The sequence below is a fragment of the Homarus americanus genome, unplaced genomic scaffold, assembly GCF_018991925.1.
Source record: "Homarus americanus isolate GMGI-L3 unplaced genomic scaffold, GMGI_Hamer_2.0 scaffold35762, whole genome shotgun sequence".
Taxonomy (NCBI): Eukaryota; Metazoa; Arthropoda; class Malacostraca; order Decapoda; family Nephropidae; genus Homarus; species Homarus americanus.
The window spans coordinates 323771-467949 of NW_024757817.1; the positions used below are offsets into that span (position 1 = coordinate 323771).

Sequence of the window (144179 nt, forward strand, 5' to 3'; positions counted from 1 at the left end):
TGGGGGGTGATTGGGGGGTTGAAGGGGGTGACATTCGGTATGAGGAGCGACAGGTTTGGGGATGTGACACAGGTGTGGCTGTGGAGAGAGGGTGTGACAAAGATGTGATGGTGGAGGAGGAAGGGTGTGACAAAGGTGTAGTGGTGGAGAAGGTTGTGACGCAGGTGTAGTGGTGGAGGATGGAGGGTGTGACGAAGGTGTGGTCGACCCTGGGTGAGGAGGCCGCGCGGGGAAAGGCAGTGTGGTTGGGTGGTTGTGTTCAGTGTGCCAGCGGCCGCCGTCGCGGACACACCTCGGGTCTAGAGGCTCTTGGCGTACATACACCAACCACCTCTATTCCTGGCGGGTATATTCTTATAGCATTTACCTTACATAAACGTAATTAACTTAACAAGCGTGCGTTCTGTGGTGTTCACTTTTGTAATATATTCATGCTTGTTTTAGTATAAAGTGCCAGAAAATTGGACATAACAAATACAGATCTTGTGGGATAAAGCGGCAGTGAAGTGGTTATAGCAGATAGTGTTACAACCTTGATGAGTGAAATGTTGGTGGTTGTGTGACTGAGGCAGTAGAGCGGAGAGCTGCAACAGGTGACAGCAACACACACACTGTGACGATCCCCACCGGAAACTTGTTGTGTTGTGCCACTTTTGTGTTGTGTGTCCATCCCGTGTGTCAATCTCCCACAGTGCCGCTCTCAGCTACTGCTTTATTGCCAGCCCGGGAGTGAAGAGTAAGACTGGGCCCCATGATCCCCTGACCCCCGCGAGGGTCATTCCCAGGGTATTTGTAATGAACGGGTCACACGGCCGCCTCTCCTATCACCACGACCACCTGCCTCACCACCACGACCACAACTTGGACCTCTCTACCTCCTCCCGCTGCTCATCCAGCGACGCCAGGTGACAGAACGCCATGCTCAGCACGGCGGGACCCCCGGGGGGCCTCCCGACGGCCTCATGGGGCTCTTGGGCGTCGGCCTCCACCTGCACGTCGTCGTGCAGTTGGCACTCTACGTACTCACCGCGCATGTCGGGGGAGGAACACACCCCTGTGTGGGCCAACCCCGGCACCACACCCTGGTCCGCGGGTCAAGACTCTCCCTGGTCTCTGCCTATGGAGATGACAGGTATGGGCTGGGGGCCCATCACCCATTCTCCCACGCCCTCTGACACCGCCATGTCAGTAAAGTCAGCCCGGGCGAGGCGACCCTCCGTGGTGGCCGCTCTCTTCACCGTCCATGATATTCCTCAGTGCCATAATATCCCCCGCTCGGCCTCGGCGCCGCCCGACCGTGCCCACTCCATAGACGTGGGAGCCTTCCACAGATATTATGAGGGCAGTGTGCTCGGCCCCGGAGCCTCCTGTAACACGCCCACGCCCACACCTGTCAACGACAACACTGGCAATATGTGCAGTGGGCTGGTGGGTGGCCCACTGTCTTCCCTGGTCGTTGCCGTGCCCACCAAGCTGGAGGGCTTTCTCAAGCTCTTCGCTCAGTCCCTACACCTGGTTCTGGCAGCCATGTGCTCAAGGTCCGACCACCGCCCATCTTGTGTACCCTAACCATTCATGTATACTGACGTCCCTAAACTTATTCATGGTCAACCTAACCTAACATAATATAACACTTTCCCCCTATAGGATTTTTAATACATACTTATTTTGGTTTAGTTGAAGGTAGTAAACACTGGAAATATCCAGTATGGAGAAGTCTGTAGGAGAAATTTCTTTATCGCTCTCTTGATATATGTTCATGGCTAGACCAGGGGAATTAGATAAATTTGAAATGCTTATTTCAGAATTGAATTTTCAGAAATAATTTTGGTTAAGATGAATTATTATGACAAAGATACTGATGGAGAAATGTTTGTGTTTCAGGAAAGCGCGACGAAAGGAGCGGGACTGTCCGGCGGTGCCGGAACACGAGCACAAGCTGTACCTGGAGGAGGCGGTACTGGAGAGAAAGATCCCAGAGACAGACCTCCGCCAGCTAGTAGAACTACCGCCTGGGCTGGGCTATGAGGAGTGGCTCGCCTCACACAGTAAGTGTCCCTCATACGCCTGTGTCTGGCCTCACACAGTCAGTACACCATTATACTCCTTACTTACACTGTAGATATCCTACACTACCTGATAACTGTGGGCGCCTCCGTGTAATAATAACAGTATCCCACCCACCACTTATAAATTTAATGCCTTTAAGGAAAATCTAAAGGCATTCCTCGCTTAAAATGCGTCCCCAAGGACCTATAAAAGTCCCACATATCTTCGAAAGAAAGAACGCTTCAGAGTTTTCGGGGTTTTTAGTGAACACATCTGTAGTAGTGGAGAAATTTGTAAGCATCTCCGTGGTGTTATTATGTGAAGGAGGTAGAAAAAAACGTTCGTAGTAAAGGTGTTCAGATTTTGGGAGAACTAATGAATAATGTTGTAGTTTTCCTATACCATACATGTGTTGTGGTGGTAGAGTGGGGGCACCACAGCCAGAGGGGGGAGGGAGGTGTATGGGCTACACTATGGCCCCGGGGAGTACCAGTCACACCGTGCGGCGAACACTGCCTTTAGCAAGGTGTGGTGCTGTCCCCGTCTCCACACGCCTCACCTGGGCTCACGTAGGCTTCCCTTGGCCACCTTCACCTGGTTTTTGTCACCTGCCACTCATTATAGAGCTGGTGGTCGTGTTTGTGGTTCCCTCTGACCTAAATATTGCAAAGTTTCTAACAGAAAAGTCAAGATACCAGTAAACTCTTTGTCTGCTCATATATTTTCAAGCTAGTTTAGATGTTTGGTGAACATGAAAAGTTTTCTTTGTCAGGCGGCTCGTGCTGACCCAAATATTGTGAAATTCCGAGGACAAAAAACTGGTTGGCGCTTACATTTTTTAAAGGAAGTATTGGTAATGAATTCATAAGTTTGTTTCGGTATTGTGGAGGTGAGTGTTTGTTAGTCTGGAGTTAATTAGTGTGAGGTCATGATGATGAATTTTTAAAGTGTGAATTTTAAGAACATATCTAATTATCTCTGGGTTAAAGCCATCACATGGAGATTACTGTACTCAAGTTTCTAAATACAGTTTCTAGGAATTGGTGACACTAGGAAGTCTACTTACACCAATCACGTACTATTATACCACTACGAGTACCTCATTCACCTTACTGTGGTCGTTGTCAGTTATTGAGGGCAGTTTCTATTTTCACCTGTTTCGCGGAATACACCAGAGACCGATATACAGTAGTTAACATATGTAAATGTTGATACTCCACTTCATGACTGCATCAGGTGGCGACTTCTTGGGTGGAGTGTGTGTGTGTTCCGAGGGAAATTTAATCCCCGGACTCAGATTAATCCCTGAACTTAGAATCGAGCCCCAATTTTCACACTCAAACCACGGACATAGTTCTGTGGTTAGACTATTCGATCGGGTTAAGTTAGATAAGGTTCCATCCCTGTGTTAGTGAGTTCCGGTGTATGGGAATAAGTCGGTCCTCACAGTACTGCATAACCACGACGAGCAAGTAACCAATCAGCGGCAGGCATTCATTCCATATTGCAATCATTCGTACGGTAATGACACGTGCCTAACCACAAGCACAAAACGGATTAGTAGGAGGAAGTCTACGCAGTGTGTGTTGGCCAAGCTGTTAGTGTCACAGTGTACACGGTATAAAGGCCAAATTATCTCTTTATTTGATTACTTTTTGTTTTTATTTAATTTGGCTGCGGCACCAGGCGAGGTCTCTGCTGGTCCTCACGTTTACTTCAGGGTCAGACAGGAATTTCAGTCCGAAAAATCAGTATTGGTTTAGGTTTAAAGAACACCTGCAGTCATTCTCATGTGGTGGAGAGTGTCATGAACAGATTTACGTATTAATGACAGGTACAGTAATTTTCAGGTAGTAGCTGTATTGTAGGAAACATAAGTACAGGTTTAGGTACAAAGTGTGGGCGGTGACAGGATTATAAAAGCGTCAAGTATAAAAAGTACAGTATGTGAAGGCAGAGTAATTAGGGTTGGTACCTTTAACTAGATGGGAATAAATACCACTAAGCATAGTCAAAGTGGTCCCGCTGTGTTGCGACCTTGTTCATCCTGGGGATAGTATCACGGTTGTGAATGGTGACAGATCATAATTATAATAGTACCTACTGCACATTAACAACTATAAGATTTTTTAAAGCTGAATTTTATGCCCGTACACTAGTTATCAACAATTAGAGATAAAAAGAAATACTTATAAATTTCTCTCGGGTATTTCCCTAATAAACATATAAGTACATTTTATTCATTTACATGAAATATATATATATATATATATATATATATATATATATATATATATATATATATATATATATATATATATATATATATATATATATATATATATATATATTATATATATATATATATATATATATTAGGAAACAACTTTCATCACATGCGGTGTAAATGTTTATAGGAAAAATATTGTGTGTGTGTGTTAACATTTGCTGCGCGCACACACACACACACACCCCGAGTATTGTGTTAACATGTGTATACAAGTTACAGTCACTTCTAGTTGGTCTCTGGAGGTTGTGGAGTGTGTGGAGGTGTTCATGAATCCTTCATATATTGAAATATCTTTTTTACGTGACTATCCTTAAGTGAGTTTTTCACACACAAGAAAGCATGTAGTTTCCTCTGTTTTCCTTTATAATGTGTATGTAATAATAATAATGATTGTAAAGATGTTGATGAAGAAGGAAAACAAGGAAGGTTATTGTGGTGAGGCAAGTACCGGTACATAAACCACTGGATCTCAGATTAGTGTGTACAAGGCAATATTATTAAGGAGTTGCAGTCCTGAAGGTATATTATTACCTGCGACGCTTTATAGTCACTTGTAATACAAACAAGTGTGGTGAAGACAATGGAGACACATCAGTGAAACATATTGTATAGACAGTGTCGAGAAGACATCCCTACATAATGTGACAAGGGGGGAATAGTCACAGTCGGTACACAGCTCATTAAGGTGGTCCTGAATCGTGGCTGGATCAGCAGGAGTGTGAGACGTGAGTTGCCACCACCGGAGGAGTTTGTGTTGGCGTGCACGTTTCTGGACATTTTTTTGTGTGTTTTACCGTGACCATGAGAAGTAAGTGGGTTCCGTGGGCCTGACGACCCGCTATGGAGACAGCCTGGCCAATTTTGTTTCCTGCCACCCATTATTTCCCCATCTGTTAAAATAGGTGGCCAATCCATAACTGAGTTGATCTACTGTACATCCACTCGGCCGCCGTGCCACAGATGATGACACAAGATAAATAAATGGTATATGTTGCTGAAACCTGTACAGTATATGAGGTAGCACTAAGGTAGCCCCAGCCTCCTCTCCCTTCGCTCGTACCACTACACAGCTGATCAGAATGTTGTGTACAGTAACCGTGTCCATAATATCGACAACATATGATAAAACATTCCCTGACTGAGTGTGTGATAGTTGATGCCCCCGGCCACACACTCACTCTCCTGGTATTTGTTTGTGTTGTGTGTATAAATGTTTGGCGTCCTCATTTGTGTATTAACAAAATATATCAAATTCAGGTCAACCGATTTTGTTGAAAATGGACATATTGGGGTGAGCTGTATGGGAGGACGAACTTATTTCATTCTACAGAGAGAGAGTAGGTCAGAGGTCAATGCCAATTTTCTAGGGAGGGCGGGGCCTGACCTTAACTGCATCCGGTATTGTGAGTGAGCTATAATTACCCACTGTGTCGAGTAGCTGTAGTGTGGGTCAGTGTGTGTGTACCTTGTGTGGGGCAGTGTGTGTGTGTGTGTACCTTGTGTGGGGCAATGTGGGTGTGTGTACTATGTGTGGGGCAGTGTGTGTACCATGTGTGGGGCAATGTGTGTGTGTACCTTGTGTGGGGCAGTGTGTGTGTACCTTGTGTGGGCAATGTGTGTGTGTGTGTGTGTGTGTGTGTGTGTGTACCATGTGTGGGGCAGTGTGTGTGTACCTTGTGTGTGGGCAGTGTGTGTGTGTGTGTACCTTGTGTGGGGCAATGTGGGTGTGTGTACTATGTGTGGGGCAGTGTGTGTACCATGTGTGGGGCAATGTGTGTGTGTACCTTGTGTGGGGCAATGTGTGTGTGTGTGTGTCCCATGTGTGTGTGTGTGTACCTTGTGTGGGGCAGTGTGTGTGTGTACCTTGTGTGGGGCAATGTGGGTGTGTACCTTGTGTGGGGCAATGTGTGTGTACCTTGTGTGAGTCATTGTGTGTGTACCTTGTCCAAGATATTTCCTCGGTTCTCTGTTCACTGATTTAACACTACTATTGTGAAAGTTTTTTGTGTAAGGTTGAGGTGTGCTCTAGTGACAGGCACAGGTTCCCCCCCCCCCCACACACACACATACACATACATACACAACAGAGGTATATGACACAGGTTACGTGTTAGAGCAATAAGAGCGGACATGGTGGTCTGTGTTCGTGCGTCATTTATAACAGAGTAAGAGTTAAGTTAAAGGGGCGGAGTGTGGTAATGCGATCCGGTGGTGGCCGTAATGCAGGGTCAGGTAGATGTTTTTGTGAAGAGGAACTATTGCACCAATGGATGATTAGATGGGACTGAGGCCTCACTACCCGTTGTAATTGTTTGTTTTTGTTGTAGTTATTGGCAGTTAGTGTAACGTACCACCTCCTTGTTTCAGTGAACACAGTGGTATGTAGCTGTTGGTGAATATTTAAACTAAAATTAGTACCAGTTTTACCAGTTGAAAAGTCTTTTCCTGGTTCCTCTTGCTTAAATCTCTATTAAACATACAACTCCTTCTAGAGAAACAGAATTATTAATCGACACAATGTATACTCTATATTCAGTTACGGAAGTCAATGTGCACCAGAGCAAAATGTCAGGAAAAGTAAGACACGTGTGATAAACCCCAGTACGTGTTGTATAGGACGACCAACACTCACCCACGCATGATAACGTAAGAAATTAAGAAGTGAATCTAGTGAAGCAATAACTGTACAGGTATACTCCCAGGGAAGTCACGGATGACGTATTTTATAACGTAACCTGGGAAGTCCAGCGCAGTGTAAAGTAAAGCCTAAAATAAATCACAGTGGTGTTCCTGGTAAAGTGGCAACACCCGGGGGACCTTGAACCGTGAATATACGTCACTAAAGCTGGGAATTCCTTGACCTGTGTGTACTGGTCACTCGCCTCCCGTGTGTTTTTTAATTCACGTTTGGTCACATATAAACTGTGTACAGTGGGTGTGGTGGGCCGTGGCTCGACAACGTAGCTTTGTCACCCTTGTTAGTTTTTAATAAAAGAAAAAAGTTTATATCTATGGCTAAAAATCAATGTTGCTCTTGTTCATCTTGTGGTTGTAGTGATGCTCATTTTCATTAACAGTAAGAAATATAATGTAAATAAATCTGTTGAGAAGTTTGGGTGGAGGTGAGGTGAAAACTTATTACTTTTCGGTGCCTCGTAATGATTGGCTGTCAGTCACCTGAAACATCTTTGTAACCTTTATGGTGATTGGCTGAGAATATGATTATATATTCTTTGAGGAAGTTATAGACTAAACACTAACTGGGTTTGAAGAGATAGAATGAACGAGTGAATCATGTGTTGATTCACTGTGAGTATAGTGGATTCATGTTTGTAAACTTTCCACTAATTGGCGGAAAAGAAATTAAAAAAAAAATTAAACTACCATTTGATTGGCTGTGTGTAGAAGATTGGCTCGGAGATAAAATGAAAGCATGTGTACCGGGCTTACACTGGGCGGTAGCGGAATATTAACATGTTTGTGTGCTCACTGTTGGTCACTCGGTGAACCCAGCTGGTAATGAAGGTAGAGGCTATGAGTGATATATCAACAAAGGGTTATATTTTCCGTATATTGTTTCATCAATTTTATGACATAAAACTTTGCTAGAATTAAATGATCCTTTACTGATAAAGAAGTTAAGAAACTCCAGGGTAATAACTAGACTCGTGACTCCTGCCTCCACCGTGAAAGTGAAATGATACTAAGCACACTTGCCACGTGACCCGCGGCCCCACACCGTAATCCTAGTGGCTGCTGAGATGTATTTCCACCAACATATATATTTTAAACTATGAAATATGATCAGTTTTTAAGACTATTGTGGGCAGGTAGTCATCTTTCCTCCAGTGACGTCACCAAACTTCTAACCCCTTTTTTGCGGCAGCTTATATTCTTTAGTCAAATTTTTTAGAAAGTGTTCGTGCATTTTATCATTTTGGTTGAATGAAGATATATAAATAATATTACAGTTTTAGAAAAGTAGCTTTCCTCGGAAGTGGCCCTCATGTGTCGTGTTCACGTGGTGATGGCAACACAACCCATTTCACTTTATTATTTTATCTCACTTTAATGCTTCCCTATTATGCCATTCCTGAAACTCGCTCCCCAATTTATTCTTTAAACTTTTTATTTCATTTTTTAATATTATTCCATCAAGTTTATCTCCAGTTAATATTTGGTCACATCTATATTGGTGCCCGTTATTTGTTGGTGATGGTGTGGTGGTGGTTATGGAGGAGGCAACGTGTGATGGTGATGGTCGAGGTGTTGGTTGCATTCAGTAGTGGTGATTGTGGAGGTGAGTAGTACACGTGTTGGTGACGTTGCTTGCATATGGTGGTGGTGGTGTGGTTAAGCTCTGACTGTCATCAGAGACTGAGGCTGCCCACAATCCTAACCTCAGCCAGGCCCCACATACACGTGACTTTTCGTGGTTGTTCCTCATGTTGGAGGCTGGCCAGCCCTAAGGCCCTCTACGCGTGAATTTGTTTAGGCGTCGAAGCTGTCGCAAACACAACCACACCCAAGTTAACTGCACTGGCTAATCATTACCCCAGAACACAATCCGCAAATTGGTTAACATCCAAAGGGCAGATACTCAAAACACCTCATAAGTTACACAGTCGACGATCTTATAAGCAACTTATGGTATTCAAAATTACGAGCTGCAAACGATATTGTAAATCCCCTCATATTCAAAACTATTTGGTGATGTTGTAGAATGTAAACATGCCGACCAATCACAAGCTAAGGATATCAGCGGCTGGCTTGGGGGGCGTGAGACTTTTAAACAAAATGACTTTTAAGAAGCTGAAAAAATTTGATATAGTTTGTAATTAAAAAATAATAATTATGCGCTACCTAACAATTGAAAAAACTACAAACCCATTTTATAATAGAAAATTAGAAGTAAAAATGATAAGTTGGGTGTGAGGCGGTACAGGGTTATGACCTCTCCGTTGTCTGCTTTAGAAAGGTATCTAATTCCTCGCCTTGCTTAAAAATTTCACATCGAGGAAATAATTATGTACTACCTCAACAATTGTTCATCACCTACTGTATGTAAGGGTCCATAGGGTCTCGGTACCTCATATCTCTCTCTCTCTCTCTCTCACACACACACACAGTACCTTGTTACGAGTCAGCCCTCTGCTTTATTGTGTACACTGAGTTCCTCTTTGCTGCATCTTGGCGTTTTTACATTATTGACGTTAAAGATCATCGAGTACCTTGTCCTGCGTGCAATAAAAAGTGGCATGTTAACTTTGTCATCGCGAGTCCCTCATAATTTCAAAGTCACATCATAGGAGCTTTTGTATGTCTCTCCAGCTTACCTCATGTATGCTAATTATTATATGACCTTGTGAGTTACACCCTTGGTATCTATAACGACGGAGAAAATGTTTTATTTTTCGAAATGATTAAGAATAGTTAGGCTTTCAATCGTCAGGGAGGTGTATGGGTCCGTGTAAAAATGGTAAGGGGGGGATATAGTTGCATCACAGTTGGTAAGACAATGCCAGTGGTCAGGGTGGTGCAATAGGGGAAGGCGGTGGGGGCTGATTCATTCTTTTCCGGGTACTGAAACAGACCCACACTCTGCCTCTTATTTGCATCACTGCTGGCTGAAGGCAGGAAACGCTCGTCTGACATAACTAACAATAGGCCTTTACAGTATGTGCCAGTGTGAGGTGGAGAGCAACGACAGGTGAAGTTGATTGCTCGTGCTGGTGATAAAGTCGATTAAAAAAATATCGCAAAATCACCTGAGCCAGAAGGTATCATTTTATTTCGCGCTGTATAGGGTCTGGAACAGTTAGTAGCCCTGACATTTTGTGAGTTCTATTCAGCTAAAACACTCGCTACACAAATTCTTCATTATAACAGGTGTGGCGTAGTTTATTTTACTGGTGTTAAAGACTCATGTTAACATTAATAAGGTGTAATGGGGCATTGTGGATGGTATTGGATAACCCCAGATTTGTGTTCAGTAGTGTAGGGATGCCCTTATGCAAAGTCGGAATTGTTTACATTGTGTTTTCTCGGTATAAAACAGTAAACGGAAACATCTGATAAGAATATTATTACAAACTATACCAGAGCATCTTTCTGCCTCGGTCACTATTACCAACATAAATACAGCACACAAAAGCAATACCCAGCAACAGTTTTTCAGCCATTTAGTCGTGACACATTGTACACCTTGGAATGCTTAGTGTTAAAGGATACCTAATAATGTATTCGTTACACTATTGTTTACATACAGCATCGTTGCCAATGTTCCCTGCCACCGATTGCAGATTCGGGAGTTTTATTCGTATAAGTTTTTGTATGGCTAAAGTCTGGTAGGCAGTGTGGAAGAGAGGTGCGATGCAGAGAACAACAACGGGGTTACTAAGCTATAAATAATTTCGAGGGTAACATCATAACACTGCATCTTAATAGTGGTCATGGGGTTTAATTTATTTTTAATTATTTATTTATTTTTATATTATTATTATTTTTTGTGGGGGGGGTGGGCTTCCAATAGTCACAAGTAAGGCTTTGTGTCATAGTACTCTTTCGTTACCCCCAACACACACACACACACACAGGATTCGTATGTCCGGTCCAGTTCAAGAGTAAACACACACATTGATAAACTCTTAATTACTATTTTTAACAACTAGAAACCATTCTCGGGCTAACCAGCTTTCGTTCTGGCACATGCGTTCATGAATAGAGCGAGCAGTCGTTTTGTAGGATGGCTTGTTAAGAATCAGATCATTGTGTTGACGAATTTACGATGTAAGAAAATAGTGTTTGTGTTGGTGTGTGCGCGCGCGCGCTCAGAATTCAACCTGAACATTATGTGGTGGGGTTTGATAGTAGTGGTGTGATAGTTGTTGTTGTGGTGTGGCAGGAGTGTGATAGTGGTGGTGTGGCAGGGGTGTCATAGTGTGGGGTGTGGTGTGGCAAAGGTGGTAGGACAGGTAACGGCGACTTTGTACCACTGGTCGACCTTGATAGAGCTGCACTACCTCCCACATTACCTCAAACTACACCTGACCACACACACCTGTTGCTACACACCTGACAGGGTACTTCACACTATGCAGTACTCCACACCTGACACTACGATTCCATACCCAAAACTACACACCTAGCTCCTCATACCTGACACTACAGTGCCTACACACCTGTCTCCTTATTTGTGACACTACACATGTCTCCTCATACCTGACACTACACACCTGTCTCCTCATACCTGACACTACACACCTGGCTCCTCACCTGACAACCCCTCCATGCCCTGTGACTCCGGGTGGTGTCCTGTTACTCTCATTCAGGTCTAGTGTTAACACCAGATGTATGTATGTCTCTCTCTCTCATTTATTGGTATGGTGTTTCGCCTTTGGTATCTTGTTCTTCTGAAAACGTTGATGTACATTATCTCAAAAAGTATCTGCCCACTTTGTAAAAGATTATGAGACCACGAATGATAGATATTGGGACAGGCATTTACTTTGGTATATAGTTTAACGTAAGTAATGCAATGTGTATTTATTCCGGCTTAATTAATATAATGTTAGGTCACCAAATGTAGTAGGATCAGTATGCCACAGGGCCACGCATACCAACCCTTCCGGGATATCATGAGTTGCGTGTAGCATTTCGGAAGTAATTGGACCCATCCTGGCAGATACTTTTTTGAGAGACTGTATAGTACCATAGGTGTTGTGTTGGTAATGGCTGTGGTGGTAGTAGTGTCAAGTAGATGAATGAGTGAGTGGTGTAGGTTGACACTTGGTGAGTGGGTGATGATTGATGGTGGTTACTAGTTGATTTTGGTTAGTAGTTGGTAATAATGATAAAGTTTCTCAGTGAGGGAGGGTGACTCACTCACTGGCTCTAACCACCTTACTCAGCCCAGCAACTAGATTGTGGTCGTGTGGTAACAACCAAGGACAGCTTAACAGTGATGATGCCTGCAGCTGGGTGGAGGAGAGGTGGGTGGAGAAGGTACTAGGCTGGAGAATCCTCACTGGGATGGGTTACGGTGACGAGTTAATGAACGCTTTTCTTGAAACATTCTTATCACATTCAGCTTATAGTTTTTTTGGCGTGTCGATATTATTGATAATGTTTATATAATTATTTTTATTCGTGTTAAACATTTCTTCGGCAGCCAAAGTCAGGAGGCGTTGGAAACTCCTGCAAACTTATACCATTACACTAATAACAGCACAGTCAAGAGGAGAGGCGTATGGTAGATACACGTGTTTACATTAAAATTTCATGTATTCCTCCCGCGAAATTTAGTAGACCTGAACCTCATACTCTGTATTGAATTGTTATACAGGGGTATACGTTTTGGTAATTTATATTTTAAATAGCTTCTTTTTTCTCTCGCTCTTTTCCAAAATAGGCTTGATTATTTCTTACGGTATGATCTGAATTTTTGCAACGAAGTAAATTCACAAGTTCACAGCATGAAGTCTCTTCCAACCGAGTTAATGGTACAGCCCAGTTCATATGACCTGACAAACTGTCAGCGCTTGTGACGATACTTATCGTATAATGATACCGGTAACAGGACTTCGGCAATGTTGTCTAGACTGCGTCGGTCATATTGATGACCTACTTTTGGTCAAGTTATAAAGATTTATAGACCTTGTGTTGGTATTGCCGGCGGGTGGCAGCAGATTTATCCCGATCACTCTCTGCCAGGGCTCAGGGGATGTCGGCAATACTTCATCGTTTTTTTTATGACCTGAGTGACAGCTGCCGTGCCTAATATCCAAGAAGGCACCGTGGTTGCACAAGCGCCTATACTTGTGAATACAACATTTTTCTGTATTAGTTACAGGGTAGGTATCTATGTATAATTATAAGTAAAACTTCCTAACAAATTTGGCGACTTTTAGCAACACTAAAAATTTAGCTAACAGGGAAATTGATGTGAATTTGTTAAAAAAAATGTAATTTCATGTTGATATGACCGCGGTGTTGTAAATTTCACGACTTGATACCAGACGAACATAATTATTCTTGCACTTACAGCTGTGATATGTGATGATAGTACAGGGTATGATAGCGTTAGGCATCATCCTGCTGCTTGGACCTAAAAACATTCGTCGCACAACACTATCCAGTAGACGATATTGTGAGAGGAAAAATAAAATGCAAATGTTTGATTATGTGTATGTACTGTATGGGAGGAAGTCGTTTTAACACCCACGAGAATGACGGGGTGGTCTTAAACTTATTATAAAATGAAAGAGAAACAAAGGCAATAGTGATATAAAACTCTCTCTTTCACTTCCCTCTTTAAGAATAGCTCAACACCTTTAAATCATCATTTACATCAGGTGAAGCTGGAGATCCTAGACACATTCAAAGATCATACAGAGCGCGCGTATATTACTTGACTGGAGCACCTTAAGTACCAGAGCATCAAGGAGGCGAATAATAATAAAAAAAAAATGTGCTTATGAAATTGCCAAACTAATTGTCTTTAAGAGATTGAGAATAACCCCCACTTACTTACGACTGGACAGACATAGACAAAGCTTATACGTACGTACTGTATATGTCCCTTAAACATTCGTGGTTGGGCGTAACAATAGGAGGTAAAAGCAATGATCCTTCTGTAAATATATTTTTGTATTTGGGAAAGGAAAGAGGGTCGGTGGGAGGCAGGTGTACCCAGTCGTTGCAGCTCCCTGAAACATAAAGTCCAGAATACACCTTGCACAGGACACCCAATCAAGTCTTCCTGTATCGCTGACACGTAACTGGTGTTTTATACTGTTCAGTAGTTAAGCCAGTTCTTTAGTAATTCACAAGTTATTTTAGTTGTGTGTGGAAGTCCTAAACCTGACTTTAAAGAAAAATTAGGTATTGTACAGTATAAAGTTTATCATAGTTTTACTGAATTTGTTCAGTAACATTACAATGCAAAATTATACACGAGTATATGTGTTCTTTGCTCTTGTCCTGGACCTGAACTCCTGGTCGTCTGTACACCAGTATCAGCTGCCCTAGGACGTGCTTGCGTCAGCTCCCACATGCAGTCTATCACTCACTCATTATTACCACACATATCCTCTGCACATGCACAATCCATTCCACATGAAGTAAGTGTTATAGAAATATAGGTCAAACGAAAGCCTGGGAACCAACTGGTGTAGTTATTAAACACAACGTGCTTGTTTCCATCTATGCTTTAGGCTCGTGCGTGTGCTTTCTACTCATGGATTCCAGTCTCAAGAGTCTAGATATTTAGCTTGAGAAAGTGGTATCATTTAACTCATGACTCAAAAAAAGAAGTTATTGTATTTTCAGTCATATGCATATAAGTAATAGTACAACTGTATTAACTCTTGTACAGCTTTAGTAATCGTGTGGGTTGTCTTGGTGGGATTCTTGGGTGTTGCCAGGGGGAGAATGCTCAATTGCTCATTTGTTCCGTTGTGCACATTTAACGTCAATAACCATAAACTATGATACACAGTTGTTTCCACGAAGATATGCGATCACATAATTTCCAGACATCTGGAAAACATTGAAATACTGTATTTTCTTTGTATCTTGTCAGTTGGTGTTTGTTTGATCTTGCCAACAAGCAACCAAGGCTCAGTGACATGAACTGGAGTATAATCCATTATAAATATTGTACTTACTTTAGTTGTGTAGTGGAGGCAAAATGTATATTTTCTTGGGGATGAAATGTTATCTGCATCCAGTTCATCACTAAGGCGGATGATTAAAAAAAAGGCCAAATCCCATCACGTTGTCTCACTATGGCAGAGAATTAGTGATTATTGAGAAACTAACCTTGAGCCAGAGATAATGTGTCAAGTGCAATCTCTTGGCCGTTTCAGGAGACAGAGTGACGAGATTTGTTCGAATAATAAACCAGTGTTAGAAAAAGTGCATCGGTAATTTAGTGCTGCCACGTTATAACACAGTACAGTGTACAATATAAAATTTGAGAGGAGTGTTGTAATTTGCTGAAGATAATGAACTGCCTTGTAGGTGTGATTTAATTGGTTATATATTATGTTGGCGACTCTTAGTCAACCGCAAATTATTACTGAACAGGTGACATAGAAGTTACCCAAGTTTGTTCTAAACTGTAAAAGGGAAATTGAATAGTATGTGCATGAGCAACGTGATTGGATTAATTTGCCTACTTTTTATTGCATTAACATTTACCATACATGCACTACCCACTTTATAGAATGTCCGAATACTGACTGTGTTTTTGCTTGCAGCCATTGACTTCTTCCAACACATCAACCTGCTGTACGGGACAGTGTGCGAGTATTGCACGATGAGTGGGTGTCCTGACATGACAGCCCCCACCACGCGGCAGTACCTGTGGTTTGATGAAAAGGGAAAGAAGACGCGAGTTGCAGCACCCCAATATGTTGACTACGTTATGACCTTCACCCAGAAGACCATCAACGATGAATCAATCTTCCCCACTAAGTTTGGTAATTACTCCAAATACTCTCCACAGTGTTATACAGAAAAATGCTTAACATTTTACATCACTACCTGCAGTTGGATTTTCCTTGTTATGCCACATTTTTGATGATTAGTGTTGAGATAGGTTTCAAATTCATTATGTAGGTCTTGAACCTGACACATTGTGCACAAGTCAGTGACATTAACATCGATATTGCTGTCCTCCACTTGAGAGTAGAATATCCTATCAACCATTTTATGAGGAGGTTTTCAGTATTGTATCTATTCATGAAAGATCCAGCATTTATATTGTTTTTATTAATTTAACAGCTGACTTTTTGTGTGGTAGTCACATACTGGATGCTGCCTCTAATAATATTTAGATACAATGAATGTTACCTTTGTTTTTCATTAACTACATATACAGTATTCATATTGTGTAAAGATACTGCACTGTATATAACTGTACCTATACCATCTTTTATAATCTAGGACAAGTCAAGGACAGCCACACAGAACCTACACTACAAACCTCTGACAATGAGGAATTTTTTGTAACTGTCCTATGGGTTCTTAATCACGTGCGATTTTTAAAGTATTGTCGTATTTTATTTTATTTGTATTTTTACACTTCTTAAACTTATTTTATTTATATCATATCATAGTTTTTAACTCATGATTTTCTTCATTGTCAGAGATCACTAGTTAGGTCCACAACTTTAGTCCCAGAGTGTACAGTACCACATAAATGGATAATGAATTCCTCTAAGCATGTATATTTTTTTCTATACTAATACATTTGGATCACCATATAGTAGGGTTGCACCGATTAATCGGTATCAGCAAGCAGATAGTATTGGCATTTTACCGATTAATCAATATCGATAAGGTTAGTATCTACCGATACTGGTACTGTACATAAAGTATTTGCTCTGTAAGTCAGGGGGAAATAAGAATTATTATGACCATGCTTAGCTAAACTTCAAATTTGTCAGTAATACTGAACAGCTCTAACATATAAGTTGTAGCATATTATTGTCAGTTCAGCACCTTACTTAGCAGATATTCTTCCTTTAATATATGTATACACTAACTTTCACCTATATGCAGTCGTAATCAATTCCAATAATTAGTTTTAATCCTTGGACGACAGGAGATTGATGCCAAGCGGACATTTTTAGTCTATATTTTCTATTGTGATCATACAGTATGTTGCTGTGAGTTCTGACATAGTCTTCTCTGATATTTAATGTGCAATACACATGGATACATAAAGGTATACGAGATGATGTACCTTTGTCATAATTTCAGTTTAACTCATCTTCAAACAGAAATATTGAGTTTATCTTACAACAGGTGTTGATTATAGTGAAACAAGATAATGATTAACACAAAAGCCAACCATATATTTACAATAACAATCTCCATAGTAAGGATAGTTAGACGTTTCCTCCTATAAGACCAGATTAGAGTAAAAGATTATACTTCAGACTGGAATAAGTATATACCGGTAAGGAGTATCGGTAAAAATGGGTATCGGTGCATCCCTGTCATATAAATATTTAATACAAGTACCTATGTGCATTGCAGTGTAATACTGTTTACAGTACTGTACATACTTCAGTACCTTCACTGTTATGTATAGCACAATAATTTTTGTAACACATACAGAACATTCGTATTTTTATGTGAATTATTTGCTCATACTCATATATGTTGGGCTCATAAACCAAAAAGTGACCAAAGCGTGTTGTGGTTGTTTTCAAAATACTGTAACCAGGAAGTGAAATTTTGCATTTAGATTTTACCCTAACCTAACCTGTACCAAATCTCACTTATGGTTATTTTAAAAACAACCACAACGTGTTTGTACTGTATGTGCTCTACTTATCTGCCTTGTCTATTTTTTCAATTTTCTTCCTTGTATACATAACTTCTTTCATACATTTATTCTTTCATAAATTACTTCTTTTATACATTTCTTCTTTCATATATTAATACTGTACTGTACTTTTAAATATTACTTCATTCGTTCATGAATTTTTTCATGCATTAATTCATTATTTCATGCTTTAATTCTTTCATACATTCATTCATATATTACCTCTTTCTTTTATTAATTCTTTCATACATTACTGTACTTTGTTCATACATTAATTCTTTTATGTATATTACCTCTTCCTTACATTATCTCTTTCATGCAATGCATTTCCTGCATTAGCTACTTCTCCCCTATACTCTGTATTACTTCTTACATGCTACTTCTTTCACTGCTTCTCAGTGCAGCGTATCTTTCAAATATTACTTCTTTCACATATTTTTCATATTTTTTTTAATAATTTACCTCACACTTACATTATTAGTTTCGATGTTTTATTTTCCATGTTCTTTTATTTTTCCATTCACATTATTTCCATTACAGACACTTGTTTATCATTATGATATGTTCAATTTAAATTTAACTAAAGCCCTATTAAGCAACTCTTAAAGATACCGTACTGTACTACAGTACTGTACTTTACCTACTGTATTTTCTTAAGTCTCAGTCTTATCTCCTTATAGCTTGCACCTTAAGTTAATAAATTTATGTGTTTAATTCTTCCTGTAAAATTATATTAAACAGTATAAGGTTTTGTATTTCCAAAAATTACATAATTGCATATTTTTTATTTTCTCTATACAGTACATGTATTTATAAGCACACTGTACTTATACAAATTTTATATTTCAGAAAACGACTTTCCAGTATCCTTCGAGTCTATTGTAAAGAAAATCCACCGGTTGCTGTTCCATGTGCTGGCCCACCTGTATCACAGCCACTTCCGTGAGATGGTGCTGCTTAACCTGCATGCCCATCTTAATTGTATTTTTGCGCACTTCATTCTCTTCAACGACCGCTTCAGACTCATTGAAGATAAGGAGACGGAGATCTTACACGATCTTGTTGTAGCCCTCAAGCTTCACCCAGAGAGTGAACCATCCACCTCTTCTTCCAGTTCCACAACCTCAACAACCACCACCACTGCAACAAGCTGTAGTCAAGTAGGAGGTCCTGACTGTAGTGCTAGTCCAAATACGAGCAGCAGTAATACAACTACTACAGCTGCAACGTATAGCACTTTATCATTAGAGGGAGACTGTGGTAACTGTTCAACCCCTCAGGAGCAACAGTTGTCGTACCCGGCAGACATCACCACAGTCACCAACAATAGCAGTAGTGGAGTAACACCAGCAACAGGAGATGCGGCGGCAGGAGGGTCTGGGCCCCCACTCCTGGATACAGAAGCAGCGCCAGACACACGGCCATAGTAATCCCTCGAGCTAGTGAACCAATGTATGCGGGTACCCTGGCCTGGCCCCCGCCCCATGCCCCATTCCCTGTGTGGGTGGCGGGCACACACTGGTGCAGCACCTTAGCCTTATCCATGTGTGATGGTGTCATCTACAGGAGGTGGAGAGGCCAGGCGGGGGTTCCTAGGAATATGTTGTGTACATATGTGTTGTAAAGTCCTTAGATCATAACTATTGCTATACAAATACTATTTATATTTATCCTGCGTTATCACATGAGCACACATTCACCATAAAGTGCATTGTTTTCACCTCGACTCGTGGAGAGCAAGTCAGAAAAGGTGAACACATGGCCATCAGCAAGCTTTTAAGTAGATGCAAAATGATTGTCAAGAAGAGTTTGGATGCAAACTTTTTTCTTGTGATTTTAGTGAAGTACGACAAAAAAAATATTTTTATTATCAAGTTGGTTTGGTTTGTCAGCTAAAACACAATGGTGTTTGGTTCATGTTCAGGTGCTTGGCAGGGAATTATTTCTCAAAACTGCACTGATAAGTTTTGTGATATTAAAAGAAAATTTCCAGCCAAGTTTCAATTTTCTCTTGTTATGTAAGTAGGCTTCTTAAGTCCTTACTAGTCGACATGTGATGTGTTTCCTGTTAGTTTTCCATATGCAGTACAAACTTCCCCAAGAAATGTTTTAGTTCTCTTACTTTCCTTTGTATTGTTATTTGAATTTGGTTTACACTGAGCACAGAAGCATTTATGTTTTATTAGTTACCAGTACACATATACGTTACTTCATTTTCAGTGATAAGCACATAATTCCTTTGTATTAACCATTTCTTAGGTATTAAGAGAGGTTTGATGTACCTTTCTTTATTAAATATGTACTTAATTATAAAATGAGAAAGGGGTTGATCATAAGGAAATTATGTTCAATGAACAAAACCTGCTAATAATTACCTCAGCAAATGTGAAGCATAAGACACTGTACTGGTTAGCTTTAGCAGTTCTAGAAGAGTCATGCATATTCTGAGTAACAATAGTATCTTCCCAAATAGATAGATAATTAAAGACAATAGGTCGCTTATCAGCGTAAAATGCGTCTGTTACACTGCAACTCCAGAGGTGGTCATGTTTGTGTGTGGGCCCGTGTATGGTAGTATCCAAGATATTTTAACTAGAATGTTGTAGGAAAGGGGAGTGTGATAGTATTTATGCTTCTTCAGTACATGTCTATAAAAGTGACATAAACATGACCACCGGGGAACTGAAGGCAATAAGGCCTCATACCTTATAAAAAAATATATGGTTTATTTGTGATTTCATCAAAATATAGACATTTACTGTATTTCACAATTTCTTTTGTAAATATTTTATTTACCAAAACACTTGTATCAAATGTCCTATGATTTTGTTGGTAATATTAAGAATTCTAATTTCTGAAAGTCCCCCTGGAGGTACAGTGGCACCGAGCACGACCTGGTAATCTTTTACTATCCCAACCTTCCTTTACTTCCCATAATTAAACTGCTCCTAGACCAGGCTGTTGCAGGGAATTTATTTGTCCTAGTGAATTATGTACTGTGTAATTATTTATTTTTATCTTGTTTGATAGCTTGAGATCAATTCTAATCAAGATAGATCTTGCAGGTAAGGATTGCTGGAGTGATATGCTGAATATATTAGAATGTATATGCTGATGTTGTTTGCCTAGTGAAATATTATCATTGATGACAGGTATATTCCTTTATCAGTTTGACTGAGATGTATATAATGCAGAGTTGTTATGGTGATCCTAGTGGTAAGAAGAGTCACAACCCTGGCGTGAATATTGTATGTGAGCCCCAATATTAGTGTGCTTTATAAGCCCAGGGCAGCTCACAGCTCTTATGCATCTTGCTATGGAAAGACAGCCAGCATATCATACACTGTGAATCTGTCTTTTACAGCTTCCCAGAGCAATGTTAGCAGAAGAAACGTCTGTTGTTGCAGATTGTGATAGGTGAGGCAAGTTGTGACGGTGACTTGTGGCAAGCCTGAGGAGGCAGCAGCATTAGTGGCAGAGCCACTAAGGCACACACACACTCACCACCTTAGGCTTCACCTTGCTAAGCTTTATGACTCAGGATTGGACTTCCCAAAGTTTAGTTTATTGCCAAAATTGTGGCACTAAATCTATTAAACAAAATATTAGAGGTAAAAGTAAGCTGTACTTGCTCCTCCTTCAACTTCATGGTAAAATCCCTATAGCCCAGATATTGATGCATTCTCTAGAATCCTGTGTTCTTATGATGATGATGATGTTTATTGTCTTTCATCTTCATGGTACAGCTCTTTGTTGGAACTGTTAACAGATTCATATAATTTGGTCTTGATAGTGGTGATGAAAGAACCAGTTTCAGACCTACATGCCTTCCTAGACTTTCTGTCTTAGTTACCGATTTTACTGGTAAAAGCAGTGTGGCTTTTCAATTTGAGTGAATCAATGGCATTGTCACTATTGCTATACATTGCAGTTGACAAGCATTTTACTTGTTTTCTGACTTCCTCGTGATATGTATGGAGTGTGTGGAAAGATATGAAGTGGGTGATGGTGTCGGGTGATGGCCTGGGCACTACAGTCATGTATCCTGTAGCTGTGGTAGTTATGGTTGTGTAGCATTGAGAGTTAGGGGAGTCTAAGCTGTCACCCACACCAATAGCAGACCAAAACTAGTCCTGCCACCCTAGTGAGTGAGCCAATCTCTTTTCTGCCATGTGTTATACGTCCCACATTATGGCCTCCCCCCACCAACACATTGAGCAGCAGGCATTTGTGCGTGTGTGTGGCTGCTGCAGTCCTCACGTCTTCATCAGCTTAGTGCACCAGTGAAAATTTGACTACATTCAAAGGTGTGAAACCCTCTGGGTAGAAGGTCTTTTGAGTTAAAACATAGGGCATTATTGATTGTTATAGGTGTAACTAGACAGCTGGCATTCCATATTTACACATAACTGCTTCCTGTTGCTCTTCGGGCTACAGGGTCTTGTAGTCCTGGGGTGGGTGGAATATAATGATTTGGATATGTCACTTGATCCTTGAGCTTTAAGGGCAAAGGTGAAATACTGTATGCGATTATGGGATGGGTTGGGGGAGGGTATAGGGTGGGTTTGGGTAGGATTTGGGATAGGGGTGAGGGGGAGGCTGATAAGGGTCACGCCTGAAGCACTTGTAGAGAACGGCGCGCGTGTGTCAGTTATTCCTTGTGATACTCTTGATCCTCTATGATCAGCTTAATGAGACAGGAAATGTTTTAAGGAATAATTATTATTGCAAAAATAATAAAAATAATTTGCACTGAGCAGACTTTTAATATCCTTCCCATGTTGATTCAAAGTTATGTGTACAGCTTACATGTAATGAATGGTATTGCCTAATGGAACAGGGCTGTATCCAGACCTCAAATTTGACCAATGCAATCATTCAGTACTGTTTTTGTAGTTGCAGCTCAGATTTTAAAAAGTTATGAAATTTTTCATCTCATTCTGTAATGCTATGTTTTAAGCCAATAATTAACTAATATTTACTTGGATAAATATATGTTTAGCCAGATATTTTAAGTCTGTATTTCGTCATAAAATATATGAAGTACGACTGTATATACCTACAGTTTCATTGATTTACACAATGCTTATACAATATACCTAGGTAGTAGGCAGTTATCAAACAGGGAGATACTACTGCCTGGGAAGATATTGGAAGCAGAATGTGTTGTCTAATGGTAAACCCTACTGCCATATGGCATCACAAAAATTGTGACCCAAGTCCCAAGTTGCTGATCTGACTGTCTCATTTACACAATTGCAGGGTCTCAATATTTCTCTTACTCTGACAACACAACATATTGTATAGTACAGGTGCCCCTCTACTTACGAACGAGTTACGTTTCTGAGGCTTGTTTGTAAGTCCAACTTTACTCTTGTAGATACCAAACATATTTTTAAAAATGAAAGGATTATGGATATTTAGTACAGCTATACCCTTTAATACAGCCTTAAACCCTGGCTCAATCTTCTCCTCTTAGTTAATATTTGTTCTATCTGGAATTTTCTTCAAAATAATCCAGCCTCAACCACATTAAACACCTGTTCTGGCAGGTAACCCCCCTCAGTGATGATGTTTGTATCTCTGAAAGTTGGTAAGTTGAATGTTCTTAAGTCGAGGAGCACCTGTACAGGGTATATGTCATTTATCACTCTTGATCTGTTTTATTTATTCTATTCCTATATTCACCTATGATATCAGTTGACAATAATATTAAAGCCTGGCCTTCTCGGATGGGTCCCACTGGCCAGGAAGATTGTTGATCCCAGGGCCGACCTGACCATCAAGAATTACAATACTGGGGCCTCAACTGACGTCACCACAGTTGCTGGAGGATCAGGTCTTTTTCTTACTTCATTTTTTAAAATTTGTGGCCAGATTTAAAAAAAAATCGGGGGCTTACAGAGCAGCCCCCCCCCACCCAAATACCCCCTAACTGGGTGGGCTCGCTGTACTCATGTCTCCCCCTACAATTTCTTGGACCCCTCTTTTGATACTTCTGGATCTGCCCTGTGTTCCCCTAATCTCTTACTATCTGAACTTCAACTGGTTAAGGCAACTTCAACAAAACATTTTCAAGTCTCCAACTTCAACCTTTATACCTCTCCGTTCTAAAGGAGGTGTATGCATCTACTGCAACACACATACCCCTATAACTTGACTCATAGATCTTGAATCTTCTCTTTATGATGTTATCTGACTAAAAATATTTCTACCAACTATGACTATTATCCTTGTTTCCTATACTGTACTGTTCTCCCATCTCTACCAACTATATGGAACTTTTTTACTATCTCACTTCTTGCCATGAATTGTTGCTATTCACACACCCCCAATACCAAGATCCTCTACATAGGGGATTTAAATGAACAGTCGCTCAAAAATGTTGTTCATGACAATATTGGCCAAATGCAAGAATTGCCGTGGTGTACACGATGCTGTGGTATCCCGGTGTAGCAGTTAAAAGTGACGCTTTAGGTAAAAATGAAGTGCAAGACGTACGACTCATTCGGACAGCGGTCAATTGGCATTGGTCTGCAGTCAGCCTCAATTGAAGTCAGTTCTGCTTAGATGATGGACATGCATTTCTATGACACGTACGTGCTTATACGTTTGGTAAATCATTTTATTTTAATTCAGTTTAGTGAGTGTTACCTCAAGGTCAGAATGTTGTGTGGATGATATTATATTAATACAGTTTAATGAGTGTACTCACTACTGTACTCACCCCTGAAAATGTGAATTACACAAAAGTGCTTGGGAACTTTGTGTGAGATCAAGTCCACAATGGTCAGGTATTAGGTAATGACCCTACTAATCTTTAAATAGCACGGCAACGGTCGGTAGTCAGGTCAGAGGGTAAGGTGACCCAACCTTCTCACCTGGTTACAAATCTTCTTAATTACAAAATTGTCCAGTTTGTACATGCCATTGCTCAAATTCATGTTGAATGCTTCGGTACGTTTAATGAGACTAGATTCTATGATGTTCCCTGCATATGCATATATATATATATATATATATATATATATATATATATATATATATATATATATATATATATATATATATATATATATATATATATATATATATATATATATATATATATATATATATATATAATTGGTAAGTTTGCTAAGTCACTATTATATATATATATATATATATATATATATATATATATATATATATATATATGTATATATATATATATATATATATATATATATATATATATATATATATATATATATATATATATATATATATATATATATATATATATATATATATATATATATATATATATATATATATATATATATATATATATATATATATATATATATATATATATATATATATATATATTTTTTTTTTTACATCCTCATCGTTCGTGACTTAGCCTTCAGCAAACTTACCAATTATTTAATCAAAATTAACTGTCTTGGCACATTCATTTTCGATAGAAATCATAGCTAGGCTGTTCAATCTTGTCTGAGTCATGCTAGAACGAAGATAATTCTTGAGATTCAGTTTAGAGAAACTTCTTTTGCATGACACAACAGACACACATATTGTTAAAAAGAATCTCAGGCACAATGACAAGTTTGGCAAGGTTTCACAAAAGTCCCATTTGACAATAAACTTCAGGAACTGCAAGACTGTCCATTTATTTGCTTCTTCAGGTGTGATTTTGGCAGCCTCCATGTGTCTGCGAAGCCGCATAATTTCTATCATGACATCCTCATCAGAAATTTCATTAAAAATCTTGGTCATGCTTGAATTTGAAATACTCCCCTGAAGTTGTTCTTCTTTTGCAGAAAGCAAGTAGCTTGGCTGAATAGCTGCAAATATTGACAAGATGTTATCCATGGCCTCTGAACGAGCATCCAATTCTAGACTAAATCGATCTAAGCATTCAAACATTGATCTCCTCATTTCCTCTTGCATTGTCAGTCCTGCATCCCTAGCCATCTCTCCTGGCATCATTTTCTTACGTCTTATCCTCCCTCTTGTTTCCATGGAGATGCCCATTTCTTCACATTGTGTAGTTGCATATTGAATCGCTCTCTCCACAATTTCATTCCGCTGACCTCGAAGAAACAATTTCAAACCATTGAGCTTTACAGTGCACTTTTCAAGACTTATTCCTTCTGTTTGCAAATACTTCTGTGTGAGATTCACTTCTTCCAGTACATCACACCAAAAAGAAAGATGACCCAAAAAATAAAAATCACATACAGCTTTAAGGAAAACTTCAACTGATCCTCTTGTGTCAACATTTTCTCTTTGATCCGTCAATGTTTCTAGGGCTATGATCAGCTTCTCAAATTGTTTCTTGAGAGGCTTTATGGCATCATGAGGTGCACTCCATCTAGTCTGAGAAAGTCTTTTGACTGTCAGGTTCATATTTTCTTTTAGTACTCCCCATCGGTGAGTTGAAAGTGAAAAAAAGCAATAAAGTTTCTCTACAGTTCCAAAGAATGTTACACATAAAGGATTGGTTCCAAAAGAGTGTACCCCACAAAGGTTCAAGGAATGATTGGCACAAGGTACAAACAAAACCTTTGGATTTATTTCTTTGATTTTCTTCTGAACACCTCCATGAATACCAGCCATAGTTGCAGCATTATCATATCCTTGAATGCGGCAAAAGTTAATGTCCAGTCCATCACTCTCCAAATTACTCAGGATATCCTTTGTGAGCTCATTTGCAGTTTTTCCAGCAATAGGAAAGAAACCCAAGAAAGATTCCCTTACTTCAACAGAATCACCTTCAATATGAACATATATGTAACCACTTCGGACATCTGATCTGTATGAGAAATATCAGGTGTACTGTCAAAAAGAATTCCAAAATACTTGGCCTTCTTGATGTCAGCCAAAAATTTTTCCTTAACATTATTTCCTAGAACAGATGAATTCATTCTGAATATTTGGTGACAAATAAGAGCTCACTCTCCTTCCAGATGTCTGAGATGGAATAGCATGCTTAACCTCCAAAAGATGTTCTTTCAAAACATATCCTCCCTATGACCACGAAAAGGAAGGTTCTGTCGAGCTAGAAACATTGTCACATCCAAAAGACGATAAAGTATGTCCCTCCATTTCTTCCTCTCTCTGTCCATTGCAGCTTGATTGCCATGATCAACAGTTCTTTTAAGCTTTAGTCCTGCCTCATGGCACCCCCCTCTGGTTGTCACCCGGGGAGGACCGCCCCCCCCCCTCAGTACGCCACTGTTTGTGTGTTTAGATCGGTTATGACCTTCATTTCCGTCAGAAATTGGCAGGGTTTTTTTTTAGATTTTTTTTTGGCGAGGCGTTTTCCGAAAAAAAATAATGGCTAGGCGAATGCAAAATACACACAAAAAAAACCGAGAAAAACATAAACCTAACCTAACTGACTCTCACCATTTGATAGAATCACTTATTTCTTACCTTATTGGCCGTCTCTTTTTTTGTCTTTGGGATAAGGGACGAGTTACCACAATGCCACACATGTTGGTCTTGACGACATTTACATCCGTTCTTGCACTTAAGACACTTTACTGAATGTCGGGAGAACACCACGAGATCGAAAAAATGCTATGTTTCTTCGTTTTTTTCCACAAAACAAGCAATCGGCTTCAAATAATTTAAGTGACACCCATCGCAAACTTCTATGGTCGGAAGCAGGGTTGCCAACTCGGATTTTCAAATGTCGCTAGGCTGGTACCTAAAAGTAGCTAAATGTCGCTAAATCTTCCATGGAAAGTCGCTAGCTATTATTCCCCCCCTTCAGTAATTTGATGCAAATAATATTTTCATAATGCCGACTATAATGGACGGAGTATAAGAAAATGCATTCTGTAAAAATATCATTTTTCAGATTTTCTGAGAAATGTGGCGCAAGAATATTGCATATTATCCCAGAACACTTTGATCTTTTTAACCTGAGTTCACTGCCTGCCTTGCTGTCACTAAAACATACTTTACACACTTCACTTAAGTGTTCTACCACACGAATAGAACAATGTTCAGCTACAAACATGGCCAGAGTTCCCTCCACTTTTTTTGCTTCACCAAGTTTCTTGAATGGTAAAATTGTCTCTTTCTGCACTAAACGGCTATTCTGCTTTCTTGTGTTTTTTAGTGTTTTTGTGTTTTTCAATGTCGCACAACTTAGCAGACAAAGTACACTTGTAAAATTTACAAAATCCTTTTTTATTATCTCCTGGCACCTCCAGAAGCCAATTTTTGTATCTGTCATCTCTGAGCCATTCCTTCCTAAATCGCTGCGAATACTGTGGCTTACCCATTTTCTATTGGGACTATGAAGGGTTCAAATTAATAAACAGCATGCAAACAAGCGGAAACTTTCCTTGATGGTTTTTGGCAAAGCGGGTGAACAGTGTCGGGGCAACTGTATGGAGTCTATGGGTCACCCATGGTGGACGCGGATGAGAAGTTTGGAACCACGCAGGCTTGATAGAATTAATTCTATAAGATGTTTTGCTAATATTCTTTAAAATTTAGCGTATTAATGAAATTCATATTGCATATCTGACAAAGAGGTAAGTTACCCAGGTGCTACAAAGGCGAAGGTAATAGACAAATAAATGACGACACGGCAACATTAGCCATGGACGGGCTGACATCAAGTAGACGTGTCCCTCCTTCTGTACCACGACCCGTTCAAATGTATTAAACTTTTCTTATTATTTATTGTCCCTGTAACCCCGTTGCTATATATTATGGCTCGAAATTAGGAAAACTGAGTTTTCATGGACAGTCCAAAAGTATCCAGAAAGTCGCTAGATTTCTGTGGATATCTCTAGATTTGCGACAAGTCTCAAATCGCTCTAAAATGTCGCTAGAAAAAAACAAAAAGCTCTAGATCTAGCTACAAAGTCGTTAAGTTGGCAACTCTGGTCGGAAATGAATTTGAATTTCGAAACATGAGACCCCCCCAAAAAAAAATCGAATTTGATTGGAACAAAATTTTGCGAATTAAACCACAAATCATTTTAATTGGTTGCCATAAAAAAATTGCTTTTGATTGGCCCAGTGTGGAAGGTGAGGTAGGCGATAATGGCGGAAGATTGTTAGAAAATAGAGACAATTTTGGATACTCTATCTCCGTTATTATACATTTGCAACGGCAATGTAATATAAGAAATTTTTCTTAAAATTAGACGTCTTATTTGAATGTGGTAATAATTAGGGGTAGGCATGTGGTGCGGAAATACAATACCCCCTAAAAATAACGGGTTCCTAAAATAAATGTTAAGATGTATATAAATACACCGTTAAAATGTATTGGCAAATAAGGCAGTAACCATCTAATTAACCTCTGGAAAATGTTAATGTTTGGCTCCCCTGAAGATTCATCCCCAGCTTAATTCAGCTGAAGATCAATTTAACCGTAGCCAATCTACGTATTACAATGTGCTGGTGAATCTTTTTCTTTTTCAGATGAAGGAATGACTACAGATCCAACTACAGTACAAAACCCTCTGTTATTGGTGTGGTGCAGTATGTGGTCAGTGTGGTGCAGTATGAGGTCATAAGTGAAGTGTGGTGCAGTATTTTTTTTTACGGGGATTAGCACACCCAGGCACAGGTCACTGACCCACATCGGGGCCTGGGGGGGGGTCGAAAATGTAATAATAATAATTAATTATTCATAGTAAATAAAATTTATAATAAAAGAAAAACAAATTTTAAAATAATAATAATAATAATAATAATAATAATAATAATAATAATAATAATAATAAAGAACCATAAAGAAATACAAAATTGAAAAAAATCAAAAGTAAGATACAATATACTGTATCTACAGTAGGGGGCAATGAAATTTTGCTCAAAGCTGCACTCTTCAGGCATTGTTCCTTATACATATCTAAGACTCCATGCCAAATTTGAAGCTGATATGTCGAGGTTTAGTCTGCCGCATTTTCTACTGAAATTTTTAAATTTACCTACAGTACTAGCCAAACATAGATATATGGTAGCTGGAGATATTCCTTATGTTGAGGATAATTCAGATGATTCAAGAGATATTCCTCTCGTCAATACTGATGCTGATTTTGTCCCTGATCCAAGGGCTCTGACAGACACCAGTTCACAGAACCGGACAAGACTCCCTACACTGGCTGCCGCTTGTGACCGATACTTGATTAGTGATTATGCTGGAGCTGCCATTGCTACTGCCACCTTAACTGACTATGGCATTATCACAAAGGATGACAAGAGTCAGGTTATTGGACCACATAAGCTGCGGGATGCGAGACAAAAATACCGATTTAAGAGGCAAGAAATTGAGATGGCTAGTTTAGATAATTTGACGTCACTCTATTTTGATGGTAAGAAGACCGCCACTCGTGTGATGATAAAGAATGAGAAGACCGAGAAATGGAGTTCGAGGATAATGGTGAAAGATCATTATGTCATCATGGTTGAGCCTGGCAATGAATATCTCACACATGTGACTCCCAAGACTGGACACGGAAAGCAGATTGCCAAAACTATTCACGAGTTTCTGGTGGAGAAAAATCTAACCCAGCAGCCCATTGTGTGTGTTGGTTGTATGGAACCAATGTAAATGTAGGATCAGAAAATGGAGTCATTCATCATCTTGAAATGTTACTTGGTCACCCGCTCCATTATTTCATATGTCAGCTTCACGGAAATGAGCTGCCTTTCCGCGCAGTTTTTTATCACTATGATGGTAAACCAAGTGGTCCTGAGCATTGGCGTGGTCCCATTGGAAAGCAGATCAAGGAGTCTTTGTCTGAGCTTCCAGTTGTCGCCTTCCAGCCAGTCAGTTTCCCTGATTTCCCTGTGTTTAATGATGAAGTGGAGAAAGATCTGTCCTGGGATCAGAAATACCTGTATAGGATTTGTAAAGGAGTTATCACAGGTGTTGTTGAAGATGACTTGGCTGCTATTGAGCCAGGTCCTCCCTGTGTGTCAAGGTGGAACACCTTATGGAGTAGAATCCTCAGGCTGTATGTAGCAACATCAAGACCCAGCCATGAGTTGAAAAGAATTGTCATTACAATAATAAAGTTCAGTGCTCCAATGTGGTTTTACATCAAGATACACCCTTACGTAACACACGGCTCAAGGAACGTATTCCAGTCCCTGCTATATATGAAACACCTGAATAGTGAGGAGGAGACGATAGTGAAGAAGGCTGTCCAGAGAAATGCATACTTCGCCCACACAGATCAACTTCTTCTTGGTATGTGTGCAGATGAGGACATGACTGTTAGAGAAAAAGCTGTCTCAATGATAAGAAAAATTAGAGAGGAGAATCAGCAAAAGGAAGAATGCACTGGCAGATCTGAAGAGGAGGAGGAAGATTCTGATGCTGCTGTTGACGAGAATTTGTTAAACTATACTGATGAGGAGGGTAAAGATGGAGATGGGAATGAGGATGTGCCTCCTGTAGTCAACATGAGAAAGGTGGTGACTCCGAAACTAAAGTGGCAAGCAAAAAACTATCATTCCATGATTAACTGGAGGAATGAACTCAAGACTGAGCCTCCTTACATTGCTTCTCTGTCAAATCTACAGGTTAATGACATTCTTGAGACACCATTAGTGGTGCCCAAGTGGCCAAACAGCACTCAGGCGGTCGAGAGAGGCATAAAAGTGATGACTGAAGCTTGCACTGAAGTGACGGGATACGAATCGAGAGATGGATATATTAGGCAAAGATTATTGTCTAGGAAAATGATGCTAAGGTTTCGCACAAAAAAGAATTTCAATATGAACTTGTAATGATTTTCTATACGGTGTACCTGTAAAATAACATATGAATTAAATCGATGTCACCCATGTAAAATTTATCATTATCCTGGAAAACATTAAATGACACCTAATTTTTGGTATACACTAAAAGTTGACAAAAAGTCGTTCGCGATGCGGCAGGGTAAGTATGCATGAAATGGCATGAAATTTTGCACAGGTGTTTGTTACAGCCATACAAATGATGCCTGAAAAGTGCAGCCTGCAACTCAAATAAAAGTGTTTTTTCCCTGCCCCCTAATCTACAGTATGTTATGTTGTTAATAGTAAGAGAAACAATTGAGACCCTGCAATTGTGTGTAAATGAGGCAAAAAGTCAGATCAGCAATTTGGGACTTGGTCAAAAAAATTTTGATGCCTAATGGCAGCAGGGTCTACTATTAGACAACACATTATGCTTCCAATATCTTCCCAGGCGGTAGTACCTCCCTGTTTGGTAGCTGCCTACTACCTATAGTATGTGGAGACAACAGACCACGAGTGAGAGGTGAAGCTTCTCGCACTACACAGCAGTATTCCTCGAGGTACTTTAACGTTTTGTGTGAAGGTGTGGGAGGGTGTAGCCTGCTATGGTGTCATTTAATGTTTTGTGAGGGTGTGTGGGTGGGTGTGGCTTGTTGTGAGGTCATTTAACGTATTGTGAGGGTGTGGGGTGTTACATATTGGTTGGGAGGACTGTGGTGGTGTATGGGATAGGGTTGTGTGTTCCCATAAGAAGGAATTGTACAAGAGGTGGGCAGGTGGTTGTGGTTAAGTTTGTCATTCAAACCGAGTGTAACCAAGCTGTCAAGGGGGACATTTAAGGGGCATGGGGGGGGGGGGAAGGTCTAATAAGTGAGCTGTAGTAAACCTTGTGTATAGTGCATGAAGCAGTGTAGAGATGTGTACTACAGTATAATGTAGCAGTACTTTATTGTTGTTGGTGAAAAGTATTTTGTTTTGTTTTACTTTTATCCTCTTCACCACTGATCGGCTCGTTAGCCGCTTGGGCGATCAGTCACGTCTCTGTTACGCACTGTTGGCAAGTACTGGGCATACACCGGCTCCTTAATGTACAGTACCTGAACCTGCTCCAGTGTTGGTCAAGTCTTGTTTTAAAAGAGCTCACTCTCGGTGCCGTCAAACACTTTCTGGTAGATTGTTCCAAGAGTTCACAACTCTCATTCTGAAAAAGTTTGCCCTCACAGTTTTCTGGAATTGCGGCTTCTTCAATCTTGAGCTGTGACCCCTTGTGGGGCGAGCGTCCACCAGCTCCAAGTAAGGACACTCGACTGAGTAGTGCCCCTTGAGATGCTAAAGTCTTCCAATTTTCATTTTTCACTGTCAATACAACAGTTATACATTACCAAATATTGTGCTCTCCGGAAAAAAAATACATATTGTATAATACTATTTTTTGTTGGTTTACTTTAGCTAAAAGTACTCAAGTGTGCCATTTTCACCCTTACTGTAAGTTACACACTGACCTATCTTAGATGAACATCATCTTTGACTGTCTAATGGGTTTAGTCTAATATTCGTACTACATTGTTATTATCAATATCAATAGTAGTAATATAGTTGTAATATTAGCAATAGTGGAAGTATTAGCAGTAGCAGCAGTGGGGGCTAAGGTGTAGCTATAAGGGGAGGTTGGAGGCCATAATACGAAAAAAAGGGTATTACTGTAATAATAGTAGCAGTAGTGTTGTAGTGGAATCCTCCCCTACAAACGCCGTGTGTCGCTGACTGGTCGACCCCCGCGAATCTACCAGCGTATCCCTCGTGGTCAAGGTCAGGTAACCAGCGACGCCGAACAAAATACACACGCTCCCTCAGAAAGCTCTTCGCCCTACAGGAACTCTGAGCAAGCTTCGCCCGACTTAGTATCTCTTTAACACTGTGCTGTGCAACAATATATTGTAGTGGATTCCTCCCCTACAAACGCTTGTCGCTGAGTAGCCGACCCCGCGAATTCCCCAGTGTATGCCTCGTGGTCTAGGTCAACCAGCGCCTCCTTACATGACGGAGGTCAACTATTAAGCCACGCCTACCTCCGCTATATAAGACCTGACCTCGTGGTGACCTGCTCTCTTTTCTACTTACAGCAACCAGCAAGCAACACCTCCTCTTGCCTGGCGGTCCTCGCTCCCGCCGGCGACCATGGCGACCCACAAGCTGTCCTCCTCTGAGCACCCTCACCAACCAGCTCTCTACTCAACGCTTGTAACCACGCTGCCTTCCCAGCACCAAGCTGCATTGTACATCTAATACAATATGTATACAGAGAGCACATTGTGAGTTTGTGGGGTATGGGATGTTTGGGTTCTCGCTCAGGATGGGATGGAGAAAGGAAACTCACAATGTGCTCTCTGTATACATATTGTATTAGATGTACAATGCAGCTTGGTGCTGGGAAGTGGCAGAGTGGTTACAAGCGTGATGTAGAGAGAGCTGGTTGGTGAGGGTGCTCGGAGGAGGACAGCTTGTGGGTCGCCATGCTCGCCGGCGGGAGCGAGGGCCGCCAGGCAGAAGCTGAGGAGGTGGTGCTGCTTTTGCTGGTTGGTGTAGGTAGAAAGAGCGCGGTCGCCGCGAGGTCAGGTCTTATATAGCGGAGGTAGGCGTGGCTTAATAGTTGACCTAGACCACGAGGCATACAAGTTTCCTTTCTCCATCCCATCCTGAGTGTGAACCCAAACATAACGTACCCCACAATATATACGAGAAACACTGTGATTTTCTATTTCTACCTCAATCCTGAGTGTTGGATATATTTCATGTACGTACGTTGTGAGGCCAAACAAGAGACCCTGACAACCTGCCACGACAGTACGCCACAGTGTTTTATTATTATTAGTGGCAGCGTAATACTAATATGAGCTATTTAATTGACCTACTTTAACACCACACTCTAGTAGGCATATCGCATATGCCGATGGCAACATCACCTTTAAAGCAAGTTGGTCCACATTTCATTAGTTACATTAAATTTAATTTATACAAACGTAAAAACTATTATTGTATTATTTTTCGATAAATGACATTTAACATTGTATTGGACATTTTTTGTTATTAATTTAATTATTAATGTTAGGTTTATGAATGAAGTCATCTTTTAATCTTATATGTATAATAATACCGTGACAATTATTTTATAACTAATATTATGGATTTTATCCCACTATTTGTGGTTTTATGTAGTAAACTGTACTGTACATTCTTATCTAAGAAAATGCGGACGTTATGTTACTTATTTATAGTCGACTTTGTAAAAAGGATGTAAATGTACACTGAGGTAAAATATTTTTCATTAAAGTATGTTGCTAGAGTCTATTCTATTTTTAAATTCCAAGTAAATATAGAAACACTGACGCAGCAAATTAGGTTTCAGAAAAATTATGCATCTGTGAGAATGTTCGCCATAGTTACCGGGTACAAATTAAAGTAACATTTTCTAATCGAATCTTTTGTTCTTGATACTCATATATACTTACCACCTACTTAAAACTATATATTCTTTCCTTAAATGTGAGATGTAAGATTCTGGCGTAATAGTTAAAATATATTTGTTTTATTTTGATTGATGGGGGTAGTCATCCCTGTAAGTTTAGTTTTCTAATAGTAAAAGTAAGTCTTCAAACAAGTCATCTAATATTATAGAAACAGTATATCACGCCAAAATCTTGTATATTTTAGGTAAATAATCTATAATAAAACAAATTTATACCAAGAATGGATATATTTTAATAAGTCTAACCTTCATTTGTGAATCATAATAAAGAAGAATAATTATTGGACCTTGTGTGTGTTTTGAACCCGGCCTCACCATGAAGCTGGACGACGCCGCGTGCTTCTCTACATCAGGAGGACACAAGAGAAAGTCTGAATTTGGTACTGAGGATAGGAGAGCGGTAAGAACTAACAATATACCATATAACCTGATAATTTTTTTGACGATATTGAGTGGTTTTCTCTCATATTTTGGGAGTGTACTTGTGGCTTGGTTCATCGTCAGCCGGGTCTTGGTGGGAGCGCGTGGGACACAGACACAAAGAACACTATATGGTACATGACTCTTAAGAGGTTATTGAAAGCTTTAAACTATTTCTTCCAGAGGTTAAAATACTCTCGGGGTGCTATCTTTTGTGCAAGTGAAGTGTTTGGAATTTTGTGATTGTGTCTTTGCTACTGGATTCATGTTAACCCGCAATGGTATAAATGGGTTTTTCTTATGTAATTGAGGGTGATTTGAAAGAGGTTAACTTTGTTTTTTTTGTGGAACTGAATATTTATGGCGATATGACCCACCTCCACTACCTATGACAGTGAACTCATAAAGTGGGCAGAGCTTTGAAGTGGAGCAGAATTGGGGTTAGGGTCATCACATACCCAAGACAATTCGTACCCACGCCAACTCGTACCTAGATAACTCGTACCCAATTCACGAGATAAGTCGTACCCTAGATTACTTACACCCAATTCAAGAGATAATCCATACCTATTAGTATATACTATATACCTTGCATTTTAGCTTTTATCTATGATTACAAAAAGATTATGTAAATCTTGTTGGACAGTGCAGTGAAATAGGGAAATGTAATACAGGCTTTAAAATGGTTGCATCTCATTACATAAGTATGTTATTCCGTCACACAAACATTGCACTACAAGTACATATTTCACATTATGTGGTTTAGAATAACTTTATTGCAGTTTACAGATTTTAGGCCAATAGATTTGGCAGTTTCAATTTATAAACTGGGCAATGTAAATTTTTAAAATGGTCATAAATCAACAAAATATAGACATGCATACAAACAGATTGATTTTCCAGCTCCAGCTTTTTGTAAACAAATCAGTTAGTATACAGTATATAATTCGAGGCTCCTCTCTGGTACTTCTTCCGGTATAATGAAATTGTTCTACGGAGTGGCTGACATCGTGACATCGTCATTAATTTCTTCTTCTGACATGTCAACGTCAAGAATGAAATACAGTAGTAATAAGGATATAAAAGAACGAAGAGTGAGAATATTGGCCAACGCATATACAGTTAGTTATGTTTATTGTATGTTAATTATGCTCTGGATAGATTTGTTTAAAAAGTCACTACCACATGGAAACAAGACCAGTATGAGTAACTTAACGACTTGAGTATGTGTCACCCAAATTCACGCTATTCATATATTAAAATCAACCTTGTCCACATTTTCTTCAAATTACGTGTTAGTGATTGCGCTGTGTACTGACAAAATTTTCGTTTGTAATTCCCTTTAAAATAGCTGGCAAGCTTAAAAGTGAGAGTTTTGTGGTGCTGAGAAGAAAGAGACACCCATTTTAGATTTTCTATGTATTATCTTCGCATTTTCGACTTACGGCCAATTCGACTTATGACCTGGATTTGAGTCCTTAACCCTGTTGTAAGTCGAGGGGTGGCTGTATAGGTTAGGTTAGGTTTACTTAGGTTAGCACATGATTTCAGCCATTTTTATATTTTTTCCCCCACTTATAAATTATCCTGTAATAAAATGAGTGAGAACTGGGTATTTTTAAACTCATTTTCAATGAAAAACAGTGGAGGGTCATGATCCAAATAATTACCTTAGGTTTTTCTTATGTTTTCATATTGATTTGAATGAACATGACCTTTATTTCTAGTATTAATGCCTACTTAAATGACACAGGGTACAGTCATAGCAGCCGTATGTGAAACTGTTATTACTGTATTTTACTTATGGACAACACAGGAATTTTAGGAATTTTATCTTTACTGTAGGTAGTTTTGACAATCCTAAAACACTTTTCTTCTATGATGCCTCCCTCGCTGGAGGGTCCAGGGGGGCGAAGCCACATGGTGAGGTCAGGTTAGGCTATTTGTGAGGGAAATGTCATAGAAGAAAGGTAGGTAATTTCTGAGGACAGCAGTACCACTTGAAGGAGTTGTTCCATTTTTTTTTATTTTTTTCCCACCGATGTTCTTATTATAGTATTTTAAGAGGCGACAACTTTTTATTTTAATTAAAATATTTCCTTTTAAAATTAGTTTATTGCACAGGAAGAAATTAATAATTTACCATAAATACTCCGAAAAACCCGCGGAGTCGGTGCTGGTTGCTGTCTGCTCAGTTTGTTTACAACCGACCTGCTTGGTCTGAGCATACTCTCACATCCACAAAAAACGTAAAATTACACCATGACGCTACAACAAAGTTGCATTCTTTGGTACCAGATATCAAAATAAGTACTTTCTGTTTAATGTGGCCGGAAGTTGGGTATACTGTACAGTCGACCCTCGTTAATTCGGACCCCTTTAATCCGGATTTCGGATAATTCGGACAAAATCTGAACGAACTTTTTTTTTTTTTTTTTTTTTAAGATTTGTAGGAATATTACCTACACGGACCTTAAGCTAAAATGCTGGTCCACCCACTGCTGGGATAAAACACCAGCGTCTTTTTGGTCAAATGTAACATCACCACTAGTGTGGGGGGGGATGCAACTTTTAGCTTCAGACATGAAAAATATTTACCATTTACTGCCAGTAAACAATGGAAACATAAAATTTGTACCAATTAGTAATGAAAAGTTGTGCAGTTCCTTCAGCAAATGAAGCTCACCAACTTACAATAGGCTAAATTACCTTACAACGTGTTTTCAGTAGTCTATGTTGAAGTTCTTAGCACAGGCTAACTTATCATATCATATACGGTATCACAGTTCTCATTGATCTACAAAAAATACCGGTAATAAAAACCTTTTTGATATTTCACACTTAATATAATACCCGGTAATCTACTTCAACCTCCTATTGTTTACAACGACACATGACGCACCACCAGCTGTTGAGTATTAGCTACACGGTACACGTGTTTTTCGAATCGTTTTCAGTTAAAAAACTTACATCACATGTATATTTTACCTTAACTGTGCCTGAATGAATATATTCTCGGAAATAAATAGTAGTTTTGCTGAAACGTGATGTATTTTAATGTAAAATAGGATAAAATACATGATGAAAACAAAAGATTTTACCTAACATTCCGATGTTCTAGAGAAGTTATTCGTTTTTTTAATAGTTTTGGTTAAAATACTGTTATATTACAATGGTATTCTATTCATGCTGTGCTTGATATAATGCATTCACGGAAATGTAATATTTTTGCTGAAATGATGTACGTCTTACAGTGGAAAGTGGGATAAAAATCGTGACGAAAACAATGACTTTGAAATATAATGCAATATTAACCCCTAAATCGGTTAATTCGGACAATCGGCTAAAACGGACACCCTTCCCCCCTATTAGTCCGAATTAACGAGGGTTGACTGTACGTAGTAACACCTTGTTTATTTTGTTTGTCTTCTTCATCTCTTCCATCAAGTCCTTAGCAGACAATCCTACTCTTCCAGCATGGAACCTGACTGGCTTTTCATCTCCAGTAAAATTCTCCTTGAATGAGTTGTCTTGGTAGCTGTTAACAAAGTGGTGAATTAGGCAGAAGCCCTTGTCTACATCCTTAAAAACAGTTCTACCAGTTGATGTAGCCAAACCCAATTTATGACTAATATCACATTGATGCATACCCGATACCATTTGTCTCATAGCCTACATATTTTCATCCATAATGATGCTTTTCTTGTCAAGTTGGCCAAATCACCAACACTCTCACTAACAGGACTATATCTAGATTCTGTAGGCCAAAAAGAAGTTAAAAGGGGTTAGTACCATGATAAAGTTGCAGTGCATTTTTGTTAGCCTGCCAAATAGTGTGCTGCTAATGTGTGAGTTTGTAAATTTTCCTTCCCGGGAGTAGCAGCTCCAGAATTGCCCAGTCAGAGCTGAAGTGTTCGTTTTGCAAATATTTGTTCAAACCTCATCTGCTTGTGTATTCACAACAGAATTTTTGGATATGTGTAAATTAGATGTTTCAAAGGAAGGCCTACAAAATAAATACAAGTCCAAGTAATGGTAACTAAGTTAATTTTTGTTTAAAATTATTGTGTGGCTATGGAAATTCATATCACAAATTCTTGTTTTCACTCCGATGAGGGTTTTTATTGCTCCAACAGTCATGACCGTTAACTGCCCTGATTAAACGAAATACAGTATGGCTTCATCTCTGAAGACAATATCAGATAAGTGTTGGTTTTATGTCAGATTTAAGCACTACCCACTCTTTAAGATTCAGTTTTTGGTTGGCGTCATCCACTGTAGTTGAAGTTCTTGAAAGAAACTAACCTTGTAAGGGTGGAATTTGTGTTGCTATTAAGTTCTAGCAACTGCAGATTGGTTAACTCCTACTGCTTCACCTAATTTTCTCAGTTATTTTCTGGTGTTTATTGTAACTACGTACTTCTAAAACATTATTTCAACTGTATAGAAACAGGGAACAGCTGGTATGACTTCCACTCTAATTCAAGTTATAATGTTTCACCAATGAATTTCTGACATGGCAATGGCATGTCAGTTGTCTTTCATTTAATCTGACTTGCCTCTGTCTGGCTTTTGCTGTAACTATTTAGGAGCACAAGTTCTACCTGCTCTTGTAACGGTAAGTGGAGAAAACAAAAAGTGGGAAGTGGTAAAAGAGAAACCCCCAGAACTAGGAGGAAAGGCATTTGGGAGAGTAGAGTAAAGTTGGGTGGAAAATAACAAGAGGAGGCTTAAATACCACATCTGCATATATACAGTACTGTACTTAACTGCATTATTATTTTGGTTAAGTCGTGTCATGATAGCAGGAATGTTGTTTTACAGAAGCGGCCACTGGTGCAACAGAGGGTAACGATAGATGTTGATGTACTACAAGCACGAGTACAACAAGGTCGTGTTGGTTCTCAGGTGAGTGGGATTATCTGTTGGTCATTTCTGTACAACTTTCTGCAAAGAAAAAGTTATTGTTTATCAGTAATTTTGGTGCCGGCATGACAACCCATGTCACTTGTTAAGTCAGGTCAAAACTGTGCCACCTTAGATCCACCACTAATTTTTGTATATTTGATATATAAATACAATTATTATAATATGGTCATTGTGTCTGTGTACAGATGAAAATCCAAGGCCAGTCCTGTGGCTTCAAAACTGAATCTGGTTTTATGCCTCTGGCTTCGAAGCTGAAGTCATTGTTCTTCCTCGAGCTTCGAAGCCAAAGCCTTTAGAAATTTTTAAAGCCAAAGCCAAGTAAAAAAAAAGCTTGATCTTCATGCCTGAGAGGTATTTATAAGAAAAAATCAGGAATTGAACTTTGTATGAGATAGATTTATACATGAGTACAGTATAATACTGTACAGTACAGTATTTACAAGAATATATCAAATTTGTACATGAGTTCAGTATATACTGTAGAGTATTTACAAGAATATATGAAAAATTGAGCACTCTGAATAAAAACCAGACATAACATTTTTTATTTTAATTTTTAACTTAATACGTAAAATTACGTATGAAACTCTAAGGTGATAATTTGGATCATACGCAATTTTGCTTATGAAAACCCCAAGAGTGTTAAGCTGTTGTTGTCATGTGTCATCTGCAAATTTTATCTATACTGTACTAATTTCTACTTCCATTTCACTTACAATACTAATTTATCTATTTTCAGAGATTAATAGTCAAGAATGATTCTATGAACAGGGAACAACTTACTCTAACCAATCATTTGCAGTTACATTACCTTTGGTAAATTTACTAATGAAGGAAAATAATAATTTTCAAATTAATTTTCGGTATTACTGTCCTTTTCAAACTTGCAGGTATTGAGTCGAAGGGGGAGCCATGCAGTTAAATACCCAGTGAATTGTGATCCCATAGATGGGGTGTCGCCCAACATCCATGCCATGCAAGTCAACCGTACCTCTTGTGCTCGTTGTCTGCAAGGAGAACCGGTGAGTTCTTGATGCTTAGAGGTTGCTGGTGTCTACCATTGTATTTTTCTGCATTGTTGTCTTAGAGTAAAACAATGAGACCAAACAAGGCCACCCATACTTTATTTATGGATGACCCACTTGTACAGTATTTACATAGTCAGCAGTGATGTGCTGAACACATCAAATGCATGGTAAGTGTAATTTGTAGTACTATATACTGTAATCTGATTTTTCTAGTGGACAGTAGACCCTGTGGATTGTGCTTCATACAGAAGAGGGTCTACTGATGCATCAGGTCTACCTACTGTATTTGATTTTATATTATGTTTTGAACTTCAGGCTTATGCTGAACCAGTCCTCAATTGCTTGAGTTTTTAAATTAATTCTAGACTATGAGAAGTCTTGTGATGGTTAGTTTTCAGCTTCTCTAGACCTAGAGTGACAGCAAGGAAGGATGTGATTAGTAATACAGTTTTAAGTACCCAAATGGAATTTCTATATAACACAAATCCCTTCTGAATCACAATACAGGTCTATGTCCCAAATTGTGGCTTCCTCATTTGTATTATCAATTCTTGCAGTACCTGTAGTAATCTGTGTTAGTCAGAATCTTCGATCCACAGAACTCCAACAGACAAAATTTATTATTACAGTATTTTTTTTTATCATTCTGAGGAATTCCAGAGGAAATCTACCCATTCTTGATATCAAATTAATTTCCGAGAAAATCCTTCGTTTCGAGCATGGGAATGAATTTCCAAGGGTATGCATCATGTTTCCAACAACGGGGACTCATGCCGGGTGGTAGGTGGAAGGCTCAGCGTGCTCGTGATTTACGATTGGCCACTACTGTCATGTGACTGCATGGGATGCTTATGATTGGGTGTGTATCATGCAGGCTAGCTCATCAAACTCTTGCATCGTGACACTATTAGTTGATTATCTGCTGCCATTGTACAAGCTTGTTCGCTCGCTCACTGCTGTTTTTGCATATGATCTGTGTTGTGCAGTACTGTACCTTAGTGTACCAGCATATACTCAGTCAAGAATACATTTAAAGCAGTGCTAAAACATAAAATAGTGATTATTGTTATGTATCTGTATACTGTACTTTCAGTAAGCCGGAAAGTACTTAATGCAAGGCTGGAAGCTACATGCCTATGCCACACTTACGTGTGCTTCTCATACGGCGCTGGCACATCACCGCACTGCCAGTCCAATGATGAAGTTTGTCGATGATCGTGTTATTCCAAACATAAGCCCACGTAAATATATAAAAAGGTGTAAATTAACTGCACACATTATTCTAAAAATGGCGGAAACCAACCACTCATAGTCAAGAGGTACCTACATCCAGATGGAGGGAGTTTCTCCAGATATATTGTAGTGAATATATATCCTTTAGAAATGATGCAAATCATTGTGGAAGCATTTTCATTGCACTACTGTACATACATACATAGTTGCTGTGGTAACATGCAGTGTGCTGTCAAGAGCTTCTTGGTCTTGTTTCTTACATAATGCATACATGAATGTTTTTGGTGGTACTGCTACATTTTCTTTCTCCTTTAAAGGTTCAGTGAATCCCTTTTCAATATTTCTCCAGATTTGAGTCTGAAAGGGATGGATTATCTTGGATACACGTGCAGGAAGTTTTTAGGATAAAGAAGCTGGAAACTATTTAGACTTAATTGGTATTCATATTTCTTCTCTGAGGGTTTAAAAATGTTTTACTGACAATACAATACTTTAATATTATATATACTGCATGTATTCTTGCCAGACCTCTGAGAGATGTTTATTGTGGCTCTCCCCTTAGGTGTTTAAGGATGTTTCCCAGTCCTTATTTTAAGGAGACCTTTGAAATCCTAATATGTCTTTAGGTCTCTTGAATAATTTCTTAGTTTCTTTGATTTTATTGGAACATTTGAGGTAAATGTGTTTGAATTTAATATCCATTAAAATGGTCCTTCTTGCATTGATTTCAGAAAGGAGACTTTTCGGGCCAGATACCTTATTACTTGGAAGTGTTTCATTTTTTTTTTACCATTCTGTAGACTGGATGAGTTTGAGAATACAGCTCAAGTTTTATGTGTAAAATAAGATTTAACTTAGGCTGGAATATATTAACTCTCATCCTGGGAGTTGGAAGATAGCTCTCATTATTCATTATATGGTACTGTCAAGGCTGTGAATTCTTGTCTCAGAAACCTGAACTATTTCAACATAAAAAATTATCATTCCATCACACAGAGTGTACTTGCAATGTGATTGTTTGAGCCATCACATTAACTCAGACAAACTGTACATTTTGGGCCTAGACCTTAGGGATATGCCTATCAGTTTTGTCTTACTAACAAGCATCTGATATATTCTAGGGGTGTTATTTAGATATGAAACATTACTGATAAGTTGTCTGGTGTTGGGAAGTTTTTAACATTAACATCTTTGTCCTATACTGTTCTCTGTTAGTGTTAAAATGTATGAGTTTGCTTACCTTTCTTATGGGGTGCATATGTAGGAATGGAAGATGAAGTAGTTTAAGAAGAATTAGACAAATGTTTCTGGTTTTGAACAATTGGTGGAAGATGTTTTGCAACTATTATGTGACATTATATGACAAGAAGTTGATAGTAGATTGTATGTCAGTAAGAGTTGTACAGGAACCACCTACAATACTGTACTTCATTTTTATTTTTCAACAATTAGTACTTATTTTGTGATTTCTAAGGACTGAACAGAAGCCCTCAAGTGCAAATTGGGCATATTACAGTGTCACTTCACACAGCTAAGCATTACACATCATCAATACATTTAAAAAATAAAAATAAACAGTAGTTTACATAAAGTTTTGACTATTACTGTCACGATTATTTTTCACAGATACTGATTTATGTAGAATTTTACTTTTTTTTTGCAGTACTTGAAATGAAAAGGGTAAATATTAAGAGTGATTAGATATTGTGAGAAAGCCTTTGTTTGTCCTTGATCCTGACCTCCCTGTATTATATCATGAAAATATTTGAAAGTGTGGAGATTTTGTGGGTTGAGGTACAGCTCTAGTGAAATCCAGTGCTTTCATAATTATGATCTTACTGGTTCTATCCTAAACTCTTCTTTTACCATCACAAAGGTTGGGTTTGAAGCAGATTTCTGGTTTGTATTGTAGTCAAGTTTGGTGTATAGTATTCCATTTACTATAGTTCTTGCAGAACATTTTAGTTTGGTGACAATTGTATTTAACCCATCATAAAGAATCCAATCCAATCCAGAGCTTCAGGAATTTTTTAATTAGTTTAATTGGCATCTTAATTTCATTCTGTCACTGTATCATCTTTCACTTTTTCTGTTCCACCTCAGTGGTATTTCTGCAAACTTTTGTATTTGCTATGATGTTTCATGACTGCTACTACTCAGACAACGGAGCGATAGACCACTCTATAGTGTAAAATCACACTTGTTTACAGTAAACTTCATAGAAATTTACACACATCCAGCTGATAATTATTTTGCTTTAAACAGTTGGCTCTTGGTGAAATATAATTTTCCCAGGTGGTAGGTTCTTGGAGTGGAAATTTGGCTAGCTGTTTTGGCAAACTAATCTTTTACTTTTAATTTGTTGATCCTCTGGGGATATTGTCTTTATTTTGAGATTTGTTATTTCTTCCTTGTTTGCACCATGCCTTTATTTTATTTTATGCAGAGTTGTATCCCATTTGGTTAAGAATTGACCTACAGTTGACAAACAAAGATAATTTTTGTACAAACAGCAGTATGCATTCAATACATGCCTTTGGACTTTTTATTCTCTCAGTGGAGCATCTTTAGATTGCATAGTATGTACAGGAATTTTGAAGCAAGCATATTTTCGTTTAATCTGAACCTGTGTTTGTTTTCTTGTTGCCAGATAATTTTATTGTTACTTTTGTTTCAGGGTCACTTCCGTCACATCCTGGAGAAGTAACCAGTGAATATACGTGTTTTTTTTTTCACGAGTACCTGCCCTAAGTTAAGACGGGGGGGGAACACAGAACCGCTGGAGGGGCGTTTGCAAGAGTTGGGGATAAGGAACAACTTGCAAGGTAGAATGATGTTGTGCAATACCGGAAACTTGACAGTGGAGTGAATACAGTATTTGACGTTAGGGAGAAACATCCCATAGGCGTTCTAAACGGGTCTTGTGATGAAATTTGAGGTTTTTCGCTCCTGATCTCCGTATTTACTGTCATCATTATGCTCTTACTCACAGAGATTATTGAAGTTGCATAATTGTTTAATGTTGCTAGTGTTTTATAATTTAGTTGTGACAATATCAGGTTTATACAAACTAATCAAATTACTGGTCTGAGAAAACCGGTGGCTTTTACTTTACAATTAATGTGTATACTTTTATTTTACTAGCTCTTTTAACTTATTTTACATGGCTGCTGTAGGTTTAGGTTGAATTTTCTCTCAAAGTTTCTGAATATATCCTGTTTGAGATATTGTGGATTATATAAGTTGATTTTTCGTATAATCTTTTAAAATCTCATTCACTCTATAATCTATAACTATATACTGTACTGTATTCTTCAGTGTAGATGCACTTGATATGTTAACATAGAGTTGTGACTGTTTTGAGATGTACGACAAATGTAATGAACATGAGAAATGCGAGTTTGTTTCTTTAATTTTTTTCATTTTTCAACACATTGGTCTCTGAAACATACAACAAAAACTATTTGCTTTAAAGTTCTATTTGATATGGTTAATACTGTCTTGCTATAATCCAATACACTGTTTGTAAAGTGATGAATGGGTTAGGGAGAGGCACTTGTGATTACAAATTATGTGAATTGGTTTTCTGTGTGTGTGTGGATCTAGTAAAGCAAACTTCCTTTGACTTTCTTGTCTGGTTAAAAAGTTTAATTAGTGGTAGAGGAGTACGTACTTGGGGTATTTTTGGAAATATAGTCGAGGTTTTCCTTGAGTATGCTTCAGATTATAGTCAAGGTTTCTTTCTTGGGTATACTTCAGATTATAGTCAAGGCTTACCTCAAATTATAATCAAAGTTTTTCATGGGTATTACCTGAGATTATAGTTGAGGTTCTTCTTGGGTTTATCCCAGGTTATATTTGAGGCATTTCTTGGGGATACCTCATAGGTTAGACTTACCTGCATAGAATCGTGTTAGATTTGTACAAAAATAGAATTGGCGTGAGGTGTGAGAATTTGTTAAAGGACAAGAGAGATTATAAAGAAAGATTGAAATCCTTCCCCTGACCCCTTCTGCATGACTAGGCTAAGTTACTACAGTACTGTATTTAGTTCACAAAGATATTGGAGCATGTGCCCAGTCAGCCTCCTAAGGTACAAAATCAACATGCCATTTTGTAAACCTGTAATGGATCACAATCACATTTCTCAAATAAATAGTCCAGCTACATACAAATATTTATATATTTTTATCCTCTTTATTGTGTAAGCACATATATATGGTGCATAAAGTGGCATCATAAACTTTTCCTTCTGTTATTTTAACACTGTTCATAAACATTTGTTTCATTTGTCTTTTTTTTTGTGGAAAGTAGTTTGAATGAAGGACAGTGAATGAGGGAATTTGTGTTGCTCTTGGTTCCAGCCACTGTATAGCAAAGCAAGGAAGAGCTTACAAGAGTCTTCTCTAGCTATCTGTTGCCTTTACTCCTCTCCCACTTTCTTGTGGTGAATCAGCAACACATTAACTTCAAAAAAGGGATAAAAGTGCTTGACAAGTGTGGAAATTTAAGATACCAAGACATTAAGTAGAAATATCCACAAATACTTGCACATACCTGCAATTTCTATATCTGCAGTTTGCTTTCACATTGATTCACAACATCTCATATCACATCACTGTGCTTGCAAGATGTAAGGGAAAACTATTTAGGCTTGCTTTGAGTGTTGCAAGTGATTGTACCTACTGACATATTTTGTAGTATTTTATTTACCCCTTATCCAACAATAAGGACAAATGTTTGTCTCTTGGCATAAGACATGAATACTAAATTCTTATGAGGAAGTGGGAGAATTGTAGTGTGTTTACGGGAGCAAGGGGTATCACAGCAGTTACTGAGAATGCTGTACTTTCCTAAAATATGTTTGATCAATAATTTTAAATTACATTTAACTATTGTTGAATTTTGAGTAATTTAGCTTCAGCCTGTCATTTGACCCAGGCATTCATATGTTTGCAACTTGATTAAGGGACCACCCATTTCTTGACCCAACCCATCATACATATCATACCTGGCTTTGATGCCATCCATTCTTTGACCCAGCTGGTCTAGCTACTCTTGCTTTTCCTAACTTACATTTCACTTTATAGCAGTGTTTAATAGTTCAGATGGATTTGTAGGGCCACTTGTGGTAAGGGGAACACCTTGGCAGAACACAATTGCCAAAGTAGTAAGAATTGATGTATAACTAGAAATGAAGAATGAATATGTTTGTATTTATTATTGTTTCTGGCCACCTACTATGGCAGAGGCTTGGAAAAAGTTAATAAAAATGTGGGTGTTTGTATGTGCAAGGGTGAAGTCAGAGCAATTTAAAATATGGAAAAGTTGAAACAAATGGAGGAAAGATGAGAGTAAAATTAGGAGCATCTAAAATAGTAAGAGAGAAAGAAGTGCTGTTGTTGATAGATGGAATGTGAACTTGCAAGAGAATTAGTCCCAGCTAATTGTGTCAAATTAGTGAGTGAAGTGAGGGTTATTATGAGTACATGTGTGCTCAGACATGAGAAGTAGGAAAGAAAGGTTGTGGGAAGACCTGCAAAACTACATTGAAAGTTTAAGTGTGGAAGAGAGTAGTTGTGATAGGGGATTTAATTTAAAATTTGGTGAAGTGGAAGTGGAGGCTTTTTATGGAAATATGGACTGCCAGGAATGAATGGAACTGGTGAGAGACTGATAAATGTGTATGCTAAAAGAGGGTTGATAGTGAGGATATATGGTTCAATCTGAAAAAGAGGAACATTTTAATGGAAGTGGGGTAATGTAAAAGATAGACAATCTATGGATAGAAAAGGGGAACTTTAGCTGATTGATGTGGATCTAATATGAATGTTTATTTTCACATAATGAAAAAGAGGTGTAAAAAAAGTGGCTCATTAAAACAAATCTTATCTTTTTGGGCATGTGTATATCAGGGGATCCCATTGTACAGTAATACATAAGATGCTTAGGGAGAGTTTCAGATCACAAACACTTTCCTAATGTATGCTTATTCACCAGGAAATATGCATGTAACACAATGAGTTTTTAATTGTCAGATGAAGCATCATACAGTATGGCACAAAGCACTTTACAGAGTACAGTGTATAATTTAAATATGTGAAATTTTTATATTTATACAATATTCTAATATATTTAATGATATATGAATCAAATTTTGTGGTTAAAGTAGAAGGCAGGTGTGTCAGGAGGGATTTGTTTGAGAAATACAAAGTATTCCTACAAACAGTCCACTAGAAAATTACAGCCTCTTGAGTGTTTCATCCTCCAGAAGATATTGACACTTAAAATTTGCAGGACGTGTACTGTATTTCCAAGTCCATTGTCATCACCAAGGCTTGGGAGACAATGAACCTGGTGTAGAATCCACAATCTGGGAGTTAATGAAATTACCTATGTTTTCAATGAGGACATGACTGCTGAATCTGTTGAATAAAGAAATTGTATTGGAGAAACCTAAGGAGGACATAATTATGAAAAAAAAATGAGTGGGGATGTGTGTGTGTGTTTTAACATAAATGAATCATATGACTCAACTTAGCATGCATAGATAATGATATGAAGCATTGTACAACAGATCATTGTGGATTTGAAGGATTCACTTTATGAACATGAACAGTGTATTCATGATAAGGATATGAAGAAAATGTTTGGTGACTATTTCAACTTTTAGATTGGGATATTTTCTGTCACTTCCACATCAATCTCCCATTCTGTTTCACCACTTTGAAGTTTCTGTATCATACAAAAGTAGTAGAGGAACAGAAATGAGAGAAGTTTTGCTTCACTAGACAGAAGAAGGGTAATTAGTTTATGGAAAGATGCTGTAATAGAGTGAAAGTATTTTAAATGTGTTTTGAAAACAGGATAGTACCTGTATAGTAATGCTATGAAAAGGGAAAGAATAAAAATGCTTAAATGGGACACAAAAAATTAAACAATATGTAGATAAATGTCAGATAAAATGATGAGGTGGTTTGAACATTTACTGAAAGTAAAAGTTTTAAAGTAAGTTTAAGTTCAAGAATATAATTGTCAGAGGGCAGTACTTCAGGTTAACTTCACAATGGCATGTGCTAATATATTTAGGGGAAATTTGGAGTTAGTCACAATGCTAGATTTTACCAGCAAATGAAACAAGATGAAAATGATTGATATGTGTAACTTGGTTATGTTATTGAATTGTACAATATCACTTGATGCATCCAAAGTTCATAATGGAAGAAAAAGCAAATTAATCAAAATGACATTATACTCAACAAATTTTAGTGTGTCTATTAATTACAATAAGGTTATCCCTGCCAAGTGTGAATAAATTGATCCTTTCCTTGGATTAAACCATAAACTGTGTTGTGGAATATGATTCTGTAGTGTACTTTTTTCTTTTGACTCTGAGCATCACTGTCTTTTTTTTATCATGTTTAGAATCTTTATCCAGCTGCAATGTGGGATGGCAGGCAGCAAGAACAAACAGACCTTTTAATTTGTTGTCATCCATTCACTCTTACTGTTGAAACGTACCCTTAAACCACTCAGTGGCATGCTCTACAATTACTGTACAGTAGTCTCATACACTGCTTCCTCCTGAATGTCCGTCTCCCTACCTGTAGTATATATTTCACCCTATCCTTCAATCTCTCCCATTGTCTACTCTTATATACTATACTATACTTTTATCAATCCCAATCTTTCATTTCAAGTTATCTCAAGGTGCCCACACCACCTAAGTAAACACTAAGTCAGCTCCTGCATCCAACATTTTTTCTCTTCTACATTTTCTAATCTTTATGCATGTACAGGTATTTCTTATTTTCTATGTCCTATTCACCTTACATGGTATTCTTGGGCACATTATTTCCATTGCTTATAATTTTCCTTCTCCCTCTGCATGCTGAATTTGTTCTTCATACCCATGTAGTAATACCACCTCTTTGCCTTTTCTGATATGCTTTTCTCTCTCCATGCACTTGTTACTGTCTTTCCCTCCTCTTCTCTTTGATTCAGTTTGTCACTTGTTTCTTTAGCTATGAAATATACTCCCAAATATCTGGAACACTTCATTTCTTCCATGCTATCTCCTTTCATACAAACATTTTCTTTCTCCATTTCTCTTTTCAATATATTTTCATCATTTAACTTTTTTTCACATTTCCTTTTTAGTCTTCTAGTACATATTGTATGCTTCCTCACTCATTTCCTAACATTTTTAACTATTCTTTTGAAACTCATATCCCTGTTTACCAAACTTATTCTTTTCCATCACCCATGTCCTAACTTCTCTCACAACCTCATCCATTAAAATAGTGAACAACCAGGTAACAGTAGACATAAAGCGACAAAGTAGTTCCCAGTTTATCTTCCAGACACACTTTACACATGCTTTCACTTTCCATATGAAAACTCTGAAAGGCATAGTATAAGATTTTTCTATGTACAGTAATCCACACATTTTCAAAATCTCCCATGCTAGTTCTCTATTGGCATTATCATTGCTTTTTCCTGATCTGTAAACTCATACATTCTTTCCTCTCTTCAAAATCTCAACTCATTTATGCAAACATCCTGTAACATCCTTTTCCTACCTGATCCAGCACTGCTCTTCCCCTGATATGCTTTGCTTCTGCAGCAATTCTTAAAAAAATAACAACCATGTACTTTTTTCTGTAGCAGTGTGCAGTACAGTGCTTAACAGATGCATTCTTCCATAAACCCTACATTCTTCCTTAAAATTCACTATTACACTTAAATCTCCCATCTCTATCATTTTTATCTCACACAATTAGTTTTCAATGAAGTTATTCAAGTCTTCTTGAAACTTTTTCCTTTCCAACTCTTTCTCACTACTGGGGATATGCTTTCACAATAATCCCTCTCTATTATCCCACTTTAGACTTTAAACCTTACATATGATGTTGTACTCCCCATTTCATTGATCATTAGCACCACCACACCTTTTGCTCTTGCTTTCTCTGCATCTTCAAACATAAATCCCTCAGTTGTCCACAGGAGATTTCCTCTTTTGCCTTTCAGTTGTGTTTCTTTCAAACAAGGATTATTCAAGTTACTTTCAATCATCCATGTAGTACTGTACCTTCTCCCACTACAGTTAAGTTCTTTTCATTACTGTTTGATAACAAAGGTACAAAGGCCAGTCAATGGCAAGGAGTAAATTTCAATGGACACTATGGGAAATCTACCCTTGCCTGTATATTGCAAGTACCATTATGTATGTATGATATGTATTTCTCCACAGATTGGAGTCTGGCAGTACAAGTTGTCATGATATATTGGGACCAGTCAAGATCAAGTGCACTTGACCTTGAAGATTTGTATAATTACACCTGTTTTATATCATAAGTTAGGATCTATACATTACAGTCAACCCTCACTTTACGCGGTCCCACATTCCGCGTTTCCACGTTTACGCGGTGCCCTGCCAGAACCCAGGATGCTCACATTCCGCGGTGGGTGTACCCCTTTACACGGGTGAAGTATAATTTTTTTTATTTTAGCTCATAAAATTCATACAAATTATCCGGCCAGAATATAATTTACATTGCTGGAATTCTTACAATTTGATGATCATTTTGAATATAAACATCATAGATTTTGCATTAGACATACAAATTTTAGATATAATGTTTACTCTTGAGTAAATATGTTATCTTTTGTGCAAAATATATGATATTTATATTCAAAATATTCCTGGTCTTACAAGGAATCCAGCAATGTCAATTATATTATCCTAACTTTAGTCTGATTTATTATTTATTACTAAAAAGGTAAACAGTCTGGTATTCCCACACATTTATCTAGTAGGGACGTTGGTGGGGGGTGGGGGGGAGGGAGGGAGGGACCGGCGACCGACCATCTGTTACCGTGTGAAGAATATTTTTTTTTTATTAACTGAAGATTTTTATTTTAGCTCATAAAATTCATACAAATTACCCGGCCAGAATATAATTTACATTGCTGGAATTCTTACAATTTGATGATCATTTTGAATATAAACATCATATATTTTGCATTAGACATAAAATTTTTAGATAAAATGTTTAATCTGAGTAAATATGTTATCTTTTGTGCAAAATATATGACGTTTATATTCAAAATATTCCTGGTCTTACAAGGAATCCAGCAATGTCAATTATATTATCCTAACTTTAATCTGAGGTATTATTTAATACAAAATGTTAAAATTTATTTTTTTCACCCACTCTTTCTCTTGAAGGGAGGATTGGTGGGGGGTGGGGGGGAGGGTTGGGACTGACCACGTGGTTGGAAGAGGGGGGAGGCAAGGTGGGGTACTTTGATTGACAGATAGTGTCGTGAAGAATATTTTTTTTTTATTAACTGAAGATATTTGTTTTAGCTCATAAAATTCATACAAATTACCCGGCCAGAATATAATTTACATTGCTGGAATTCTTACAATTTGATGATCATTTTGAATATAAACATCACAGATTTTGCATTAGACATACAAATTTTAGATGTAATGTTTAATCTGAGTAAATATGTTATCTTTTGTGAAAAATATATGACATTTATATTCAAAATATTCCTGGTCTTACAAGTAATCCAGCAATGTCAATTATATTATCCTAACTTTAGTTTGAGGTATTATTCATTACTATACCTGGTTTTCCCCCAAAAATTTCTCAGAGGGAAGAGCCAGCGAGTGTAGTGTGAGAAGAGGGGGAGGGAATCGTGTCCGTTATTTGAATGGACATTTACTTGGCGACTGTATTTCTCTATTTCTCTTAAGTATTAATTGTGTGCATGTACCATCATAAAATTAAGATGTTATTTTTACTACAACATAGTTATGTGTCGTCAAAAAGTGGAGTTTGGGGATCGGCCTGGACTCCATTTCAATTAATCCCATATGTTATGTTATTCACTTTACGCGTTTCTCGCTTTCCCCGGTACCCTCCGGGTTACATTAACCGCGTAAAGTGAGGGTTAACTGTATTTCATTTCAGTTGAATTTACCTATTAATGTACTACTGTATTAGTTTTGTAGCATGTCAGTAAAGAACTAAATTTTTTGTACATATTAATTAAGGGGAGCACATATCTGTATCAATGATCTCGCCTGAAATAAACTATAATTTTCCATGAACCGAAGCATTTACCATATGAAATATAAGAAAAAAGCCCATTAACCAATTCATCAGCATGGCAGTGATGCTCCCAGTGTTTTAACATCTTTTCCCAATGTCCTGCTAGTTAAAACTACCTTAAAGGCAAAGGATGCATTGTCTTAAAGTTTATCATGTGTTGCAGAATACGAGCTCAGTTCATGAGTGAATACAGACAGGCATAACTTTATGGTACATGTACCAATGATTTAGTGTCCATAAATATATACAGTACTGTACAGTACATGCATATGATGGCTGTAACTGTAATATATATGTGTGTGTGTGTGTGTGTGTGCCTGTCTGTAGCTGGCCACATTGGAAGTGAGACAAATTATGGCTGATGGAGAAGCTTATGTAATATTGTAAAAGGAACGAGGTACTGGCTGCCTCAGGTCTAATAGTTGCCAGTGGGCATCAGTGGTAAAGGGAAGACTGTGTCAACTTGCTCTGATGTTTTTCTTAAAGACTTTTTGTCATTATTTTAAATGCAGTACTGTATATTCTTTCATATTTTTTATTGACCAATTTTCATCAGACATGTGAATTTATTTGATTTGGAAAGAAGAGAAAGACAGTAACAAGTAATTTTCTAGATTAATATTTAAATAAGTATTTAAAAAAATCGGAATGAAGGACTTTCCATTGCCAAATTGAAACAGTTGTATGAATTAGATGTAGGGGATATCAAAGTTTAGACTCAGTCAAACATTGAAGTCTCTTGCCTGTGTCTTTTAAATGCATGTGTCCACATGCTTCAGTAGTGATACTAGTCAATTTATTTTGGATTATTTTCACTGCCAGATTAAAAATGACTTTACTGTACTCTTTACAAATGCTTGTACAGTATATTACTCTTGATACACATGAAAGATAGGAGCAAAACATATTCAACCTTAACTCTTAATGTGCAGCCATGGACTTCTGGTCAGTCACTCCAAATGCAAATAAAAATCAGCTTTTCAAGTCTTACAAAAATATGAAATAGTCTTACAAATAATAGAGAGGCATGCAGAAGAGTAGAATGTGACAAAAACAAAACAAAAACAACAAAAATTATTTCCTTGTTCAGCCATCTGGAGGAGTTTTTTTCATTGCACTACAGTATTTGTAGATTATCCCCCACAGTGTAGGGGAGAGTGGACTGTAGAGGTGTGTGTAGTGGTGATTTGACTGATCACATGTTTACTGCTTGATAACTTACTTAAGTGTTTACAAACTCTTTTACTGACTTACTTTATAAAATTACTGGTGCACCACATACAGTGTTTAACAATTTACTCAAAAAGATAATGTTTCCACTCTACTTTACTTACTTACAGAGTTATAGGTACTTATTTATTATTTACTTACTTATTTGCTTACTTGCAACATGGTGGTTGGGTGGATACAGTGCTCGAATTCTCTTCCAGGAGTCGGTGGTTTAATTCCGGGGCGCTCTAAGTTTACCCAGCTGTAAATGGGTACCTAAGCTTACAACTTGGGGGAAGTGAAGGTGGTCGAGTGCAGTACCAGCCATGCTGCCTCCTTGTGTATACAGTGTGTTGTATCCACATTGTCCCTAATGGGAGCCAATGAAGTGAGGCAGAGTGGTGGTTCATGCCAAATTCACCCCACAGATAAATGCAGTGTTTATATAAATTGGCCACAAGCACCGATATAAATGTTTCTATATGTTGGCTGCATGCTCAGGGTTAAGAGCATAAACACAGTGGCCGTATAAGACAGTAATTTTTGGAGGAGCATCGTGACAGTTCAAAAGACAATGGCAGTACTGGCTCCCATGGCTACCATAAAATTCATAGCCTGATATACCATGCTGGTAAATATTTTTTCTGTGCCTGTCTGATGAAGTCTTGCAAAATTAGAATCTTTAATGAGTGTATATCCATGTCACTTTAAATCTTGTTGAATGAATTCTCATGTTTTTGCCACCCCACTTTGACCTGTTACATGCGTTCATGCATTGTTTTTTTTATCTCACTGGGATATATGTTTCCTAAATAGTAATTCTTCATTGCTCTTGGACCATATTGTATAGAATGTATTATAATTGAAATATCCCATATTACTGTTCAAACTCAAGATAACATTATTGTATTACTGCCTCAGGGTAAGGGTGTTGATCTGGAAATAATTTATTTTCTTAGTTCATGATAATCAATTTTGCTCCTGTAGTAAATAGGTTTTAAACTACAGTATGTACAGAAGTACTGTATATGATTTATAGGTATTTCAGTAACATACTAATACTGTACTACCTTAATGTTGTTTTCAATAGATTTAATCTGTTAGTTTACATGAAGAAGGGAAGTTTGTATTTTGTAGCACTTTTTTTTATATAGAAGTGCAACAATTTGGCACTGAGGCAATAATAAATGGACACTGCATATCTGTTTAAGCTGTAAAAATGTTTGTAATCTTAATTAATCATCAATTGAGTAAATTTTTTACCTAACTGTATAAGTTGAGTAAAATGCAATCATGCTTCTCAAGCATGGCAATTTCTGTACCTCTAGTGGAGTATCCCCCACTGTTGCTTTATGATATCACTGGCTTTCTCAGCAATCATGATGGTCGGGACATTGGTGTTACCTGTGGTGACAGTAGGCATCATGGAAGCATCCACCACACGTAGCCCCGACACCCCACGTACCCTAAGTTAAGAGAGTCAATGTAAATTTAAGGGCATTCATTCACAGCAGGATTAACAAGAAGACATACAAAGTACTCTATGAATATCAGTACAGTATATATTTCTGGTGTAGGCTTATGAAATAATGATATTTTAGACCTTGTGCCTGCATATTAATCAATGAATTACTTCAATTAATATAAAAACAGATCTTTTCATAGTATCGTAACTTTTAATTTTATAATTATCAATGTTGGTTTACATAGTTCTGTAAATTCCTTTTAATTGGGGAAACAGCCACACACCCTCAAAATGTTGCAGTAATACTTCAACCAATTCCCACTATGTCCTCTGCTATGCCACCATTTTTTTACCACAAATATGAACCTTAAGATCGTATATTGTACTGTACTTTATGTTTTTATTATTTTGTTTCTGTTCCTCAGTCTTTTAATGTAGCTCTCATCTTTCTTACCCTGTGTCCATCTACCTTCTTTCTTACCCTGTGTCCATCTACCTTCTTTCTTACCCTGTGTCCATCTACCTTTTATCTTATCCTGTGGTTTATCTACCTTATTTCTTACTCTGTGGTCTATCTACCTTCTTTCTTACCACCTACTGGGTTCCGTCTTTCTTACCCTGTGGATCACCTACCTTCAGAGATACATTATAGTCCACTACCTACGGTATACCCTGTGGTCCACCTATCTAAAGTCTTACCCATCTGTTCACACCCTTTAGTTTAACCTTACAATATACAGTATAGTCTGGATTTACGCGGTTTTTGTTTACGCGTTTTGTCATTTACGCGGCACCTTGCCAGAATGAAATGTTTTAATTACGCGGGAAGCGGCGCGGGCAGGGTGCGCACAAGGTCGCCCAGTCATCAAAACATTACCGAGTTCTTCACCGGCCACCCACCACAGCCGGCCCAAGTCAGAGATAGTGATAGTGACGATATGGACTTTGAGGGGTTTGACAAAGAAGCCCTGCAAGCCTCTGTGGTGGATAGTGATAGAATTGATACAAGTGATACAGGTGAGGGCCAATAATCTGCCCTCTACCTCGGAACCAACCCCCCATCCCCGTGTGCCCAGCCATCTTTTCTACTGACGTAAGTGTTAAAAAACCTAATATTGTTGATATTTCTCTTAAATATTAATTGTGTGTGCATACCATCATAAAATTTAGATGTTATTTTTACTACAACGTACGTATTGTGTTGGAAAAAGTGGAGTTTGGGGGTCGGCCCAGTCTCTATTTCAATTAATCCCATATGTTCTGTTATTTCGTTTACGCGTTTCTCGTTTTACGCGGACCTCCATGGGTTCAATTGACCGCGTTAATGCAGACTATACTGTACCCAACTCATTCCACAGCAAGACACATTTGTTCCTGCTAGGTAAGATCCTTACCTAAGGTTGTGGTCCACTACACCAAATGGATCTGAGGAGGGGGCCATCTTGCAAGAACCAGCAAAATGGTAAGTAGTAGTGGCCATATGTCTGATGAAACAGGTCCAGTAGGCATCAGTTCCATAGGCTATATCCTCACACCCTGGGAAAGACTTTTGGGAGACACTTAAAATGAGAACTATTACAACATTATTAAATTATTTTATTTAATATGTGTCTGGGAAGTATCCTTACATTTCTCTGTATTTCGTCAAACAAGCTTTTTCCCTCTGGTTAATTAAGATGACACAACCCTCACATGCAGTAATGTGATCCTGTCACATATTTAAGGCAGTAATATTCAAAATTTAATTCCAAATACAGTATTAATATAATAATGCCATCACATCATACAGTACCGGTACTTTAAAATGTGGTAAAGTAATCAGTCACTGCACTCCAAAATGTTTCTGGGATTATAGTCTAGCCATAGTTTTGCAAGTTGTCCAGTGAAAGAGAAAAGTCTGGTCTAGTTTTCTCCAGTGATTAAGCAAAACATAATGTCAGCCTTGCCATGACTACATCTTGACAGTTGGCAAGCCTGAATCTAATGAAGCCACACACTGTATGTGCTGTTGGTCCGAAAGAGGCTCAGATAATCCTAGGTGATTTTACAGGCCCATATCATTGGTCCTCGAGAGTTAAGTGTCTTACTACGATTATCGTAGGTGATCCAACTAAAGTGGGTTAATTAAATTTATAATTAGAATGTCATGTAAATTGGATCTCTATTTGAACCAGTACTTAATAAACAAACAATATTTTGTGATGCCATGTGCCTTTTAATTAGGTTCCCTTGATATATTGTTGGATTTTATATTACCATGACACATCATAAATGCTTGACCACACTTCATAAGTAAGACGTGTTATGAAATAAATAGGATGAGATGAGTAGTATACTACTGTATTTTAAATTTAAGAACACCAAACCTGATAGACAAAGTCCTTATGGAAACTGACAGGGTTTCATTGGATTGCAAGCATGCTAGAGAGGGAGAAAGAGAGGGGAGCTTCATATAGAATATAGGTATAAACAAAGGATCAATTGGCAACTCATTTCAGGGTTCTCAGACCTACCAACTGCTTGTATTAGGGGAATTATGCGCCAAAATGTTTGCCGTTCACCAGATGATTACACCCAATTCCAGGACCATACTCTTGTCTTTCACTGTACAGTACCTCCCGATAGAAATATTAATAAAATAAATAAAAATAAAATGGGTAAGCTCGACACCTTGTTTTTGGTTTATGTGCATCTTGCCACAAGTACTATGTCAAATTACAGTAGTATTAAAGTCATGCCCTCACAGATAGCAACAGTATGAAGCAGAATTTGTTTAAAAGACAGTTTCATTAATCTCCTATCTATTTACATGAGACTGATCAAACTTTAATACTGTAATTACTCTTGTAGTTGTTTTTAGGCAATACAGTATGTCTCATGACAGGGTCATGTGCTTTGATGGATGAGCTTTCATCTTTCATTACCGGTAGTTTGATTATTTACCGAAAATTCTAGATTTTCTTTAATAGTAAAGCACAAGCCTCAAAAAAATTCATCAACATATTGTACAGCTTCTTCTCCCATATTACTCCTCCAGGTGCCAGATGAAGCATGTGCCCTGAGGATATGAGTCCTGAAAAGAAAGGTACAGTACTTGGTGGTTGCACCATTTTTTGTTTTCTTTTTCTTTCCCACTTGCTTGCTTGTCCAGGTATTATCTCAGGCACTTTTTAAGCTAGGAAACTGAGCTTTAGGCACAAGAGGGATATTTTTCTTGCTTACTTGATTGTCCAGGCAATATTTCAGGACAATTTAAGCCAGGTATTTGAAATTGGGACACAGTAGTTACCAAGTGCACTCTCTATCTCTTTTCCCTTTTTTAATCACTATTTTTTCATGGCATGGGGCGGTGTACATTGAATATACTGTACCACTATTTGTTCATCATTTTGTTGCATTATAAACATATAGTACCTGTATATGGTAGTACTATATTAAACTGTACTGCATTGCAAAAACCTTTTACTGCATGTTATTTACAAGCATATGGCTGCATTGCCTTTAGTTTCGGTGGAGAATTTATACTAATTTTCAAAGTTTTCAAGACAAAAAATGAACTCTTCTCCCAGAATATATTAGGCTTATTATATTTACAGTCTTTTATTATACTCAGCCTTGTAGATCTTCAGAAACTTTACTGTGTAGGAAATTTCTTCCTTCTTATTAAGTGATTAACCACACCTGAAGGGAATAACCTTCAATATTTAAATTAAAATTACCTGTTCATTACATAAAACCATTTTCTCTTTCTCAGGTGTCACATGATCTATATTTTCATATTGCTGAAGAAACAGACTAACTGTACTGAACTGAATTTTGTCTTTATTACCTAGGAAGATATTAGTTGACAAAAATACTGTATTTATTTCCACAGTATCTATTTATTTTATATTTTCTCCTCTCCTATGTTTGTGCAAAGTGGATCAATATGTACTGAAATCTGAAAGAAATGGAGGAAATGGCAAGGGAGTCTGGCACCGACAAAGTCTAGGAAGTGACAGGAAAGGGCAGCAACAACTATAGTACAGGTCCACCACCGATTTTCCGGGAACAGATGGTCCGGCACCTATTTTAATCCAGACAAAATTATGAATGGGCACTTTAAATAACTGCGATCTCCAGATTAGTTTACTGGGCTGCCACGGGTGGTGTTACATGTTAACCGAGTCACTTTGTTTGTTTACTCTGCAGTTGCTGGTGGTAGCTCCTTGATATTGTGTGATTCTTAGCATATTTTGCACATATTTAACCCCAGCTATGGCTTCAAAGGCAAGTACAAGTGTCAGTGGTGGTGTAACTCATAAACACCAGTCCATATCAATACAAGATAAGGTGGAACTCTTAAGAAAACTTGACCTTTGTGTTTCGGAGCGACAGGTGTGTGATCAGTATGGTATTGGTTCGTCAACTGTGTATGATATAAAGAAGCAAAGAGAAAAAATAATGAGATTCTATGCAGAAAGTGATTCCAAGAAGCAAATGTGCATTAGAAAAATAATGAAAGACGGTGAGAGTACCGAACATGATAGAGTGATGAGGGAATGGGTTAGACAATGTCTCATTGAAGGAGTGGAATTGTCAAGTATGGCATGATAATGGAACAGGCAAAGGTGTTCCATGAAGAACTTAATTTAGAACATAACTGTGACTATAGTGAAGGATGGCTTCAAGGGTTTAATAAGTGTCATGGAATTGCAATGAGTAAGGTTTGTGGTAAAAAACGGTTCTGCAAACAAGGAAGTAGCTGTCGAGTATGTGGACGAATTTGCCAAGCTTGTAACTGATGAACACCTCAGTCCCAAGCAGGTATATAATGCAGATGAAACTGCATTGTATTGGCGATGTACACCCTGAAAAACATTAACAATGGAGGATGAAGAAGAGCCCACAGGATTCAAGCAGTCTTAGGATCGAGTTACCATCCTAGGGTGCTCAAATGCAGCAGGCACACACAGATGTAAGCCACTGGTTATAGGTAAAAGTAAATGCCCTAGAGCCTTGAAAGGTGTTAAAATTTACCCAATGACATACCGTGGCAATAAGAAGGGCTGGATTACTACCATGCTTACCTTAGAGTGGGTTGAAAAGTATTTTGTGCCAGAAGCCAGAGTGCACTGCAAATCTGTTGGCCTACCAAATGATTGCAAAATTCTTCTTATTCTGGACAACTGTTCAGCTCACCCCAAAGCTGAACTTATGTGTAAGAACAATGTTTATGCAGTGTATTTACCTCCAAACTGCACATCGCAGATCCAGCCCCAAGACCAAGGAATACTGAGCTCTCTGAAGGCTAAGTATCGTTCACTGTTCATGAAACGTATGTTAGAAGTGGTAAATGCTGGCAAGCCTGTAGAGACATTTATTAAAGATTTTAACATGAAAGATGTGCTGTGGTTTATTGCTAGTGCCTTGGACAAGATAGAAGCATCAACCCTAAAAAATGGCTGGCATAAGTTGTGGCCTGCCTTGATGTTTGAAAATTTCCCTGGGGAAAGTGAAGGAAATGACTTTACAGGGTTTTGTGTCACAAAAGAGAAGGAAGTTGTTCACGAGTTGCTTGAGTATGCAAGAGGTGTTACAGGATCTGTGGCCAATGAGGTAGGAAGTCGGCTCAGTGAAGAAAATCTGACAGAGTGGATGAGTGTAGACGAAGATGCACCTGTTGTTCATCACTATACTGACTCTGAAATTGTAGATATTGTTCTGAATCCTGAAAAAATAAACAATGAAGGTGATGAAGAACACAGTGATGAAGAGGAAACAGATGAAGCTGAAAGAGTTTCTATTGACAAGTTAATCGAGTTGTCGGGTCAGTTTATCAAAGGGTTAGAGCAACGTTCCTTCGTGACAGAACCAGAACACAAATGAATTTTTATTTGATGCATGAAAAATTACACAGGGAAAGATCAAAGCACATGAAACAAGTTCGCCTGGACGATATGTTTAAAAAGTTACTGGGTAGCCAAGAAAAATGGGTGTGAGAGCAGTAGGCCTACACCTGCAAGACCTGTGGCCTCGACTTCAAGTACCTCAGATGTGCCTCCCTGCAACACCACAAGTCCAGGATGAAACAGAAAGCAACCCTGACAGCCCCCAGCTTCCAGACCTTTGTAATTAGATCTTTAGTATTTGTAAAACTCTACAAATTGCCACTCTGGGAGCGGCAGTACTGCAACATTCTTTATTAAGTACTAATTAATAAACCTGCATCATTTATACAGCCTGTATTTCATTTAATCATTTAATTTACATTTAATATTTGTCTAATTTAAGTTTCTAGCAGGCATGGTGTTTTAAAGATACCGGGAGGTGTATAGCTAGTGGGTCAGAGGTGTACAGTATACTGTAGTTTACTTTTTATATATAACCTTTGTTAATCCGGCAAAACGGATGGTCCGGCAAGGCTCAGGAACCAAAGGTGTCAGAAAATCGGGGGTGTACCTGTACATGCAAATGAAGTAAGAATTTTTAGCCTTTGTCTTGTATTTAGGAGTAAGATTGTAGGAGAATGATGACACACTGAAAGTGTTAGAACATAATGAAGTCAGTCAGTGAAATAAGGAAGCATATTGGTAGTAAGGTACAAAGAGAATGCATTATTTTAGCTTATTTTAATTATTACCTTAAAAAAATAACGAAAATGGGACAAAAATATTCTTTTCATAACTACAGATTTTTGTAAACTGAACCTTCATAAATTAGGGATTACTTGTATAAGGTGAAAGTATTGTACAGTATTGTGCTGTATTATGGAACATAATGAAGTCATAATGTTCACATTATGGATTGTACTAATATAGTGTACCTGTACAGTATTAGAATATAGAATACTGAGACTATGCAGATGCACCAAGAGAGAGAGGGAGGGGGGGGGGGATAAGATATGTAGCTCCGGTGATGAAAGTGCTGAAAGCATACACAGTGCTGTATGTACAAAATGGCCACTGAGGGATGGAACATTATTCCTGCTTACAACTGTACATGCACTTCTGAGTGAATGAATTAAATGACTAATGGAATAATGTCAAATTTAAGAAGAAGTATAGCTTACACTTATTTAGATATACTGTACAGTACTGTACCGTATAATGAGGACATGCAGATGAAAAGTCAATTGGAACTGTTGATATCACATCAGTGTGCACTTGCAGTGTGACAGACTATGACAACTTATTAAGTAACCAGTGCACTTAAGTATGCTTAGAGTTATAATGTAGTTACCTTGTTATTGAACTTTGCTTTCACACTGCGAGTAAAGGCAGATGCGTTGCCAAGTGTCACTGTGAACTTAATTCCTGGAATAAAGAATAATTAATTCCTGCAGCAACAATCGAGGACAAATTTGATAATAAACTGGCAAAGAGAATTAACTGTATTGTTTCAGAAGGTAAAATACTATGGTAAACAGCCTAAGAATGGAAGAAGAGAAGTGAATTTTGAGGCAGAATGTGAAACTGGAGTTGGAGAAGAGTAACTGATGGAATGAAACTCAATGTAATAGTTTGGTATGGAAATGTTAAGAGAATGAAGATGAAATACCGTAATGAAAATAATAATAATAAAAAGAATGACATTACCTGGGACCAATATGTGGAATGAATAGGTTGCAGATAATAAAAAGACGAAAATGGTGCAGAAGTTAAAGAAAAGTTGTGTGAGGAGTAGATTAGGGAGTGTTCAGCTGGTGTGCATGTAAGAGAGAATGGGAGGTGAAAAAATGAAGATTGGTTAAAAAAAAACCCACGATATGAAGGTGGATGGTGGGAGGGAGAGGTGAAGACCAAGTGAGAAAGGGAAGGATGGGGGTGAAGAGTACTAGGAAAGATGGAGGTGTACATCCAGGAAGCAGAAGTGTGTATAGATGAGCAGAGTGTTGAGTATATTTTGGGGAAGACTATGATAATGAGGGGTGTTTCTGTGCTATGTGCAGTGACAAGTAAACCATGTACTGTATTGTACTGTGGAGGTGGAGTACTATAGCAGAACACATCTTTTACAACAGCAAGGATGAATGAATGGCAGCAAGTGAAGTGAGAGTTTGTGCATGTGACAGTTCTTGATTCTGGCCACCTGCCTTAATACAAGATAATGATTGAGAGACTGAGAATAAGTGAAGTGAGGAGATGTACTGTATGGTCATAACAAAGACAACATAGGACAATCAGTGATTTTGTTGGTGACAGAACAATCGTACAGTGGTCCCTCGATTAACGAACGATCCAATTAACGAAATTTTGGTTAACGAATTGGCTCCCATAAGGATTTTAAATTCCATTAACGAAAGCCTTACGAGAAACATGCTTTGTCGTGCACATCAGCTGATCGGCTAGTCCGCCAATACAGAAAGTTGTGCTCTTGAATATTTTTGCATTTTTTATATTAAAATTATTGGTCATTCTAATTTAGTTAACATATTGATAAAATATACAGTACAGGGAACAGTTTTTGTGTGCCAATCAGCTGATCAAATCACCCACCAATGATTCTCAGTTTAACTTTGTTTACAGTGGAGTGAACATCCAGTTTGTTGGTCTCTTGAATATTTTTGCATTTTTACATTAAAATTATTGGTCATTCTGAAATTTAGTTCACATATTGATAATATACTGTGCAGAAATTATTATGAAACATGAAGAAGGCATTAGAACCAATGCACTCTGTAAAGAATATGGCATGCCATCATCGACTGCCTTTACAATCAGCTGTTTAATATGTAAACAAAGCTGCTGGGAATACGACATACACACCTCAAAGTAAGTTGAAATATAGTATTCTATTGTTTTTTATTTATTATTATACAGTATACTGTACAGTACAGTACTGTATTTAGTTTATATTTAATGTTTTGTTAATTCTATTAGTGGTATAGTACAGTACTTTGTATGCACATTTTCTGTGAGTTGGAACCAATTACCCAATATCCCATTGAAACAATAGATTCAGTTCACAAAATTTTCGGTTAACGAACGACTGTGGAATTAGTTGTGTTCATTAATCGAGGGACGCCTGTTCAAGATTTATGTTGTATCCATCAGCATATCGGGTGTTACATAACTTACCGGTAAAAGTGTTTGACTGTAAATCCCAAAAAATCGTAATGAAGCTTAATCTAGCCTTAGTATATTATTCTGAATGAGGCAAATCTCGTAATTTCTCAAGATAGAAACACATACCTGTAACTGCTTAACCTAAAAACAGATATGTCGAGGATCAATTCCCAATTTATGGGTTGTAGATCTGAGAAATATCATGTGCGAAGGATTAGTGGTCTTTACTTACCATCTACAAGGGCTCTCACATCATCTGGGTGACTGAGGTAGTTTGGATCAATATTTGGATGTTGTTTTGGGTCTTTGGACTTGAGGGTGATGGATCCCCGACTCTTGGGCTGCACAAGGGTTGGTCTCATGCCAAAGGCATTGCTCCCATATATATCCCAGAAGTATTCTTTAAACATCTGAAAAGTTGTTGTTGGGTGAGGCTGGCACTTTGCCTCTTTTGGAAAGATGTATATTGCATTTTTATCATTAATAAGTGGAGAATTGATCTTAAAGCCAAAATGTAACCAAAGTCAGACAGAGTGGTCCATGGTATAGAACCAAGCTAAGTCTTCAGGACTAAAACACAGATGATCCCCTGAAATAGCACCTCTTTACCTATAAGATGATTAGTTATACCTTCCATTTAAAGCAAAAGCTAACAAGTCATACAGTCATATGAGCTGTGTGCTTTACTCTTGTTAATTGTTTGGTCATATCCTGAGACAACAACTCAAACACCAGTGACAGTCATTTCACAACATACCCTTGGGAGGAGAGAGGGTAGCTGGGTCACTCAGTCTGGCCTCATTTATAATCTGGGATTTTAGGATTAAATCTTATATTTAATTTAAATGTGTCATGAGAAAGTGTGGAAAAGAAAGTTTCAACTGCTATGTGGCACACACCCTACTAGGGATGAGAGGGATTAAAGCTGATACAGTAAGGTAAAATAATAACTGAAACCCACCGAGTCTGATTGATCTCCTTATTCAGATACTGTAGTGTTTTATAATGATGCTGGCTGATGACTGCATACCTCTTTACTGGGTGAACTTTATGGTCCTGTCTGTCAAAATTCTGCTCAGTAAGTGAGGATGAGAGTCTTAGTAAATGTATAAGCATTACTGTAATGAATAGTGATGGCTCATTTAGAATGAGGCTTGGGAAAACATAGAGACAAGGGGGATTCATCATAATATCCCCTTTTTCTGGTAGAGCTCTTAGCCTACCAGCCCTTCTTAATATGCAGTCTAATAATGACTCACCATAATTGAATCTATTGTACCAACAGATATATTTTTTTGTGCTCAAAGCAGATGATATTGGGCAGTGTTATACAGTATGTGAAAGATGGGTAATGGACTAAAGGTTTATATTAAAACTTTTGTGATATTGTAATTGATAAGTTAAAAGCTTGAGAGGAATGGAAGTCAGAAAACTGGAGATGAGGCAAAAAGTTGAGGGAGGGACTTACTGGCCTATCATGCCCCCACACAGAAGGGTAGAAGCTTCCTTTATCTTCTGTTGCAGCAATACTACTGAAGAAAATTTGTATGTCAGGCCAGTATGGGTCACCTTCCAACACCCTTATCCATGCGTTAATAAATTCTGCATTCACTGTCGTCAAAGGACCTGAGGATCATTGAAGAAAATTCTTAGATCTGAGCCAAATTTTCTTTGGACAATATGCTGTGTGCTTTGATCACAGACTTCCAAAGGTAATCACCTTAAAAACACCATTACAGAACTGTATATGCACTTATCATTGCTCATTTTTTATTCTACACTGAGAATCATGACAAATGGATTACAGTACAGTATACAGTTCAGGCAGTCCCCGATTTATGAACGGGTTACGTTCATGGACTCTGTTCATAAATCAGAACAGTGTCAATTCCATAGGTTAGGTTGGGTTAAAACACAAACCTGCTCATGCAAACAACAATAATATCTAATACATAATAAATAATGTAACTACCCATAAATATTGTAAAAAAAAGTAATGTTAAACAATATAAAGTACTGTAATATAAAAAGACAAAATTTTAATTACAGATTTTTTAATGAATATACAGTATTTGGATCCCATTCGTAAGTGTGGGCGTTCGTAACTTGAGGACTGCCTGTATTTAAATTAACAAAACCAATATAATTCCTCAGCTGAGCTAAGATGGCATACCTGTGTTATGTTTTAACAATCCCAAAGATAAATTAATGTAACTGGTTAGTCTTTGTGAATGTATATTACCAAGATATCCCCAAAACTAATAAACCAATTTAATTGAGGCTTCATACACTTGCAGGGTAATTCTGAGACAAAATCAGAGTTTTCATTAAAGTTAGATCAGTTAGAGTCAAGCCAACATTAGCAAGACCTGTATGTTGGATCCTGTGCTCTTCAGTGTACAGTTTGAGGTTGGTCATGTGTGGAGGCAACATGTGAAAAACGTCATCCATATAATGAGGGAAGCATTAACACAGGTGGTGCTTCAGGTGTCAACAACCTGAGATGACCACAGGAAGTATTGAAATATGACAAAAGAGAACACAGTTCAGAAATCTTTATAGATGTCAACAATAACCAGGTCAGTAAGATGTCCCTGCGCCTAAAGAATCAAGTTCTGTAGGTGCTGTGCTGGGTGAACCACTGAGATCTGCTAGACCTAAAGAGCAGCTGACAATACTGACATTATAATATTTGTGCATGAATCTTAAGTAAGAATTGCACTGAACACTTATGTAGTAGAAATTACTGGATCAATTACAGTACTGTTTACACCACTGTATTTGTATTCAACTGCATTGTATACATAGTTATTCTAGTAGATGCCAAAGCATAGACAAATGTATTTTCAAAGAACCTCATACTGTACTGTAATTGTTAATGACTATTTTTGCATACCCTGATTTTGTATCAGCATAAAGTTTTACATATACAGTACAGTACAGTCTCTCCTCGACTTACGACGGGGTTCCGTCCTGACGACCAGGTTGTAAGTCGAATTGGTCGTCCAAAAGGCGAAAATAATACATAGAAATTCTAAAATGGGTGTCTCTTTTTCTTCTCAGCACCACGAGAACTCTCACTTTTACGCTTGCCAGCCATTTTAAAGGGAATTACAAACAAAAATTTTGTCAGTACACAGCGCGATCACTAACGTCAGGACTTGAAAATACATAATTTGAAAAATATTTTATGCTACCACGGCTGTCGTATGTCCGGGTTGTCGTAAGTCGAGTATGTCATAAGCCGAGGAGTACCTGTACTGTATTTGCTAATGATATACTGTATGTTATTTTTAGTTCCCTCTTCTTCAACAAGGTGATATACAGTACAATACAGTACTGTACTACAATTTTAGCTGTGGGGAGGAGAGATTTTTTTTTTTTTAATGATCATTTCAACATTACTGTATTACCATGGTTTTATGCTTATATAAATGCCAGCTTGTATTTTGCATGACTGCTGCCCCTATACAGTAAAAATTACCCCTGAAAGCACTTGTGCTTATAAACAAAGACAATCAATCATGGTCCATAAGTGTCCATCTTGTACACTTCGCAAAGTTGCTGTTCTTTAATCTGAGTTTGTAGTCTAATCACCTCCTATGTCAATTAGTATATGGGACCAAAATTATAAAGAGAATTAAGATATAAGTTAAATACAGTACAGTACAGTACTGTTATAGACTTAATCATCTGTCCTGCTTTCTCAACACTGTACTGTACTGCTTTTAATTCTCCAAGTTGTATAGTGTTGTATCCTTCATGCATGTATCCTTTAGACTCCTCCATGCTATCATCCCTCTAACCTACTCACTATCTCAATTTATCCTTCCACTTCTCTGTTACTTAAACAAAGATATAAAGATAGGATTAAAAAATATAGAAAGGATTATTGAGAGATGAACAAAATCAATATATTAGATACTGGAAGGAATGTTGTATGATGAACAAAAAAGGTTTCTACTAACTGACCTTGTCTGCTGAGCATGTATTGCTTGAAGGCACTGACTGTCTGTAAAGTGCCTGTTAATGGGTTTCCTGGAATTGTCCAGACTAAGCCGTTCACTCCAATATGATCATGGAAGTTCTGGCCAACCCCAGGTACATCAGCTATCACTCTTATCTACAACACATGAAATTGTCAATTTTTAGCGACATTACTGTCCTTTAGATGGCAGGGGTGTCTCTTAGCTGAATAAAATTGTCTAGAATTAGAGAGAATAAAATATGTAAGCACATCACTCCCCTCTAAAGGGTTATCACATCTATCAAGTTAACTACCAATATTGAAGACTACTATAGTGCTTAGTTTTGCTCAGTAACATTACTGGTTTAAGTGATGCTTAATTATGTCCCTCGGCAGTAATGAGAGTAGTAACAAAACATTTAATCTCATGACATTATTCTCCCTATATTGTAGATGTCATTTTTCACAACCAGAGAAAGGTTTGTGTGGAATTACTTTCAAGCCATTTGGTTACTGACTATTAACACTCAACATACATTTTTCTGCTTGCAAATTTACCATCAATAAACATAATCTACACCAAGGATGTATCTTCACTCTGTTTTACAGCTGTTTATTATTGAAGTGGAAATGAACAGTAGTTATTTAACGTTCAGTTAATCTTTCAACCCTGGGGCAGGACAGAAAGGCCCAGCCCCACACAATTCGTCTCCCCTCCCCCCTCCCACCCTCAGCTGGGGGACTGGAAGAGGTGCTCGTTGTGGTACACTCCCGGTGCATCCTACAGGCTCCAACACCCGAACTAAGCCCAAGCCTAAACTCCTGTTGGGGGCCGCACATTCAAGTACCCTTACTTAGATCCCTACTAATCAAGGTTTACGATCCAACTGGGAGGAGCTCCAGTTACTCCTGATCAAATTCTCCCCTGTATGCATTTGTCTCCAGGAGACAATGTTAGGAGCCTATGATCATCTCCCTCCCAGAGGTTATTTGGCTTTTTACTCTTCATAATCCAAAACAGGCACATCATGGGGGCACAGCCATCCTTGTCTCGGACAAGTGTGGTGTACCCTCTAGCCCATTATCCATCACTTCCCTGTTGCAGGCAACAGCTTACAAGATTCACCTCCAACGTACCTATACCCTTTGCTGCCTTTACCAGGGAGGGTTTGATTTAATTAATTAATCAACTTCCTTCTCCTCGTCTTATCCGAGGTGATTTTATTGGAAGGGATACCTCTGGGGTAATACAATGGTTAATTCAAGGGGTGACTTGATAGTTTCGATTATTGAAGAAATACTGGTGATATCACCCACTATCATGTCCAGACTGACACGACTACAACCATAATCTCTCATTGTGCTTAGCAGACTGTACTGGACTTGAGTGGAGGGTAACAGATGACCTCAGAGGAAGTGACCATGACCATTACCCTATCTTACTTTCCTCCCCAGAGGTCCTCCCTACACTGTAATTTCCCTGTTGGCAGTTAGACAAGGCAGACTGGGACTTGTTCAAGGAACTAGCAAAGGTAGACAGGTGCATTGAAGAAATTCCCTCTGTAGATGAAGCGGTTGAATACCTAGCCACCCTCCTCCAATGGGCTGGTCACTGTTCCATTTCTTGGACCTCTGATCATGAAGCTAATGTTAAAAAAAAAAAACAGTCAAAGCACTTTACAATCACATAAAAAAAAAAATCACTTCACAGTCATCTAAGCTTAGTACAACCTGAACATTAGTGATACAGTATACGGTAAGGAAAAAACGAAGATGATAAAGTAACAACAATGATACTGACCGATAATTGTTGAGTTACATGATCTTGGGCAGATGCATCACCATGGAATAAAGCATGGACTGTAATGCAATGGGTGGCCGTGTGGCAGCACCTGAGTAGATGATGCTGCAGCTGACAAGTGCAAAGTGCAGCATCACCAATACTTAGTACATGTACAGTGCAGGGGTCCCCGACTTACGAACGCCCGCTGATACGAATGAGGTTAAAGTTTAAATTTACAGTATTTTATTTACCCGATGACTTTTTTTACTTTAATTTTTTATTTTTTTTTATTTTTATTTATTTTTTTTTAACTAGGATGAGCCCACCCTGGCACAGGTCACTGACCCACATCGGGGCCTGGGGGGCAAAAATGTAATAATAATAAAAATAATACTAATACTAATAATAAAGACATACAAACAAAAAATCAAGAGTGAGAAACAATATACATGTATGTATGTTGTCTTGTCAAAGTATGAGAAACAATTGAAACCCTGCAATTGTGTGTATCTAAGGACTCAGTCTATGATATAGTGGGATTTAAACATTGTTCTGTAAGTACGGTATGCACATAGCATGTGTTTCAATTTACGTGCATTTTCAACTTAAGAACATCCTCAGGAACGGAACCCGTTTGTAACCCAGGGACCCCCTGTATATGGTTCACAGTCATCACCTAGGTGTGTCAGTTTGGATGGTTCACAATCCACAGTCGTATTTTTACACCGTGCTGGACAGCTGGTCTAAGTTACTTACCTGGTGGTGTTGTAGGTGGTGGATGGGGCCAACCCCAGAGAGCATTAGGAGCTTGGGTGAGGCAATGGCACCTGCAGACATCACCACCTCCCTGTTGGCCAACACCTTCAACACCTGCATCATATATACAGTAGAGTTGGAATTATTATTTTTTATTCACATCAATGTACAGTACTTGTATGTTGCCCTAATGAGCAGGGATTAGGTTTGGTTGACTTTGCTGTGAAATTATATTCTGTACGTATAATTTTTTTTATGTAGACATGGAAAGAAATGAGAAACAGCTAAAAGTTTGGAAAGTGTAAGCATTGAAGATGTCTGAAATTAACTTTATCCAGGTATTGCTATCATGTTAGATTAAATAGGCTCAGAGATTATATTGAATTGATGTACAATACTTCAGATTCACTGTATGCTACTAATCTAATTTGATGACCTGTATTATTGACTATGTGGTGTTATAGGGATGAGGGGATAACAGCAGAAATATTAATGGGCAAAGTTGAGGGTCGGAGGGCCAGTGGAAAGCAGAGACTAGGATGGATGAATTACTGTAAATTAAAAACTGGGTCTCAAGAGAGATGCAAAATCTTGGAGGTTTGGTAAAAACAGCCCAAAAACATTTAGAGTGGAGGACTGTGGTCGCCAACCCTCAGATGCTACTGTACTGTACAGTACTTTGGTTGATTGATTGATGTATAATCTCTTGTTTAAAATTAAATTTATAATGTGTTTCATTGTGAAATTTTTCATTCAATAGCAATTTTACTAAAGTAAATTGAAGGCCTTTCAAAATTGATTTTTTCAGTTTCTTATCAGTTACATGATGAAATACACCAGGACTAATACCTTATTTTATACCACATTTCACTGGACAGAACAGGATAATTCGGGTTTGGTAAAGTCTAAGATGAGGCATTAACATGAAGTTATTAGCCCAATTGGCTGGTAAGCATTTTAAGGCATAATTGGTGTACTGTGATGACAATTTTGATATAAAGTGTCCCTTTTTTCACAAAAATTTGACTGGTCTCTACATAAAACTGATCATGTATGTAAACATAATTCATCCTTCAAGCAGCAAGCATTGGTACTAACCTAATCTTATTTGACCTACCAGTAATATTGTACTTTATTGTACTGACTGTACTGTACAGGTAAGTTTGGTTATGTTAGTACTGCATAGTGAAGGACGTCTTAAATGGTATTAAATAAATTTTAATGGAACAGTACAGGTTTCCTTTGAGTTCTAACAACACAAAAAAAAAATCACCTATTTTTAGGCAAGAATCAGTTTCATTTTGGGATTGATAGGATGATTTCCCTTAAAACTTATCTTAATAATAATAATAATAATAAACGGTTTATTAATAGAGTTGCAGCCGGTGGCTGGAAATATACAGACTTACATTTGTGTGTTTGTGTGTGTGTAAAAGTTTCTTGACAGACGCCAAGAAAAATTAAAGGTAGAAAATGTTCAGTAACCTGACTGCTTAGATGACTTCAGTGTAAGTGTCTTCTCCAGTACATTTGTGATGATAATATCTAATAATTGTTACTGTGTTAATATCTTTTGAACAGAAACATGCTAAAAAATACATTAACACATTAAATATGCTAATAACCCCTGTACTGTATGTATAGACATAGGAGGCAGGTCTATTTTACCTCACTTTGTTGGGTCCATCGCATCATGTCTTTCGACTATAATACAAAAACGTGGAATTTGTAAATTTTTATTACTTCACACTCACCATGTTTCTATCAGCATAATTTCTTATGGCTTGGACCTTTGATTTTCACTCAGCCCCACCCTAGAAAGTAATGTGCTACCTTAATAATTTTAGTTATGGAAATGATGGTCTGAGGCTCTCGGTGGCATCTTTTTTATTGGGTCCAAACACGTTTTTTACTTACTTACTTTTATCCTCTTCACCACTGATTGAGCCCGTTTGGGCGATCGGTCACGTCTCTGTCACGCACTGTTGGCAAGTACTAGGCATGTACTGGCTCTCCGTTATGCACTGTTGGCAGGTACTGGGCATGCACTGATTCCTGAATGTACCTGAACCTGCTCCAGTGTTGGTCAAGTCTGGTCTTGAAAGAACTCACACTCGGTGCCGTCACAACACTTTCTGGCAGATTGTTCCAAGAGTTCGCAACTCTCACTCCGAAAACGTTTGCCCTCACAGTTTTCTGGACTTGCGGCTTCTTCAATCTTGAGCTGTGACCCCTTGTGGGGTGAGCGTCTGCGAACTCCAAGTAAGGACACTTGACTGAGTAGTGCCCCTTGAGATGCTTATACACCTCAATTAGGTCGCCTCTTGCCCGCCCGCAGTATAAGTGAGGCAAGTTCAGGCGCTCCAATCTCTCAGGGTAGTTGAGGTGGCGAAGTGCAGGCACTAGTCTGGTGGCCCTCCTTTGAACATTTTCAACCAACTGACAGTCCCTAGCATATCTCGGGGACCACACGGGGTGACAGTACTCCAGATGGGGAAGCACTTCACTCTTGAAGATCGTTATAAGGGACGTACCGTCTAGATATCTCAACGACCTTCTTATAAGATCCAATAATTTATTTGCATGATTTACTTTCTTCTCGCAGTGGCCCGAGAACTTCAGCTCATTGTCAACATACACACCTAGGTCCTTCTCACATTCAGTCTCAAATAGTGCAGTTTCTTCATCCCGTTGGGGCATATGATACGCCTCCTTACCGTTAGTATGCCCCAGGTGCATCCTCTTACACTTCATGACATAGAATCTCAGCAGCCATTTCTTTGACCATTTTTGGATCTCACAGAGATCCTTCTGCAGCTCTTCACAGTTCGCTTGGTTCTTGATTTCCCGAAATAACTTGGCGTCATCAGCAAACATTTGTTTGAAGGAGTGTACAACATCAGGCATGTCATTTATGAAACAAACAAACAACAGCAGGCCCAATACACTGCCCTGTGGTACCCTGCTTGTGACAGGTACAGATGATGATTTCGTGCCATTAATCACCACACACTGCTTGCAGTCTTTTAGAAAGTCTTCTATACACGCAAGGACATTTCCCCGAATTCCGTACTGTTTTAGTTTAATTTTCAGCCTTTCGTGTGGTACTGTCGAAAGCCTTGGCAAAATCTAGGTATATATTGTCGATATTACCACCCCGTTCCAGAATATGGGTCCAAATATCCAATGCCTAGAGCAATTGTGTTAAGCAGGAGCGCCCCGACATAAAACCATGTTGGCATTCCTTTACAAGGTTGTTTCGTAGCAGATGTTCCATCGCAGCAACTCTGATAATACTTTCAAGTACTTTGTATATTATGCTGGTCAGGCTCACCGGTCCATAGTTGTTCGTGGAGTGACGATCGCCCTTCATGAAGATAGGACTCACATGAGCCATTTTCCAATCACTGGGGAACCTTTTGTTCATCCAGGCATTTACAAAACAGGATCTTCAGGGGCTTGACAAACTTATTGCACAACTCTTAGCACTCTGGTATGCACCATGTCAGGGCTGGGACTATTATGGACCTTTAGCTTTGACAGTTTATATCTAATATCCTCTTCTGTGAACACAATGTGGGTCAGTGCTGTGCCGTACCGTCTGTCCTCAAACACAGGAAGGTTAATCACATCCTCTCTTGTGCACACATGGGAAAAGAAGCTGTTTAATGCCTCAGCTTTATCCTGGTCAGAATCTGCATAACTACCATCTTCAAGCCTCAGTTCTGATACTCCTACTCGTGTTTTTAATTTCGACTTTGCATAGCGGTAAAACGCCTTTGGGTTTGACTTGACCTCTCTTGCAACCAGCCTCTGGAACTCCTTTTCAGCCTTTCTACACTTTGCCTTTGCTTGGTTTCTGGCTCTTGCATACATCCTCCTGTCCTGCTCATCGTTTGACCCAACCCACGTCTTGAATTTCTGGGTTTTCTTCTTAACTTTATCGACCGCCGCATGGTTCATGTGTAGGGATCCCCTCGTATTCCTAGAGGCACTGGGTTTGGTCTTGGGTATATATTTATCGATCAAATGGGTCACTTTACTAGTTATGATATTCAGAGTAGTGTCTGCGTTCTTGTGCCTTAATGAATCAGGCCAGTGGATACCCCTCATCTCTTCCCTCATCCCATTGTAATTTCTCATGAAATATTTGCACCTTGGCCTGGCCTTATCTTGGATTAGGTAACAGTTAAATATGAATGACAACACTACAGTATATGGTGACTGGTGCCAATTGGGGCAAGGTGTTCCAGTTTGGCCACCATACCCTCCTCGTTTGTTATGAAATTTAGTGGCGTGGGTGTTTGCTCCCCTTTGTAAAGTATCGGGTCTCTAACATGTTGGAACAGAAAATTATCTCTTAGAGTTTCTACAAAAAGAGTAGCAGGGTTATTCAAGTCACTTGGGGTGAACTCGTTTCTCCAGTCGATGTCGCCATAGTTAAAGTCCCCCATGATAAGGAGGTGGCTAGGGTTAAGCATCGCTGCGTTGTCTATAAAGGCTCTTAAGTTCCTTTGATTTAGTGGGCCACAGTTTGGGGATCTGTAGATACACCCAACAATAAGTAAGTCCCCCCTTTAAGTTAAATTTACACCACTTGCACCCTTCAAACACATCCTCTCCCTGTCCCTCGCCTGGCTGGCTCTAAGGTCTTGCCTAGCATAGATAACCACACCCCTCTTGCAAATTTCTTGAGAAAGGTTCGTAAATGAGTCATATCCAGCTATACTGAACTCACATTCCTCTGGGTCGATTCTCCTGTTCTTGTACAACAGTTCTACAAATCCTACAATATCGGGTTGCTGCACCTTCAGTAGTGTTTCAAACTCCTCTCTCTTATCAAGGAACATGTCAGTATTAGTGTACATGACATTCAAGCCAGAATTTGTTCTCTGTAACGCCTCTGCTCTTAGTAGTAACCCCGCCCTCCCCATTCTCAGAAGCTGCAGCATTTGCTAAGTACACTATATTTTGCAGGGTGTGGTTAGAAATGCCAACCTGAGACCTCCCTGAGGGAAGATTAGACCGACTGACACTACTTCTATTGTAGAAATTAAATCTATGCTTACTTGCCACAAAGACTGAGTTGGACCATATAGTTACAGATGTTTTATAAGGTAAGAATGTTCTCCTTTTCTTAACAGTTTTGGGTGTGTTTACATATGTAACTTCCTACTCATTTGGTATAAGTACCTTCTCATGGCTGTAATCCATTCTGTATTCAACTGGTGTTATCTGGCAAGCCGGGGGTCAGGCCAAAGTTTCTAAGCTTCATTGTCAAAGTGCTATTCTGATTTATTTGGTAATTCGGGAGGTGGTATAGTGATGATGTAATATACGACTCGTGTCATGATAATGCCCTCAGTATTTCGCACCGATGGATTGGTCAGGCTTGTGTAAAATATTTCTTATCTTGTATTGTGTATTTTTTCATGTTCTAGCTAGAAATGTAGACTGGTCCATCAGGAGGCATGTTCCTTGTGTCAGGACATTTTTCAGTGAGGATCTATGAGTCACATTTCCCTAAATTTTTGCCAACACCTAATGTGAAGCCATATTTTGCATTTAAGAGCACTTTCAAGGGTCTTCCCAAATAAAACTTTTGAAAGATAGTTAAAGGTCTCATTATTTTTTATTCTCAGTGTTTTTATTGATTAGAAAATGCAATTTGTTTCACTTGCAGTCTTAAGATATGTAGCTAGTTAGCTGTGTTTATTAGTCTTCTAAATATAAAGAACGCTCATCATTTCAGATGAATCAGGTTTTAGTTTGAGCTCTGGGTCAATCCAAAGCTATTTTCTCTGGGCCAAATTGGGTTAAGTGACCAGTTCATTTTACTAGTTTAGAAAAAGTGGCTAGGCTCTCTGCATTAATCCTGTAACAAATTTTGGAATCTCTTAGTGGATGAGTTAATTATGTTCATTTTGCCTAGTTTCTAATAGAGAAACATGCTTCTTTTACTTTGATCAACTCCATGGTCCTATACTGCCCCAGTGAATTTGGGGGAACACTAAATTTCAAAATTAATAAAAAAAAATCCGAAAAAAGGGCATTGCCCTTATTCTCAACAGAAATCAATGATTGAAATATTAATAGAATATGCAAAAAAGTAAAAAAATACTTTTCTTAGAAAAGGTAGGGTCATTTATATCATGGTGAGACTCGACGAGTCTTTTTAAGCATGGTTGAAACAAGGTCCTAAATGTTGAGGTCCATTGGTGTTCTGCTTACAATGGAAAATTGGAAATATTTGGTACCGAACTAAAGACTGACATCTTTAAAAGGAAGATGTAACTGGATGTTGTGTCAGGACGTGACTCAGCGAACTTCGCGTGCCGAAGGTCATATACAGCTATTCCCTGACTTACGACCTACTCGACTTACGACCACCCGATACGACCGCCTCAGACGTACCAAAATTTTGTCAAATTATGTATTTTCGAGTCCCAACGTCAGTGATTGTGCTGTGTACTGACAATATTTTCGTTTGTAATTCACTTTAAAATGGCTGGCAAGCTTAAAAGTGAAATTTTTGTGGTGCTGAGAAGAAAAAGAGACACCCATTTTAGATTTTCTATGTATTATTTAAGCATTTTCGACTTACGACCTGGATTTGGGTCCCTAACCCCATCGTAAGTCGGGGAGCAGTTGTAGTAGATACAGTATTCTTAACCACAGATGACTAAAAAATCTGTTCTTGACAACAAGTTCAGGATGATTATTACTGAGTGGGTCATTTGGAGCTACAGGAGGGACCTTTGAATATATTCCTAACTTACTGTTAGATTTTTTTTTTTTACCAGTTTGAAGCAATTCCTTCCGGGTTGAAAGTGGTTCCGAGCATCAATACTGTACTAAGTTGCCTGGGATCTAGTTAGCTTCAGGGTTTCTTATGTCACGTTTAGTGGTTGTATCTCCAGTGAGACACTAAATCTGGCTTAAATCATTTGGATTCCTAACTGAGATTTCAATATTTCGAACTACACCTAAACCCCGACTTACGACGGGGTTAGGGACCCAAATCCAGGTCGTAAGTCCGATATGGTCGTAAGTCCGATATAGATAAATAAAAAATCTACAATGAAATACAGTACAGTAAAAGTAATGAATAATGATGAATGGATACAGTACAGTGAAAGTAATAAATAATAAGGAATGGATACAGTGTGACTGAGCACTTAACCTTTAATGTAGTCAGCTGAATGCACATGGGGCCCCCATAATTTTCTAATTATACATGGAGACTACATTAACTGGAAACGTTTCGGTATAGAAAATGCGTGTGTCATTTAAAAAAAAAAATTATCTATATCTGAGGCGGTCGTAAGTCCCGACGGTCGTAAGTCCACGTAGTCGTAAGTCGGGTCTAGGTGTATCGTATGTGTTACCGTGTGCCGGAAACGAGTGTTGGCTGGAAAAGGTTACATTTTACAGGTCACGTGGTATGGTTAAGCAAACTTTTCCAGTGGTTTGATGTTATAAGAATGTTTACACAATATACAGTATATAAATTGTAGTACTGTACTATATACAGAAAAGTTCTGAAATACATTGAGAGTTTTCATTGCAAATATTGTTTTCGAGTACAGTACTGTATTTCGTTAAAATATTCGTGAAATATACTCACCTTTCCGTTGTACTCAAATTTTACTCCAATTGCCATTTTGCGCTCGTCGAATAACACCTGAAATTGTAAAGCGAAAATTTTATTTGGCAGTAAACTACTGTAGATGTAAGATTGTACATTACTGATTATTTTAAGGTAGATCACAAAATTATTAAAAAAGACACCAAAATAACGCTAGACTCTTCAGATATGAAAATTAATAATAATAAAGAACCATAGATAAATACACACACAAAAAAAATTAATATTGAGAAATTGTGTGTAAATGAGACAAAAAGTCAGATCAGCAACCTGGGACTTGGTCACAATTTTTGTGATGCCATATGGCAGCAGGGTCTACCATGAGACAATACATTATGCTTCCAGTATCTTCCTGTTTTATATTACTTCCTACAACATAAAATGTCTTAGATTCGATGATGTTTTTTTACATTTTATGCTTTAACGCAAGGCAACCAGTTAAGTACAGTACTGTATACTGTACAGTATATGTCTTCAGTTTTGAAAAATATTCGTCTAAGGAACTTTTGAGAATTGTGAACCTGTTTATTTCACTTTTCAAAGACTAATTCAAATTTATTGCCATGTAGACTTAATCAAACAGTTTACTGTACTGTATAAATGATGAGAGAATATAAATGTATACAAAAATACAGCACGAGAAGGATTTTCAAAGATCTTTATATGAAATTTTCCTCCGAGCTGAGAAATCGAGAATACAACTGGCTTACTGAGGATACGACAACAAATGTATAGACAAAATGATATCAACCTTACCTGAAGACTCTTATATTGCTTATAGGTAACATGAACGTAGATTATCTGAGAATAAGGGGACTCTGACCTGCAAGACGGTGGCACTGTGGAGGATGTGTAGGTTGGGTCTGAAGGACGCTGGGTGGAGGTAAGCCTCTGCTGTGGAGCTCCTGACGCCGCCCTTGATGGTGTATTGCGAGAACGAGAAGCCTGCGGAGTAAATAGAGGATATTGGGGACACCTTGACGTGGATCATGTGAAGGTCATACCAAGTACTACCAACATACCTACCAAGTACTCCCAACATACTTACCAAGTACCACCGCATACCTACCAAGTACTACCCCCCTACCACAAAAACACCTTTAAACACTCAACTGTGTAAGACATCACTGGCGGTTAAGTTTACGCTTGTAAACACACACACCAATCACATACTCACCAATCTCGCCATGGCTGTTGATGTCTATGGTAGGGTAGCCCAGCTGATGACCTGCCTTGAAGAAGGTCTTGGTGAGGGGCCCTACAGAACCTGGGGTCACTCCAAGGGGACCACTGTGACCCTGGAGCGAGTCTGCCTCACGCACATAAAGAGATAGAGAGGTTTAGGGTATTTATGCAGTATAACTCATCTCTCTTGCCCACGTATTATACAGTATAACTCTCCTCCCTTGCCCACATATTATACAGTATAACTCTCCTCCCTTTCTCACATATTACAGCTACTCCTCGACTTACGACATACTCGACCTACGACCACCCGCACATACGACCGCCATAGTCGGTACGACCACCCGTACATACGACCGCCACAGTTGGTACAACCACCCGCACATACGACCGCCACAGTCAGTACCAAAATTTTTTCAAATGACGCGCGTATTTTCTAGACCGAAACGTTTCCGTCCCGTACGAGAGCGTCGCGTGGGCTGGGTCGCCTCGTGGCTACAGCACCCACGCCGTAGAGCACTTAGTTGGTGTTTGGCTGTCGTTGTTGTCGATAGCGATCGCGCTGTGTACTGATAATATTTTCATTTCTAATTCACTTTAGAATGACTGGCAAGTGTAGAAGTGAGAGTGCTGGTGGTGCTCAGAAGAAAAGAAGACAGTCAATTACTTTTGAGACGAAAATGAAGATAATACAGTGCGGTAGTAATGCAATATGAAAATGGAAAAACGGTAGCAACCATTTCACACGACCTAGGCTTCTTGCACTTGACCATATCAACAATTTTGAAGGCCAAGGAACGTATTCATAAGGTAGTGAAAGGATCAGCACCTATATAGGGAACAATAATAAAAAAAAAAGACAAAGTCCTATTCATGAGATGGAAAAATTACTTGTGATATGGACGGAAGACCAGATACAAAAGCGTGTACCCTTAAGCCTTCTAACCTTACAGGATAAGGCAAGAAGCCTTTTCGAAAGCCTGAAGGAGCAGGCAGGAGATGAGTGCGACCAAAACTTAACAGCAAGTCATGGGTGGTTCCAAAGGTTTAAGAATTGCTGCAGTTTGCATAGTGTAAAGGTGAGTGGAGAGGCAGCAAGTGCTGATGTGGGTGCTGCCGAAGCTTTTAAGGAGGAGCTAGATCGTGTCATCATGGAGGGAAATTATTTGCCTGAGCTTATTATGGAAGCGCATGCCAGAACGGACATACATCCACAAAGAGGCGAAAACAATGCCGGGATTCAAGGACCAAATCACACTTCTGTTGGGGGGAAATGTAGCTGGTTTCAAGATAAAGCCCTTCATGATATATCATTCAGAGAACCCAAGGGCTTTTAAACATGTCAGCAAGCACACACTGCCAGTCTTTTATCGCAATAACAAGAAAGCATGGATGACCCTAGTACTATTTGAGGATTGGTTCCTGACTTGTTTCATTCCACTAGCCAAGGAGTATATTGTCTGCAACAAGGGATTGCATTCAAGATTTTGTTAATTTTGGATAATGCTCCAGGACACCCACCACACCTGGACGACCTGCAACCTGATGTTACAGTAGTCTACATTCCACCTTACACTACCTCTATCATCCAACCCATGGATCAAGGTGCTATTGCTGCTTTTAAAGTGAATTATTTACGTACGACTTTCACTCAGGCTGTTACTGCTACTGAAGGTGAGAAAACGCTCAGAGAGTTTTGGAAGGACTACAACATTTTGAAATGTATAAAGAACATAGCTGCAGCATGGGATGAGGTTACAGGTCAGTGCATGAATGGAATATGGAAGAAAGTCCTGAAAAGATATGTGAACAGTTTCAGAGGATTTAATGAAGATGAAGTAATTTCTGCCATTAGTAACAAGATAGTGCAGATGGGTAAACAGCTGGAGTTAGAAATTGATAATGAAGATGTTGAGCAGTTGGTTGAAAGTGTAGCAGAAGAGCTAAGTAACGAGGATCTTATTGAACTGGATGCACAGAAAATTGCAGAGGAAGAAGAGAGTAAAAATGTAGAAGAAGAGCCTGCAACCCATTTACTTTTACTGTACTGTATTTCATTTTAGATTTTCTATGTATTATTTTTTGCATTTTCGACTTACGACCTGGATTTGGGTCCCAAACCCCGTTGTAAGTCGAGGAGCAGCTGTATACAGTATAACTCACCTCCCTTGCCCACATATTATACAGTATAACACACCTCCCTTGCCCACATATTATACAGTATAACACCTCCCTTGCCCACATATTATACAGTATAACACCTCCCTTGCCCACATATTATACAGTAAAACTCACCTCCCTTGCCCACGTATCGTCCGCAGTAGTCTTGGGCCTTGATGAAGTAAGGGAACACAGAGTGGTAGTCCCAGCCCGGGTTACCTTGTGCCGCCCATCTGTCAAAATCCCTCCTGTTACCCCTCACGTAGAACATACCGTTGATAGCAGACGACCCTCCCAGTGTGCGGCCCTGGATCAGTCGACCTGCCTGAGGGAGTTGTCGTGTTACATCACTGTGTTGTGTTGATACGTGTTGTTGTTGTTCCCCATCATCTCCATCATGAATATACATTAAATGTTCCTGATTGTCCCCGTTCGTGCGTGTGTGTGTGTGTTTGGCAAGAAAAAATATCAAAGGGTTCATATGAAACTTGAGACTTCAAGTCGGTTTTTGCTGTGTGACGGCCAAACATCCATGACCTGGTGGTGACTTTTTATCACAGACAAGCCAGGCAAAAACAGCAGTACAAAGTAAAGAAAAAGAAAGATGCCAACGTACCCTGTTGACGAAAGCCTTGAGTCCGTGTCTCTGAGGTACAGTGGTGTAGTCCCAGTCGACGTCATTACCAGGAAGGAAGTTGAGGGAGAGTAAGCCGGGGATGGAGGTCTCAGGGGGTGGAGGTCCTCCAGCCTCCAGCAGCAGCACCCGCCACTCTGGCACCTCTGATAGTCTTGCCGCTAGCACGCAGCCTGCTGTACCTCCACCAACTGAGGGAGAGCACCGTAACTTGTGATAAAAGTAATTAAGAACTTCACTCCCGCTTCCAGCACTCACACCTTTTAGTTTGGTGTCTTGCTGTATGAAAATACAGGGATGAGAAGTTTTAATATGTAATAGTCTTATAATATGAACATAAAAACTATTAATATTTGTAATCAAACATCGTAAGACTTGTTGTTTACCTTATGACTTTCAATAAGACTTACAAAGATTGCTCTTATAGATATCGCATGGACGAGTGGAGTAACTAACGTACAGATACAGTATAAATGTTGGGAGACTGCAACTGAAAGACATTATATCGGAGTAATATTAGAGAACTAGACTGATGGGAACTTAGCGTTGAAATCGTGTGTGTGTGGATAATATAGATATTATATTAAGAACAAGATCAGGAAGCTGACGAATAATGACGTCGTTACCTGGAGTTAAGCAACTTGAAAATAGACGGACGGACGGACGAACTTACAAAAGGAGGGCAAGACAGATACGAAGCGAGAAGATATAGCGTTGCATTAGGTAGAATACTGACCTATAATGAGGGGGCAGTAATTAGACGGACAGAACAACAAACACATAGGCAAATAATAAAAAAAAATTACACATTAAAGAGAACACATGAAGATTTACGCCTGTATTATTAAACATCTTCCCTTGAAGAGTGTCGTCGCGTTTCAACCCGAGTTTTAAACTAAATGAGTCCTGAGGGACACCGCAGTACAGTACTTAACGGAGTGTTGTGGCGGTAAAATTAACTAATTCCAATATAATTAATTTATAATATTGGAATTAGTAAATTTTACCGCCACACCAGCCTGGTAAGTATTGTACTTGTACTGCGGTGTCCCTCAGGACTCATTTAGTTTAAAACTCGGGTTGAAACACGACGACCCTCTTCAAGGGAAGATGTTTAATAATACGGGCGTAAGCATCTCAGGTTATTTCACTTGAAGATTAACGATTTTAAACCTACTTGGGAAGATAAGGTTACGGTAGGTTAGCAAAGGTGATTAATCTTCAGGTGAAATAAGCTGAGGTGTCTTAATCATCTGGAGTTCCAGGAAGATAAATTACATATTAAAGCAACAAGAAACCAAGGAACTGACCGATGATAAAGTCGTAGTGGGTGGCGATGGTTCTCGGGGGTAGGAAGGCGTTCTTGTTCGCCTGAGGCACCACAGAGAGCAGCAACAGACGCACCAGTGGCAGTACTAAGGCGGTAGCCACCCTCGTCGTCGCCCCGCCCACCACGTTGATGTTGATACCGAACACCATGCCTGTAGGCGGACAACTTTGGATATGTCAAGAGTAGAAATACCATCGTCGGCTTATGTTTATTTTGTTACCAGGAGAACCTTGTGTGTGAGGGTGGAGGAGAACCTTGTGTGTGAGGGTGGAGGAGAACCTTGTGTGTGAGGGTGGAGGAGAGAACCTTTTGTGTGAGGGTGGAGGAGAACCTTGTGTGTGAGGGTGGAGGAGAGAACCTTTTGTGTGAGGGTGGAGGAGAACCTTGTGTGTGAGGGTGGAGGAGAGAACCTTTTGTGTGAGGGTGGAGGAGAACCTTGTGTGTGAGGGTGGAGGAGAACCTGTGTGTGTGAGGGGTGGAGGGAGAACCTTGTGTGTGAGGGTGTGGGAGAACCTTGTGTGTGTGAGGGTGTAGGGAGAGAACCTTTGTGTGTGTGTGGAGGGGTGTGTGAGGGTGGAGGAGAACCTTGTGTGAGGGTGGAGGAGAACCTTTGTGTGTGTGAGGGTGGAGGAGAACCTTGTGTGTGTGAGGGGTGGAGGGAGAACCTTTGTGTGAGGGTGTAGGAGAACTTGTGTGTGTGAGGGTGGAGGAGAACCTGTGTGAGGGGTGTAGGAGAACCTTGTGTGTGTGTAGGAGAACCTTGTGTGTGGGGTGTAGGAGAGAACCTTGTGTGTGAGGGTGGAGGAGAACCCTTGTGTGTGAGGGTGGAGGAGAGAACCTTTGTGTGTGAGGGGTGGAGGAGAACCTTGTGTGTGAGGGTGTAGGAGAACCTTGTGTGTGAGGGTGTAGGAGAGAACCTTGTGTGTGAGGGTGGAGGAGAACCTTGTGTGTGAGGGTGTAGGAGAGAACCTTGTGTGTGAGGGTGGAGGAGAACCTTGTGTGTGAGGGTGGAGGAGAACCTTGTGTGTGAGGGTGGAGGAGAACCTTGTGTCTGTACGTTACTACGTCCGTCTGTCCGATAGCTGTTAAAATAATTTATATTAGTCTTGTTACAAGTCACAAGAACTCTTACAATATTTGGCTACAAATAACAATAATTTTCACGATCATATTACAAATAAAGCTTCTCTCCACCAATATTACTGGTGTTAGTGCTGGACAGGGGAGTACAGTTCTTAATTACCTTTATCACGAGTTACGGTTATATTACAAATAAATATTAAATTTGCAGCACAAGGTACAGTGTCACCAGAATGATTGCAGGGTCTCAATTGTTTCTCTTACTTTAACAACACAACATATCTAACTTTTTTCACTCTTGATCCGTTTTATTCTTTCTAGTCGTTTATTATCCTATGTCATCAGTTGACAATAATATTAAAACGTGGCCTTCTCGGATGGGTCACCCCAACACCGAGATCCTCTACCTAGGGGATTTCAATGTACATCACAGAGTGGCTTGGCTCTGGAAGGGTGGAGCTGAGGCATTATCTCTTTCCTTACGTAATGATCTGGAACAACTAATTAAACACCCTACACGTGTTCCAGATCGACACGATCAATTTACTAACATTCTTGATCTTTGTTTTACCTCTAACCCCTCACACTATTCATATTCGATTTCCGTCCCCTTAGGGGTCTTACGATCACAATCTTATTTTTATTAAATCAAACTGGGCACGATCATCTCCCCCCACCCTTCTAAACACCAACTATGGCACTATCGGAGGGCACACTGGTAATCCTTGCAAGAATTCTCCGACTTTCCCTGGGATGAGCGTTGCTTTTCTATTCGGGACGCCTTGGTATGTGCTGACAGCATTGCTTGGGTTATACTGGGTGGTACGAGTGCATTTATCCCATTCACCAAAACTTTCACTTTACAATTATGGTTTGATCGCTCGTGTTCTATTGCACATAGGGAAAGAGATAGGGCGTATCAAGTTATGAAACTATCTCCTGTTACTCACTCCTCTTGTATTACTTCTAGGAATCGTTGTAAGGTTATTCTTCGTAAGGCCAAGTAGAGTTTAAAAAAAAGAAAGACCGCTGACCTGACTAACTCTTCTTCTAGTAAATCTTTCTGTTCCTTAACCAAAAACATCTGTATTAACTTCGGCACTCCCTCTTTTCCTATTTGATAACTCTATAGCCGACTCTCCCTCTAATAAAGCCATCTCTTTGGCACCTTATTCTCCTCTAACTCCACCTTAGATAATTCCAACTCTATCCCCCCTACCCCTGCTCCTCCTACGAACCATGCACTTTCCTATAATCTCCAATCGTAGGGTTTCTGGTGTGTTATCCAATTTGGATGTGAGCAAGGCACACGGACCAGACGGAATACCCCCTGTGTTCTGAGGAAGTGTGCTGAAGCTCTGGCCCTGTGCTTGCTCGCCTCTTTCGTCTTTGCCTCGGAAACCAAACTTTTCCTTCTTCTTGGAAGCATGTCTTGGTTCAGCCCATCCCGAAGAAGGGTGACCATTCTAATCCCTCTAACTATCGCCCCATTGCCCTAACTTCATCCGTCTCTAAGATTTTCGAAACTATCTTAAACTCTCATTTTCTCCGTCACCTTGAACGCCATTCTCTTTCGTCAGATCACCAGTATGGCTTTCGCCTGGCGAGATCTAATGGTGATCTGCTCTCCTACTGCACCCATCTTTGGTCATCCTCTTTTAGGGAATATGGGGAAACTTTTGTCGTGGCCCTCATCATCTCCAAAGCATTTGACAGGGTATGGCACAGATCTTTGCTTTCTAAACTTCCCTCTTATGGTTTCTCTCCCCCACTTTGTTCTCTAATTTCTAGCTTCCTTGAGAATCGATCCATGGCAGTTGTTGTCGAGGGGTCGATCTCTCGCTCTTTCTCTACCAATAGTGGTGTCCCACAGGGTTTTGTTCTTTCACCCACTCTCTTCCTTCTTTTTATCAATAATTTACTTCACACTACGACTAATTCTATTCATTCTTACGCTGATAATTCTACTCTTCACTCTTCACATTTTCCCCTTCCCCATAATTCTCAAACTAGATTTGTTTCTAGAGCTGATATCATTACATCTATCAATGCAGATCTGTGCAGCATCTCCGAATGGGGAGGTAGAAACTTGGTTAAATTCAATAGTAATAAAACTCACTATTTACCAATTACACTTTCCAAATTAGATGATCTCCCACCAATCACATTTCAGGACGCAATTATTCTTCCATATTCTAAAATAGATATGTTAGGCATCACCATTTCCTCTAATATATCATGGAAGCCACACATCCTCAACATTGCTAAAGCTGCCTCCCGAAAGCTGGTAATGCTGTACAGATGCCGTAGCTACTTCACTCCTGAGCAGTTGCTTCAAGTATAGAAGGGATTCATTCGTCCTAACTTGGAGTACTGCTCTCATATCTGGGGTGGCTCTTCTTCTGTTCAACTGTTAGATAGGGTGGAATCAAAGGCATTTCGTCTTTTTAACTCTCCTCCTTTAGTCGATAATCTCTCTTGCCTTTCTCTTCGCCTTAATGTTGCTTCACTCTCTCTCTCTCTTTTACAGGTACTTTAACGGGCAATGTTCAGTAGATTTGGCATTCTGTGTACCGCCGGTAAGGCAATGGGCTCGTAACACTCGTCTTGCTCGCGGTGCCCGCCCCGCCGTTTCTGTGTGGATGTCGGTCACATTAGAATAACCCATTATAGTACATCCTTCTTTCCTCACACAGCCAAACTGTGGAATGCTTTGCCTTCCTCTTTGTTTCCATACTCCGGCATCTTCGTGGTGTAGATTAATATGGTATTTTTATCTTCTATTTTTAATTTTCTTTTTATTCTTATTTATCCCTCCCCCCCCGACCTTGTGGATCGATGGCCTGTGGTCGGGTGTGCTATTCCCCGTAAAAAGGAAAAAAAAAAGCTGCCCCATAGTAAAAACTGGCAACAAGTCTTTAATCTGCGTTATATGTTTTTGTTACTGTTTTTATAAGACACCTACACACACATACATGGCCGCACACACCAAGTGAAGGTGAGCGCCACTGTACAACACCACAGTTAGTGAAAGTTTTATGATTTTTGGGTTAAATAATTTGTAGGTACGTTTTTATAACAGGTGTAGGTACCATGATACTGACACTGCATGGTAATTAATGTACCTGTTCTTTATACCGAAATGTGTATTATACGTGTGCTGAAGTTTGTGAACCAAGTTACACTTGTTGCTGGTATATTAAGATACGTCTTACACAGTGATTGGTCGTTAAGATTATCACCAAGGCTTCTCTTTTAACACACTACTGGACTCTTCAGTGGTGACTCGTTACAAGTGGAAAACTCGCCGCTGTTATTTGTGGATGAAAATGGCAGGGAAGAGCAGCGTACTGTTCTTAACTGTGGTAGACACACACACACATATACACACACACAAACATACACACACACACAAACATACACACACACACACAAACATACACACACACACGCGTGCACACACACACGTGACCTTTTAAAGGTTTCCTAATGAGAAAGATGAGTTTGCAGTCCTTATAATAGATGGTAAATTTTACCCCAGCTGGTAGGGTCACCATGTAGGAACAGGAAGTCAGAAATTCGTGGACTCTTCCGTGACACACACACTTACACTGACCTAAGGTTCTTCCTTGCCTCGCCTGTGTTGTTTGACCAGCTCGTGGACATTCACCATCACTGTCATCTGAGTGGTTCATGTTCACATCATCACTGCACCACGACTTCTATGAACAATTCAGGAAAAATACTGTAAGAACCTTTGAGAATGAAGTTTGCGCCGTACCTAACAGCGGCTAGTCTTAGATGTTGTGAAGCCTCCAGTTAGCGGGAAATTGGCGACGGAACCTTTGGGTCATTGTGTTGAAGTAAACCACCAAGACCTATTTTTACATTACTGAAGGGGGCAAAAAACTGCCATACAAACTTTTAATAAAATTCTATGTATTTGGTATTTCTTCTTTATGCTTCCATGGGATTATTTCGTTATATCAATTACAAATCAAGAGTACAGGACTACAAGTACCAGTACAGTAAAAAGATACATCAAAATAATATCGCTTAAGATTGGTATTTTACATCGTGACATCACAACATCGTGTACACTAGACAGTTAATTGTACCATAACATCACTGCTTCTTGTTCACATAGATAACTTACAGTGCACAACTATCACTCATGCGGAATCCATGTACTCGTCACAACATTACAACTGCATGTACACATAGAAAGTTATCACAACAACCTCGTGTACACATTAAAAGTATCGCCATGGTTTCTCCCTTCTCTGTACTTCACTTTCAACTGTTCACATCGCTCAAGCCGTCATCAAAGAACAAGAGGGGAAGTCATTTATCTTCTAGATAACTTCCTCTTTAAGAGTCATTCCCCATGGTTAAGACTACAGCCTGTCTATCTCTCTTGCTGTCTGTCGATCGGTCTCTTGTTTGCCTGTCTGTTGTATTGGTTCTTTTGTTCATCTGTTTGTTCCGTAATTTTTTGTTTGTGTGTTCCATCGTTTTGTTTTGTCTATCTGTTTGTGCCATTGTTTTGTTTTTGTCTATCTGTTTGTTCCATCGTTTTGTTTTTGTCTATCTTTTTGTTCCATCGTTTTGTTTTTGTCTATCTGTTTGTGCCATTGTTTTGTTTTTGTCTATCTGTTTGTTCCATTGTTTTGTTTTTGTCTATCTGTTTGTTCCATTGTTTTGTTTTTGTCTATCTGTGTGCCATTGTTTTGTTTTTGTTTATCTGTTTGTTCCATTGTTTTGTTTTTCTATCTCTCACGCTTCAACTATCAAAGTAAAATTTGTACAGGTTTGTTGTGCAATACGTGCGGCTTAATGAAACCTACCTGTTATTACTCTTGCGATACACGTGAACGTTAAATTGACTGAGTGTGTTCAGTGTGGGAAAGCTGCCACTGCTTTCTCTCTCTCTCTCTCTCTCTCTCTCTCTCTCTCTCTCTCTCTCTCTCTCTCTCTCTCTCTTTCTCATGAGTTTGATCTACACCAGCTATTTCATCTCTCCTTTTTGCCCTTCTCTGTCCATGTATTTCTTCCCTCTGCGTTTTGTAAATACCTCTCTTATCTTTTCCTTCACTTTCCTCTCTCTCTCTTGTACGATGTTACCTCCTCCCTCATGACCCCCCACTCTTCTCTACTTGTGCACTGTTGACACTGGGAAGAGTTGGGACAGCTGTGTGGATCCCTGAGCTCGCAGGACGATTAGGGCCCATGACTTGACCTCCTCCGGCATAAGACACTGAGAGCTTAAGCCATCCTCAAGGGGCGTCTATGAGGGCTCTACCTCCGGTCGTATTGAAAGACGGAACCTCCTTATCATTAGCGACAGTACATCCTCGCTAGCGTGGCCCGTCACCGTCACCGTCATCCAACACATCCTCGTCGACATCACTGAGATAGAGGAAAGTGATAACATCTGTGTCATGTTCCTCTGGCTCCCATCTTACAGAGGAATTGCTGTCTGTGACACTGTTGATCGTCATGCCAAAGAAGCAGCTCACGAAGAGGGCATATAAGCCACCCTCACTCTCTCCCTCAACCATCTCACCTTGACGAATCTCAAACATCAGGGAAGTCACACTGCGGCACTAAGACGCAGTAACCGGACATGAAACCCGCAATTACAAAAAGTATTAGCCCCTGACTCGGTTTCAACACGTTGTGTAAAGAAGACTGCGTCTTAGGGAATACCTTATCAGCCCGGGGCCTGGCCGCATTACATGTATGCGCTGTGACCCGACTTTCATTTCACCCTGGCATATCTTGAAACCTCCTCCCACAGGTGTCCAGCCGTCACCATCACGTCGTCCCTCCATGACCAAATATCCCTCTTCCTTCTCCTTTACACGTGACATTATTAGGGACCTTACACACTCTCATAAACAGATAAATCTGTCCAAGGTATCCTTATTATGTCCTTACTTCAATACCTATAACTTACTAACACAGCCAATAGCCCCTCAGGCACTTACTGTACGTCCTTTCATCATCTAAGTCTAAGAAGGTGTATGCTTCCTCGATGGGCTCTGTAATACTTTAGCCCCAGCGTTTGCGTGGGGGTAAATAATAGGATTCACCTCGAGAATATAATATATACTGAATATCATTGTACAGTAATTTCACGGCAGGCGGTGAATAAAACTCGAATTGTCACTTAAACTTGTAAATTATCCTTTGTACAGGCTGGCAGGTCTCCACCTCTCCAAAAAAGCTTCGTTGCGGAGGGATTAAACAAAACCATAAAATTGACTAAGTGAATTCTTAAAATGAATCAGAATTTTACCCACTGTATCACGGCGCTGGCGTAGGTTTGCGCTCTCTGGTTGAGTGGGAGGCTGGCGGGTCGAACAGCTAACTTCCAGAGTCGACACCAGCTGACTGGGAGCCGAGATCTATTGACCGACTGCCAACGTCTCCCACCGCTCTCCCTTATCATAGTAATCTTGGAGGAAAACACTTGTGTTTTTTTTTTTCTTCTTTTTAGCTGTTACGTCTTTCTTTACTGTATTCCTCGGGTGCAGCCTGTGTACCTTTTCAACACATCGGTTGTTTAATTAATATCGGCATCATCCATAATATACCTGTGTTATTCTCGTTCTTATGATAATTACATTAACAAGTTCCTTCGATATAATATATAAAACTGATCTTTCTACTAGAGTAAAGTAGTGTTATCAATGTTTGTTGTATATACAGTACTTCTTTTCCTTTAAGTCACGAAACACACAAATTCAACTAATATTTTCTTTCTGTACAGTAGTAGGTTATAGCAGTATACCCGCACTGTCTATGTATACCTGCACTGTCTGTGTATACCTTTGCTGTTTATGTATAACTGCCCTGTATGTATACCTACACTATTTACTTTTTACTTTTATTCTCTTCGACACTGATCGAGTCGCTTGAGTGATCGGTCATGTCTCTGTTACGCACTGTTGGCAAGTATTGGGCATGAACTGGCTCCTGAATGCATCTGAACCTGCTCCATGCTGGTCAAGTCTGGTCTTGAAACAGCTCACACTAGGTGCCGTCAAAACACACTCTGGCAGGTTGTTCCAAGAGTTCACAACTCTCACTCCGAAAAAGTTACCTCTCATAATTTTCAAGATTCGTGGCTTGTTCAACCTTGAGCTGTGACCCCTTGTGGAGCAAGCGTCCGCCAGCTCCAGGTATGGACACTCAGTCACTTGACTGAGTAGTGCCCTTTGAGATGTTTATATACCTCAATTAGGTTACCTGCACTGTCTATATGCACCTGCACTGTCTATGTATACCTGCACTGTCTATGTATACCTGCACTATCTGTATACCTGCACTGTCTATGTATACCTACAGTATTCATGTATACCTGCACTGTGTATGTATACTTGCACTATGTATACCTGCATTGTCTATATACACCCATTAAAAAGAGTATCGCGACCTTAGGATCCTATGGAAATAAGAAAGAGCAAATACGAACAGATACAGATGTATGTACGGTCCTGTATGTTATTACGAACCACGCCATCAATTGTCCTGATCTACCTACCCAGCACTACGAACCACGCCATCAATTGTCCTGATCTACCTACCCAGCACTACGAACCACGCCATCAATTGTCCTGATCTACCTACCCAGCACTACGAACCACGCCATCAATTGTCCTGATCTACCCACCCAGCACTACGAACCACGCCATCAATTGTCCTGATCTACCTACCCAGCACTACGAACCACGCCATCAATTGTCTTGATCTACCCACCCAGCACTACGAACCACGCCATCTAGGGACGAAACCCGAGTATGACTACTCTTAGTTACCACTCCCGGGTTTCCCTTCTCTATATCCTGGTTGTTGCGTCACCTCCTCAAAGTCTTCTTTGTCAGCTCCAGTTCGAGGAGAGGGCAGTTCACTCTGGGAAGTGACCACAGGACCACATATCTTGGAAACCTACGGCACAGTGACTACCTACCGTCTTCTACAATACTCAGCCTTGCTCGTCAGCCATCTCAGCTCCGTACTTAAGTATTTGTAATCTTGTATTGCCTCCCCACCTCCACCTTGCTTCACGATTGTTTTATGTTGTATAAATATGTATATACTGTTAATGTTTAGGTTAAGTATGGTTAAGGTGTAAATTATAGAAAGCTGAATATTTTGTTAAGGAATTTATGGTACTTTATTATACACAACAAAAACTCGCATCCTTTGTCTACCCTTTTATAGTCCGATTGTCTTTGTTTTTTTATTGTTGTTACCTGTTGGGATCTGGGTAGACTTTTAACTATATTCTAAATCCCCAACTCGTAACAATGTATCTGTCAGTCTACCTATCTGCCAGTTTATCTATCTATCTATCTATCTATCTATCTAGTGGCTCCACACCCAGGTCATCACACTTACAAGACAAACAAACAAACTCACCTTATGATTTACACTCGGTACCTGTAGTTTCGTCTCTCCTGTTAATGATGCAATAAGAGAGTGAGTGTACCTTGAATATACACTCTACAGGTGGTCACTTGTCAGCTATAATGACCATCAGGTAACTCAGTAGTCGATCAGTTGAAAGATTCGTTGTTGTTGTTTTGTGACGTCGGTACAGTCTGTCAGTTAAGAATTCCTTGTTTCTTTTGTAACATTGGTTGCTAACGAGGGTACAGTCCATAGTATTTACATAATTGAACTTTACATCAGATATCATTGATTATATACTTCTCGTCTAGCAGTCATACATTGTGATTTATATTTATGGAAACGACTTGTAATTGCTCTTTGTTTCTTTGTTAACACATATTGATAAAACAGTTCTGTAAGGTTTTGTTAATAGGTATACACTGGAGGGGGTTCTTAGGAGTGTTACAATCACAGTTTGTCATTCTGAGCTGTCTAACCTGAAGCACTGGTGGTGAGGCCTATGCGATTCACACCAAGCCGCAGGAGATACTGAACAGCCCAGCCTGAGCCACTGTGCCAGGAGTTCCACATCCTCATCCCAGTGAAAGCCATTTTTTCCCTCCTCTTCACAATCCCACTTGTTCACCCCGAGCCCCTGCCACACACCCCTGTTGACCAAGGCACGGATCCATAAAAGGTTGTAACTGTGACTAATCTCCTCCTGAATAATAACGTAGAGTGCACCTTCCTGTTTTATTGATGATGACCCAAAAATATCTTCATAATTGCACTGACAATTTACCTTTACTAGTTACTTTTAATTACAGACTGCCAGGAGGTTAGATTAAAAAAGTAAATCTTGGAAGAGACTAAACACTGTCAACCCATTCAGGAAACGTATTCACTGTCATAGACTTTCCAGCAAGTTATTAATTCAAGCAGAGAGATATGTGATCTGTTATGCATGACGAGGAGGTGAAACTTTACGTGCCACCGTTGTCTGTACGTGTGTGTGTGTGTGTGTGTGTGTGAGTGTGTGTGTGTGTGTGTGTGTGTGTGTGTGTGTGTGTAGTATTGTGTTGTAATACAGGTTGTTTTATGTAGGTGAATGCGTCAGGAAGGTAGGTTTTTTGTAGTATTTCCTCGTGTTGAAATACTACCCTGGCTCAACAGAAAAAGGCATTCCTCCCTCCCTCTTACTTACGACCCGTCAATATCATATTTTGTTCTCTATATCTACTCGTCCTTTAATTATGGTTGTTATTACCATCCCGTTATCCCCCGTCTGCTGCCGTTATGTGGGCGAGATGCAGGTTCCTTTTGAGACTTAGTTAGAATACACACACACACACACACACTCACACACACACACACTCTCTCACACACACACACACACACACACACACACACGTACGTGAGGTCCTTCATATTAAAGTAACACCCTAGGACGAGTCACTATACCACGTGAACACCACACCACCTGGTGTCTCCATGACCACGTGAGGTCCTTCATATCAACACCTACGGACGAGTTACTGCACCACGTGAACACCACACCACCTGGTGTCTCCATGATCACGTGAGGTCCTTCATATCAACACCTACGGACGAGTTACTGCACCACGTGAACACCACACCACCTGGTGTCTCCATGATCACGTGAGGTCCTTCATATCAACACCTACGGACGAGTTACTGCACCACGTGAACACCACACCACTCCATGATCACGTGAGGTCTCCATGATCACGTGAGGTCCTTCATATCAACACCTACGGACGAGTTACTGCACCACGTGAACACCACACCACCTGGTGTCTCCATGATCACGTGAGGTCCTTCATATCAACACCTACGGACGAGTTACTGCACCACGTGAACACCACACCACCTGGTGTCTCCATGATCACGTGAGGTCCTTCATATCAACACCTACGGACGAGTTACTGCACCACGTGAACACCACACCACCCGGTGTCTCCATGATCACGTGAGGTCCTTCATATCAACACCTACGGACGAGTTACTGCACCACGTGAACACCACACCACCTGGTGTCTCCATGACCACGTGAGGTCCTTCATATCAACACCTACGGACGAGTTACTGCACCACGTGAACACCACACCACCCGGTGTCTCCATGATCACGTGAGGTCCTTCATATCAACACCCGAGGACGAGTTACTAAGCCACAAGGCCTACGTGACCTCACACAGCATGGCAAAAGACCAACCCAGGCCATCATCTGCAAACTATAATAATTTGTATGTTCAATTCATGTTCCTCCTCCTTTCAGTAATGAAAGCTTTTGTTAAGCCACTCACCCACCCATGTCCTTTTAAGTAATAAGTCATTATTGTCTAATGTGTATTTTTAGCCTTTGGGCTGCAGAACTTTTTCAATAAACCGTTAATTATTATTATTATTATTATTATTATTATTATTATTATTATTATTATTATTATTATTATTACTATTATTATTATTATTATTATTATTATTATTATTATTACTATTATTATTATTATTACTATTATTATTATTATTATTATTATTATTATTATCATCATTATCATCATTATTATTATTATTACACACACACACACACAAACAATTTTTTATCCTACTGTTCCTACTAGTTACTTGTCATTGTGTCGCTCACCCCCACCCACCTGTAAATTCATCCGTCCTCATTCACCTCTGAATACATCCTCCATCGAACTGTAAATTCATCCGTCCTTTATGCATCTCTCATTTCATCTACTTCCACCTATTATTCCACCCCTATCCACCTATGAATGAATTTTCTGTTTACCTCATCCACCCTCACTTAATCTCATTCATCTGTAGATCCACCTGTGTAATGACCACGGTTGTACGTGTTAGTTAACGTAAACTCAGACGATTCATATTACGCTCAATAGCCCACAAAACATGCCTTCTTTACTGAATCCCCCATATGAGGCGTCAATTCTCTCATTACTTCAGGACGCCTGATTCCTTCGTTTTCTCTCAATCGTAGGGTCACAACTCAAGATTGAAGAAGCCGCAAGTCCAGAAAACTGTGAGGGCAAACTTTTTCGGAGTGAGAGTTGTGAACGCTTGGAACAATCTGCCAGAAAGTATTTGACGGCACCGAGTGTAAGCTCTTTCAAGACCTGACTTGACCAACACTGGAGCAGGATCAGGTACATTCAGGAGCCGGTGCATGTCCAGTACTTGCCAACAGAGACGTGACCGATCGCCCAAGCGGCTAACGAGCCGATCAGTGGAGAAGAGGATAAAAGTAAATAAGCAAGGCAGTTGCAGGTGCTCTAATCTCTCTGGATAGCTGAGGTGTCGAAGTGCAGGCACCAGTCTTGTGGCTAGTTTAATCTAATATCCTGATTGGACTTATTTAAGGCTCTTTTGTATACTACATAATCTGCCTGATGCCCTGTGCTCCGGTGTGGCAAGTAAGGTTAGTTTACTGTAAGTTTTGATCGAACTGCACTTGCCCAGAATATTTGAGCACGGTACAATCTCAGAACGCAACACCGGTTATTCTTATACAACTAGTATAAATATTAGCAAGACCTTCACGAATCACAGGCCAGTAGACTGTGTAGGATTCCTCCATTTCTCTCGAATATCAAGGATAGAGAGATCCTTCACAGGTCATTGACCTCCTTCCCTCGGCATGGCCATGGACAAAATTATCAAAAGCCATGGAGAGATCCTTCACACTGGCCACCTTCCTCGACATGGACACATCTAGTACTTTTACTTTTATCTTTTATCCTCTTCGCCACTGATCGGCTCGTTAGCCGCTTGGGCGATCGGTCACGTCTCTGATTAATTTTCCTTTTCATTTATCCTCTTCACCAAAAGGTCGGCTCGCTAGCCGCCCGGGCGATCGGTCACGTCTCTGTCACGCACTGTTGGCAAATACTGGTCATGCACCGGCTCCTGAATGTACCTGAACCCGCTCCAGTGTTGGTCAAGTTTTGTCTTGAAAGAGCTCACACTCGGTGCCGTCACAACACTCTCTGGTAGATTGTTCCAAGAGTTTACAATCCTCACTCTGAAAAAGTTTGCCCTCACAGTTTTCTGGACTTGTGGCTTCTTCAATCTTGAGCTGTGACCCCTTGTGGGGCGAGCGTCCGCCAGCTCCAAGTAAGGACACTCGAGTGAGTAGTGCCCCCTGAGATGCTTATACACCTCAACTAGGTCACCCCTTGCCCGTCTGTAATATAAGCTAGACAAGTTCAGGCGCTCCAATCTCTCAGGGTAGCTGAGGTGCTGAAGTGCAGGCACGGTATTAGCTTCTAACGAACAAGATAATCAGAAAAAATTAGTACATATTTATTTAGCTTAGTTGTACCTCGTACATTTTCTATTAATTTGCGTTTTCTTTTAAATTTATGAGTAACTCAATATTGTGTCAAACCTGTATATTAATTGCGACAAAACGGTGAATGTTAAAGTAATATCCAGAATCAAACTTTAAGTTTCTTGTTTTTCTATTCGGTTCGTATTATTATTTACTTAATTTTTAGAGGGCATATCTATTTGTTTTTGTATGTGCGCTTTGACGCAACCTCTGAAACTCATTCCCCGTCCTGGAGTTGGCCCTAGTTTTTATGCCAAATTTGGGGATATTTAGGTCGGTGTAAGATGGGTTAGGATAGGGTTGGTTAAGTTAGGGGTGGTCTAGCTTAGCTTGGCTTGGGTTACATTATTGGTAGAATAGGATTGCATAGGTCATTGATAGGTTAAGTTAGCATAGGTTATGTTATAGGTAGGTTAGTTTAAGTTAATTTTAGTGTGGATTAGGTTGGTGTACTTACGTTAGGGATAGAATAAATTGGGTTAAATTACACTAGATTGAAATAAATTTAGGCAACTTTAGTTTGGGTAAAATTTTAGGTTAGTTAAGTTACATACACTTTATTAGATTAGGTTAATTTAAGTTTGGTTAACATGGGGTACAAGTAGCTTAAGTTAGGTTAGGCTACGTTAGGAGCAAGGTAGGCTCTTAAAAGGTTAGATATTATTTTACTTTTAAATATCATGTCATTGTGGGCCAGTGAGAGGATGTCATGGCCACAACATCATGGTTATACAGTGTTCAAGAGGTGGGCCAGGGAGAGGATGTCATGGCCTCAACATCATGGTTATACAGTGTTCAAGAGGTGGGCCGGGGGAGGGGGGGTGGAGGTCTGTTATGGTTATTCAGTATACGTCCAGGAAACATAACCTGTTGTTTGATACTTAAGAATTGTTATATATAAAGTAACTTGACAGGGGGGAGATATGATAGAGAGATATATAGATACATGAATAAGAGGCGTAGGGAGACAAAGGGTAAGAGTGACGCAGAAATATTTAGAGAGTAAATGAAAGAGAATAATAACAATAAAATATAAAGAAGATTATTAAGTAAAGGAAGTCGTACCACACTGTGGTACGATCGCCTGGGGGGGGGGGGGATGTTAAGCGATCATGTGTTATATCCAGGATGAACTAAACCTCCATCTCCACCCACTATCCTAATCCATTAAAACTACTAAACCAGGTTTATATCAATCTAGCATAAATTTTACGTTTTAAGCCAGTTAATTCATTTAATTAGACTGACTAAAAACAAGTTACTTAGAATTAAATTTGTTCTCAATTATTATTTGTATTTTACAGTATTCCAAAGAAGCGTTATGCACCCTGGGGAAAGTAAGACCATTGGGTACATTGCTTGCCAACGTCACTAAGTCAAGGATACACGACTGGGAGTAAGGTCGATGTATAAATATATAACAAGCATGTTGGTCTGTCTTAAGTCATATTGGTGTTGTATGCAGCTTTCTGGCTGTTATTTAGAGTAGTATTTATGGTGAGTGGTGGTGAGTGGTACGGTGTTGTTGTTGATAGGCCAAAGACAAGACTGCGCAGTAAGACAACGTGGCTGTGGTACCAAATAACCTTGCGTATCAACACAGAGTGTCAAGGAGGGGGCGTTGAACTTCCACTGCCAGTTGATTCTACCTGACGCTAAATGCTCTGGCTGTCCCTGTTACTGTTGCTGTTATTATTATAATTCGTTTTCTTCTTCTACTTCTTATTCTTATTATTATTCTTATTATTATTATTATTATTATTATTATTATTATTATTATTATTATTATTATTATTATTATTATTATTGCTAACAGGACTACCAACACTCACCGCGTCATACAGTCATACTCTGAGCCGCCCCCAACATTTCCTGCACACAATCAGGTCATCAGCGACACCCACACCTTTCCAGCGTTCCTTAGATGCCTTACAACACTCAAGGTCGTATAGTACGTTCACTCAGCGATCTCTTTAACTTCTCGGTGATATTCTTAGAGTGAAAAGGTAAGAGAGATAGATAGATGAGATGAAAAGAGCGCAGAGAAGATTGGAGCGAGGGAGGATGTATTACGTTGAGATGCTTAGTAGTATTTCATGAAGGTGGGTTAGGTTGTGTGGTCATGAGGGGGAGGCATGGGAGAAGGATTGGAGGGTGGAGGGAACCGGTGAGGGACGAGGAGGAGGAGAGTGATAAGGGATGGAGGATGGGTGATGGGGAAGGGATGGGTGGAACAGTGATCACTTGGCAGGTGTGGGGGTGTTGTACGCTCTGTGTATATATATATTTATACCCGCTGCCTCATGTGTCGTGTCGTGGGCCTACAACACACTACCACTCACACCGCACGCCACCACTCGCTCCATAACACCACACACACAGGGATCACCATCACCGAACCACATGACTTTTGGCTCTCCCGCCGTAGTTGTGCGTCGTCAGGTGGAGCGGCGCAGCCGGTGGTCGGGAGACAGCCGCTAACAGAGCTTCATAAATGCTATCTTTTGCACCATTAAAACTGAACCATTTCTGCTATTACTGTGTAATGATATTTTTATACGATATGTAACGTAGATGTACAGTCACCCAAAAAAGTCCTGTCGCGAACCATGAACCCCGAGATTCAGACTCTTGAATCCGAAGCATTTATGGACAGAATAATGTATCTGTGTCTACTGCTTCGGGTTCACGAGTCTGAGTCGTGGTTCGCGACAGGACTTTTTTGGGTGACTACTTGTTCTTTAAAGGTAGAGCAGTAATTGGCAGATGACGTCATTCTCCTGTTGACTAATGACTAATGCATCTTTTCGTTACGTCACAATCGAGAGATGACATCATGCCCTCCTTGCTGGTCAGTGTCTTCCGTTGTTGGTTGCTCGTGCTGGCGGTACTCTGTGTTAACAGGTCAGAATATCAACACTTGGATACACTATCATACACAGAAGTCTGACGGTTGCACTTAAACGAGTGTTTTGTTTTCGACAGATTTGTCTAATAATTTTTTTTGTTATATGGATCTATACAACTTAGGGATTTTGTATGTTTTAGTCAAATCAGCCGAATATATTTTAAGAAAAAAAATATTTGGTTTATTTCGTATCGTCTTTTTATCCAATTTTTTTTTTGTTTTTTTTTCCTGCAACAGCACACCTGTACCTAAAACACTACTGATTACATTGTGTTGGTTCACCTGATTCTCACTCCCTCTTATAATTTTGGCCTGTATTTCACTCATTCTTTTGTCATTTCTCTATTTCTGCATTTTCTTTCACCCCTCCCCCCCCTCCTCTCTCTCTCTCTCTCTCTCTCTCTCTCTCTCTCGGGTCGTTTTAGGACCTTGGAGCACACATTTAGAACTGTCCGTCAGGGTGACTTTGGCGGTCAGGCTGGTGGGTTGTAGTGATCACGACAAACATACTGTACAGACAGACAGAGTGAGAGAGAGAGAGACAGACGAAGAAAAGAGAATGAAAATGGATAAAAGAAGAGAGAGATTCAAGCAAAACGAGAAAATGATAAAAGAGAGATTGAGAGAGAAAATGAGAAACAAAGGAAAACAGCAAAGTTAATGACAGAGAAAATAGAGATGAAGGAGAGAGGGGGAGGCGAATGAGAGAGAGATGGTGAATGAGAAACGGAGGGTGAGAGAAGGGGTGAAAGAGAGAGAAAGAGATAGAGATAAACTGAGTAATAAGATATAAGCTTCATACGCCCACCATTAACATATTCATTAAGATTAGGTAAGGTTCTGTACAGGGCTGAAGGAAATGATGTTAACTTCCTAAAATCTTTTAATTAGTAATAAAATGTACAACAAGAAAACAATAATCCATTCCACCATTACAATATAACGTAATGTAAGAATTAGGTGATATAATGTCTTAAAATTTATTCAGGTAAAACAATGGAATACGTGATGAGATGATGTATGGAGAGGAAACACAGTTATACCCTAAGTCTGTTGGTCTCACAAACAACGAAACTTGGCAGAGACGGAGGAGGAAGACAGTATTTTTGGTGTGTGTGTTTCTTTCACTGGTGGGTATACACACACACACACACACACACACACACACACACACACAGTTCCCAAACGTTTTCACTCTCTGTTTTGAATAAAATCGTCTGGTGTTAGACAAATAATGTGGGGTCCAGTAGTGAAGGGTCTGTGGAGATAATTTATAAAGAAAGTAAATTGTTCTGGTCATCTGACATTCGTCACCCCGAGGTAATTAGGCCGGTTCTAACGGTGTGCCTAATTATCACATGCCGTGTTAAAGTCTTGGTGCTGCAAAGACCAATATTGGTGGCGTCAGATACAGAATTATATCTGTAATACAAAATTGTGTTACAGGTGTTGAGGACCAGTAATATAAACCGTCATGTATTTGTAACGAACAAGATTTATTATTGTTGTGATGGTTGTCACTGCTGCCACAACTGTCAACATTTTTTCCTGGTGTTGGCAGTGTTTACAACTGGGACGTCTCTTCCTTCTGGGTTCCACCTGGCACCTTGGCACCCCACCCCCCACCTCCGTACCCTCTCAAATAACCTAATCCAAGAAACTTAACCTGAATTTTAACGGCGCTTTAACCACTACTATAATGAATGATAAGGTAAGTACTATTAATCTTAAGGTCTTATATCTTTGTACATGTAACTCTTAATTCCTTCATCTGTGACAAATTAATTCGAGATTGTGGTCTGAGTCGCTCTGGTCTTCCACCTTGTGTTCACCAGAGAAGTTTGTGTTGTAGGGGATTATAGTGTCTTATGTGTTACCTGACCTAGAGTTTCAAGCTCCTGTTATAATGTCTTGTGTACTGTACTGCACTGTACATTGTAATCAGAGATCCAGTGACACATACTGTATACCCGGTTCTTAATAATTAATAAATCCTGTTTAATATTGTTATTATTTTTATTATCATTAATAGTATAATGTTATTATTGTTTTCATTTTATTGTTATTATTACTACTATTATTATTATTATTATTATTATTATTATTATTATTATTATTATTATTACTATTATTATTATTATTATTATTATTATTATTATTATTATTATTATTATTATGCAGATTTCATTGAGTAAGCTACATTCACTTGTGTTTTTCGCACATGCATCTCGGATGAAGATCGGCTACTTAGAAATAGTTGCTGTATCACTACGGTTGATAAAGTGTGACCATTTGTTACAAGTGACTCATAGTGAGTGTGAGTGTGAAGGTGTGTGAACCATGCACGTGTGGGGGGCAATCTGAAAAATTTCTCCCACCTATTAAAAATTTACCCCAAATCTCCCCACTACCACCCCCGCTGTCTGTATTTGGCTAGGGGGATAAGATTTTTATTTCTCACTCTCTCTCCCTTTCACGCACACACGTACACACACGTACACACGTACACACACACACACACACACACACACACACACACACATGGGTTACACTGGACTAGAGAGGTGGAGCTTGGCGGAGTATAGAGCCAAGTGTGTATTGCGACAAACAAGAAGCCAAACACTTCCTTACTTCTCAACCAAATATCCCCTCACCGTCACTCTCTACAACGTAAACAGTACACCAGTGTTTCCCCGCCCTGTGCTATGTTAACGCGTCACTTAGTCCTCTCCCACCAGCGTGATATAACCGAAGAAATCATATACACTTTGGTATATACTATAATTATTGATAGAATGAATGAAACTATCCAAACAACAATGGGTTCAGCCTGACTCCATGTTGACCTGGGTATAATTTTGGCAGCGCGCCTCCTCCTCTTCCTCCGCTTTTCACCTCCAAACCAACAAAGGGTTATCTAGATATATCAATGTATCTAAAAGTCACACTTCATTTATCTCAAGTGTGACAAATAGCGTAAGACGGTGGTTGGTGTACAAGAAGCATAATAAATGTATTGTGTAATATTTCTCCTTGTTCTCCATACATAAAGATGCCTGACAACTGGGGCTATTCTAAGAAATATTTAGTGACACCTAACAGTATATACAGCGGCCACCCGGAGCCCGCAGCACAAAAATTAACCTAAGTGAGTAAAGAGACACATGGTGTAAGTAGGAGATATTAGTATAGTTGGTATCAACGAACCTACAGTACTGATCATAACAACACACGCAATGTAGTTTTAATGATGAACACTTGCAGTTAAGTGACGTACAAAGTGGGTACTAATAGACGCTAAAATAACCTGTGTGTGAAAGTATAGACCTGGTAGCTTGTTAGGGCGAGTGCGGACACAGTACAATGTAAATTAAAGGGTCATATCCGGGGTTTAAGGGGTGATAGCAGCGGTTTAAGGGGTCATAGCAGCGGCTTAAAGGGTCATAGCAACGGTTTAAGGGGTCATATCAGCTGTTTAAGGGGTCATAGCAACGGTTTAAGGGGTCATATCAGCGGTTTAAGGGGTCATATTAGGGATTTAATCAACCCTCTCTCGCTGTTTGTCTCTGTCTCTCTCTCTCTCTCTACTGTTACCATCAATCATAGTCTTCCTTCTCATCCTTTCTCCATTCCACCACCATTTATCCTCCCTCCTCCACCCTCCTTCCCACTCCTCCACCTTCTCACCTCCTCTTCACCCTCCAACACCACCTACCCTCCCACCACTTTCCTCACCATCCCTCCTCCTCCTCCCCATTTGGAACGTGTCAGTAATTAGGGTTTAGCCAATTAGAGTCCAATGATCCGTGCTCCGCTGATCCTCTCCTGCAGACGCGACCTCCTTCCCCCACCTCCCTCCCTCGCACCTCCCTCCCCCGCACCTCTTTCCTCTGCACCTCCCTCTGAGAATAAAACCCATCAACCAGCAGCTGCACACCCTAGCCAGCAGAATCTGGCAAAAGATAGAACGATCAGAGCAAGAACTCCTTCAAAGACTCCCACCAGATAACGACAACAACCATACATGGTTCCCAAAAAGTTACCAAATCTCAAAAGGTCCATTACCACCCCCGATCTACACGGCCAGGCAACAGACAACCTCCCTAGACCAGCATCCGCCAGTTGGGTCTGCGGAATATGAAATAAGGCCCTCAAAACACCCATATATGGGACAGGGTAGGATGTCTAGTGCCTGTACCGACAGACAATAACTAACCCATGACACAACCCCGACACACTATTAGCCTAGCTAGGCGGTCAGCCGGCCCTCTCTTACCTCCTCCTAAATTTCTTCAATTTCCGAACTATAACTTCCTTCCCCCACCTCTAATCTTCTTTCACCCTCCTTTACCTACAAAAAACAAAACAAAACAAAAACTCCCTCTCCCGCATCTCCCTCCCCCGCACATTCATCCCCCACACCTCCTTCTCCCCCACCTCCCTCTCCCCCACCTCCCTCCCCCGCACCTCCTTCCCCAGCACATCTATCCAAGATGACCAACATGGTCCTTGGGGACGACTCGGCCTCCTCCACTGCCTTGAAGGAGGACCTCCACCTGTACTTTACGTTCCCATAGGGTGACTGTCTCACGCCACAGGGGCACTCAGCAATTTTACCCACTGGAGAGATCCTTCACACTGACGCCCAGCACCAGTGCAGGTTGTGGAGGAACATCTTCTCCACCCAGGGATTGTGTCGAATCAAAGGTGGGGAGGTCCACGACGGGAACGGGGAGGAGCTGTAAGTGCTGCGGCAGGAGACCATCGCCGCACCACACACCAAGAGGGCGGTGGGCCTATATTTAAACAGTACAGTAAAAAAAAATGTAAATAGACTATATTTCTAACGGCAGTCTGTAAATTTACCTCATTTATGGAATATTGATGTCTTTATTAAACACCGTCACAATGACTGATCTTAACGAAAACAAGTTGGTGGTTCACACCGGTGGTGACGACTCACCCAAAAGAGGAAAACCCCAAAACCCCGGAGACTAAAACACAGTGTTCACCATAGCGTACAATCTTACCCCTGTGTGCTGTCTGCATATCTACCACAATCCTGCCACCAACGCCATATAGTGCCAGACCTACGGGACCGCTTTCACTCTCCTCTTGACTATGTTATCTGTATATGTATTCCATGGTTTACCTTATGTTACACGTGTATTGTCAAGAACTTTAGGTAGTACTGTCCTTAACACTCACTGCTTCTACTCAATATATCTTGAATCATTTTTTTAAATCCCAGTCTTATGTAGGTTTAATTTTTCTCACATCACTACTACGGTACAACCTCCTGGGTGTTTCTTTGGTCAGGTCATCTACAGCGCCACTCACATAGATGGTTGCAGGCGAGGAGATGCACATGACCCTGGCCAGGACGTCCTCTGCTCTGGTACCAACAAGTATGTTTTTATATTGTACATCATCCTGGTCACCTCTCTCACAAAAACACTCAACAGGCTCAAACAATAATTATATAAGCTCCATTGTTTATAACAATGCGTTATATACCAATTAGTATTATTATTATTAGTATTGTTAGTAGTAGTAGTAGTAGCTAGGATAGCTACTTATGTATTTGGATATTTAATTTTAAGGTAATAAAATGGTGGCGAAGGTGTGGCTATAGGGGGAGGATGGAGGTAGTAGTAGTAGTAATAGTAATAGAGGTAACAGTAGTATAAGTAACAATAGTAGTAGTAGCAGTAGTAGTAGTGTCAGGGTTTGGTAGAAGAAGATCTGGTTTCAAGCTGGACCCAGGTCATTTGTGTTAGGCTATCACTTTAGGTGTGCCATAAATCAATCAGTCACTGACCATACAGTAACACTGACTTTATATTGCATTTCAACAATATTTTCTTCAAACTAATATTTATTTGTGATAGATCTTTAAAAATAGTAAATGTTGTTTTACTTGACTATTCTTGTTTAATTGCTTTCAACATCATATTTTTTTACCAAATACACCCATTTTTTCATATCATTAATTTCCCTGTTATCACCCATATTTTTTTTTATTCTTATTTAAAAGCAAATATTACTTTAAATTCATAAGATTATCTCTAAAACCACATTCTCCATATTTTCTACCGATCTCTAAAGCAGTTTTTAATGCGTCTTCATTGCTTACAATAATAGTACTGTATCTTGTAAATGCTGAATACATGACATAACTTTATTATTATGTCAGTGTGATGTGCGGTACCTGTGTCGCGGAGAGGTGGTCGGCTGAGGCAGATAAGACAGTCACAGGTCTCGTGGTGTTACCCTCATCACGTTTAGCTACAGTCTCTGCCTGAGGATTACGTAACCTTTTGCAGGTAGATTATTCAAATGTAATATGATGCATGCAGGTGCTTTTACCTTACGTACCGGAATTTCAAATTGATTTGGTTCATTTACGTAACTACTTTGATCAGTATGGCGTTACTAGTGTAAAGTACGATGATTTACAAACGTTTTAACGCTAAGGGAGCGCCAGGTGGGTGACCAACGTCTGGCCGCACACACACACACACACACACTTTTGTTGACATCTTTCTCTTCTCTATGCATTCTCTTCTATCGACTCTCCCCCACCAGCTCCTCCCAGCCTCATCCTTCCTTTTTACCTTTACCTGCTCCCTCCCTCTCTTTCCCACCTCTCACCTCTTTATAATCCCCCTCCCTCCTCTCCTCGCTCATTTCTTCCCCTCCTTCCTCCCTACACTTCCCATCCCACCATTCCTCTTCTCATTCTCCTCCCAGGCTCCTCCCTTCCACTTCCCATCACCCTTCCTCCCTTCCCCCTCCATCACCCTTCCTCCCTTCCCCCTCCATCACCCCTCCTCCCTTCCCCTACCTACGCTGTAGTACCAGTAAGACGGCGCCCTACATAAGGGTGTTTGTGTGCCTGGGGTATTTTTGTCCTTGGTCGATCCTCTACAGCCATTCTCTCTCTCTCTCTCTCTCTCTCTCTCTCTCTCTCTCTCTCTCTGGCTGTTAATTTGTGTATTCGTCTGTTTATCTATCTTTCATTTAATTTATATGTGTTTTTGGTGCTGCTCATCGGTGTCTTTGCATCTTATTGTCAGTTTACTATTGACAGTGTATATGTAAAATGTGTTTTATCCAATCATGTCATGTATAGTGTGTGTGTGTGTGTGTGTGTGTGTGTGTGTAATAATAATAAACGGTTTATTAATAGAGTTGCAGCCGGTGGCTGAAAATATACAGACTTACATTTGATTTAGACATGATGATATAATATGCGTTCAATACATTTACAGGGCTGTACAGTACATAAATCAGGAGTTGTTTATTATTTTAACAATAGATGGGATGGTGCTGTTCTTATATCTATCAGTGCGGGCTCTTCTGGGCTGAATTTTGCTGTAGTGGCGGACTGCGCGAGTGTGTGTGTGTGTGTGTGTGTGTGTGTGTGTGTGTAATAATAATAATAATAATTCACAGTTTATTGAAAGAGCTTGGCAGCCGTAAGACTGAAAATATACAGTTACATAATTGCGGAATGGGTCACTTGATTTTCAAATAATATACAAGTAACATAAGTGATTAAGTGATACAAATGTGATATATAATAATTAGGTGGGGAGAAGCTCAAACTACAGGGCATTTCAAAATAGTGACAGTGCAAAAAGTAAGATTGACTGGGAGTGAATACACTGGTTGATTACAAGTTATTGATAATTTTTACAATGGTTGGGACTGGGCTGTTCTTATAGCGATCAGTTCGTGCTCGTATGGGCTGGATGCGGTTGTGGTGTCGAACAGCAATTCTCGGACGAGAGATCTTGTGGTAGTAGGAGCCAGTGTCGAGGATGGTGCAGAAGCTTCTCACCAAATTTGCAGATGAGGTCTTGGTGATGGTCAGTGAGAGCCGAGAGGGTCAGTGTGTTGAGCGCTTCTTGATATGTGGAGTAGGAAGGGGAGAGAATAATCTTGCATGCCCTCTTTTGCACTTTTTCTAGGTGTTTACGTTGTGTGGCATTTAGGGAGGAAGACCAGGTAGGGGAGGCATACGTGAGCTTGGGAAGTATGAATGTTGAGTAAACACTGAGGAGCTCGGATGCAGGAACTCCGAGGGACTTGAGTCGGCGGAGGAGGTGGAAGTTGGAGGATTTGACAACTTCACTGACGTGTGAAGATGTCTATGGTGACGCAGAGGTGCTTAGTGGAATCTACAACCTGGAGTGTGTTGCAACCTAAAGAAATGAAAGGGGGTGGGACAACGTCGGAGGAGAGGTCTTGGTCTTGGTATGGTTGACGGTGACGTGTTTGTTGGTGGCCCAGTTTTGGAGACTGTTCAATAAATCTTGAAGGGCGGTATAGTCGGGAGCAGAATTGTTGACGCTGATACCAATGGTTGAGTCTTCAACATATTTACAGCGAGCAAAGGTTTCTCTTAGGGCATCATTGATAAGCGTGAGGAAGCATAGTGGTCCCATCTTGGTGCCTTGGGGGACGCCACAGGTGAGTGACTGAAAGGTGGAGACAGCCCCTCGGAAGCGTACAGCTTGGCGTCGGTTACTGAGGAAGTTTGTAAGCCATGGTATGTGTGTGTGTGTGTTTAATAATAATAATAATAATAATTAACGGTTTATTGAAAGAACTTGGCAGCCAGAAGGCTGAAAATATACAGTTACATATTTGGGGAATGGGTTTCGAATTACAAATAATATACAAGTAACATAAGTGATATAAATAAGATATATAATAACTAGATGGGGAAAAGCTCAAACTACAGTGCATTTCAACATAGTGACAGTGCAAGGAGTAGTGTTTACTGGGAGTGAATACACTGGTCTATTACAAGTTATTGATAATTTTTACAATGGTTGGGACTGGGCTGTTCTTATAGCGATCAGTTCGTGCACGTATGGGCTGGATGCGGTTGTGGTGTCGAACAGCAATTCTCGGGCTAGGGATCTCAGGTGGTAGTAGGAGCCGGTGTCGAGGATGGTGTAGAAGCTTCTTACCAAATTTGCAATGAGGTCGTGGTGATGGTCAGTGAGAGTCGAAAGGGTCAGTGTGTTGAGCGCTTCTTGATATGTGGAGTAGGAAGGGGAGAGAATAATCTTGCATGCCCTCTTTTGCACTTTTTCTAGGTGTTTACGTTGTGCGGCATTTAGGGAGGAAGACCAGGTGGGGGAGGCATATGTGAGCTTGGGAAGTATGAATGTTGTGTAAACACTGAGGAGCTCGGGTGCAGGAACTCCGAGGGACTTGAGTCGGCGGAGGAGGTGGAGACGGAAACTGGAGGATTTGACAACTTCACTGACGTGTGGTTTCCAATTTAGTTTGTTGTCTATGGTGACGCCGAGGAGCTTCGTGGAATCTACAACCTGGAGTGTGTTCGGACCTAGAGTAATGGAAGGAGGTGGGACAATGTCGAGAAGAGGTTGATGTGCATAACCATGGTCTTGGTATGGTTGATGGTGACATGGTTGTTGGTGGCCCAGTTTTGGAGACTGTTCAATAAATCCTGAAGGGCGGTATAGTTGGGAGCAGAATTGTTGACGCTGATCCCAATGGTGGAGTCGTCGACATATTTCCAGCGAGCAGGGGTTTCTCTTAGGGCATCATTGATGAGCATAAGGAAGCAGAGTGGTCCCATCTTGGTGCCTTGGGGGACGCCACAGGTGAGTGACTGAAAGGTGGAGACAGCCCCTCGGAAGCGTACAGCTTGGCGTCGGTCACTGAGGAAGTCTGTAAGCCATGGTATAAGACTTCTCCGAAGCCCGAGGTCAATAGCTTTGTTGATGATTATATTGTGGTCGACTAGGTCGAATGCTTTAGTGAAATCAATGAAGGCGACAGCTACAGACGTTTTTCGTTTCTCGAGATGGCGGTATATGTAATCGAGAAAGCTGACAAGACAGTGAGTGGTGGAGGAAGTTTTCATGTTGCCAAATTGCTGAGGGTCTACGACTCCTGCAATATCAGCATAAGCCCAGTCGAACACAAAACTTTCACAGATTAGGCTGGGTATTGGGGTGATTGCAATAGGTCGTAGCTGATTTAAGGATTGTGGGCTGGTTGACTTGGGCACTGGTGATACATAAGAGGTCTTCCAGTCAGCTGGGCATCTGGCTTGACTGAGAGAAGCATTGATGATGGAGCATAGGGGTTTAGCAAGCTCCGGGGAGAACTCCTTGAAGAGTTTCATTGGTAAGTCAATGGGGGTGGTAGAGCGTTTTAATTTTAGTTTGTCCAGGCGTTTTGCTACTTGAAATTCTTCTACTAAGTCAGTGGGAAGGGGGGCTGGTAAGTAAGCAGGGAGAGTGGTTGTGTCAAGCCGGGGGAGCGTCTGGCATATAGTAGCGAAATGGTTATTTGTTTGCTCAGCTGCGTCAACATTAGTGAGATGGCTAAGGAAGGGGAGGGGGTGTGTCTTATTGTTTAGTCCCGCCGGCGAGCATGGCGACCCACAAGCTGTCCTCCTCTGAGCGCCCTCACCAACCAGCTCTCTCTACATCACGTTTGTAACCACGCTGCCACTTCCCAGCACCAAGCTGCATTGTACATCCAACACAACATGTATACAGAGAGCACATTGTGAGTTTCCTTTCTCCATCCCATCCTGAGTGTGAACCCTAACATCCCATACCCAACAGTATACCTGTATATATATATATATATATATATATATATATATATATATATATATATATATATATATATATATATATATATATATATATATATATATATATATATGCAAGTAAATCACTGTAGGTGCAATGATCTAGGTATATGCTGATAACCACAAGGAAAGAAGAAAACACGAAGTTCCCAAGCGCTTTCGTGTAATTCTTCTTTCTTCTTTCCTTGTGGTTATCAGCATATATATATATATATATATATATATATATATATATATATATATATATATATATATATATATATATATATATATATATATATATATATATATATATATATATATATATATATATAAAATACAGCATGCATGTTCAACAAATAAAATAGTTGTTTGGATAATCTTCGGTATATTATTAGCGTCCATTTAAGAATAACTGTAATATTAGTCATTATCTACATTATATTCCTTTGTGTTTAGCCCAGCAGCATCCTGCCAAGGTAGATAACGTTTGTTATTATCTTGCTGCTGCGTTAGTTTTAATGGTTCACTGGCTATCATACCCCTGTTGAAAAGTTGTTGTATTTGGGTACAGTACAACATTCCCAGCGCATGCAGTTCACTCGAAAAATTGCAGTCTTATATTCATATTCAAAACGAATTATATCAAAATACGTTTATTATAAATTCATGCTCATTATACAAATGTTCGACGGTGTATAATGTGTATTTTATATTACTTATTTAAAACATATTTTGACTATATAATTTAAAAAATTCACATACTGTATGTTGAGTAGAGTTAAATACTAAAAGACATGTGTTGAGTAAAGTTGAAATACAGATGTACAGTACATATGGGTGTTGAAACCATGTGTTGCTTTATCGTACGCATATGATCGTCATCATCACTCTGTCTCTTGGGTCTCTCTGTGTTTTGGTGGTACGTCACGACTGTGATGTCATATCGCGTGATGGTGACGGTGGCTGTGATTGGTGAACTGGGAGTGGGGTGTGCATGTTGATTGGCTGGGAGAGTGAGGCAACATGGTGCGATGGTCAGTCCTGTCTTGTGCGTGAGGCTTACAGCAAGGTATCACCCTCAGCTCAATTGTTAGTCATTCGTAATAACAAGGTCGTTATCGAATGGTATTAGGTCACCATGGAGGACGACGTTATCATGCCGGACGACTTTGCGGAGGAAGGTAAGACGAGCACCTGCCTCCTGAACCACACACACCTGGTCCTGGCCTGTAGTAGTACATTACATGGCAGGTAACTTAACATGTGATTGATTTTCATCTGTGAATTTTTTTTATATTAAATTGGTGATGTGCAATTATTTCTAGCGAGATGTATGGGTCAGTAGCATTGGTTAATAGGCTGTTAATTCTGTTAATAATAAATAATTTTACGTACTTATTTATTAACAGGGTGGACCCCATATCTTATGTTTTACAGACAAGTGATAATATAGTATTTATAGATATGGAACATAGAAGTGATGGATACCGTGAAGATTATGAACCCCCGCTATTTGTCCGTAAAATATTTGGATGACTTACCTCTTAAAATACACTTGATCATCCATGTGTCTGCTTAAGAAGTGTTCAGTATGGATGGCTGCTCTCACGTCCACAAAAAACTTAAAATTACACCATATCATAGCAAGTTCTTTCTGTTTAATATACCAGGGTTAACCCCCTAGGAAGTTAGGTAGAGCTGTTAGGTTAGGTGGCTGAGGTCTCCTAATAATGCTGCTGCTGCACGTTTTTCATATCTACTAGGGTTAGGTTTAATTTAGAAATAACCACTTTTTAACAAATTTTGCACAAATTACGACTGTCCACTAAAAACAGTCAAATTGCGGCATTTTTGTAATCGTTTTCTATGACAAATTGGCCGCAGGTCAGTTGTCAATATTTATCAAATATGATGGCATCATCAAAAACTTAATGTTACACTACAACATCCTTGTACTGTACTACTAATAAGAAAAAAATTGTCAGATTTACTACCTATACAGTATAAGGGTTACCATGTAACTTTAATTTTGTTTTAAAAAAACCATGAAGTCTCATTATTATTGAGAAATCACTTTGGGATTAGTTTGTGGTATTACTGGAGCAGATGGCTAACACCAAAATGTATTGTTTGATTTCGTTCTTTTTCCCACAAATGTTCCTTAGATGATAGGGTTAATATTTAGAAGTTGCCAGCACCTATTTATATATTGAGTCTAATATAAGGAGAAAGAGAAAAACCTAAAAATAGTCTATTCTATACAGTTTCCATCGGAAATTTATACTTTTCGAGAACAGTATTTTAACTAATAAAATTACCCACAATATTAGTTTTCAAAACTGGGCAATGTGACACAGTTCAACGACACAGCCTGCCAGTTACTGGTTACGGGCAGAGCTAACCACTCATCCAGTGTGGGTCACATGTGTTATGCCATTCTGAGATTGTGTCATGTCTTAAGAACATAAGAAAATAAGGAGTCTGCAATAGGCCGGTTGGCCTGTGCATGGCAGCTCCTGTCGAGAGTTACTACCACTCTCTATCATCCATGAATCTATCTAGCCCCCTTTTGAATATTGGAATATTGTGAGTTATTTTACATCACTTTTTCATAGCAGTGGCAATGCAGGAAAGGCATTCAGATAGTGACCATTGTAAAATTTATCATAGCCATCGCATCACGGAAAATGGTGTTAATTTTTTATCGTAAGCTGATCCATCGTATAACGGTCAACGCCTGTATCCAATTTAATTAGCTACTACCATCAAGAAATATTGTTTGTTGGGTGGCTTCCCTAGCAGTTGTTGGACTCCATACTAACCAGTTTTGAGATGTGCTTTTGATTCTTTTTATATTTTTATGTTCAAAGTTAACACATGATCATGAACCGAGGAAATTTCAATTTGGTGTAAGGGATTTTTCTTTTATAAAAAAGGTTAACACTTATGGGCCCATTAGTAATGCAAAAAAATTATGACATATGAAATTGATTTTCAACTACCTATATTATTTTGTCCCAATGAGGATTCTTAAGTGTAGGTTTAAATTATTCCGAGCTATATAAAAATTATGTAGATTATAATCAATTTCTAAGTATACAGTATGTACTGGTACAATATACAGTACAGTAGAACGTCGATTTAAAGCGATTCAATTTAAGATTATTTATTTAAAGCGACACCCACAATTAAGGATAACGTTTTAATTTAAAGCAAATCTTTCCGATTTTGCATGAGCAATCTGGTGCATTATATTTTAAAATTTGCACCTAATGTTTCTCAGGGCACGCTACACTGTCCTATGGGCAAAGCTGTACTGTACATGTACTCAAAATAATGTACTAAGTGATTACTAAAATTTTTGTCCAGTGCAAACTCTAGCATGATTAGATTCAAATTAATCAGTCTTATAAAAATTCCAGCAATGTAAATTATATTCTCCCCGGTCACTTCTGTGACATTTTATAAACAAAAAACAAAAACTCAATCTATAGGACATAAATAAACAAATAAATACTTCACTAGACCTTCGGCACAACTTTCAAACATGTCACCTCCCCTTCCTCCTTCCCTCATCTTCCCAGCCAGGGTTTGGTGATTTCAGGTTTTAAGTTTTTATTTTATATAATATCACAGACTAAAGTTAGGAGAATATAAAAATAAGGAAATACAAATACTCTGTACTGTACCTGTACTACACTAAGTTTCCTCCTTAAGCACAAGGTATTGTTCTGGGACAAATCTTCTTACTAAGCTATGCTTCAGCTTTTGACAAATAGTTTTCCTTGTCTAGAGCAAGTAGCTCGGCCTGTTGCAGGGGTGCCACAATGTGACAAAATAACATGTACAGTACTGTACAGTAGAGTACATCCATTATATATTTGATTTTTTTTATAAGCCTCAATATTATTTTTTTTTTTTGTAGCTTGGTTGATTTACATATTGTATACTATGCATACAGTAGAGTTAAAGTACAGTATTTACTTTTACCCCACCATTCAAATTCACCACTTCCAATTTCTTCCGTGCTGCCAGCATTGCCATGTTCAGTATTCATCATAATTTGCAATAAGGCAGTATGAGTGTGTGATGCACAAAATAAGTGCTGTGTGATACAGAAATATGATGAAATATTGAGGTTTTTGAAAGAAAAGGCTGGAATCTGTTTTGATGACAACCAAACATTTTCATAGATCTTATGTTACACGATGGCTGAAAAGAAATAATTAAGATTCAACGACACAGACAAGAGAGCAATGGTGATTTAATGAGATACCGGTGTATAGAATCATCCACTGGTGTAAATGCTCATTACTGATTGATTTGTAATAAAAATTTTGACGTAAAATTGAGGGTATGATGCATTGGTTGGTCATTTGAAGAAGATTTCTCATGTGACATTCCAGATCAAGTGACTTTTACTGAAGCCATTTGGTACACAATAGCTACAGCACTTGTATCAGCCCATCTTCCAGCTCATGTTTCTCACAAAATTTACCAGTTTTCCCCCATTATGTTGCCAGATTCAAAAGTTGCTGCTGCAATGAATAGTTAGCACCCCAAACCAAGTTATAACACGTAATACAGTATTGGATAGACGTGGACCTCATTTCAGATTTATTTGAAAATGAAATACAAAACTTTGCTTTAATTTTTTTAACTTTTATCTTCTTCACCACTGATCGGCTCGTTAGCTGCTTGGGCGATCGGTCACGTCTGTTATGCACTGTTGGCAAGTACTGGTCATACACCAGCTCCTGAATGTACCTTAACCTGCTCCAGTGTTGGTCAAGTCTGGTCTTGAAAGAGCTCACACTTGGTGCCGTCACAACATAAAACCATGTTGGCAATCCTTTACAAGGTTGTTTCGTAGTAGATGTTCCATCGCGGCATCTCTGATAATACTCTCAAGTACTTTACATATTATGCTGGTCAGGCTCACCAGTCTATAGTTGTTCGTGGAGTGACATCACCCTTCTTCAAGATAGGACTCGCATAAGCCACTTTCCAATCCCACATACACTAGAGATTATTGAGACAACAACTGCCATACTAGGGACAGTTGAAAGTTTTGGTCAGGACCCAAGCTGCTATTCCACTGTACACTTGTTAACTTGTGTGGATACCCAGTGATTGACAGGTTGTAATGAAAACAACACTACATCCCCAGATTATGCATATAAGTGCCTGCAATGCAGTATTCACAAAATTCACAATGCTTTCGTAGCTGCTTATGACAAGTTTGGTGATAATGTTAACAACTTGGTATTGGTACGTCCTCAAGGTTTACCCAGTAAGTCACCAAGTCAGTGGCTCACTCTGGAAGCTGTAATTAGTCGCTTTGAAGAACCGCCTCTGGCTATTGACCATTATGTACAGTAAACCCTTGTTATTTGCGGTAAGCAGACGGTGGATAGCTTACAAGCCTCTCCCACAGTGTCTTCTCTTCCTTGTTGCACTCAACCATTGTCTGTGACACAGTATCTCTTGTATTGTGGTCAAAACTCTAGTGTTTCTGTGTGAAATGGCCCTTAGAAGACTGCCCAGTGTCGGTGCTGGTAATGCTAGTGGAGTGAAACGTAAAAGGCAGAAGTCAGTTATGACCCTGACAAAGAAAGTTGAATTATTAGACAATTTAAAAGGGGAGGAGTGCTGCCTTGGCTGTATGGTATAGGTATACAGTAATGCACTAAAGTAGTACGAGTTGCTATTCACGCCATTCCCTGGAACCTAACCCCCGCAAATAACAATGGTTACTGTACAGTACTACATTCTAATTTTCTTTCTCAATAAGACCATAAGAATAAGGAAAGGATCAAGAGGCTCCAAGATTTTTAAGAACAATTTGCTCTTTGTAGAAATACAGTTCCTGAAATTTGTCAAGCCAATGTTTACAAGAGGAACAAGCTATTTCAGAGTGAAGCACTGCTTATCCACATACTGTACTGTATGATAGCTCTCCCTGCTAGTTGTTACATTGCTTTGCTGTTTCCTAAAGCCTGAAATGGCTGCAACAAAATGTGGCATTGAACTCTCCAACATCAACTCTGAAAGAAATGAAAACTACTAGAGAACTCTACATGTTAGATATGAAGCTTTAAAGACACTCAAAGAGATATTTATCAGCTGACAAAATCTCGTGGATGGACGTCAAAATGTTCAATAAAAGGGCATGTACTGTCTCATTCAAGAATCTTCGAACACTGCTGAAGACAGCTGGCAACTCAAGGCCGTTTGTTTACTATAGTACGTAGTAAAAATTGTGAATGAATGTAAATGGTTATCAGTAATTGGTTACTTAGTTCCCCGTTGCTTAGTTAATGGTTGGGCTTTGTTGTTTTGTATTATATTATACTACGTACTATAGTAAACAAACGGCCTGTGGTGTAATGGTCAGCATGCCCGCCTCGCAAGCGAGCGGACCCGGGTTTGAACCCCGGGCAGGGTGAAACTATGGGCAAGTTTCTTTACGCCATCTGCCTTTGTCTACTCGGCAGTAATTGAGAACCTGGATGTTAATCGGTTTGCGGATTGTGTTCCGGGGCAATGGTTAACCAGTGCAGTTGGCGAGTTGTCCGGTTTTCTCGGACTATTCCTTGACACTGGGTCGTGCAACTCGTTAACTTAGGGTGTGGTTGTTGTGTTGGCAACAGCTTCTACGTCTTAAGCAAATTTGTGCCGAGGTTGCCCTTTTGGCCGGCCATCCTGGTTACATGAGGGGTAACCATTATCAGGTGACACAGAGGTATGGTAGGTGATGCAGGTGGCCGGATGCGCCAAGCTTTACCCAGATAATTTACATACTTCGGCATTTCCCGAGTTATACTAATACATTCCAAGACCATATCCATGCCGAGTTATATGAAATTCAGAGTTCTCAAATGGCGAGTTATCGAGGGTTTACTGTAACTGAATTAAATTAAACTGGTGTATTTCTGCTACTCTTTTTAGTGTGTCTCAGTCAATGACTTTCCTTCACTTTTAGATTTATTTTCAAATCTTTCTCTCAAATAATATATTCAATATACTTTATGTACAGTACTGTACTGTACTCAATTTTCAACTTTTTATTTCTTGTACAGACCTCTTGTCTCAGATGAACTGGCCAGACCTTGACTTGGATGACATTAAGGACTTAGGTCTTGTGGATTGGAATGAAAGTGATGTCATGCCTCATGGTGGAGTTGGTAGTGGACGAATTAATCAGCAAGCACCAGCATCTATACCAAGCAACACCTCGACTCCCTCTCATGGGAGCAGCTTCAACACGACTCCCAGTAGTAGTATTGGCAACACCAGTTTCTTGAACAGCAGTGAGAGTTTTCTCAACCATAGTGGCTATCAGGTAAATCTAAGGTTTGATTGTGATGATTTAGTTAATGATATCCTTGTACCACATTTTTCTATAAGAATTATAACACCAAGATTTGCCATAGTCAGGCTTAACGTTGAGTACAGAAAAATATTTTAAGTGTGTAATAAAGGTTAGAACACCCACTGACAGAAATTTCTACAGTAATTTGTCTGCAATCTGTAATGTGGAGTCATTGTGGTGCTGTTATATGGCTGGGACGGGACGTAATAGTAACTGGTGGACAGGCAAGTAGGTGGATGACTCGGTCACTGGACGTGCAAGTCGGTACTGGACAGGTACATGTCCTGTTTATTCACGCGGTATGATCAGCGGTACTGTAGTAAACGGTAGTCATCAGGAACACTGTACGACCTAGGAAAAACATTAAGGCCATGAGTGATGTTCAAAGTGAAACGATGATGAAAATGATACAGAATTTCAAAATAAACCGAGAGAATGATGGTGATGAGAAGCATTATTCTAGGAAAAAATGTACAATCCTTGTCAGTGCCTGCCTGCCTAGGCTGCCTGCCCTTTTTTTTTCTTGGTCATTGTCTTTGTTATTAAATCCAGGCCACCCATATGTATTTCCCAGTCTTGACACAGAAGTCACTAACAAATAAAACAGTGCATCTCTCTGAATTCAATGTAAAAAGTCAAAACAATGAAAACTTACATCGTTTCATCTTCGAAAATTTGTCTGATTTTCTCTCAGATTTGTCTGCGAGTAGATCGTAGGTATTTCTGTCAGTGGGTAGAAGCATGCAAGCTCTCTCTCTGTTTTTTCCCAATAGAATAAGGCTTGCTTTAATTTCAGCTTTGATATATTGTACATATTATTGGTTTTATGTTGTGGCATATTTCTAGATCAGTTTCTTTAGTAATCATAAACATCAAATTGTTCTTGAAACATGTTATTGATTTACAGATATCAAAGGTATCATCCCAACAGCAACAATCACTGCAACAACCACAACAACAACCACAACAACAACAACAACAACAACAACCACAACAACCACATCAGCAGCAACTAGTTGTGACCTCCATAGGTGGAACACAAGTGAGACAGGTGGCACACGTTACCCCTCGTGTTAGTCCGACTTCCATCATCAATGTCCCTCAGTCTGTGGTGACCAATAATGGGCTTAACCAATCCCCACAGCTTCAACAACTACTCTCACAACAGCAAATCAATATCTCACAGCAGCAGCAAAGCACAGTAACCCAGATCCAGCCACAAACTGTCCAGGTACAACCCCAACTTCAGCAAGTGACCATACCACAAAATATTGCCAAGAGGGTGGTCACTACTTGTGTTTCACAGGTGGTCCAGCAGCCATCACTGATACAACAGCTAGTGATACCCAAATCAGAAACTCTGACAACTTCATCTTCAGGCCAGTGTATTACTGTACCTCACACGGTTTATTATAAAGCAACGCCCACAATAGCAACAATCACAACACCCATTCAGAACCTCGGTCAAACTACAGTTGTCACGGGCATTCCTCTCATGTTAGAATCTGACCGTGTACCCCTGGCTCGAGTGGTTAGTTCGGCAAACAAGCCAATGATTGTACCACAGAAGGGAGAGAAGCGTAATTCTCACAATGCCATAGAGAAACGTTACAGAAGCTCTATTAATGACAAGATATTGGAGCTCAAGAATCTTGTTGCAGGTGAAGAGGCAAAGGTGTGTATTCATTATTTTGTGACTTGTCATCTTTGAAATACTGTATACTTAATGATTTATGATTAAATATATAAATAATGCCACCCCCCCACCCACCCACCCACCCACCCACCCAAAAAAAATATGAAATCATGTCCATTATTTTGATATGTAATAAGAAAATTTTGTATGAATCAATATAATTTATTCATGATGTCAGTGTTGAGGTTAGAGATGCTCGGCATGATTAAAAAAATGCTTTAATCAATATTAGGGATGTGAGGGAATAATCTATTTTGCTGGCTTACACACAGCTGAAGGTGCATATGCCTAATGTAGTGTCAAAATCACAACAGATTTATTGGAAAGATTGTGGATGCCATTAGTTTATAGCCTCATACATAGAACTAAAGGTATAACCAAGTTTGTTGGGACAGTTACCATATTGCATTTGGGATACATGATATGTGGTTGGTCACCCTTTTGTAGATGGCTGTAGTACAGTATAATGAATTTGCTAAGCTCTTGCTCTAATCCCAGAATACCCAACAAAAGTGACTAGGATTACTTTAAAGTGATTAGTACATGCCCCGTGCTACTGTTGCCCCCAAAAGGGAGAGAAGTAGTACAGTAAAGGTTTCCCTCAAAGGAAACAACAGAGGTTGAGGGAACACGTGATATCATACTAGTAATGCACACCCTACCCTTCTGTTTAGGCAGGCTGTATTAGTTTTTCAAGCATTAATCCTAATTTAGTCATAGGCTTAACATTGAACTGACCATTTTATTTTTTTTTTAAGAGGGAACTTTTAAGGCTTGAAATCAGGATATTTTCAAGTGTTGCTTTAACATAACCTTATTATATACAGAGTTCATTATCTCTGGGAACTTATATTCTGCATTGACCTGTGTTGTTTGTTAAGCTGGTGGAGTTATCCAAGTTCAGCCTTAATTTTAGAATTAGGGTTAACTCCCATTGGAGTAGTTGGATTATTTAGTACAGGTACAGTTGCAGAAGTGTATTCCTACACCCCTGTGTCTCTAAATGGCCAACTTATATGACCTATAGCAAACATATCCACCAATCACGTCCATTATAAGATGACCAATACCCATTCATTTATAAATGGCGATACTACTGCCGCGTTGCTGTTTGGAAATTGGCTCCCACAGGAGTGTAGGATTACTGTACTACCACCACTACTATTCATTTCTTAGCTGGCTTCAGGCATTTAAAATGTGTAGTGAATGTTTACTGACCAAAATTGGAGGATTGATCCTAAAATCAATTAGTGTGTGTGTGAGGGATCCTTTGCTTCTACATTCCTTTTCAAGGTAATAGCTGCAGAGGTCATACCAACGATTAAGGTTAGTCACGGGTATTCATGTTGGGTCTCCTGAGGTTAGACCGGTGGTTTATTTTGTTCAGTATCATCGATAATGAAACATCCAAGTAAATATAAAGAAAAGTAAGCTTGATCTGCCTCACCACCACTACTAGGCAAACAATTTGAGTACAGGGCTATAGGACATAATTATACAGGTAAACCTTCCCAATCTGCTTCTACTTACATTCACATCTTCCCTTGTTGGTGTAGATAAATTAATATCCTGTTACAGTATTTGGCAACGTTTACCAACCATGATGTGTATCTTCTTTTATTTGAAAAGTTGTATTTTTAAGGGTTGTGCCCATGTTTTTATTTTCAGGAACTTGATATTTTCCCAAAAGATAATATCTTTGGTAAAATTAGAAATATTTTAATGAGTTTGATTGTACTTTCCTCATATTTTCTAATTTTTATGTCTAGACTACTTCCAACAATATTTCTTTTTAATATATTATATAAAAGTGTAACTTAATTTATATTATGTTTTCCAGCTTCACAAGTCTCAGATTTTGAAAAAGGCTATAGACTACATAAGATACCTGCAGACACAGAATTCTCGATTAAGAACAGAACTCAACACATACCGAATGCGTGATGGTAACCAGAAAATCACGGATTTGCTTGTTGGATCATACACACCGCCTCCATCAGACATATCCTCGCCTGTTAGGTCACCACTCTCAGAGTCTTCATTACCTCCATCACCCAAATCAACCAAGTTGGAAGTCAAGGAAGAGGTGAGAGGGAGTTGTTAATATCACACTGCTTTTGATAGTTGTATTTAAACTGATATATGGTAACATCAGTATATTTATAGTACCGGTAATTGCTCATCTTGGTCTGGAAATAATATATAATTTTTCATTATCTATTGTAGCAGTTGCCATCACCAGGAACCACTCCACCGTACATGACAATGGCTCGTTCATTGACGGATAGCTCACGCATGACGCTGTGCATGATGATGTTAACTGTCCTTGCTTTCAACCCTATGAGCTTGTTTGCGAAACATCTTGCACCCGGTTATTCTTGGTCATATGATGAAGTTCCAGGAAGAACTATTCTTGAAATGGATTCAGTTGAAGGTTGGTAGCACAGTTAATTGTTTCACTTCTGTACACTGGGGTTTTAGTTGTTTCCTTTGTCATTAGTATCTTTGAACTTTTAGGGTTCTTGTGAAGATATTGTCAGGTTAAGTACTACTCAGGCATATAATTTATACAATTAAATTTCAGGTAAATTCTCATTCCAAAACTTCCTGTATTCTTCATTTACCGTGTGGATGGTCAACTTCGCCATCATCGCTATGTTTCTTGTGAGGATATTTGTCTATGGAGAACCCATCATGAGGAGAAAGTCTAACACAGCAGAGAGCTTTTGGCGTCACCGCAAGCAGGCAGATCTCGACTTGTCTAAGGTACAGTAGTACAGTACTTAGTGTACAGTAGGGTCTCAGAGTACGCAAGGGTTACATTCCTGGGATCCCTGTGTAAGTGCGAATATACATATATTTGGGTCCCCCTGTATGTATACATATAACCTGTTTTTAATACTATGGTAATTCATGCACAACCTCTGACTTGGAAGTGCTGCTCCTTGTTAAGTCCATTATTTTGACCTTTTCTTCAAAAGTTCACAGTTCAGTACAGGGGACCCTCCAGGTTCGCGGATTTTTTTTCGCGGTCCTTTATTACTCGTGGATGACACCCTGGATGTACCCAAGAATGTCTGTGGATAGTTTCAAAGTTGCTGGCATTTTCGTGGCTGGGACGGAGCCATTCGTTCAAGAGACAGTAAAAGACTGGTAAAAGAAATAAATGTCCTAAGGGCAAACGCATAAAGGGAATACACGTCCACCACCGATTTTCCGGGAATGAATAGTCCAGCATCTCTTTTAATCCAGACAAAATTACAAAAGGGCACTTGAAATTCCTGCAACTTCCATATTAGTTTACTGGTCTGCCACAGACGGTGTTACGTGTTGACCGCGCTCACTTTGTTTGTTTACTCTGCATTTGCTGGTGGTAGCCCCTTGATTTTGTGTGATTCTTAGCTTATTTTGCACATATTTAACCCCAGCTATGGCTTCAAGGGCAAGTACAAGTGTCAGTGGTGGTGTAAAGCGTAAACACCAGTCCATATCAATACAAGATAAGGTGGAACTCTTAAGAAAACTTGACCTTGGTGTTTCGGAGCGACAGGTGTGTGATCAGTATGGTATTGGTTCGTCAACTGTGTATGATATAAAGAAGCAAAGAGAAAAAGTAATGAGATTCTATGCAGAAAGTGATTCCATGGTGCTTTAAAGATACCGGGAGGTGTATAGCTAGTGGGTCAGAGGTGTATTGCTTAATTATTATGTATGACCTCTGTTAATCAGGCAAGGCTCAGTAACCAAGGGTGCCGGAAAATCGCTGGTGGACCTGTATACATTTCTTTGTACACAAGTAAAAATGTACCCCCACAAATTTGGGGGGGGGGGGGGACCCCTGTATGCACTTATTTCTTTTTGTCACTCGCCATCACAAGCACTGCCATTAATTCTCCTCTTATGGGCCATGGTTACAGTAAAATTCATGGGTAGAGAAAACCTTTACCGGCGTGAACACTTACGAGATGTTCATGGAACCAGTGTGATAGAGAGAAGGATGCCTCGGTAATAATTTAACGTACGGTACTGAGCAAACACCTTAAATATACAAAAAACTAAAATATTAAACCTATGGTACCATATGAACACTTTAAATGTAATGTACACTCAAATCATCCTCTGGTTGACAAGACATGGTTCAGCTGGGAAGTCACTCGGCTGATTCAGACGTGTGTATGCTGTGATGTTACATCGGAGTTGGGGGAAGGAGTGCAGCTGGGTGACGAGTCGACGACACGGTTACAGCCCACTGCCTCCACATGTACACACGCCACAAAAAATTCTTGAACACGCTAAGAGTTGGACAATACGACAAAATCAACGGTAAATCTGAACGTTGCTCTCTGGAAGTTTTATTGCCAATTAAATTACTTTTCTTCACTTGTAAATACTATAAAGACAAGCAACATATATTATTGCGAAATATTGAGTCACTTTTCAACCTGGCATACCAACCAGTGAGATGACACGCCATAGTGCTCTTCTGAAATCTGTCATGCTCAACTGTTCGAGGCGTTTTTGTTGAGTGTACATTCATTCTACATGTACACGCATGCTCTTCATTTTTTTTTAGTATATATTATATTTTCTTTATTTTTAAGCCACAGAGTATTGTAATGAATATATTTTTATTTTATTTTTATTTTTCAAATGAGCACGGGCAAGTGATAAATACGCTTAACTAGTGAAATGTGCTGGGTGGGTTGGCTCACTCGTGAGCAAGGCTAAAGCATAAGGGCGGTTCAGGTTACTCGTGTATAAGCAGGTTTATGTAATGTGGATGCTTTTACTCTGCGACCCTACTGTAAATGTTTGCTTTTTACCTTTTTTCCCTAGCATTTTCAAGAAAATTGTCATTTATGTACTGATGGTATTGTATTTTTTAGCCATTTAATGGCCATTCATTACATAGAAATACAGTAAAGGTAAAATTTGGTAAAAATTTTGATTTCTATGAACACTTACTCATTTGATAAATATTTTACAGCAACAGATGCTTTTCATATTGCTCTAAAGTAAAAATATTTCTAAACATTGAAATAAGCCATAGAAGTAAGTGTTATTGGCTTGTTGCACTATCATCTTGGACAGTACAGTACTGTATTTGATTATGTCACATTCCACATATTTTGTTGATGGTCGGGAAAACAAGGAATTACAGTGGAAAATTGGATATAAGGGAAGGGTAAGGTTGATCACTGATTTGGTTCCAGACACCATTTTTTAGGGTTCTTTTGAGTTCCAAAATTGTAGACTGGTTGACATGTTACTTTTTCATGAAATGGGATTTCAGTATCACTGTTGTTTTTTCCTTGCAGGGTAATTACAGCAGTGCCTACCAACAGTACAGTTTGTCTCTAATGGTTGTTGGACGACCATTACCAAGTAACTTATTGGAGAAGGCGTTTTCAGTCCTGTGGCAAGGGATCCGTCAGATTCTTCAGCGTCTATACTTGGGACGATGGCTGGCAAAGCATGCTGGTGGACTTTTTCTTGAACAGTAAGTGTAATGATAAAAATCTTGTTTTGGTCACCATTGGTAAAACTTATTGGAATCACTGTACTGTACTGTATTTTTATTACTAGTATATATATATATTATAAGATTGATCATAACGTTAGCTTGTGTTTCCAGTAAATCCTCAAAAAAATTTAGAATCACACAAGTCACTTGCATATTAGGGAAATTGTATACTGTAGTTTCAAATGAACTTAGTTTTGCACACTTCAAGATTCAGATGCCATTATCACTACTTTGAATAACCTCTGCAACCTCCGAGTGTTAAATTCTTTTTTAATAAAAAATACAGCACAATACATTTTTGTTTTTTCTCATAACTGTGTCTATGCTAGCCTGCTGTGATCAGCCGAGTTGTTGCTGTCCGGTGCCATTGATTTTTTTTTTGAAACATATTAGTGTGTTTGCCTTTGCTTCCTTTGATAAATGTGTGACAGTTTGACAATCTATCTTGAAATGTTTAGATACCTGGTTAATAACAAAAAAATGGCCAAACAAATAGTAAGGATATCACAATACTGTTCATTAACTCTTGACTTTAGTCGTTAAAATCTTCCATACTTAATGGTTTTTATGTGCTTATAGTACTGTTCTATGTTATTACTTATTACAATAATGTACGTTGGCTATTTAATGCTATATTTTCCGCAAAGTACAGTACTGTACTGCCAAAAATATCCCCTCCTTCCTCTAGGATTGCATTCCCATTTATAACATTGCCTTTGGGAAAATACATGCTCATGCCATATAGACACGTTTGATATTTTGAAATAAGACAACTTTGTTAGCCATTTCTAGTTTTCTTAACACACTGAAAGGAATATACTGTATTGAGAAGTTTTGCCTGCTGTAGGTCTAAGGCACATTCCAAACACAGTACTGTACCGTGTGTTTCTGTTTTCATATACTGTACAGTATTATGCAATGAGTGGTTGTTTAAATTATTACTTTTACCAGATCAGTTCGTGAAGAGATCCAGGAGAGTATGTGTGAGTGTGCCTATGTATATCATAGGTTACATAAACTGCATCTGATGGGACACTCACAGGATTCATCCACTCTCCTTGGCCTGTACTTAGCAATGACGACAACGAACCTGGCTGAGTGCGGCAGCGTTGCAGGTAACATTGCATTTTTCTTGAAGTTTGGAAACTCGTTATTTTTTTTATACGAATGAAATGTGCAATATTTTTCTTACAGTAAACTCCCAATAAAACGGAAACTGTCTGTAACGGACACTCTAACCTGTTAGGACTAGGTTCATATATTACGGACTTAGGTCCATTTTGGTAAAAATTCGGGCACTTTTTCTGGAAAAAAAACAGAAACCCCAAATTTTTTTTTCCGGGTCTGGGAGCAAATTTCGAAGATGAAATAGTCAGCAATTTCCGGAAGATTCTGAGAAACTTTTCCCACTACTGTACTTGAAAATTTTCCGGGGACGGGGAATATTTTCTGGGTTTGAGAGAGTTGTGTCATTTCCTTTCCCGGAAGTGCTCTGCACCAATTGTTCTGGCTAATAGGAATATCACATACTTTTCACCTGTACTTTAAATACTTTAAAGACGAGCAACATATATTTTTACAAAATATTGAAAGTTCTTTCCCAACAGGGCATACCAACCTTTCTGAGAAAATAAGAGCCATAGTGCTCATTCTGAAATCTCGTATCCAGTTTGAGAAAAATTTTTGCCGACCGCACAGCAATCAAAAGAAGCTTTACTCATTTTATCTTTGTGATTATATATCCCATCAAACTCTTAATTGTATTTACCCTTGGCTTTATAATAATGATTTGACTCTGGTCTAGGTTTATATCTGTGATTGTACTTTTCATTCATTATGATGCATTATGTGTGCATAGGCTAACTGTTCCCATCCAGCAGTATTATCATCTCCACTACTAAAATTCTTGTCCCTCACCACATAAGTAGATTAATCTCAGATTTGCAGCCTTAAGGAAGAATGTCAACCTCCTTCATGCTATAGACAGTGTTGCCAACCCCTCAAGATCTCTGCACCCTACACAGACACTGAAATTACCCTACATTACCCTACGGCTCAGTATGAAAATACTACTATACTAGCTGGTACTGCTTTTATATACCATATACAGTGGTCCCTCGGTTAACGAACGGTTTGGTTAACGAATTGCCTTCCATAAGGATCTTCAATTCGGTTAACAAACAAAAATTCAATCGACGAAATCCTTACGACAACTTGTTTTGGCTTGCGCATCAGCTGTTTTTCTGTGCTTGTGTGGGTTGGCCGTGATTTCTTGAAGGCCGCTGTTGTGCAAAACCAGAATGAGATGTTCACCATTGCAAACCCAGGGTGCTCGCCCAGAAAATGCAACTGTGACAAAGGGATGGGCACAACTCTGGTGACCCAGCTACCATCAGGCATGTTGAAGCAGTTTTACAGCTGGATGCCCTTCCTAACACTAACCCACAGGGTGGGAACAATTGGCAAGGCAGTGTCGCAACTATGAAGTAATCAAAGACTACTCGGCTTGTTACAAATTTATATATTACGTTCCCTGTGAGGTTTCAACTTACGACCCCTGGTTTTAAAAACCAGTGCTCTACCCTGAGCTAAAGAAGCAGATACAGTACTGTACTCTATATGGAATGGAATAAGGTTACCAGCTGCAGTGGATGGATTAAGCATATTGACTGAATATTATTAACAATGGGGGAGATTAAGAAGTCAAAAGTATCATATAATCTGAAATGGTTTCACTTGGAGCATTTGAATTTGGTAGGGAAAGTCCTTTTATATTTTGATGATGAATAACTATATTTATACTATTACAGGTGGAGACATGGCTGAGATGTTGGTCATGTGTGCCCTCAGGGCCAAAGAATCTCTACCGGAGCGCTGGCGTATTCTCTCTCGTATGTTATTAGCTCAGGCAAAGCACAAATTTTCCAAGACTGATCAGACAAGTTTTTCTACCATACATTGGCTCTTTACTCCATCTGGGAAAAGGTTCTTTGTTTCTCATAAATGGTCTTATGATGCCCATCGAGAGAGTATGTTTAGCCAGCTTACAAATAAAGCTGATCCCTTGGCTTACCTACTGCTGCTCTACAGGTTTGTAGTTTGTGTAATTTTGGAACATTGAAAAAAATATATTCATGTATAAAGCAGTTAAGGTACTATGCAAGAGAGTTCACAAAAAATAATAATAATCTGGCAGTAGTGTATAGTATCCCTTGATTCAGTTTTGAAATTAAATTCATAACGTAAATAATTACAGTACTGTACTGCATGTATTGTAGTTTAATTTGGAGAATTTTAGGTAATACGATGCATATCTTTTAAACTTAGCTTTAAGATTGGCACTATAGTATTGATTTGTAGTGTGGGTGTGTATCATGGACGTTATTTTATTTTTGTCAGATTTGTAGAATAATTTTCTCTATACAATGGGGTATGCTATAACGAATGTAATTGGTTCCAGAACCTCGTTCGTTATAGGATTAATCCGTTCCAGGCCCCCAAATACAACCACTTAACACTGAAAAAATTCTGTGGAAAATGTAAAAAATACGGTACTTTATCTTACCTTAGTGTTGTTCAGCATGCAGGACAGGAGGCAGAAGGGGAGGGGGGAGGAGAGAATTATGGAGAAGAGGTGGAAGGAGGGGAGTCATCCTTCCTAGCCCTCTTTGGTGACGGTCTCACAGGCACTTTGTCTGTAGGTTCTTTTGTTACCTTTGTAAAGAAGGAATCCAGGGTTGGCTGCTTCAACCTTGATTTCTGGACCTTCCAAAAGTAGTTCATAACATTGTCATTAAACACACTGATGGCCTTTTGCACAGAACCAACATCAGGATGATAATCCTCGGCAAGTTTGGACAGTTTGCTCCAGCAAAAGAACGCATCCTTGAGATCTTTGGCTGGAATGATGCGGCTTTCCTCCTTGTCCTCCTCCTCCCCTGACTCCTCAGAAGTTAAGCTCCGCTTCAGTGTCTCATTTTCCTCTTTGTGAAGCTCAAGCAGCTCCTCAGTGGACAATTCCTTACTGTGCTCTTCCACCAACTCCTCAACATCATCATCTTCCACTTCCAGGCCCATGGAATTGCCCAGAGACACAATTTCATGAACAACAGCCTCTTCTTCTAACTCTTCGAAGCCATCAAAGTCTCTTTGAAGGACACATTCAGGCCACAATGGCCTCCAAGCAGCACAAAGACACCTCACAGTAACCTCTTTCCAGGCTGAGGTAATTAAAAAAACAGCATCTGCTATATTGAAGTGATTCTTCCAAAATTCCTTCAAGCTAACATCACTGGAAGAAGTGGACGCAAAACATTTTCTAAACAGTGCCTTTGTGTACAGCTTCTTAAAGTTAGAAATTACCTGTTGATCCATGGGCTGGATGAGAGGTGTTGTGTTGGGTGGCAAGAAGTGCACAGTGATGAAGTTGAACTCCTCTGGCAATTCAACCATCAAATTAGGAGGGTGGGCTGGTGCATTGTCCATCACCAACAAAGCTTTCAGTGGAAGATTATTCTCCCTGAGGTATTCCCGAACACTGGGTCCAAACACCTCAATCACCCACTCAGAGAATAAATTCCTGGTCGCCCAAGCCTTTGGGTTTGACCGCCACATAACACCAAGGCGGGTCTTCCTAATTTTTTTGAAAGCTCTGGGGTTTTCTGCATGGTACACAAGGAGTGGCTTTATTTTGGAGTCACCAGAAGCATTAGCACAAAGAAGGAGGGTAAGCCTGTCTTTCATTGGCTTATGGCCAGAGACAGAAGTTTCCTCCTTGGTAATGTATGTATGGCGAGGCATTGTTTTCCAAAAAAAGTCCAGTTTCATCACAGTTGAATACCTGCTCAGAAACAAAGCCTCCCTCTTTAATAATATTAAAAAAAATGGCATGGTGTTCCTTAGCTGCTTCCTTTTCTGCATTAGCAGCATCACCATGTCTCACAACACTATGTATTTTATTTCTCCTTCTGAAACCAGTAAACCACCCCTTGGTACCCCTAAACACTGGCACATCACTATCACTTGCACTGGGAGTCTTGGCTTTAAGGTCCTCAAACAATTGTCTGGCCTTCTCACAAATTATAGCTTCACTAATGCCATCACCTGCCATTTCTTTCTCCTTTATCCACACTAAGAGTAAATTTTCCATCTCCTCAATCACATAACACCTTGCTTTGCTAAGTCTAGAGATTCCCTTAGCCACTTGCACTGTTTTCAACTCCTCTTTATTCTTTAAAATCGTACATATAGCCGATTTAGCCATCCCATACTCATCACTAAGTTTCGCAATGCTTGTTCCATCCTCACGTTTCTTTATGATTTCTTTCTTAGTCTCAAGAGTTATGAGCTTTCTCACTCGCTTTGGACGATTCATTGTCACAATTGTACACTTGTATTACAAAATATTTATACAAATAACTCTATTTCCACATCAAAAGACGAAATTTCAACAATAACAGTGGTGCATTGGTTACACAATGAGACAAAGATGGCACCTGACGCTCTTGTTGTGGGTCGCGGTACAACAATATTCATGCGCCAGGCGAAATAGTCCGGTATTCATCCGCGTTCGTTGTAGGAGTTGCGTTCGTTATAGCATTCTCAATTGTATAGGTAAAACCGTTTGTTATAGGAATATTCGTAGTGGGATCCGTTTGTTATAGCATACCCCACTGTATATGTTCATTTTTCTTTGCAGGGAACATCTTCTTGAGCGTGCAATAACTACCCTGGTTAACCCTGGCAACAGAGCAGATGATGCATGTGAGGAAAATGCTCAGCGTCGTACCAAAACCTCAGATGTACTGGACTATATACATCGCTTGAATGAAACCTACAATGGATCCGGCACATCACTTGGTGTTTCTTGTCGTGATGAGGTAGGTCATGATCAAAGCTTCCAGTAAATAAAATTTATATCCATTGTCCTGCCATTTAAATGGATTAACATTAATGTACACAAAGACATTTTGAATGAATTAGGATTAGCATTATTTACCATAATTGCTTTAAATTTGCATGAAGATACTTTTAATAGCTTTTGGAATCAGATTTTCTTTTTTAGAGTAGTTTTGTATACTATGCCTCTTTAAACCAAACAAGCCTGGTAGTCTCTATAATGTGTAGTTATGAGATTTGTAACTGAATTCTCTGTATATTACTTGATTCCTGAATGATGTATTTAACAGTGATAATTTGACAGGTGTGTTGCTGGTGGGGTGCATTGTTTGGTGTTGTGGCACACTGGTTGCTGGGTGAAGATGACCAAGCAGAGTCCTTGTACTCCTCCCTTGAGAACATTCCTGAGGCTCTAAAAGGTTCAGATGATCCTCTGCCATTGGCTGTTCTAAATGCTGCCAGGTGGGTAATTGTGGTCATTATGATTATGAATTTTAATTTTCAGGGTGATGCTTGTTTTACACAATCCTGACATTTTAATATGTAAAATGAATTGTAGTACATACTGTGAATCAGTATGATTGCCAAAGTTTAACTTTATACACATTGTAGAGAGGTCTGTTTATATTCACACTTGATTTGCATCACTTCCCCCCCACCCAAATGAAGGTTTTTGAACCCCTTGATCCACCCAACACAAAAGTGGGAGAAGATAATACAATATAAATATTTTGTTCTCTTAACCTGGGTGATATAAGACCCCCAATGTGGGCCTATTTCGGCATAAAACCCACTTTAAAAAGGTCAATTGTTCCACTCTACAGTACGATATAAACTATGTGGCTTGGAAATAAAGAAAATATACAGTAAAACCTCGATTAACTGACTTTCGGATTAACCATCAATCCTGAACCCCTGATTTTTTTTTTTTTTTTTTCCACGGGGATTAGCCCACCCAGGCACAGGTCACTGACCCACATCGGGGCCTAGGGGGGGGGTCGAAAATGTAATAATATTAATAATGATAATAATAATTATAGTAATAAAGAACCATAAAGAAATGCAAAAATGAAAAAAAAAATCAAGAGTGAGAAACAATGTACCTGTACAGTATGTATGTTGTGTTGTCAATAGTAAGAGAAACAATTGAATCCCTGCAATTGTGTGTAAAAGGCAGAAAGTCAGATCAGCAACCTGGGACTTGGTCACAATTTTTGTGATGACATATGTTCTTTGACTTTTCCATTTTTTATTCACGGTTTCTATGCTGGTTCATATTTATTTACTAAAGTGGTTAATGTTTTAAAGCAAATTCTATTGAAATATGAGGGAATTAAATGAGGTACGTTAGGGAAAGGTACTTTGAAAATGTATGTTTTATTTCCGTAGTCTTTATGTACTATTAACCGACATTTTGGATTGTCCGTCTGCCCCTTCCCCCCCATGTGTGGTCGGTTAATCGAGGTTTTACTGTAAAATAAAACTAGAAAATAGGAAAAAATAAAAAGGCTGGGTTGTGTATGTGTGGGAAGTGAACATGTGTGTCGGTGGTGGGCTATAACTGCTTGGCTGACTTGCCAGCCCAGCTGCCACGTTATTATTATAGGTATCTCTCGTTTAGTGATAGTTTGCTTAGCTATATTTGAGTTTCGCAAATTCAAAATTTTAACACCCCTTATTGTGGAACAATCTGCAATATTTACTGGGGAAAATTTGGGAGGAAAATCAGACAAAATGAGGATTCCGTGTTGCAAGTGCACATCATTACAATACTGTAATGTGGCTTAGAAATAAAGAAAATACAGTGCAGTACAATATTTTATATTTTTATAGTATACAGTACTATAAAATGAGTATGTGTGTGTGTGGGAAGAGAAGGTCTGTATTGAGGCAGTGACTGGCCAACTGCACTCTCCCTCCCCCTTATGTGACATCTTGGCATACTGACAGCAGCCATACATTTCTCTTGAGTCAGCTTGGTGACTGCCCGGATGAACTGTATCAAATGTACAGTATACTGTACTGGCAATCATTTCTCAGTACATGAGACAGAACAGCTGAGAGATCCCCATGTCGCTCCTTGTTCCCCCTTCCCCACTCTGTTGGCTAACTGCTGACCACATAAGAACTGTTTAGTCTTTGTTTTTGACCTCATGATTATTTTTTTTTACTTTTTTTTGCACATACTGTATGAATAATTTTGTGTACATGCAACAGAGTAGAAGAAAATTCTGTATATGTGAAATTATGAGTTGAACATAACATAGCTCACAGTTCAGCCACACTGACTAACATATTAATGCTAAATTACACATTTTACAGAAGCTTTGAACACTGCAGAAGTTAGCCTGACTGCATCATATGACGTCAGACTCGGGAATGAGAATGTGTCATTATGTGCGTGTGTTGTGGGGGGGACAATGTAATTTTGTGGGTCACACTGGCTCACAGAGTATGGCCAGATCTGACTTGACCTGAAGGCTGGAGCACACCTGCATCGCCCCAAGCCATTGTTCTGGCATGTGGCCAGCCAACATTTCAAGGGTGTGGCTTGGTTTGAAATAGTACGATAAAAGTACGAAAAATTAATCGTACTTTCGTACCGAACTTTGAAAAAAAAATGAACCGTAATATCAAACCGAACTTTTATGACCCTCAAAGCCATACTGGAATTTCGTACCGAACTGTACTGCATTCTCTGACTCACTCGGTGCTACTGGGTGGTGAGTCAGCCAGTCAGCGACTAGGCCACACAATTCCTTGTTATCCCTTGTTTAGGATATTATTTCTCGGTTTTTCTCTTAGCAATCTGTTTTTCAGGGACTCATCCCGATCGCTAAACGAAGAGTACCTGTACTACTACTGTAATGAAACTGCAGTATAAAGGTTGTTGAAAAATCGTTTCATTATTCTAATGTGGCTTAGAAATAAATAAAATATAATATAAAACAAGAAAAGGAAGAGCATGGGTGTGTATAGTACTGTTATGTGTGAGAATTGAATATGTGTGGAGGCTGTTATAGCCACGGCCTTGGCTATAATCTGTGTGGCCGACTCGCCAGCCCAGCCGCCTCATATATTGTTACTTGTAATGAAACTATAAAAGTTGTGGAAAAAATCAATGCAATATTCTAATATGACTTAAAAACATGGAAAATATAATATAAAACAAAATAAGAAAAATCAAGAGCATACGTGAGAAGTGAGTGTGTTTTGAGGTGGTGGGTTACTGGGCTATAACTGCGTGGCTGTGATTCCACCCAACGTAAAGTCACGGCATACTCGCATCTAGCGCAGCAGCCACATTTCTGTGAGTCAGCTGGTTGACTGCCTGAACTGGTCATTTGGGTGTTGAAGAAGCTATTTTTTTTTACATAAAATATGTGCTATTGTATTTTATGGTATGCTATGTGTCAATTTTATTGTTTATCATGGCAATAAATATGGCAACTACAAATTACTGAAGAGAGATTGAAGGACATGCATCCATCATGATAGTTGGCTGGTAACTGACAGTCCTACTACAAAGTACAATACCTGTATTTTGTCCCGCTTGGTCATTCAAAATATGCTGCAAAAATTAAATTTGTTGAGGAACGTCACCCGGGGTTGCCTTAGTGAACGTAGAGGAACGTCACCTGGGCTTAAAGGGTCAAGCACCTGAAAAAGGATGATCAAGAACAAAAATTATGAAAAAATCTTAAAGCACTTAATGCAACCTGCTGCAGAATTGTTTGGGCAACTAAAAATTTAACAAATTCAATAATGTTGCTGGGTAAAGGATAGGTGATGATTGAAGGTTGGAAATGTAAACTGCACACTTATATGTTTATACACCAATTTTAGGATGTAAGCTTTCATAAAAAGATGTTATTTATGAAAATATACAAATTTATGATTTAAATGATCCAATATCCATTTATTTTTAAGTATTTTAATGTCTATGCAGAATTTAGATAGTTTCTTGAACGGTCCATTTAAAAATTCAATCATGGATTAGTTGGTAATAATATGTTTGAGTATTGAATTAAATATGTGTTCTTTTTCTGATGCACAGAGCTCGGCGTCAAGTGGGCCACAGTTCTCCGTCATCTGTGCTCCGCCTATGTGAGCGTGCTGGCTCTGCGCTGAGTGACTCTATACACCAAGCGTCTTACAAGCAACCAAACTCCATGATCCAGGTTTGTATATCTTTTAACATAAACTCAATTTGGCAAATGTGCTATTCATGCTGGGGTACAAAAGACTTATGTAATATAATGAGAGAGCCTGTATTCCAAAATCCAATTTGTCTTTACATGATAATAGCAAGATAAGCTTTAGTGGTTTTATTTAGTTGAAGTGTGTTGGGGTTAAGGTGTTGAGGGAAACAGTCAGAATCAAAGATTAATTTCAGATTATGCCTACTGTGTAAGGGATTTTGGGAATCCTCTCAATCCTGTTGATCAGAAAACATTCCAGTGTGATTTGATAATTATTCAATTAAATTTACCTTCTTTCTGCATAATTTGGATTTCCTGCCAACTTGAAACTTGCCTCTGACAAGGATGCATTGTAGTTGCATTGCAGAGCAATTATATTGCAGTGCTTCTGCATTGCCTTCCTTGAGAGTTGGCTTCAGCAACAGATAGTTGGCATTGTGGTTAATTTTGTCTTTGCCACCTCTAGCAGGAGGCATTAAGTATTTGGTTTGCATGTCATTCTTCCTGTGAAGATTTTTCACCTACTATACAGTATATGGGGACATGCTTAATAACAGTTTTCACATTTTTCTTTTGTTATTATAGGGATCTTCATAAAAAAATTATGCAGATACTGTTCCTAAATATCATTGTGAACATGAGGGCAATTTTCCGATTGGAAATTAATGTAAAATAGGGGTGATGCTTTCCAAGCCAATAATTTTCACAAAATATTTTTTTATAAACACTCCTCATTGTCGAGATAATTGGGGACCAGGGTCATGTGTATACTGTAGAACCAGCAAATGTGAGGAATAGATCATAATTAAACTAATAAAAAAAACATAATCAGTTGGAAATAGTTTCACTACATGCAGGACAAGGGAGACTGGAGCCACTGAGATCCCCAACACTGCTCGCTCTTCCTCCCCCCCACGATCTGCACGCTAGCTCCCGTGGGCATAAGAAATGTTTTTGACCTATCATTTCTTATTTTTTATTTATTTTTTCATATTCTATATGAATAGTTGTGTGTTCATGTAACGGGGTTAAAAAATGGATAAAAAAATAAAATTGCGTATATCTACCCAAAATTACAAGCTGAAAAATACTGATGACAAAGCTCAGCCTGGTAGGGGTATATAGATACAGGGTCGGCCTGACTTGGCAACATGCCAATTCCACACACACACACCCACCCACCCACACCCATGCTCTTAATATTTCTTTTTTTATTGCACCATATTTTTGGATATGCAGGTACACTCCATATAATGTCATAAAATAACTGCAACACCATAAAAACAATGCTAAAGAACACTGAGTGAGTGAGTGAGCGAGCAAGTGAATGTGTGTGTGTGTGTGTATACGATGTTTGTAAATGAGTGTAAACATTTAAACATGGGCTTGGTTTTTACACCTCAATTCACCTGCATCTGACAAAAATAATCACAGGCACTTCCAGCTTCTACCAGAGATGCATCACAACTGACTTGATGGGAAACATGCTTGTCTGGAGTACTGTACTCCATTGCCATATGAAGAATTTTAGAACGTGGTGTGTATTTTCATGCTGTGGTTTGGAAGTACAGGTATAGGCAGGCGTGGGAGGGAGTGTCTCCCATGCGTTCTCCTTGTAAACAGTCTCGATGAATTTCATTCATTTCTAAACCACTGGGTCCTCATGCGTGGAAAAGAACATGCCTGTGTGAAGTGTGCCTTACAACGGAATGTGAGAGCTGCTTCTAGCCTGCGTGGTATGAAATAATACCGTAGAGCATCGTAAATTTTCTTTGCGAATAACCGGGATGTGCTTTGTGAATATCGAATACGAGTGTTAAAATATCAATTACGGATAAGTGGGGTTGTGAATATTGAGGTAAACCCTTGATAACTCAGAATTTTATATAATTTGACATGTCCACACACTCAGAATTTATGAGAAATAACTTGGGAAATGCCGAGTTATATAAAATTATCCTGGAAAATTGCTGAATATTTAGCCGTTTGGGTAACGGTGACTACCATGCAGTGCTCCATGCTTGGTTAGTCTGGTATTTTTTATTGTTGTGGTTGGGTGTGATCTGGATGTCTCTCCACACTTTGTCCTCTGCTTGTCCTCTTCCTCTTTATACATCACTGATATGGCATCTGCACCTTCAAGGAGCTTTAGGAAGGACATGAAGCTCAACGGTGATTTTTGCTCGGGCATCGGTATATATACGCGCCTGAGGGCACATGTCTACTAGAAAGCCTAATCTTACTAACAATAGACCTTCTATTCAAAGTGGTCGCTGGACACCTAACGGTGACCGTCAGTGTCACAGATCAGGCTAATTTTCTACGTCTATCTGTATGATCTAATCAGAGATTGAGTTTGTCAGGAAAGAGGTGAAATAGAGTTTTATATGCACTAACAACTCTACTTGCCTGACCGCAGACCACATACCAGGTCAAAACAGCCTTTAAGTCTTGGAGATTTTTGAGTTTGACAGAAAAGTTCAGGAGATTAATGACTTTCTTAAATAGACAACTGACAAACTCTAAATTACAAACATCAGATTCTCTGATGTTTGGGCAACAAAACAATATGACTTCAGTAGCTATCGTAAATCCAGGATAACCCCACGGACGACATAAAATATGCCACTAGCTGGCAAACTCGACACTCACTTACTTGACAAGTTTTACTAACAATAAGGACAGTTGAAGCTTTCAACACCACTCACAATGGATCTTGAATGTTCCAACTGTAAACAGACATATCTAGGTTGCCCACCAATTGCAACCACAGTTGCAATTTCAAAATCTGTCATTCCTAAGGAATAATGAAGTCTCGGGTACATTCAAGATTGAGGGAAAACGGAGGACTTCGGCATCCTGAAGTGATGAGAAAACGGACTCCTCAGATGGGGGACTCAAACGAAGGCAGAGCTACATGTTTTGTGGGCTATTGAGCGTAATACGAATCGTCTGATTTTGGCGTTAACTGACGTGTATGACCGTGGTCATTACATTGAGAGATGCACATACCATGACTGTAGCAGTGTGACTGGTTCGTAAACAAACCAAAGGAGTTTGAGCTGGTGTTCGTGTGCACCAGACAACAATCCGGATTGCCATCCTGATTTTTCTCGGTTAATCCAGATCTTTTCCAGATTAAATACCCCCCCCCCGGAAATCGCTTTATCCAGAAATTTGCTCAATATGGACTGGATTTACCCCCAATTAGTCTGGATTAAGAGGGTTTTACTGCTTTCCTCTATATTACCACTTTCCTTCACAATTGCATCTGTATCTTCCTATGTCACTGCTAGGTGGGCATTGTGATAAGAGTTCTTCATGGTATATGTGGAGTGACTGAGCAACTAAGAAAACTCAAATGGTGAATTATTACTACTGGTGACATGATATTACATGGCTTAGTTAAAGATATTGATATTTAAAACAGGATGAGAAACTTACCCTCTATCTCATATGTAAGTAAGGATGGGCCCAGGTGTACAAGGTACGTGCATAGGACTTGCTTATTAGATAATGTCGGTCTCATGCTGAATGCCAGATTCGAACTTTGTTGGTGGAGTTGAAGTATGCTACATAGCTGTGTACGTGTTTCTCCACATTATCCAATCATCAGTGTTGTACTTGTCAACGAAAAAAAAGTGGCGCCATCAGCGTAAACGGCCGAGAAATTTGATGCCGTCAGCGTCAACACCTAGCATCAGCGAATTTTCAGTGACGTACAAATGCAGCCCCAAAATGCGTATTCTCCTGTGTGTGGGAGTAACATATGCAAAATCAAAAAATATTAATTTTTAATCATTTATTATGATTTATATTATATTATTTTAATTATTCATTTGTTCCCCCGCAAGAATACTAGCATATCAAAATGCTTGTCGCTCATTTTGCTGCGCTTGGGCCTCAAGACGTCGTTGCCCATGAAGAACATGTGCTCCGCGGCAGCACTAGAGGGGATGGGAGTGTTGTATTTGATTAGCAACTCCCTCATGGCCTTGTCGGTTGTCTTTATAACAAGATAATTGAAAATTGAACTTGGAAAAATCTAAAATTTTAGAAGTTGACGAACAAATTGATGCTTGACGCTCCGCTCGGGTGAAAAGTTGACTGCGTCACCTTCCCAAAAAAATGGCGTCAGCGTTAACAAAAAGTTGCCGCCGTCCATTGACTGCGTTAAATTAACGGCGTCAACGTACAACACTGCCAATCATATATACCTGTACAGGTATATCTCATGTTGATATGTGAGGTTAACAGAAAGTTGCTTCTCTGAAACTGATGCTAAGACTGATTAGTCTTCTGGCTTTGCATCATAGCTCAGAAAGTTGTCAGACACCACTGAATCGTCTAAATCACTAATGGCTAGGGTCTACTGTAATCAAATATAATGTCTGTATTTTGTCTTAAGTGTACAAAATTGATTGATGAGTGATATAATCAATGATGTTTGAATGCTTTCGTTATTAGACAATTGCTTAACAGGGAAAACTTACAGAACCTTAGATAAAGTCACGAAGATTTGACTTGTATAACTTATGTCGTCTAAATTTTAATTTGCAATGATAATAATAGCTAGTCAAGGACCTGAGAATAAAAAAAGGAAAATACTACAAAAAAGTGAGTTTGTATGTCCTTAAGTTGTTACACTTCCTAAACCTAACCTGTAATTCTACATCACTGTACCCTCTTCAGGGTCATAAGCTTTCAGAAAAAGAAAGGTCTTATGTGGTTTCTTAACCCTTAAAGGGCAGGTATATTTACATTTGCTGTCCGCCCAGGACGGGGTATATTTCGCTTCATAGAAAACAGAACCAATCTCGAGATAATGTTGTTTGTAGAATGTGCCTTTTTTTTTTTTTTTATCCTGATAAAGCTCAATATTTTTTCTAGAAATTCATATTTAGTCAATAAATACAAGAAATAATAATTTCTTGGAGAAATCACAAGTTTAACTGGGAGTACATGTGTTTCCAGGTCTGGACTGATCTGTCAGCATCATCATAGTAACCAGACAACAACACAGCCACGGCTGCAACCAAACAATGGCGCGAAAAACATAATCATCATATGATATCCTCCGAACTTTACGCGTTTTTCTCTCAAACATTGTATGATGTGTGCTGCTCTTTAAGGGTTAAATAAAGGCTTCCACAGAAGTCGACTGTTACACGGATGCAGCAAAAGAACGTTCCTGCATTGTTCTAGGCTCCTTAAGGCATGAGGAATCATCTCTACTACACAAAATCATTTTAGAACTTGTGGTCAGAGGATTTAGTGGGTTGGACAAATAATTAGGATCATGAAATATAATTGCCTAAAAAGTAATTAGGCAGAGTTTGAACTCTATCCCAGCTTTAATTGGAAGCCAGTGCAATTCAATCAAGAATGGAGTAGTGGTTGTCCTTGGTGGGAGAGCAAAAATAAGCCTGGCAACCCTGTTCAACAATCTGAACTTAATAAATTAGGTAAGCAGATGCATAAAGAGTTTCAGTAGTCACCCAAGACAAAATAAATTAATGAAATAGTGTCAAGAAACTCTATCCAAAAACTTTCACAGCATAGAGTTTTCAAATAAGAAAGTTGCAACTTTTAAAACACCGATTTTATATGCTCTTTAAAATTCAGTTTTGAGTCAAAGTATGCTCCAAAATGATGAACAGAATTGGCAGGACTTGAGTTGTACTTCCCCAAAGTTTAAAGAGCCAAAATCATCTATTCTTTCACCTTCCTATTTCCTTGGATGACCATAATCTCGGTGTCATCATTCAGCTTAAGTTTTCTCCTAGCTATCCAAATGTTAATATTAAGACATAAATGATTTCATTATTTCCTCAACATTTATCATTTGCACATATAGCTGTGTATCATCAGCACTGAAATGGTAAGCAACACCATGAGCATCCAGCAGAGATGCAAGACTATTAGTATTGACTGTAAACAGAAGTGGTACCATAACTGATTCCTTTGTGACTCCAAACTGCAAAGGGACCGGGTCTGAAATGGTTCCACCTACCCTCACACTGAGATTGCTCTGACATAAAAGACTCGAGCAGTGAAAGTGCATCATCATGGACACTGAACAACCAAAGATCATGACACAACAAAGGCTGCAGAGAGATCCAATAAGATCAGGAGGGAGGACTTTCTGTGCAAGTGCTTATTACCAATTTTTTATGAATTTTACATAAGGCAGTTTCAATTGAATGGTGCTTCCTGTAGGCTGACTGGACCAGAGGATCACAAAATTTCTCTAACAGAGGAAGTAACTGATCCATCATAGCACACTCTTATGATCTTTGATAAGAATGAGAGATTGGAGACCTGCCGATAATTTGATATACTTTACTGTATTTTCAGCAAGATCTTAAATGTTAGTACAGTACAGTATTGTATTACTTTTTGACAGTACAGTAGTGTCTAAAACAGTATTGTAATAATTTTTTGTCAGCAGTGTATAAAATTTATATTAATACAGTACAGGTACCCACCAATACACCTGTAATTTTATAGCTGTAGTGCAGCATTAGTTTGTTTGTATTTCATGATCTGTAGATATTATGGTTGTTAGGCATCCTTTTTATTTAAATTCTCCTTAGCAAGTACAAATTTATAATGCTGACATGAGCGTACTCTAATACTACACAAATCTAAACAAAAACTAGGCCTTTTCATTGATACAATGCCACCATATGTATACATCACTCTTAAGATGTGGTGCACCCATCCCTTATCTTGTCCTTGTGGTCCACTTATTAGTGGACCACAAATTTTACACAAAATATTACACAACTGGGTTAAGACTTTTGAGCATGGGGGGTGAATGCTCATGTATATATACAGTATACATACAGTTCCAACTCAACTTAAGACAACCCGGACATACGACGGCCATGGTCGTATAAAATATTTTTCGCATTACGTATTTTCGAATCCTAACGTTAGTGATCGCGCTGTGTACCGACAAAATTTTCGTTTGTAATTCCCTTTAAAATGGCTGGCAAGCGTAACAGTGAGTTTTCGTGGTGCTGAGAAGAAAAAGAGACACCCATTTTAGAATTTCTTGGTATTATTTTCGCCTTGTCGACTTACGACCTGGTCGTCGGGACGGAACCCCGTTGTAAGTCAAGGAGAGACTGTATGTATATATTTTTTAAACAAACACAGGTTCCGTAGGCAAGCGAGGGTGGCGCGGTGGAAG

At 39.3% G+C, this 144179-nt stretch overlaps 5 protein-coding genes across 12 annotated transcripts in view; 3 read left to right on the top strand and 2 right to left on the bottom strand.

Moving 5' to 3' along the window:
- The first annotated feature begins 260 nt into the window (after positions 1 to 260).
- LOC121857826 (MOB kinase activator-like 2) lies at positions 261 to 22434 on the top strand. The gene is made up of 4 exons (XM_042354090.1): positions 261 to 1538; positions 1885 to 2048; positions 15601 to 15822; positions 18528 to 22434. Exons 1-4 carry the CDS (start codon positions 919 to 921, stop codon positions 19103 to 19105), a joined length of 1584 nt encoding a protein of 527 aa, XP_042210024.1. The 5' UTR covers positions 261 to 918; the 3' UTR covers positions 19106 to 22434.
- A 2675-nt stretch (positions 22435 to 25109) lies between these two features.
- On the bottom strand, positions 25110 to 26674 carry LOC121857827. Its single transcript, XM_042354091.1, has 2 exons — positions 26643 to 26674; positions 25110 to 26499 (listed from the first exon to the last, which is right to left on the bottom strand). Exons 1-2 carry the CDS (start codon positions 26672 to 26674, stop codon positions 25110 to 25112), a joined length of 1422 nt encoding a protein of 473 aa, XP_042210025.1.
- Positions 26675 to 35244: 8570 nt separating this feature from the next.
- Positions 35245 to 46756, top strand: LOC121857823. The gene is made up of 4 exons (XM_042354084.1): positions 35245 to 35371; positions 40216 to 40299; positions 41211 to 41342; positions 45259 to 46756. Exons 1-4 carry the CDS (start codon positions 35288 to 35290, stop codon positions 45286 to 45288), a joined length of 330 nt encoding a protein of 109 aa, XP_042210018.1. The 5' UTR covers positions 35245 to 35287; the 3' UTR covers positions 45289 to 46756.
- A 795-nt stretch (positions 46757 to 47551) lies between these two features.
- LOC121857822 (glucose dehydrogenase [FAD, quinone]-like) lies at positions 47552 to 94927 on the bottom strand. Of its 4 annotated transcripts, none has more exons than XR_006087276.1 (16): positions 94399 to 94927; positions 84872 to 85042; positions 83544 to 83752; positions 83063 to 83252; positions 80760 to 80891; positions 80406 to 80527; positions 79562 to 79618; positions 71935 to 72048; positions 69401 to 69551; positions 66897 to 67054; positions 65661 to 65838; positions 63603 to 63676; positions 57776 to 57927; positions 56239 to 56382; positions 55079 to 55178; positions 47552 to 49006 (listed from the first exon to the last, which is right to left on the bottom strand). XR_006087276.1 is itself a non-coding variant. In XM_042354083.1 (15 exons), exons 2-14 carry the CDS (start codon positions 85038 to 85040, stop codon positions 56241 to 56243), a joined length of 1848 nt encoding a protein of 615 aa, XP_042210017.1. In that variant the 5' UTR covers positions 85041 to 85042; positions 92277 to 92373; the 3' UTR covers positions 47552 to 49006; positions 56239 to 56240. The 4 variants fall into 4 exon arrangements, 2 of the variants coding, with proteins under 2 accessions (XP_042210017.1, XP_042210016.1); XR_006087275.1 differs by lacking the exon at positions 94399 to 94927 and adding an exon at positions 92277 to 92373; XM_042354083.1 differs by lacking the exons at positions 55079 to 55178; positions 94399 to 94927 and adding an exon at positions 92277 to 92373.
- Positions 94928 to 113296: 18369 nt separating this feature from the next.
- The window catches only part of LOC121857824 (sterol regulatory element-binding protein 1-like), a 36914-nt gene continuing 6031 nt past the window's right edge, over positions 113297 to 144179 (top strand). For 2 of the 5 annotated variants that reach the window (XM_042354087.1, XM_042354085.1), the window contains exons 1-12: positions 113298 to 113467; positions 119369 to 119631; positions 120569 to 121336; positions 123198 to 123443; positions 123584 to 123791; positions 123942 to 124123; positions 126676 to 126857; positions 127833 to 127996; positions 129692 to 129971; positions 132580 to 132760; positions 133084 to 133241; positions 136837 to 136960. In XM_042354087.1, coding sequence (XP_042210021.1) covers positions 113425 to 113467; positions 119369 to 119631; positions 120569 to 121336; positions 123198 to 123443; positions 123584 to 123791; positions 123942 to 124123; positions 126676 to 126857; positions 127833 to 127996; positions 129692 to 129971; positions 132580 to 132760; positions 133084 to 133241; positions 136837 to 136960 — 2799 coding nt within the window. In that variant the 5' untranslated portion in view covers positions 113298 to 113424. Of the gene's footprint in view, positions 113538 to 119368; positions 119632 to 120568; positions 121337 to 123197; positions 123444 to 123583; positions 123792 to 123941; positions 124124 to 126675; positions 126858 to 127832; positions 127997 to 129691; positions 129972 to 132579; positions 132761 to 133083; positions 133242 to 136836; positions 136961 to 144179 lie in introns of all 5 variants that reach the window. The other 3 variants (XM_042354086.1, XM_042354089.1, XM_042354088.1) reach the window with 3 other exon arrangements.

Coding starts and splice junctions, on each gene's coding strand:
- LOC121857827 (XM_042354091.1), bottom strand. CDS start 26,674: ATGCTATTCCATCTCAGACATCTGGAAGGAGA. Junction 26,500..26,642: donor CTCAGACATCTGGAAGGAGA/GTGAGCTCTTAT, acceptor TTTCTCATACAG/ATCAGATGTCCGAAGTGGTT.
- LOC121857823 (XM_042354084.1), top strand. CDS start 35,288: ATGAAGCTGGACGACGCCGCGTGCTTCTCTACATCAGGAGGACACAAG. Junction 35,372..40,215: donor GTACTGAGGATAGGAGAGCG/GTAAGAACTAAC, acceptor GTTGTTTTACAG/AAGCGGCCACTGGTGCAACA. Junction 40,300..41,210: donor AAGGTCGTGTTGGTTCTCAG/GTGAGTGGGATT, acceptor TCAAACTTGCAG/GTATTGAGTCGAAGGGGGAG.
- LOC121857822 (XM_042354083.1), bottom strand. CDS start 85,040: ATGGTGTTCGGTATCAACATCAACGTGGTGGGCGGGGCGACGACGAGG. Junction 72,049..79,561: donor AATTTGAGTACAACGGAAAG/GTGAGTATATTT, acceptor TATATGATGCAG/GTGTTGAAGGTGTTGGCCAA. Junction 56,383..57,775: donor GTAGTGGACCACAACCTTAG/GTAAGGATCTTA, acceptor CTCTTAACTTAG/GGTACGTGGGGTGTCGGGGC.
- LOC121857826 (XM_042354090.1), top strand. CDS start 919: ATGCTCAGCACGGCGGGACCCCCGGGGGGCCTCCCGACGGCCTCATGG. Junction 2,049..15,600: donor GGAGTGGCTCGCCTCACACA/GTAAGTGTCCCT, acceptor TTTTGCTTGCAG/CCATTGACTTCTTCCAACAC. Junction 15,823..18,527: donor AATCTTCCCCACTAAGTTTG/GTAATTACTCCA, acceptor TTTATATTTCAG/AAAACGACTTTCCAGTATCC.